The 112,162-nt window shown below is 42.6% G+C and overlaps 1 protein-coding gene across 1 annotated transcript; it reads right to left on the bottom strand.

The window, feature by feature from the left end:
- Nucleotides 1–18,202: 18,202 nt before the first annotated feature.
- ATP6V0A2 (ATPase H+ transporting V0 subunit a2) lies at nt 18,203–99,939 on the bottom strand. Its single transcript, XM_088449155.1, has 20 exons — nt 99,587–99,939; nt 95,690–95,768; nt 77,361–77,458; nt 74,630–74,764; nt 73,692–73,792; nt 66,237–66,363; nt 65,582–65,664; nt 62,409–62,502; nt 56,354–56,566; nt 52,070–52,220; nt 51,301–51,440; nt 50,789–50,946; nt 50,545–50,626; nt 46,154–46,272; nt 44,006–44,219; nt 41,957–42,076; nt 41,216–41,338; nt 40,785–40,902; nt 25,178–25,352; nt 18,203–19,897 (listed from the first exon to the last, which is right to left on the bottom strand). The coding sequence occupies exons 1-20, from the start codon at nt 99,701–99,703 to the stop codon at nt 19,795–19,797; spliced, it is 2,550 nt and encodes an 849-aa protein (XP_088305281.1). The 5' UTR covers nt 99,704–99,939; the 3' UTR covers nt 18,203–19,794.
- Between the last annotated feature and the right edge of the window lie 12,223 nt (nt 99,940–112,162).

Here is a 112,162-nt window from a genome sequence, read left to right as displayed (position 1 = left end):
TCACAATACGCACTTCAATGTTTGACCAGGTTTCCACCAGCCCCGCCATCTTAGAACTGATGTTGGGACAATATGATTGATATGATATGAGGTGCAGTCTAATGGTTGCGAGGGGAAGCAGTATACCTGCTCTGGCCTGGTGGTAAATTAGAATGAAATAGAGAACATTACACACGTGAGACATCTTGTCGTCTTACTTATTGAACCACAAACATCACATGGAAACAGTGGCACTCAACTGTGCAAACAAAACAAGTCTGTTGCCCTCCAAGTGACCATCATAAATGGCTGTCAAAGTATAAAAACAGGAATATTGACACTCATACAAAAATATACAAGTAGACAGGAGCCGTTTCACATGTGCATCCCACAAAGTAGTTACGGGACTGCTACACTGGACCTGCCACTGGGAACCGCCAGAGAGGGATAGCCTAGGAATGGCCAACCACCATTGTTGGTTGACAACCATGGATGGTTTGCCTATGGGAGAGACTCACAAATGTTTTTTTTTTTCTTTCCCCCACGGTGAAGGGGAGCGGAGCTCAGTGGCATCACACTGCACCGCACCTGGGTGTCACCCGCCGAGGGGTGACACCAAGGTGCAGACCCTCCCTCAGTGACAGGAGTCGAGTGCTGCACTGTTGTATTAAGTGCAGCACTCGGCTCCTAACACTGTGGACCCGGCACTGTACACATCCCCCCCCCCCAGTAGTAGCACGGACCAGTGTGACCACACTCCCTGCCCATGAGACCATGACCCTTTTTCGGCTGCACGCGGTGTAGCCACACAGACAGCATTCCTCCCCGCACTGGGTGACACCGCGGGGAGGGACGCCACTGGGGGAACTTAGCCCCACCAATTCCTACCCCCTTCAGTGATTGGCCATTTTCCCCTGGCCATGCCACTAAGCCACACACCCTTCAGGGAATGGCGTTCTGCCAGCTAAAGCCCTCTACGGTCATATCCATCAATGGATTCAAATAGTTGATTTCCAGTCGATGTTTAAGCCAATGATGGCCATCCTTAGAAGAGCAGTATAAGTAATGGGGCTGATGGGCCAGTCAAGCAGAGGGTACTGCCCATTGGTGCTGCATTTGCCGTGGCTGCAAGGGGACTGTGTCCTATGAAGCTGCTCCTGTGAGCTGTCCATGTAAGTCCAGTGCTGAATCTTCCAAGTAATAGTCACAAGACAGGTCTGTAGATTCTAGTGCAGTCAATCAGGTGACAGAGCTAAATAAAGCAGAAAATACGGCACTCCACAGGTAGTTGAAACACAAAAAAATATTTATTAAAACCATAATTGCAAAAGTTACAACATTTCAGGTATTATGTATCCCTTTGTTAAGTATAGTATAGTAACACAGCGAACAGGAAAAAAATGGCACATCAATTAGCAGTTTGTGCCAAAAAATAGCTGGTTGACATCATATGATATCATGCAAATAAAATCACCCAATGAAATAAAAAAAAGTGCATGAAAGTGCACAAAAATAGAATATAAATGATAGCTAAGAAATGTTGCCATAAAATGTTTAAACAGAAATCAGTAATATGTAGTAACATTGTAGTGCACAGCTAAAACTAGTATGGGGCTAAATTGAGACGAAGTGAGGCAGCGGTGCAGCTAGAGACAGACATTAGAGGCTGATGGAATAATATGGACACTCAGACATGAGTCTCACCTTGCAATATAATGAATGTGATCATGTAGAGCTCAAATAAGCCAGTCACTAAAACGGGTATAAGGCCGTTTCAAATATGTAAACGGACGCATTGCCGGATGCGGATTACTAAGCAACCAACTTCAGTAGCTAGCCAATCACAGGGCACTAGTGGGGCTGGAGCCCGGAGGGGAAAGGAGTTTGGCAGGAAGATTGATTGTAGCAGACTGGGCTGCAAGATTGGGAAAAGTGCAATGATATTTTGGAGTATGGAAGCTGCGTATAAGCAGCTATTAAGCAAGATATAGAAAAATAACAGCAGTGCTGAGTCACAAGTCAATGTAGTGGTAAGCTCAAGACTAAACGTAACCCAATGCTTGTAAATAAAACATATGGCAATATATTATTCAGGAAAAAACAATATAACAAACGTATTACAATTTTAAGAAAATGTATAAAAAAAGAAAATCAAATAATGGTAAAAGGAGAGTTAACTCTCTTTCTTTGAAGTCCTTAGGGTCCACAGGGAGACATTGGGATGTAGGTAAGACTTGGAGGACCGGATCCCAACAGCAAAGCTTTTTCAATCGCAGAATGCTCGGGTCCTTCCCCCTATACCCCGCCCACAGACAGTTTTGTTAACAAGTCCAACGGAGGAGCAGGGTAGGAGAGAAGGAAGACTGGAACACTGAAGAATCACACTCTCACAGAGAAGGAAACAAGTGACCAAGAGAATAAACCCATAGAAGCTAGGAGCGTCAGGGTGGGTGCCCTGTAGACCCTATGGACTTTGAAGAAAGAGTTAACAAGGGTAAGTTTTACCATAACAATCCTTTTCTTCTTCAGGGTCCATAGGGCTCCACAGGGAGACAATGGGGATGTTCCAAAGCAGTTGTCCAGAGCAAAGAGGAAAAACCTGAAATGTATCAAAGGCATAGGGCTAGGAAAAGTGTGGCCAGAAGACCATGTAGCCGCCTTGCATAGTTGTTCAGCAGAGGCGCCACAGCGGGCTGCCCACGAGGGACCCACAGACCAAATAGAATGGGTAGATAGTGTAGTCTGCACAGTAAGGCCTGTCTGTGTGTAAGCCTGTGAGATAGACTCTGGCCAAATGGATTCGCATGACTGTTTGTTAGCTGGCCATCCCTTCTTATGAAATACATATAAGATAAAGAGGTAGTCTGATTTCTGATTTTTTGATAGAACTAGTATGGTCCACGTAGACCACATCCAAAGAAGCCCCACCTGCCGAGAGGTCTGGTGATCGAAAGGCCAGAACCCAAATTTCCTCATTAAGGTGGAAACGAGAAACCATCTTGGGATAGAAGCCAGGGCGCGTTCCAAGAACAGCCCTGTCCTTATGAAAGAAAAAGGAGGAGCGACATGAAAGCGACCCCTAAATTCGATACCCTATGGGCAGATGCTATATCCAGAAGAGACAGAGTATTCGCAGTGAGCCATTTGACATCCACTGATTCCAGGGCTTCAAATGGAGGTTCCTGAAGTGCGTGGAGAACCACTGACAAATTCCACAGAGCCACAGGAAGGACAAAGGGAGGTTGCATACGTGGAACACCCTGTAGGAAGGTGTGAACATCCGGTAGAGGAGCAATTCTGCGCTGGAACCAGATGGAGAGAGCAGAGATGAGCACTTTCAGAGATGGCGGAGTTCAAGATCCAGTCTAGCCTGAAGAAAGCCAAGTATTCTAGAAACTTTAAAAACTTGAGGGTCATAGTTTCTAGGGGCACACCACTGGAAATGTATGCCATACCTGGTAATAAATCCTGGCAGAGGCTGGTTTACGTGTTCTGATCAAGGTCTGGACCACAGAGCCAGAAAATCCCTTAGACCTTCGGAAGGATGTCTCATGAGCCAACCCATTTAAGACAGGCGGGTCAGGTCCAGATGTAAACAGGGACCCTGAGACAACAGGTCTGGTCGAAGAGGAAGTTTAAGAGGAGCATCTATGGGGAGACTTTGAAGATCGGAGTACCAATGACGTCTGGGCCAAGCCTGAGCCACCAACAGGACTTCCTGTTTGAGCTTCCGAAGAACCTGAGGAAGAAGGGAGACTGGAAGGAAGAAGTACGCCAAATGAAAGGTCCACCTCACGGATAATGCGTCCATGAAGGCCGCATTGGGGTCCCTTGTCCTGGCTCCATACACTGGAAGTTTGTGGTTGTGTAGTGAGGCCATGGAGGTCCACATCTGTTAGACCCCATTTGTCCACCAGGAGCTGAAAGACTTCTGGATAGAGAGACCACTCCCCTGCATGCACGTAGTGATGACTGAGCAAATCTGCTTCCCAATTGAAAATTCTTGGGATGAACACTGCGGTTGGCTGGGAGATGGCATTTGGCCCTTGTGAGAATGTGGGACAACTTTGCCATTGCTGTCCGACTTAGAGTGCCTCCTTGGTGATTGAGGTAGGCCACTGCCATAGCGTTGTCAGACTGCCCTGGTACTGGCCGGCCGTAAAGAATATCCTGAGCCAGAGTGAGAGCTCTGTAGATGGCTTCGAGTTCCAGGACATTGATAGACAAGATTGCCTCGGTGGTAGTCCAGCGTCCTTGTTGGAGTGCTGGCCGGCCACTGCGCCCCTCCCGCAGAGCCTTGCGTCCGTGGTTAGGAGTACCCAGTCCGGGATCCAAAAGAGACGCCCCTTGTTCAAGTGGACGTCAGTAGCCACCAGGCTAGGGACAGGCAAACCTCCAGGGAGAGGCCCATCATCTTGGATCTGAGCAGATGGGGGAGCCCGTTCCACTTGGAGAGAATAAGCTGTTGTAGGGGCCTGGAGTGAAACTGAGCGAACTCCAGCATTGTGAAGGTGGACACCATGGATCAGAGAGTCTGCATTACACAGTGAATTCAGACTCGGCAACTGTGTAGTAGTCTGTGTACCCGGTGCTGTAATACAGATATTTTGTCTGCTGTTAGGAATATTCTCTGAATTTGAGCGTCTAGGAGGGCTCCCAAATGTACCATTCTTTGAGGTGGTGTCAAGGAAGACTTTCACCAGTTGATCAGTCAACTGTGCATTTGTAGAAAGGCAATGGTTACCTGTAGATGGCAGTGAAGAATTTCTGGGGAGCTGGCTAACAGCAAGAGATCATCTAAGTATGGGAGCAGTCTGATCCCTTGACGATGAAGGTAGGTCATCATAACTGCCATGATCTTGGTAAAGACTCGAGGAGCCGTAGAAAGGCCAAAAGGTAGAGCTTGAAATTGTTAATGTTTCTGTAGTATAGCAAACTGGAGATATTGTTGATGCAAAGTCGCTATAGGTACATGTAGGTAAGTGTCCTGAATGTCCAGAGACACAATAAAGTCCCCAGGACAGTACAGTGTAAGGTTTCCATACGAAACCTGGGCACCCTGATAAAATTGTTCAGGGTTTCTGAACTAAGAAAAGGGTAGAATAATAGCCCTTCCCTCGCTGTGAGGAGGAATTATTACTCCTGAGAGCAGTAAGGACTGAATGGCCTTTTGGAGCAGTAGGGCCTTGCTTGGATCCATTGTAGCTCCTGTGCAAAAGAACTGCCAGTTGGTCGCCTCAGGAATGAGAGGGCATATCCATGGGAGACCACTTCTTTTACCAAGGCCATTCCAGCGCTGCTATTCTATATGTGTTTATTGTTATATTGGGCTTGACAATCCCTATTTGAAGCGGCTGCTTAGTTAAACAGCTCACTCCAGCGCCTGTATATCTTTTCCGATTTCTTTTACCAAGGCGTCTGATGTGGTCAGACATCAGAACTGGGCAAATTGAAGAGGTCGGCCTCCCACCCAGGGAGAGGCCCGCCCATTCAGGCTGAAGGCTTGTCCTCAGGTTTGGTAGGTGGACGTCTAGTAACCCAGGTCTGTTTGGTTCTAGGTTTGGAGGCCTTAGTGGATGCCTGATGTCTTGGAACAGATTGACCTTTAGCTTTTCCTTGAGGATGAAAGGATGACATCCAAGGCTTTGCATTATATGCAGAGGGTAAGAATGCCATTTTGGAAGCTGCAAAGGTAGTCACAATTTTGTTCAATTCTGCGCCAAACAGGATCTCCCCAGAATAAGACAGAGACTCCAATTCCTTTTTAGAGTCCAAATCTGCCTTCCACGAGCGAAAACAAACTATACGCTGGGCTACTATGGAAGTTGCAGATGCCTTGGAAGCTAGGAGACCAGTATCCATAGCTTTGCCTAAATAGGAGGCTGCATCTCTAATGTGAGATATGTAGGACAGTTGTTCCCTTGAAGCCTCAGTGGGAAATGTATCTACCAGGGCCTCTGCCCAACTCTCAATGGCTTTTGCCACCCAGGCCGTAGCACTAGCAGGACGAATAATCGCTCCTGTAGGAGTATATAGATTTCGGACAAGCTTCAATTCTTCTATTCGTAGTCTCCTTTAAGGGAGGTTGCAGTATGGATAGGTAAGGTTGCATTCTTAACTAGATGTGTCACGTGGGAATCCACTGCAGGAGGAACTTCCCATTTAGTGCAATCAGTAGCTGGAAGAGGGTAAATGGATGTTAAAAGTTTAGGCAGCTGAAATCTTTTACTTGGCATATCCCATGTGTCACTCATATGATCAGATAGCTGATCAGAGTGAGGAAACTGGCAAAACTACCTTTTATCGCTTAAATAGTGGCACTTTTGCTTAGGAGCAGGTTCTCTCTCTTCTATTAGCAGGATAGATTTTACAACTCTGACAAATGCAGGTATATTCAACTTAGAGGGGGGCTCTTCCTCTCTGATATGAGAGATCTGTGTCTTCGGCCTTCCCAGATGACAAATCAGAACCCGATAATTGGGTGTACTAGGAAGATAACACAGCACGCTTAGTAGATTTACTAGGTAAGGGTCTCTGCTTTTGTAGCATTGGTTGAAAAGCTGTAGATGTAATGACAAGAAAACTTGTCTACCCATGAGGGAGGCAAAGGTTTTGCAGGGAGTACCTGTTGTGGCCATCCCATAGGGGGAGCTACCACAGGGACAGCGAGGTGGTACGCACTTTTTGCCAGCACCTGTGAAAAGGTAGCCCACGGTGGGTCCTGAGGAGTGGACACCGGGGCTGATGGGCTCGGGGCAGTATAACAAGATGCACAAAGACCATCCTGAAGGACCTCTCTGAAACTAAGCCTGCTCAGCAGGACTTACAAGACACCAGAGTAGGAGCAGAAGGCTGCTTGTTATTCCTGCCTCTGCCAAACAAAGCTGTAATAAAAAATTTAACGCACAATCTGGCACAGTGCAGTGAGCAACTCAGATGTATGTGCAATATGTGTATGCAAGTGTAGTGCACAACAGCAATGTATAGTATGTGATAGCCCCCACAAATACCTTAGTATCCCAGGGTTATAGTGGAATAAAGGGAAAGATATAAGCTGAGTTATGGAAAAAAGGAAACAGACAGCAGCGCTACCACAAGTCACATACAATGCAGAATATGCAATATAACTGCTGTGGGCACTAAAATCAACTACACAGACCACAGTGGCTGGTAGGATAAAGCGCTGTATAACCTGGCCCTTGGGAGAGGTATACAGGGAGACTGGAACCAGAGTTCTCGGAGACCTGAATGCAGAAAATGGCTGCCGAGAGTCTCAGAAGGGGCTGAGGGTGAGGGAGGAGCAGCAAGACTGCAGTTGAATGGCACCCTGAGCTGTGGGAGGGTCCACAGGGAGAGCACCAACTCCCCTGTGCTGCCATTAACCACCGAGTGCCCTGGCATTAAATTGTGCCCTGCGCCAGTGCTTGTATTGCTCTGGTGGTCTAGTGGAGTCCCGGACGAACCGGTGTGCACATCAGTGCCTCCGGTATGTTTCCCAAGACCGGAGGCAAGACTGCACAAACAGGGATCCGCCTTACCTTTTCCCTTGAGTCCCGGCTGCAGTCTAGGGTTCGGGGAGCCTTACTAGCTAGGTCCCCCTCAGAGCTCCGCCGGGAGTACCTAGCCGAGGGCTGGTGTCACGGCGCCGCAGAGGGGTGATGGAGCAGCATTGAAGATGTCCAAAGGACTGTCTAATGCTGCTGTTCTTGAAGTAAAATACATTAAAGTTAAATCATAAAAATAAGCTTGGGCTGCTTAGTAGTAGCCGCACTGTTAAAACAGTGATCCAGCACCTGCAGGACACCAATGTAATAGAGTTGCCCTCAGGCTGTGGGCGGGGTATATAGGGAAGGACCGGAGCATCCTGGGATTGAAAAAACTTTGTCCTAATTCTGAATAAGACCCATAGGCTCTAACACCAGCTTGACAGCTCCCTCATCATTGTTAAGGACACATTTCGGAGGACACATCAATGCTTATAACCCCTCATTGCCTCCCTATGGACCCTGAATAAGAAGTAAAAATATAGTTATTAAGGATAAGATGCCCGGTATTGTGCATCCACAAGAATACAATCATAGGGGCCGATTCAATTCAGCACGCTGTTGATAACGCCATGAGAGAGCTCCCGGAGATATTCAATTCAGTATGTTGTTAGGGCGACTTAACAATTTCTTCTCTGACCCACCTGTGGGTGCCCGGAGAAATCCAACTGAAGTGCCGGCCGCGTGGCTATTTTCCAGCTGAGCGCGGTGCTAACAGCTTCGCTGCCAGCACTTTAATTGGAGAATGCCGGTTCTCGAAAACTAAACACCCTGCTTTAGTCACGCAAACGGCATTCTTAAGTGATTATAGTCGGACTAGAATTGAACAGCTCTGAGACCAACATCCCGGCGTTAACATCTCGGTCAACTGAATTTCCCCCGTAGAGTATACAAAGTTTGTTTGGGCAACTGCCCACAGTGTTGCAAAAAAAAAAAAAAAGGATTCCTGATGTAGAATGTTCAGTAACAACGTAACATTGTCAGAGACAATAGTGTAATAAATGTAAAAAGGTAATTGAAAACCCTGGTTGTAGAAAAAAAAAAAGTGATACATGTTTTCATTTTCAAAGGCTTCCACTTCTGGTGTGTCTGGAATTAGGCTTGAGGTTTGGGCCCTTGTGGCTGCTACTAAAAAATGGACAGATGGTCGTGTGTTACGATCACTGAAGTCTGTTTCACTTAAAGAGGAGGCGCTGTTGAAAAGGTCTTGGTCAGATAGCAACGATTTTCCTGGTGAGGGAAACATGGTCTTTGTTGGCATCCATTCTGAAAAGGTTTGTTCTCGAGTACCAACAGAGGCGGCAAAATGATGCCTCAGCATACACATTTCTCTCAGCAGTAATTACTGGTAAAATAGTGCCTCAGCTCACATCTATTTCTCTCAGCAGTCTGTTCTGGTAAAATAGTGCCTCAGCGCACATCTATTTCTCTCAGCAGTCTATACTGGTAAAAACAAGAGAAATGGTAAGAACTTACCTTTGTTACCTCTATTTCTACGAAGTCCTTAGGGTCCACAGGGATACCTTAGGATATAGGCATGGGCTTGTCCATGGGCACCACACAGTTAAAGCGGTCACCCCGGGCCCCCTCCTATACCCCGCCCCCCGGCCAAGGCAGCTCAGTTTTAGTAGCAAGCCATAGGCCGGAGGAGGAGAAAAAGGAAGAAGAAAGTCTGGAACACACAAGATTCACATTCTCACAGAAAAGGAGACAGAAACTGGAGACCAGAACAACACCCTACAGAAGCTAAGGACTTCGTAGAAATAGAGATAACAAAAGGTATGGTAAGAACTTATCTCTTGTTTTCTACTCCAGGGTCCTCAGGGATACCTTGGGGATGTCCCAAAGCAGTATCCTTCAAGGGAGAGGACGCTCCTGTGGGGAAAGGAGAACCCGCCGCCCGAAGGAAGCATCCTGAGAAGCAAATGTGTCAAATGCGTAATGCCTGACAAAAGTATGGACAGAGGACCACATAGCTGCCTTGCAAAGCTGAACAGCCGAGGCACCACGGGAGCTGCCCACGAAGGACCCACAGACCTCGTAGAGTGAGCCTTCACAGAGGGTGGCACCGGAAGACCCTCATGAGCGTAAGCCTCAGAGATCGCCATGCGAATCCACCATGCCAAAGACTGCTTATTGACAGGCCATCTCCTCTTGTGAAATCCATACAGGACAAAGAGTCCGATTTTCGTAAAGAACTGGTAGGGTCCACACATATCCGCAGAGCCCGTACCACATTCAAAGAGGCCTCACCAGCCGAGAGACCCAATGAATGTGGAAACTAGATACCACCTTAGGAAGGAAACCAGGGCGGGTCCGAAGTACCGCCCTGTCCGAATGAAAAATCAGAAAGGGGGGCGACAGGAGAGAGCCCCCAAATCTGACAATAGCAATAGCCAGAAGGAACACTGTCTTTGTCGTAAGTCATTTCAAATCCACAGAACCCAAAAGGTTCAAACTGAGGACCTTGGAGAGCCCTCAGAACCACAGCCAAATCCCAAGGAGTCACCAGAGGGACAAAGGGAGGCTGGATGCGAAGGACACCCTGTATAAAAGGTGCGGATATCAGGAAGCGGAGCAATCCTACGTTGAAACAACACCGACATGCACACTTAGTGAGGCGAGGTGCAGACCTAGATCCAAGCCCGCCTGTAGGAAAGACAGCACTCTGGATATCCGAAACACCTGAGGATCGTACCCTCTAGGGCGACACCACTCAAAATAAGTATGCCACACCCTGTGGTAAATTCTAGCCGAAGCAGGTTTCCGAGCTCGCAGCATTGTATTTACCACAAATCTGGAGAAACCCTTAGACCTTAAGAGGGAAGTCTCAAGAGCCAAAGACAGACGACTCAGGTCCGGGTAAAGGCAAGGACCCTGAGACAACAGGTCCAGACATTGAGGCAACAGCAACAGTGTCGATGGAGAGACACTGAAGATCCGAGTACCAATGCCTTCTGGGCCACGCAGGAGTCACTAGCAGGATCTTGCCGCCTTCTTGCTTGAGCTTCCGAAGTACTTGAAGAAGGGTGAATGGAGGAAACAGGTACGCAAACTGGAAGGTCCACCGTACCGACAGAGCGTCTACCAGGAGAGCCTCTGCGTCTCTTGTTCGGGATCCGTACGCCCGCAGCTTGCAGTTGTGTCTGGAGGCCAAGAGGTCTATTTCAGGAAGGCCCCACTTGTCCACTAGGAGTTGAAATACCTCCTGGTGAAGAGACCATTCCCCTGGATGTACATCGTGATGGCTGAGGAAGTCCGCTTCCTAGTTGAGTACCCCCGGAATGAACACTGCTGAGATGGCTGGGAGATTGCCTTCCGCCCAAGTCAGAATGCGGGTTACCTCCTTTAGAGCCGCCTGACTCGAGTTCCTCCTTGACGATTTATGTAAGCCACCGTGGTGGCGTTGTCTGACTTAATTTGCACGGGTTTTCCATGCAGGAAGAGTCTTGCTTGTTGCAGCGCTCTGAACACTGCCCGAAGTTCCAATATATTGATTGGCAGGACAGATTCCTCTGACGTCCACCATTTCTGGAAGACGTGTGGGCCCGTTACAGCGCCCCAGCCCTGCAGGCAGGCATCCGTTGTTAGAAGGACCCAATCTGAAATCCAAAACGGAAGTCCCCTGTTGAGATGAGACTTCTGTAACCACCAAGTCAGAGATAGGCGTACCTCCGGAGAGAGCACAATCATCTGTGTCTTTATCCGACGGGGAATTCCATCCCATCTGGAGAGATGGAAGAGTTCAACATCTGCAGAGGCCTGGAATGGAACTGGGCATATTCCACCATGTCGAATGTCAACACCATGGAATCCAGTAACCTCATTGCCGAGTGAAGAGACACTCAGTGACTCTGTAGAAAATTGCATATCCTGGACTGCAACAGGGCTATCTTTTCTTCCGTCAAGAAGATCCTCTGCTGCTGAGAGTTCAACAATGCTCCTAGATGGACCATCCTCTGAGAATGAATTAGGGAGGATTTCTCTCAGTTCACTAGCCAGCCGTGAGCCTGCAACACCGATATTGTCAGTTGCAGATGGTTGCAAAGCACTTGCGGCGACCCCACCAACAACAGAAGGTCATCCAAGTAAGGTAACAGGCCTCCACCTTACGGTCTGTAGCATCCGTCAGAGAAGACATAGACAGCATAGGTAAAGTCACACTCTTTACTAAGCACGTCACATAAGAATCGAGGAGATTCCCATTTAGTGAAATAATCTTCCGCAAAGGGGTATGTACGGGCCAGACGTTTTTGAGGTTGAAATCTTTTTGCCGGAGATGTCCACTCCTCCTCCAAGAGATCCACTAGCTGACCAGATAGGTGAAAAACTGCTACAACACCCCTAACCTCCTTAAAATAAGCATATGTAGGTGTTGCAAGTAGGTTGTCATCAGTAATCACCATGGCCGCACAGACCGCCCATATTAGACCTGGAATATATATTTTAGATTTAACCTCTGACCCTAATTGAGGAGTGTCAGACAAATCCAGAATCTCGCCATCATCAGACGACCCATCATCCTCATCATATTGTGTGGATGGAAATGACAATAACGGTCTTTTAGCAGGTCTTGGCGGATCCTCCTCTGTAATATTCTGCACCGTGGCTGACACAGAATTTGCCCAAACATGGTCTGCCGGAGTAAGAACCTGTTGAGGGAGGCACTGCACCCTCACCATCTGTCCCGGAGCCCCTAGTACGGGGCACGGGACGAGCGCCTGCTGTGCGAACCCCAATTGGGGAAACGCAGAGGGGGCTGTCAACCTATTCACAAGGACATTCAAAGCTTGTACAAAACAAGCCCAAGAAGGATCCCTGTGAGGTGCTGGGTACAGCAGAGGTACCAGGAATGGCTAAGCATGTAGTACATACACCATCCTGAATTACCACCCCCTCCCCCACACCTGCAGCATGAAAATAGGAGAGGTGCACCAATAGACACAGAATCCTCACTCAATATATTGGTATGTGACCCTCCCCACAGTAAATCACTTTAAACTGTGCAGCAAATTCCCACCCTGACAGTACTGGCACCGAGAGGGCTGAACAGGAAGAAGAAATAGGGATAGTAAAATGGCTGACAGGAGAGATATCAGACAAACAGCGCTAGCATAAAGTGACATACAATGCAGAAATTGCCTGCACTAATTGCACTATCAACTACACAGACCAGCAGCCTGGTAGGGATAGCGCTACATACTCTGACCTGTTAAGATGGAGGAGAGGTATCCGCACCCTGACACCAGCGTCTGAGCTCATCAAAGATGGCCACCGGAGGAATCAAGGGAGGCGGGCCTGGGAGAGGATCGCTGCCTCAGCCCGCCAAATCTCAGTGGAAGGTGCCGAGAGCAGCGGGACAGGGGCCTCCTGTACTGAACAGGTAAGGCGTCTCCGCTGGCTGGCCATTAACCCCCAGGATGCAAGAGCCTCGCATAACGCTCCAGCCTCGCATCCCTGGTGGTCTAGTGTGAGCGCAGGCTCAGTGCCTGGCTCCACTATACTGCCATCCTCAGGGAGTGGGGACTTGCCCTTGGGCCCCTGGACTGTGTAACAGCGGGTGCCTACTGCAGACGCCCGCTGCTTACCTTTTGATGTCCCCCATAGGTCCGGCCGCAGTCAAAGGCCCCCGGAAACCCCATGAGCCCGCCGAGTTCTCCGGACCGCTATCAGTGTTCGGCGCCGGCAGTGGTGTCGGAGCGGTAGCACGGGCGTCCCCTGGACTGTCCGTGTTACTGATCTTGAAGTTCTTCAGGGGCTGTGTAACACAGCCCCCCCCCTGTGCGGTGACCTGACTCCGGCTGGGCACCTACTGAAACTGATGTGCCTTGGCCTGGTGGCGGGGTATAGGAGGGGGCCCGGTGCATCCTGGGATGACAGCTTTAACTGTGTGGTGCCCATGGACAAGCCCATGCCTATACCCCACAGTATCCCTGTGGATCCCTAAGGACCCTGGAGTAGAAATAGTGCCACAGCGCACATCTATTTCTCTCAGCAGTCTGTACTGGTAAAATAGTGCTTCAGCGCACATCTATTTCTCTCAGCAGTCTGTACTTGTAAAATAGTGCTTCAGCGCACATCTATTTCTCTCAGCAGTCTGTACTGGTAAAATAGTGCCGCAGCGCACATCTATTTCTCTCAGCAGTCTCTTGTAAAATAGTGCCACAGCGCACATCTATTTCTCTCAGCAGTCTCTTGTAAAATAGTGCCACAGCGCACATCTATTTCTCTCAGCAGTCTGTACAGGTAAAATAGTGCCACAGCGCACATCTATTTCTCTCAGCAGTCTCTTGAAAAATAGTGCCACAGCGCACATCTATTTCTCTCAGCAGTCTGTACAGGTAAAATAGTGCCACAGCGCACATCTATTTCTCTCAGCAGTCTGTACAGGTAAAACAGTGCTACAGCGCACATCTATTTCTCTCAGCAGTCTGTACAGGTAAAACAGTGCTACAGCGCACATCTATTTCCCTCAGCAGTCTGTACAGGTAAAATAGTGCCACAGTGCACATCTATTTCTCTGAGCAGCCTGTACAGGTAAAACAGTGCTACAGCGCACATCTATTTCTCTCAGCAGGCTGTACTGGTAAAACAGTGCTACAGCGCACATCTATTTCTCTCAGCAGGCTGTACTGGTAAAATAGTGCCACAGCGCACATCTATTTCTCTCAGCAGTCTGTACAGGTAAAACAGTGCTACAGCGCACATCTATTTCTCTCAGCAGCCTGTAAAGGTAAAACAGTGCTACAGCGCACATCTATTTCTCTCAGCAGGCTGTACTGGTAAAATAGTGCCACAGCGCACATCTATTTCTCTCAGCAGTCTGTACAGGTAAAACAGTGCACATCTACTTCTCTCAGCAGTCTGTACAGGTAAAATAGTGCCACAGCGCACATTTTAAATCTGCCCCTGCAGTGCTACATGGTATTACTTTTTTTTATTTGTTCTGTCTCCTAATTCTGAATAAGACCCATAGGTTCTAACACCACGTTTACAGCTCCCTCATTATTGTTCAAGACACATTTCGGAGGGCACGTCATTGCATATAACCCCTCATAATTTGCAAGGTATGAAATACAGTACTTTTATCATACAGATGGTAAAAAGGTCAATTAAAATATTTAGGTTATTTACTGACATTTAAAAAAAATTCCCATATCCTGTGTCATTGGGGTGATCAATATAAATGTTACCAATACGTTTTTTTTTTTTTTTTTTTTCTTTGACACCACCTGTGGACATTCCTTCATTTGTTCTAGAACCCCTCCAAAAAATAAAAAAAACCTGCTACATGACATGGGGAAGGTTTTCAAAAGTAAACTGGATGGCTTCTGGAAATAATTTTATACATACAGGCTTTGATATCCAGTTGTTGCAGACTTACAGGCAGTAGTAAAAACACATTCACAAACTGTATTTTCACTTGGATGTATTGAAAGATACATCCACATCATAACACCGTGTAGATACATAGGTCATGTACAGTAGATACAAATTATTTTGTATAGATGCACCTGCATTTTTCTTAGACAACATCAGTGCAGTACACTATATAGTAAGTCTTATAACTTGTGGATAAGGAATTTCCTAAGACCGACTCATTATGAATAATTTATTATATGCAAATCGGATTTTGAATAAAACTAGAATTCGTATTCAAACAGATCAATAATAACAAAAAGCAGCTCATCCAGATGTTTAGTTACTCTTACAAGACTATATCAAATTGCCATGGGACAAGCTTTCTGCCTTTGGGTTAGCACACCCCCCCACACACATGTCCAGCACATACAGTAGTGCAGTGTCTTTCAACCGTGCCGTGGCACACTAGCGTGCCTCAAGCAGTTGCCAAGTGTGCCACGGCGATCAGCTCAGTGCACTTGTACTGTAGTGTGTTTTATTCCTGTGGAGGCCAATGTAGTGTGTTTTATTCCTGTGGAGGCCAATGTAGTGTGTTTTATTCCTGTGGAGGCCAATGTAGTGTGTTTTATTCCTGTGGAGGCCAATGTAGTGTGTTTTATTCCTGTGGAGGCCAATGTAGTGTGTATATTTTTATGTGGGAGCCAATGGTTATATTTTTTCATTGGTCACACACACACACCGAATAGCCGGATGGTGTGCCTTGGTAATTTTAAATTCTTGTGTAGTGTGCCTCGCGTTGTAAAGGTTGAAAACCACTGCAGTAGGGTATAGAAAATGTATACTATACTGCCCTCTAGGGAAGTAACATTGCATAGTATTGTAATTGCTGGCATAGGGATACCTCGCGAGTAAATGTGTGTCATACACAGAACATAACATTTCTACAGTAGATGATATAAGGTTTGTTTGGTCCCTTCAGTTATATTTAATTTAGCTGTGAAATATAGCATGTACGGAAAGTTGTGCCATTTGCGTGACACTACAGCCATAGCCAAAGGTTTTCAGACTGACACAAGTATTGGTTTTCACAAAGTCGGCTGCTTTAGTTTTTAGGAAGGCAATTTGCATACTGTATCCTCAAAAATGTCATGAAGAGTGATCAGATGAATTGCAATTAATTGCAAAGTCCCTCTTTGCCATGACAATGAACTTATTCCCAGGAAAAACATTTCCACTGCATATCAGCCCTGCCACAAAAGGACCAGCTGACATGTCAGTGATTCTCTCGTAAACAGGGCTGGAGATCACTGTTATGCTGATTGAGATAGAACAACAGACTGGAAGCTTTAAAACGAGGGTGGTGCTTGAAATCATTGTTCTTCCTCTGTTAACCATGGTTACCTGCAAGGAAACACATGCAGTCATCATTGATTTGCACAAAAAGGGCTTCACAGGCAAGGATATTGCTGCTAGTAAAACTGCACCTAAATCAACCATTTATCGGATCATCAAGAACTTCAAGGAGAGAGGTTCAATAGTTGTGAAGAAGGCTTCAGGGCGCCCAAGAACATCCAGTAAGTGCCAGGACAGTCTCCATCCAGCATGATGGAGCACCTTGCCATAGGGCAAAAGTGATAACTAAGTGGCTCGGGGAACAAAACTTCAAAATTTTGGGTCCATGGCCAGGAAACGCCCCAGACCTGAATCCCATTGAGACTTGTGGTCAATCCTCAAGAGATGGGTGGACAAACTCCAAGCATTGATTAGGCAAGAATGGGCAGCCATCAGTCAGTAGGTTGCCCAGAAGTTGATTGACAGCATGCCAGGGCGAATAGCAGAGGTCTTGAAAAAGAAGGGTCAACACTGCAAATACTGATTCTTTGCATAAACTTAATTTAATTGTCAATAAAAGCCTTTGACACTTATGAAATGCTTGTAATTTTACTTCAGTATACCATAGTAACATCTGACAAAAAGGTCTAAAAGCACTGAAGCAGCAAACTTTGTGAAAACCAATACTTGTGTCATTCTCAATACTTTTGGCCATGGCTGTACACTTTGGTAGACTACATGCTGTAATATTGTACTAAATTGTGGCGTATATCTGTGCTAGGGCAAAGATGCTTTGTAAATGGAATAGAACTTTACTTATGTTATCTACATAAGTGTCCATTCAGTTCTGTGTAACTTACCAGCAGTGCGCCATAAGGAGAAGTTGATATAGATACTTATGTGCTTTACACTGTTGAGAAAGATTCCATATGGAATAAGTCACGAAGAAGATTACATTGTATTTAGCAGTTCAAAGAAAATGGTAAACAAGGTGTAATTATTGAAAATTGGTGTTTCTTTTGATGTTAGGTAGTTATTAGTGGAACTATATGTTCCAGTGGGCCCTGGCTGCAGGGTATGCTAGTGCTTGTAGTTCTACATGCTCCAGTATGCTTTAGCAATCACAGGTATGGTGGGACCTTAAGTTCTACAAGTACCAGCAGACTCAAGCTCTCAATGGCTGCCAGGGCTTGCTGAAACTTGTAATCTCACAATTCTACTAATGATTTTATCACTTTACACCATTGCCTGCTTCCTAAGCAGCCTACAGGAATGCTTTGTGAAAAATTTGCTCTTTGCAATAAAATGCTCTGTGCCAATAAGACATTTTGTATATGCACAGATATAAGATCGGTGTGCAGTTGCTGGATCTTCTAATATAAAGTCTGCACCATACTTTCTGTAATTCAATGCTTCTAACAAGAATGCTATCACTTTGGAAGAGATTCCGAGTTTGTGTAATGCCCTGATTCAGTGAAATCTCAGTGTGCACGGGAAGAACCATTAGCTTGTTTAAAGGATTCAGATTGTTAATTAGCCAAACTCTGTTTAAATTAGTGCACTAGAACAGATGGTCCAAGGTAGCTGCCAACTAGTCAGAATTCTGTTTTACACGCAATGTACATACAGTAGATCAATGCCTAATGCATCTAGTACAGTGAAGATGGGGGGTTTGGCATGTGGTTAGAACCCAACACCATGTGTACTAACAGTATAGTTGTTTAAGGGCATGGCCAATTAATATCCCAGGTGGTGTTTCAGGCTGGTTTCAGCAATGTTCCCTTGGAAGTCAAGAGACCATAGTAGGAAGATGACAACTAGATATTGAAAGCTTGGACTTCATAAAATTAAGTCTTATGCTCTAGTCTCCTCTGGAATGCAAACAATGCTGTGTTATTTTAATGAAGATGCAAGTACAACATACAAGAAAACAGTGCACATATTTGTCTTAAAAATATATAAATCTGTTTATGAAGGCCAATTGATCTTTGAAACGTGTTATTGTATTTTAATTTTCTTTTTACAAAAAACAGTAATCAACAAATACCCAAACTTTAGAGGCATAGCTAATTACATGAAAGCGAAACTTTTGCACAATAGAAACACTTGTAAGAAAATGTAATTTTAATGTGCGGAGTTATACTTGCAAAGGCAACAATTGTTACTCATCTCAAAACAAAATGTTCCCACTTAAAAATTAGATTTACAGGAGTCCATTTTGAAATACTGTACAGTACATATTATAATTGTTACATGTTTTCATACATACAATCTTGCAAATATATAAAATCTTCATTAAACATTTTTTTCACACCATCTAAATCTCACTTTCAGTTTAAGTTATCAAGGTTTAATATAATTAACATTCTAAAATGAGAATTCAGGAGAACTGTAATAGTTTGTCACATTTCTCAGTACTTACATAACCCAACTTCTTTTCAAGATCATAACAAATATACATATATTCATGACAGTCAAATTAGCATGTGTCTGTAGAGGAGTGATTCCCAACCTCGGTCCTCAAGGCACACTAACAGTCCTGGCTTTAGTGATATCCATGATTGTGCACAGATGGTTAAAGCAAAATAACTAAGGTACTAATTAAGTCACCTGTGCTAAAGTATGGCTACTGTATCTCTAAAACCTGGTCTGTTAGTGAGCCTTGAGGACCGTGGTTGGGAACCCCTAGGTAGAGGTAGGAATTCTGTAAAGGAAGCAGTCTTAAAACAGCTTGTCTACGTATGTGCTACTAATACTTGCAAGGTGTGTTAGCGTAGAAGTAATACAGTATTTAGCTCAAGCTTCAAATATTATTATTAAAAAGGGATATTTTGTACTTTTGGTGATCTTTTTTTCTTTTTAAACACTTTAAGGGGGCTGTCCACTTGCTTTATCAAATAACTGAAGCATGTTCTGTGCAGCCAAATCTTGTAACAGATGGCTGAACTGGTGGACTTCGGGAGAGATTTAATAAAGATTGGAGAGAGATATAGCACCATTTTTCAAACACAACATGTAAAGTGACAGTTAGGAGCCAATTGATTGGTACTTTATCTCTCTCTCTCCAAGCTTTATTAAATCTCTCCCTCAATCCCTTCAGTTGTGTTCAGTAGAGAATGGTAAGAAGAGTAGTTGTTGAATGTCACATTACAAATTGTTGTGTGTAAACTTTACATTACTTTTGAACAGGAAACTTAATTTACTGTACCATAATAGGTGCAAAGACTGGAAAAACAAAACGAAACGAAAACAAAAGCCAAGGGATGAAATGCTCCGATGCTCCCGTGTGAAAGGTTTAAACCAGGATTTCTCAACCTACAGGGGCACCCTTAGTCAGATCCAGTTGTTCACTCAATTTGATTTGTAAAAGTTTTATTCCTTTCTAGTGGATTAAACGTCAAATAAGTTACAGTATTTTTAATAATTAATAGACTTAAGGGATTGCTTTCTATACATTTACAACAGCTGCAGTTATTCGAAAAATGTGTGATACAATAAATTTTAAAAGCCTGGTGTAAATTATGTTTATCAAGTGGAGAGATCTTATCTTTGACTTCTGTAGGATAAATCAGGTCACCTACAGAAAGTGTTCTCTGTCCAGATGCAAAGACATGTGCTTAAAGGAGAAAGGGGTAAATTTGTATCCAGCACCAGAATAAAACTTGTTCTGAAACTCCACCCTGTTAAAGGAGACAAATAATATGAAGTTACATACACATTACATGAATAGTTCACCAAATATGGCTATAATGTTACATACATTTACAAACCATATTAATGAAATCTATATTTATAGTTTAGCTAATCTAATTAGAACAACGTTATTAGAGAAAGGTTTTAACCTACAATAAATCCACCTCTCCCTCAAGTATATGAGGTAACACCGTGTAAATAAAGAGCTAACCCCTAGAGACTCCATCTCCCCCTTCTTTCAGTAGGGTAGCACCATTTTACATATTGTAGCATCTAATATTGTTGAACAGAAATAATTGGCAGCACAGACGGTGTAATGGTTAGCGTTACTGCCTCACAGCACTGAGGTCATGGGTTCGATTCCCACCACCTGTGCGGAGTTTGTATATTCTCCCTGTGCTTGCGTGGGTTTCCTCCGTGTACTCCAAAAATATACTGGTAGGTTAATTGGCTCCCAACACAAATTAACCCTAGTGTGTATGTGTGTGCGCATGTGAGAGGGAATATAGATTGTAAGCTCCACTGGGGCAGGGACTGACGTGAATGGCCAAATATTCTCTGTGAAGCGCTGCAGAATATGTGTGCGCTATATAAGTAACTGGTAATAATAAATAAATAATAAAAGCCCATCAGGTATCTACTGGATAAAGATATCCCAAAGTCCTCTGGATAGAGAGTAAAACAATGCCATTGGTTGCACTCTTTTCCCTAACCTTGCCTCTACTGTTTGACTGGTAAAATTTGGTAATAAGCTGGAGGTAGTCTTGCCATGACAGACAGATGTCTCGTGGTTGCCAGACCGATTTTTTATTTATTTATTACCAGTTATTTATATAGTGCACACATAATCCGCAGCACTTTTACAGAGAATTTTTGGCCATTCACATCAGTCCCTGCCCCAGTGGAGCTTACATCTATATTTCCTATCACATGTACACACACACATACACACTAGGGTTAATTGTTTTTACTCTTGGGGAGCCAATAATCCCACCAGTATATTTTTGGAATGTGGGAGGAAACCAGAGTACCTGACAGAAACCCATGCCAGCAAATATACAAACTCCACAAAGGTAGGGCCGAGGTGGGAATTGAACCCGCAACCATTACACCATCTGTGCTGCCCTAGGCAGAAGAAGCCTTACCCTCTGACGTGGTTTCAACCAGAGAGAATGGGCCCTGTCCAGGAAGAAAGTTGAATTAAAGACCATGAACAGAAAGTGTTTTCCATTTCCGTGTGGTTCTACTGCAAGAACATACATCGAAAAGAATTAAGAAAACAAGAGGCAAAAGGTGTGCAGACCTGAACATTCAAAAGAACTGAAGGTGAAGCTCTTGAGAAATAACTGGAGCAAACATGAAAGGAAGCACCAGTAGTGTAGTGAGGATTAAGGGGTCTGTTTACTAAGCCTTGGATGGAGGTAAAGTGAACGGAGATAAGGTACCAGCCAATCGGCTCCTAACTGCCATGTCACAGGCTATTTGAAAAATGACAGCTAGAAGCGGATTGGCTGGCACCTTATCTCCGTCGACTATCTCCAACCAAGGCATAGTAAATAGACCCCTAAGACAACTAAATGCAAGTAATCCAGACTGCATGAGACATCTCGGAAGATTCCAGCAAGATTGAAGAACTTTCTAAAGGGGAAGAACCAAGATGCAGAAGCTTTCAAGTACCTGAGAGAAAAATGCCACTTCTCAGTGATGCTAAAGTTATGGAAGGAGTCTTTGTTGGACTGCAAATTCGTCAACTTCTTAAGGATGAATACTTTGATCAAGTCCTCCAGGTTAATGACAAAATGGCTTGGGAAGCCTTTAAAGGTGTTGTGCATGGCTTCTTGTGTAACAGAGGAGCTGGAAACTATGTTGAGATTGTGAACAACCTTCTAGAAAAGCATCATCAATTAGGCTGCAACATGTCACTCAAAATCCGCTTTCGCGACTCTCATCTGGACTTCTTCCCTGACAACTGTGGTGCAACGGAGTGATGAGCACAGTGAGCGATTCCACCAAGACATTTCAGCAATGGAAGGTAGATATCAGGGTAGGTGGAACACTTCTATGCTTGCTGACTACTGTTGGACAGTGACAAGAGATGCTCCAGAACAGGGGTACAAGTGACAAGCGAGGAGAAAAAGTGCTCATGAATAGGCCACTATTTGAAATCGTACTTTCGTACTTATTTGCTGAATGTTGTTTCGTTTTGTGATCTTATTTGCGATTTGATTGAATTTAAACAATTGTTATTTATGTTGTATCAAGAAAATATCAAATTTTAAAATTGCTTTTCACTATGACTACATTAGTGAAGTACATATAGTGGAAGTAGTGTAGCTAGAAAATTAGAACTAATAAAAACATTCTGAAGACCTCAAATTAGTGAAATATGACTATTTTTAGTAAGGAAACATTAAAAGTATTTCTTCGTTGTACAGTGTTTTCAGCTTCGGATGAAGGAATGGATTTTAGGATAACAGGTCTGGACAAAGACCAGGCAGATCCATTAACAATTCTATCAGATTCATAAACCATGAGCAATGCAGCCAACTCTTGAGCCTGATCTTCAGTGACACTCTGGGGAGCAGCATTGCAACACCATGGTAGATAATAAGCCAGCTTCTAGAACCAGGCTGTTATATTAGGGGACCTTGAATTCTTATGAAAGGCAATGAGATCAACATCAGCTTCATACTTGGAGAAGTTCAGATGGAGCATCCAGTGGTTCTCTAGAGTCTAACACGGTCTTTCTCATAAATCAATCAGTTTCTGCAATCACAAGGATGCCTGTTGCCCTGGTATTCGACTGAAGGTACTGTAGCCACAATGGTAGGTTGAATCTTGCCCTTTTGGTCAGAGTGAGACCAAACAAATGATCTGTTATACAATCCGACCTACCATAACAGCACCAATGAGATAATGGCTGTAAGAATTTTCAGTCACATTGTTCAGAGTATCTTCTTAGAGGACCAAAGGGGTTTTTAATTCCTCTGGTCTCACCCTTTCTTCTGCAAATTACCATGGTAAAGAGGAGGACAATGGAAACTGACAACTGTAGAATAATACTGAGGTAAGAGCATGTATCTAGTTTCTGGGTGTCTGATGGATAGGACCAAGAGCAGTGAAATTATTACCATTTGTTTATTTTCCTTTAAATACAAATCAGGTGGATCTAATTATTTCAATTGTGAATCTGTGAGGAGACCTGGGGCGGGATGCACCAAACGGAAAATGCGGTAAAACCCGTTTACCGCATTTTCCGTATGCAGCAATCTGCTGGCCGCCGGGCTGCGATGCGGAGGGCAACGCCAGCTATTGCTGGCGTTACCCTATAGAAGCCTATGGGCTTCTGTGCATGGCGCTGCCTATGAGGGATCGGATCGGATGCCTCCCAGCATGCCCCGCAGCCCTCCAGTCACTGCGCATGCGCATATGGACTCCCGGGTCATAAACCCGGAAGTCCACTGTGCAGGAGAGATCGCAAAGGACAGCTCTTATTGGAAGAGCTGCCCTTTGCTGTACAGATCGCATATGTTAGTGCATATGCGATATGTACACTTGCGATGTCCGGCGGTAAGTATTACTGCATCCCACCCCTGGGAAAAAATGCACTGTTTGGGGTCCTGAGGACAGAGTTTGAGAACCTGTGTTCTAGAAGGTGCTAGTTAAATGTTACATAAAATTTCATTGGTTGCTATGGGCGACATCTCTACTTCGAAAAACTCTCACCTCAGTAAATTTACCCCCTAGTATCAATTCCCTGGTACAGCCGTTTGTTTCTGCTTTCTACGCTTTTGCCCTCAGGTATAGGACAGTTGATGAGAGAACTAGTAGGCTGTTATTGAGAATTGATTGGGAAAACAAGAGAGAGAATAGTGACACTCGCTTAATGTGTCGTCGAAATAGACAAAGATAAATGCTATTCCATGTCAGCAGAAAATATCATCATTAATGAACATAATATATTACACTATAGCTGGATTGGTACGGTCAATAATTCTATAACTACTTCTGGATCCTGTTGTATTTCATGATACAATATTTAAGATTACATATAACCTAATGTATGAAATATTTGTTGCCATATTTCGCCGCCCCTAGAGGGTTGATCCCTCTTACCCTCACTGTGTGTCATTCACGCCTTACCCTCTCACTTTCATGTTTACCTTGTGAGTCTATTTTAATATTTTTCAAAATTGTTAATAAAAGTTATATTTTATGGTAAATTTATTTTGCTAGAAGAGAGCTATTTTTCGTCACCCAGACCTTCTTTCTTTAGCCATTGCAAATTTACTCTTTACAAATTGAAAATGAATGACAAATGGGCAATGTGTAGAGATAGTCTTTGGAATCCATTTCTATATTGATTATAGTAGTTTTGTGCCTGTGCGATGGTATCCTTCCCTATAACAGAGTTTATAAGTTTAGGCTTACTCAGATGGCACAGACACAACACTCGGGTCTGCGATGCCGGCAGGAGGAGTCTTTCTCTTCAGGCGCCTCCTGTGGCATTACCATATTTTCACATTGCTGCTCCAAAGACGCAAATATATTCAATGGATAATTATAAACACAACAGACCATGCTCCTGCTACAGGGCCCAGAGATATCGTGTTGCTATTGAGTATCCGACTTACGAGAAAACTAAAACATTTTTGGATGTAGTACTAAAGTATAGTAATTTAACAGCAATTAATCACGTTGCATATATTTGCCGTACCAGATATGATTTAGCGCAGTATACTTGTCCCAAGATATAGCTCAGTATACACATACTAACATTTGGAGCTGAACACTATATTTTGAACCAATTTGTTGAGATTTGGTCACACTGTGCAGGCTTACAGGGCCTGTCCTGCTAGCGGTTACAGAACTGGAGATATTACAAGAAACTACTGTCCTCTGCTTTAGTGCAGGGGCCTTATAACAAGGGCAGGCACTGAGAGGGAGGAATGGTCTGCAGCAGTAATTATGAAATAAAAAACAAAAACAATCCACAAACTGTAATTTGAGCAATCTGTGTGACTGTAGGACCATGGGGAAACAAATTTGACACTGTGCGCTCATACTGTAAATGTACATTGGCACTTAGTGATTGCATTCATTAACCAAGAAACATATCAGAATCTTTTAGACAATTTATTTGGCTCTTATAAGCCAAATATAGGTCTACTGTATTTCGTACATAATATTAAAATATGTGGTTTCTCTACATAATAAACAATGTCGAAAGGTTATGCAGAATTAACATATTGCCAAAAGCAACTCACCAATGTAAGCGGAGTGCATGCAGGAAGGCAGACAGGCCCTCCATGACCAGAAGAATAAAAACAGTCATTGCAGCAAAAGCAGCCAGGGCAGGTACCAGTAGAAACACACTAACACTGGAGGGCAGCACTTTGAGACCCTTTCTCAACACCATTGTCCACAAGACCTCTGATAGCTCTGAAATAGTGGCAAAACAAGAAAAGAAAATTAAAACAGTATAAAGAACCATAAAACTATAGGATTTAATTAAATCACATAAGCAGATAAGTATGCAAAACAAAAAAACAGAGTGCTACATACAATTTTTGACAAATTGTTCAATAAAACATAATATCAACTCTGGTCCATTCTATACGCCCTCCCTAGGCACTGGGTCACTGAACGCATGTTATTAATGGTCACTCGATTATTGTATAAGTATCTCAATGTTTTATTTTCCCATTGTATTGTTCGTTTAATAATATTTATTGTTCATAGGCATAATTGTAATTTCTCTTTCATCCGATCTGGGGGACACTGGACCATGGGGTTGCTTAAGGGTCCGAAAGAGCTGACACTTAGACTAGTATAACTTTAAGGGAGTAGCTCCACCCCTGAGCTCCTCCCCTCTGCAAGCCGTGGTCTTCATTGTTTGTTAAGTGCTCATGGAAGCTGGGCTGTTTACTTAGGGCTGCTCCGCAGCCCTGTGTTTTAGATTTGTATTTTTCTTTATTTAGAATTATTTTACTGTTACTGTAGTGTGTGATGTATGATGCACCTGCAGCACACATCGGGAGATCCGGCGGCTATGGAGACTGTGGTGAGGAACTCCACTCAGAGCTCTCCCTCACATTGGCTCCCAGCCAACAGCGCGGATACCGGACTGCTAGGGAAGTGAACTGTGTTCACTCCCTGCCTCCCTCTAATTGGGTCTCCGTTCCGGAGCCCACCTGGACCCGCAGCCGGCCGAAGCTCGTGCCCTTCTAAAGGGTAGCAGTGCATCGCACCAGTTCAGCATGGCGCCGCCATCTTGCAGGGTAAGCCGCAGCTCCCCTCTTCACAAAGATGAGGACTCCCAGGGACTGGGGCTACACTAAGTGTTTTCTCTGTTAAGGGAAGTACACTCGTGTCAGTGCCCGATGGAGAGGAAGAGCTGGCCACACGCTTTGACTCCCCGCGGTGGTAAAAACAACTTTCCCTGACGAGGAAATGGTCCCCCCTGTGGGACTTCCCAAAGCAAGCCTCAAGAGGGAGGGGGCATGCAGCGGCTGAGCCGTACACAAAACCTTACGCTCAAATTGCCAGCTGAGGCCACAAACTTGTGGAACATACAAAAGTGCATGAATATGTGCACTAGGGACAAAAATCCGCTCTGCACTGCTTCACACAGTCTGCGTAGTGCAGAAAACTGCCCAAACAGAGTGAAAATCGCGAGAGGAGAACAAGCCGACAAAGCTGTTAGCTCAGAGAACCGGCTAGTGGAAGCAACAGCCAACAGAAACACCACCTCTTCAGGGTACCACCATAGGTGCAACCAACTACAGAGTCTCAAAGTAGCCAACTAAAGTGCCTCCAAGACCAAGTTGAGGTCCCAATGCAGGACCGGTGGAACAGAAGGAGGCTGTACATGCAGCACACCCTGCATTAACGTCTAAACGTAAGGAAGCAAGGCCAGGGCGCTTCTGAAACATGACCGTTAAGGCAGACATGTAACCCAGCAAATAACAAACAGAACAGAAACCATAGGGAAAAACCACCAGACCTGCATCATTATAGTGTCTATCAAGGCACTCCTGGGGCAAAACGCTGCACTAAAGACAACAGAAGTATAGCTGAGATGGCCTGAGATGATCTGGACACACTATTGCAGAGAAATACCAGACAATACAAAAATAGCACCAACCTAAGCAGAGAAGAAAGAATAGCTCTTAATGAAATTCAAACCTGGGAGGATGTGGTTGTGAAACCCTCTGATAAGGGGGGTAATATTGTACTTTGGGCTAAAGAACTGTACATGGCAGAAGCTATGAGACAATTACAAGATGCCACATGCTACAAAAATATACTTTTTAATCCATTGGAGGACTACAAAGGACAGTATGACACTATAGTTAAAACTGCATTCCAAAAAGGAACCATCACTAAAACTGAATGTCAATATTTGGAGGTAGAGGATCCAGTGATCCCTACATTCTATTTACCACCGAAAATTCACAAAAATGAGCTGACACCACCTGGACGTCCAATAGTATCGGGAATCAAAAGTTTAACAGAACAAGCTAGTAGATTCCTAGATACCCATTTGAGAACATTTGTGACCAACTTGTCCTCATATATACAAGATACAATGGACGTACTACGCAAAGTAGATGAAATTCAGGTGGATAAAGGGGTTCTGCTGGCTACTTGTGATGTGGAATCCCTTTACACAAGTATTCAGCATAAAAAAGGCATTGAATCAGCTCAGTATTTTTTGGAAAAGGATGGAATGACTGACTTTGGGTCTTTCTTAGTGAAATTACTGTCCTTTGTATTGACCAAATATTTTTTTGTCTTCAATGAAAAATTTTACTTACAAATTAGAGGCACAGCAATGGAGGCGGCGTGTGCCCCCACATATGCTAACATCTACTTGGGTTGGTGGGAGGAGATCATGGTTTTTAATGAGATCAATGAAGAGTACACTAAATATGTACTGATCTGGATGAGATACATAGATGATCTCTTTATACTGTGGGATGGACCCCATGACAAATTTTCTGAATTCATTAATGTATTGAATATCAATGATTTGAACCTTCGATTAACCTATGAGGTCAGTGAGTTAGAAGTTACATTTCTCGATCTGAAGATAAGATGGAGGATGGAAGAATATGTACCGATTTATTTAGGAAACATACGGCTACTAACAGTGTCCTACACAAATCAAGCGCACATTTCCCTCCAGTTCTAAGGGGGATACCTAAAGGGGAATTTCTTTGTTTAAAAAGAAATTGTTCGGATCCCATTCAGTTTGCTAAAAGAGCAGACAAATTGACTGATCGATTGATGAAGAGAGGGTACAGTAGAAGAATGATTAAAAGAGCCAGATATGAAGCCAATTTGAAGAACAGAAATTCTCTCTTGTACCCTAATAAAATCAAGTCTATGGAAGCAGAAAACATCAGATTGGTAGGAGATTTCTGTGTGGAATGGCGAGAGATTCAACACATTATACATAATCATTGGTCTGTACTCACACTTGATCCAGTCCTTGCTAAGAGCATTGGACCAAAGGTTTCGATTAGTTGGAGACGGTCAACTAATCTGAAGGACAAATTGGTACATAGCCACCTTGATAACAACAAGGAAAGAAAACCTGTGGCAGTAGGATCACTCAAATGTGGTAGCTGTAAAGCATGTAGTTATATGTCACGTACTATAGAGTTTGTAGATAAATACAACAAGACACATGGAATACGTGACTTTATTAACTGTAAAACATCAGGAGTGGTATATTGTCTAGTGTGCCCATGTGATAAAAGGTACATTGGCATGACTACAAGACCTCTAAAACAGAGAGTGTTGGAACATGTGGAAAGTATAAGAAACTCCAAGACTGATCGGTCCAAGTTCAAACAGTTGACAACAGTGGCGAAACACTTTCATGACCAACATCAGTGTAACCCGATAGGTTTGAAGGTGTTTGGTATACAGAAGGTCAATTTAGAGATCAGAGGAGGTAATATAACCACAGAATTGTTGAAGAAGGAGAGCCACTGGACCTTCTTATTGGGAGGCCTTTATCCGAGAGGATTGAATGAACATATTAATTATGGGGTGTTCTTGCAATAGATTATTATTTGTGAATAATGAATAAGGGTAATAGGGTTATTGGTGTGAGATTTATAGAATAGCCAATATAGTCTTATTGTTGGTATTTGGTAATATTTGTAGAAAAGATGTTAAAGATTAATATATTTATTTTTTTAGTCGCTATATTTATTTCACTTCACACTTTTCTTTTGTAAGAATTTTGGGGTTTCACACTTTTTTGTATAGGCATGACGAAAATCACCTTAAATGGTTTATTTCAATACAGAATGAATTAGTGCATATTCATGGAGGTATAAAATTTCACAGTTTAGTGATTTAGTCACGGATTTTATTTTATTTTGGTTGTATTTAATGTTAGTTTTTTGTTGTGTTTTTCACTATATAAAATATTATTAGGGTTCATCTAAAATTTATATTAAATAATAGTGCATCATTTATTTCACATTTTAAAGATTAGTAGAGCACTGAGCATATATACAATAAATCATATGCATGATGGATAAGGATGTTCATCACTTATTGAATGTGTTAATTGGGGTTTACACTAATAAGATTAAATATTTTTACTCTATCCTTGTTATTTATAATTATTTTAATTAGAATATTGGATGAATTTATAATAACTATAAGGTGTTATTCTATATTAATTATGGGTTAGATATTGCAATTTAGAATGAACTATAATTCATAATTGGGAATTGTTTATGGTATTATAATAATTATGTGAGTGTTGAAGGTGTGCTTCCTAAAAATAAAATACACGATGACACAGATGATTTATTTATATTTATTTATATGGCTTCCTAATAATGGATATGTGTTTATATAGAGATAATCTATTTAGCTCCACTTCAGTTCTCCTTTTAATATTGATGATTCTTGATGAAAGGTATTTTTGTAACTTACCTCGAGGTCGGGATTGCATTAGGAGATGTAATGTGATTACTATATATTCCCGACTTCAACAGAGAATATTTGTATTCCCTGTATACAATCCTAACTAATAGGAATACTGACAGATTCAGCTGATAGGTTGGTAAACCCGTCGATCACCAAGGAGATTGCTGATTGGTGGTTGATGTGGATATATGCCGCTACAACCCGGTGGACCGGTTGCTCCTATGATTAAGCACACTAGGAAAACGCGCGTCAGGAGACACGCGGTGCACGCTGTGTGGCGTGCTCTGTGTTTAATGTTTTATGTATAATTTGTCAATGTTAATGTGAGAGGTGTCTGTCAGACATGTGGACTATATGATCGGGTATGAGTGCTCCAGTGAATCTAATGTGGATCGTGGATTGCTGCTACATAGTGGCATCCATGTGTTCGTTTAAATAGCAACATTGTAATCTCATATCACTGGCTCACTGGTGCCTGCAAGATAGGTCACTGCCCTATTTTTGTGCTGTATATCATCAATAAGCACAATAACAACATATTAAATTTAGTTGAACGGAGGAGTTATGGATGATAAAAGCACATGTTAATTTGCAAGTTAAGAGCACTTTATCAATTAATGACCGATTTATTTACTAATAATCGATCAAATTTCATTTATATCCAGAAAGATCTATAGTACATATGAGACGCATAGTGACTCCTAATAAAGGATTATCAATCCTATAAATGGCTAAATAGACTATATTATACAGGGGATTGGTTGTATAACAGTTGACTAATCGGACAAGGGGTATTTAGATTTAATTTTTTAGGTCAAATGAATAAATCCTTGAAGGGATGATATGTGATTAAATTAACCTGATTGTCCATTTGTTAATAACAACATACATATGGGGCCCCAATGTATAATTATTAATGCTCTTGAGGTACTTGCATATAAGCAGTGACCTATTAGAACCTACGAGATAGGGTGTATACTTACCTTTATTTGATACATACCATTTGTCCTAGTTTGGCAGACACCTACCGGTTTCAAGTATATTGTTAACTCAGATGTTATGAAATAATAATTATATTGATATAACCGGTCCCGGTTTTCAAGTATATGAAAGACATAACGTTTTGAGACTGGTAGTGCATTGATATAACCGGACATTACATTGGCACTAATATAAACAATGATTTTATTAAATAATTAAACATAAAATAAATAATATTTCGCTGCATAATTTTATTTTTATTGATAGGAGATAATAAAAGTTATGTTTTAATGATATTTTCTGTGAATAATGGAACAAGTTCTTTTGATATTTAGTGAACCATCTACTTAAGTCCGTGAGTGCCCCAACATAGGAATACTTTTTCTTTCTTTCTTTGACATGTAATAATATATTCCTGGGTGCACCTCCCTATAGGTATTGGAGTAGTAGTCCTTATAGAAATTATTAGGGAAGTGACTATTTAAGAATTACTAATTTTGATCTGTGCGGATTAATTCCTTTTTATTGTACTATCATTATAGTGTCTATCAAGACACTCCTGGGGCAAAACGCTGCACTAAAGATAACAGAAGTATAGCTGAGATGGCCTCACAGAACGAGATGCTGAAACTGAAAAGTGACAGAGGTGACACAAACCACCAAGCGAAGTAATGACCTCAAGCCCAACAGAGAAGCTTAGGAAACAAAGCTACCAAGTCTAGGTGCGAACAAAAAGTCCCCAAAGAAAACCAGCCTATGAACACAGTGTGGCTAAAACAGAATGCCTCAAACAACGTGAGTCCGCAAACCAGAAGCAAATCCCTGGAGGAACTGCAGGAAGGATGGCACCAACATGGCCCATTTCCAGAAGGAAACTGACCCTGATATCCTGACCACCATACTGTCAATTGGTATGCACTGACTGCTATGTTGTTGAGTCACAGCAGCGGCTCATTATTATCAGAGCCCCACATGAACATGGAGGAGGGGTTCGGTTATTAGTAACCTCCTCCTGTGCCTGGAAAGTCTGGTCAAGATGGGGCTGCCATAAAAACAGTGCCGAAAATGAGAGAGAACCGGGAGCTGGTAGAAGGCTGTGCATTGCGGTAATGCCCCAGTGAGAACCGGAGCATGACTACTTCCACAAAGGGAAAACCAATGTACTGGAGTGGCCAAAAAAAAAAAAGTCCCAACATAAATACCATTGAGCACTTGTGGGAAAAACAAGACAGGCATTTAAGGACCCAAGACCACTCAAACCAGGACACTATTTCCATACTTTAGAAGGGAATTGAGAAATATTCCTCAGGAACATTTACTCAGTCTTGTTGAATCTATGCCCTAACAATGGCAGGCCGTAATATCAGCAAACGGTTTTGCAACAAAGTACTAGTGCTGTTGTCTTCAAATAGGATTTTTGGGTACTTACCGTTGAATCCTTTTCTCTGAGTCAGGCTGGGGGACACTGGACCATGGGTTGTAGGTGGGAAGGCATGGATTTGGCACTAACACTGAAACCTATAACTCCTCCCCTCTGCAACCCCTGACTTCAGTACAACTTCAAAAGTGCCTGGTAAGGAAAAGCAATACTCAAGTGACACGGTCACTCCGATAAATGAAAATGAAATTGACGTTTACCAAGACCCAAAATCATAACTCATACTCAATACTGCTGAGCGTGAGGAAGGGAACGCAGTGTCCCCCAGCCTGAAAAGGATTTGATGGTAATTACCCCAAAATCCTATTTTCTCTTTCATCTGGGCTGGGGTACACTGGACCATGGGATGTTCAAAAGCCGCCCCCATGGGAGGGAACGCTCAGAGTGCCGACCGGAGAACTGTATGCCCAAAATGGGCGTCCCCGGAGGCAAAAACATGAAACCTATAGAACCGCACAAATGTGAGGACAGAGGATCAGGTAGCTGCGCGACAAACCTAGTTCAGCCGAGGCCCCGGGATGTGCCGCCCAGGAGGCCGACACGGCCGTAGTGGAATGAGCAAACACCCTAGCTGGTGCCGGGCGCTCCGCGCCTCTGAGTAAGCCCTTGAAATCACTGAGCGGAGCCATTTTGCAATGGTCTGCTTTGTGGCTGGCCAGCCCCGTTTGTGGGCGTTGTAGAGAACCAATAGAGAGTCAGTCTTACGTAAGATCGAAGTTCTGTCTAAATAAATGCGTGGAGCCCGGACAACATCCAACAGTGATAGATCGTCCTGGTCCCCTGAGGACTCTGAAGATGAGAAAACAGGAAAAACAATCTCCTGGTTTAAGTGGAAAGATGAAACCACTTTCGGTTGAAAAGAAGGAACCGTCCTGAGCACAGTCCTGTCGTCCTGGAAAACAAGAAAAGGTGGTTTTGCAGGACAAGGCCCCCCAACTCAAGAGACCCGTCGAGCTGAGGCAATGGCCATAAGAAAAACCACTCTCCACGTTACGAACCGAAGGTCCACGGATTACAAAGGTTCAAACGGAGCCTGCTTAAGAGCCGACAGAACCAGGGGCAAATCCCATGGCGCTACTGGTGGTTGAACCGAAGGCTGTATTCACAAGACCCCCTGTGAAAAAGTCCGCACCTCTAGGAGGAGAGCCAGACACTGCAGAAAGTAAATGGAAAGAGCCGAAATCTGTACCTTCAAAGATTGAAGCCGTGAGCCGGCCTCCAGACCGCCCTGCAGAAATTCCAAAACCCTTGGCAGTATGTACTCCATGCTGCTCACACCACACAATATAGGTTTTCCAAACCCTGTGGTAGTTCTGCGCGGAAACCTGCTTCCGCGCCGGAGCATAGTCCTGATGACTGCAGGGGAAAAACCCCTGGCCTTCAAGAGCCCGGTCTCAACAACCAGGCCAGTAAAGTCAACTGAGATAGGCCCTCATGACAGAATGGCCCCTGTAGCAGAAGACCTGGATGCAGAGGCAGACTCCAACCCAGCCCTGCGGCTAGCCTGAGAACCGACCGGCGCGGCCAGTTCGGAGCCACTAAGATGACTGAAACCTGCTGCTGCCTGATATGATGGAGTACTCTTGGTAACATGGGAATTGGAGGAAAAATGTAGGCCAGACGGAAGTTCCAGGGAACTGTCATGGTATCCACTGCAAATGCCAAAGGATCTCTGGATCTTGCACAAAATCAAGGGACCTTGCAATTGTGGCGAGACGCCACCAGGTCCCCCTCCGGCAGCCCCCATTTCTGGACCAGAGTCTGGAAAACCTCCGGGTGGAGAGACCACTCCCCTGGCAAGAACGTAGTCCTACTGAGGTAGTCTGCCTCCCAATTCTCCACCCCGGGTATGAAGACTGCTGAAATTGCCGGGAGGAACGTCTCTGCCCAAGAGAGAATGAGACTTGCCTCTGCCATGGCAAGTGCGCTTTTGGTTCCGCCCTGTTGGTTTACATATGCCACTGCCGTGACGTTGTCTGATTGGATCCTCACTGGTTGGCCTACCAGGAGGGCCTGAGCCCCGCACAGTGCCTGACACTGGGCACATGTAAAAAATATAGCCATAGTGGGGTTCTGGCCCCTTGTGGACTTTTTGTCCATCATTAGAGCACCCCCCTTCCTGTGCTGCCCTGCCGCAGCAGTCAGCCCGGAAAAGAAAACAAAATACAAAAAAATATAACAAGTGGCAATGAATATGTGTATCGGGATAGCAAAATGGCTACTGACAGCAATTTCTATTCATGGTTCTTATGTGTGTATCAGACATGAAGTGGTATCAGGCATGAAATGGTACAGGAATGTGGAAGCAGACAGGCCATAAATCCTTTAGGCGTTGTCTACTGCGATGTACGCTTGCGTTAAGTTTTAGAAGTCCTTATCAGTAGTTAACCAATAAAGTAGTTTGAAGTAGGTTTATGCCCATATTAGTAAGAGTTAGATGGGTATGCAAGTAGGATACTATATAAACGAAGAACAAAGGAGATTCCAGTGGCCTGCCCTATGCCTGGACCAGAGACTGCAGCTGGTGGCCAGGATATTGTTCGTTCCAGCTCTATTCTGAGAGGAGGCTCCTGGATCGTGTAACCATCTTATATTCCGAAGCTAACTAACTATTATTCTTCCATATCTTGTTATCTGTTGTAATAAATTATATCTTTTTTCAAGATACTGGTTTGTGTGGCTTAATTAACCTTCTGTATCCAAGAACCTTATCTCGTTCCACCGGGAACATTAAAGTGGTGTCAGAAGTGGGATACAGAGAGTTAATAGTCATAAATCTGCTTAGAATGTGTAGTCGATGGTTTTAGTGTTGTGCAAACGCTGGGTTGTGCAAACCCATGTAAAAAATCCTCTGTCTCATGAGTGAATGAGGGAGGTGTGACCTGATCAGTTACAGAGTGTATACTGTATGTCACAGTATATCTGTATGTTGTCTGTTTACTGTCTTTGTGTTTTTGAAACAAGAATAATGCATTTTAAGATTTTTAAGAAACTTGCAAATATGTTGAAAGATGAATTAGGATTTCAGCTGGCTGATTTCCAGAAAAAGCATAATGTTGGTTTTTCACTGCCTGGTATTGATAAGAGTAAAAATAGTGAAATTTTGTGTAGACCAATATATGTTGAAAGAAGTGTAAAATCTGTTGAGAAGAATGCAGTGATAAGAAAGCCTGTCTCACAGACAGAGATAGTAAGCCTGAATTCACATTGTCACAGAAATTCCATAGGGAGGGGGAGTGAATCCTCACAAGCAAGAGTTAAGATGTCAACTGATTATTTACAGACATCTTGCGTAGAAATTAGTGAGCTTCAAATACAAAGAGAAGTGTGTGAAGTCACGCAGAAAGAACTTGAAACAGAAAATGTGATTGATCAGAGGAGTCATTTTTATGTTATGAAAATATTTAATGATTTGACATGTGAACAAATTGATGAAATCCATGAATGCAAAGAATATGTCCAAAAATCAGAATCAAAATTGAATGCAAATTAGGTTTCTGATAACATGCCATTGATTTCTGGTACTCATGAGTTGAATGATGATATGTCTGAATTCTCCAAGACTGTCCAGCTTGCCATCCATTATGATATGAATGCAGAACAGGATGTATGTTCTTGGCCATTCAAAGGGGTGTCGATAAGTGAAGGGGTGGTGATGATGCCTTTTGCCTTGCCCAATGAGACAAAAGTGAAGGGGTGGGAATTAGGCAGGATTCCAGTTAAAGACCATGCCCCTGAGACTGAATACTCCCCTTGTGATAACATTACTTTTACATGGCATGATCAACATGTCATTGTCGAGTTTAACAATGCAAAAAGTGAACAAGATGTGTTTTCTGATGAAACATCCATTGCAAATGATGTTCATGGTTTACTTGCTCATTGTGAAGGAGGGGTTGGTGGGTACACACTGACCAACCACAAGGGGCATACATGCAGTACAGACACACTGACTGTGGGAATATTTTGTGACAAAGTTGTAGATTTTGTGTTTGGTAATGAAATTTGCATCCCAGTGTATTTCCTTACAAAGCCTTACCAGCCAAAGGTTTTGAAGCAGCTGAAAGACACACAGTTGCTAATGACAACGGTGAAATTCTCATGCTAATTGAGGAGATCAAAGCACTACTTGCTGGCCGAGTAAAATTTAAACCAATGTTTGAACTGTCCATATTAGATTTCTTTATGATCGCAGCTCCACGGTGGTGGGAAGATTTCCAAGACAGAGAGCATTATTGGTTCATGGACTATGGTGCTATCTGCACCCACACAGGATTGTTGTGGATCTTTGCTGAAGCAAAGCAGATATCTTTACAAGCTGACAGCAGAAAGCCAGAAGAAGGGGGCTAGCGAACTTGTTGCATTTATGACTGTTTTCCAAGTCACTGACGAGACTGGATGCCCTGTAAGTCTTCACACTGAGAAATGGACATTTGACACAAAGTCTATATGTGCTGCTGTCCAAAGCTGGAAGATCGACGTGGGACATGCTGATACACACACCTACAGCTTCAATGGTGTGTGCACAAGAAAACTGAGCACAGAACATGGTGTGCAATTCACCATAAAGACAGCACTGATGGTGCTAGAACTGTTAAGCCATGACGGAGCTGAAGCTGCATTCGAGCAAGCTCAAATCAAAGGGATTCCTTACATCCAAACCATGGTCAGAGACTTTGTAAAAACCTGTTACATTTGCCAACAGCTGTAAATGTGGCCTACCTTGCTTGTTACTGATAAAGGCCTCCTATACTGTGAAATAACTGCACAAGTCTGGCAGTTTGAATTCATCGTTTGCCACCAAGAAGATGGAGAACGAGTGTTGTACTGAACAGCTACAAAATACTGTAATTCAGGAGTGAAGTTGTCTCAAGCAGAGTGATACAAGATAATAGACTTTCCTGAAGAGATGTGACACAGACTGATTTGTTGATATGGGATGTCTGAGAAGATTCAAGCAGGCAAAGACACCCATTTTACAGAAATAACAGAGCATATTGGGTTTTCTATGCTTCATACCATTCACAAAACTGACAACAGTATGATTGAATGAGTGGATGTGTTGTTTTGGAAACAGGAATGTCATATATACAATGTTGGGTTTTTAGAGCAGGCTGTATACAGTACATATGTTTTGTTAACCGGAAGGTGGTAAAGGTGGAACTTTTAAAAGTACGATACCTGGTGCACAGACACAAACATTTATGATAAGGTTGTGATGAAATGTTTAGTAGGAAGAGAAATAGAGACATGTGTAAGAGATAATTGCAGCAGGATAAGTAAATGCTTATTTTGTTTTGTTGTTATGGTTTATCTCACACTGTTTCTTTGCTTAAGCCAACAGGTTGCTGGTTGGCGCAGGAGATGAGAGAACGTCGCTGGAGGTGTGCCTGAGATGACGATGGCCTGAGAGTGATTTCTTATACAGGAGAGAGACCAGGAGGAGAACAGAGTTAAAAGATCTGACAGCACAGCCATTACATACATCTATGTGCATTGTGCAAGACTGAACTTGTGCCTTATATTGGTTGGATCCACACTCACTAATAGTCTCAAGACTTTTTCAAGATTTCACTGAACTGAGTTTAACTTTGCTGATATTATCTTATAAGTAACTGATATATTTAATAAAACAGTGAATAATACATATAATTATATCAGAGTATTCACATATAAAAGGGGATTGTTTAAGTTTGAGTGCATGGTGGGTAGGAAGATATTTTAAAAACGGGATGTAGGAGCTCAATTGGTTGATGTTGCCAGGGAATGGCGGGCTCTGTTAAACATTACACGTAATTGTAGTGATACCCCAGACATGATGCAATTAACACTTGATCCTGATAAAAGCAGAGATCTTTTGGCCAATGTATACACTGTGGTGGCTAATATTCCATATATTCATCCAGATGATGTGTATTACCTTTGTGGAAGGTCAAATGTTTGCCCTATGGGGGATTTGGTCATTGTACATTGGGCCGTTTGATACCCACCACATTTTTTACAGGTGGGAATCAAGTTAATACCATGCAGATTCTGCATCATTTGCTAACCAAGAGAGCAGTGCGGCCTTTAAAACAGTATTATGAGGAAAGTTGGTTACGGTGGTTAAACCCTGTTCAGAAATAGGGGGTTGGTTCATTGGTTTACTGCATATGCTTATTTATGGAATTATGATCATAATATGTATGTATCTTGGGATCAAGGTATTATTTCTTTGTGTAGGAAAATGTTGTAACACGCTGGATTCTGTTAAATTGATGCCGATTAGGAGGAAAGATTCCTATGTGAACATGATATACATGTCTTCCACACCATAAGCCCAAGGGTGGATTGTATTGGGATAGCAAAATGGCTACTGACAGCCATTTCTATTCATGGTTCTTATGTGTGTATCAGACATGAAGTGGTATCAGGCATGAAATGGTACAGGAATATGGAAGCAGACAGGCCATAAATCCTTTAGGTGTTGTCTACTGCGATGTACGCTTGCGTTAAGTTTTAGAAGTTCTTATCAGTAGTTAACCAATAAAGTAGTTTGAATTAGGTTTATGCCCATATTAGTAAGAGTTAGATGGGTATGCAAGTAGGATACTATATAAACGAAGAACAAAGGAGATTCCAGTGGCCTGCCCTATGCCTGGACCAGAGACTGCAGCTGGTGGCCAGGATATTGTTCGTTCCAGCTCTATTCTGAGAGGAGGCTCCTGGATCGTGTAACCATCTTATATTCCGAAGTTAAGTAACTATTATTCTTCCATGTCTTATTATCTGTTGTAATAAATTATATCTTTTTTCAAGATACTGGTTTGTGTGGCTTAATTAACCTTCTGTATCCAAGAACCTTATCTCGTTCCACCGGGAACAATATGCAAATACACCAAGCAGGCACAATAACAGATTACAGTAATACTGAACACTGCTTAGCTGTACGCTGCAGAGGGAAAGGAGCTTGCTCTGTCCTCCCTCCATGCTGTTCAGGCTTGTGCTGTGATCAGACTTCCCGGGAGCCTGCATTTTGCCATTGGAGAGCGGGGGGAACTAGCAGCCATGGCTCCTCCCCCCGTCATACTGAAGCGAGCCTCACTGCTCCTTCCTTCAAGTGTTACTCCCCTTAGTGGGGAAAGCATTTGGACTGACCCGCATTTACCTACAGCACCTGCTATTCCCAGATGGTCTACCATCCAAGTACTAACCAGGCCCAACACTGAATAGCTTCCAAGAACAGCATGTCCAGTGTGGTGCTGCTGTAGGTCTCACCTGCGGTCAGTCTGTAGTCGGCGCTCTCCCCACAGGAGCCGCTGACAAGAAACCCGGCAAGATGGCGCCCGCCATCCAGGACCACGCTGACTGCCTGCACCTCCACCAGGTAACAGCAGCCCGCTATCCCCAGGGCCAGATAATCTGACGTTCTTCAGAGACTGGAGTGTGTGTAATGGGGGAAGCGCTCAGCGCCATCCCCCCCCTTAGATGCGGCTCTCCCTGCCGCTTTACACTCCAGCTGTGTGCTGCTATAAGCAGCGCACAGCACCTATAGTAAAAAAATAAACATAACATTACAAATAAAGGAAAAAATACGTAAGCTAAACCAGGGCTGTAGAGAAGCCCTGAAAAAATGTGCCTCTCTCCACAGGCACTAAATTTACACTGAAGTCAGGGGTTGCAGAGGGGAGGAGTCATAGATTTCAGTGTTCGTGCCAAATCCACGCCTTCCCACCTACAACCCATGGTCCGGTGTCCCCCAGCCCAGACGAAAGAGAAATCACGTTTTGTGTTGTTCATTTGTTACCGACTATGAATTTAATAAAAGGTTTTGCACTGTCAAAACACTGATGAGCATCAGGATATTGTATTATTATACACACAGAGTGTTTGAAAAATGTTGTTACCGGTTTTTGTTATATTGTACTAAGTTTATAAAATGATAAGCACCATTTGTTAACATTGGGGAACAACAAAGTAATGTATAGAAAACTATCAAAGACTTTTTAGCAGTAATGCAAGGCAGCAAAGTATGAAACAACCAAGTATCGGCTATTTTATATACTTTTTGGAGAATGAATATTCCGGGGGGGGAGAGGGGGGGGTTTCAATTTGCCGCTCTAATTTACCGAGGGCTAATTGATCCCCCAGGGCTATTCAATTAGCCCCCTAAGACAGCCCGCAGGCTGCAATTAACAGGGATTGTTTTTACGGGTCAGACCCGAAAATAAATCCCTGATGACTAGAGTGATAACGGGTATCGTGGCCATGTTAACAAATAGGTATGTGAATCTATCATTGATTGTGTGTGTTAACGGCCATTAGCACTGTAATTTAACAGGAGTGAAAAAGGGATTCTAATTGTACAGCCCCAGGAGTTAAAGCTCGAAGCTGCCAACCTTTTTCACACACATTACATTAACGGGACTAATTGAATTCGGCCCTAAGTCTTCACAAATTATGTGCAGGAAACTTTTTTTTATATTTTTCCAAGGGAAAATAGGAGAAATACTTACGGGCATGAGCCAAGCTTAAAGCCCAGAGACGCAGGTAAGAAGCAGTGTTAGAAATGCATCCAAGGCAGTATTCAATGGTGTGTATGGCCTGATGCATAAACACATCTGCTGCATCAAACTGCAAAACAAATCAGGAACCTACTGATCAGTAGATGATCACAGTGGAGAGAACAACACACAGATTTATTACATGCACACAGTAAATATATATTTCCATACACAGATGTTCAATTTTTCAGCAATTACATGTAAACCAGACACACAGTGAAACTATTCTAGTAGCTTCCTACTAGTAGATGAGTTAGAAAGTGTTATTAACAGGTTTTCTATTGCCGGGGAATTGGTAAGGTTTTTCTATTGCCCGATAAGTAGAACCATGTAATGAAAATTGCACCCCATGAATTTCGGGGGCACGTAAGCCATGTACTCACCTTCTCACTGTCTCTTTCTCTCTGGGCCTCATGGCCTGTATGGTTCTCACCTTCTTCCAAATCATGTGACCTGATCAATGACAGCTCTTCCTCACTCCCGTGACGCACTAAGGAATATCCTTTCTGCAGGTACAATTACTAACATGAACAATATCACAGGCAGATCTGTAGGTGATAAAAGGCTAATTTCCCAATTAAAGATCCACTGCTAACTACAAACTGAATAATATAAACCTTATGCATACAGAAATGCCCAGCTATATTGTTGCCAATTGTGCTGCGAATCGCTTGCACCACGCATAGAGTGAGAGGCGCGTACGCGAGCGGATACACGCACTGTGTACGTGGCTGCGCCTCCATAGGAATGCATGGTGCGATCTGTCCTTTAACGTTAAGATAAAAAAAAAAATTGATCCCCTTAAAGAAAAAAGAGCAGTCACTCAACCAATGACACATTTATCTTAATGAGATTGATTTTTTTGTACCCAAATTATACAGAATTGTAATCTAAATTTCTATCTACAATAGTGCACAACATTCCTCTTGCATTGCCTTAACTTCTTTTCCATCAGAATTTCAACTCTCGCTTAAGAGTATATATAAACAGTATTGTAAAACAAATTTTTATAACGCTTACAAAATGCATACACTTCAATGTAAAAGTATCATAACATAAATTACATTATATAGTTTACAAAAGGAATAATCAAAAAATTTGTTATAAACTGTAACAATATCTACCCTGTAATTCCCGAACGTCTGACCGCCATGGTGCTGCCAGTATAGATACAGAGGTTTCCCAAACAGCAGCACAGGAACACAGAGGAACACCACAACCACCAGGAATATTTGGAAACCAATCTAGATAGAAAAAAAAAACAGAATGGATGTCCACAAACAGACTCCAAACAATTATGTATTCCTAAAGCGACTAAAACCATCCTTGTAGTTTAAGGCCCACTGGATATTCCGGTTCTTTACATTACTATCGTTTTATTTACATATATGTGCTATGCAATAGTACATTTTCATATTTTTATACTCTGTTTATATGTATGCTTTACATCATAGGAAAGATTTTGGGCGCTAATGGTAACAATTATTTAAATATGTTTAAAATATATCTCCTCTAATAAAAGTAAATTACTTGCTGCTCCTAAATAATACCTCAATAAACAGAACAATAGAGAATAAATCTCCTCAAAGAACACAATATTATATATACAGAATGACAATATATATATATATTTTTTTTAAAAGAACAAAATAAAAATGATTAATGTATATATATCAGGCTAGTGATATTTAAAGCATGCTAAGGGCTGTATTCAATTAGTGGCAAAAACAGCATTTTTTTCGGCATTTGCAAAAACAGCCGTTTAAAGAAAAAAAAACACAGCTAAATTTTCGCCAAAAAACAGACAAAAAAGGCAACAGGCAAAAAAAAACTGGAGAAAAGTTTTCACCATCCCAGACCAGGAGAAAGAAAATTAGCAAAATTCCTATTTTTGGCAAAAAATTTGGGGATTTCTTTCAGAACCCTTTAGACACCCCCCCCCCTAATGATACATTACTGATCTTGTTTTGTAAATTGCGTAGTTTGGTGAAAACCAACTGCGCAAATTTGGGGCGAAAATAAAATCGTTGTAAAAAGACACAAAGCCAAGAAATTACTGTTCCACGTAAATTGGAGGTACTTTAAAATGGGTGCAAGTATATTTTCGTGTCAATTTAAGTATTCTTCCTGTACATGAACACACTGTCTTAGGCGCATTTACTGCCTGATGAAAACAAGTACGACAAGCACTACATATATAGGCATCATTGACGCAGGACAATTGTACATGTTGTGGTCTAGTATTAACCCCAAAATTCTAATGAGAGCTGTCTGATAACCTGTATTTGAAGTGACTTTTTTTTTTTACTGCATTCGCCGAGAGGTGAACACAGTTCAGGCAAGATATTATCACTGGAACATGAAAAGTTTTAAATGCTAAAGGTACACACATAAATCAATTTATTTGTAGGGAGTGAAAATACTCTGCAGCGTCTGACACTGGGGAATATAAAGCATATATGAACGATAAACAGGTTGTCGAAAAGGTGCGGATATGTGAATAAAGGGTAAGGAGGGCCATGCTCATGAGAACTTGCATGCATGTCATGAATGGGTTGGGTACGGGATACCGGCACTCGGGATCCCGGTGGTCAAAATCCTGATGCCAGCATCCCAACTAGGTTACAATCCTGACTACCTTAACCCCTAACCCTAGCCCTCCATCCCCCCAACCAAGTGCTTAAACCTAACCCTCCCTTCCTTAGTGCCTAACCCTCTCCCCTCTAGTGTCTAACCATTCCCCTAGTGCCCAACTCCAACCCCTAATGATAACCGTCGCCCTAACCCCAATACTTACCGGCGGGATGTGGGCGCCGGTATTCAAAGCGCCGGCATCCTGTCTGTCGGTATAATGGCTACATCCCTTATGAATATATAAAATCAACAAACCCGAACTATGACAGCACAACCCTGCACCACTCCAAAATGTTTATATAAACATTTATAATAAGAAGAATAAAAAAGTGGAAAACTTACAAATGCAAAAACAACATGGTTTAAAACAAACTACTAAATCCTACACGAATAGTCGTTTAAAAGCAGTATCTAATACAGAACAAAGTATACATGTTCCGTGCCCAAAAGGTACCATGTTTAAAATGTAAAATGATTCCAGCCTGGTTGACAGCCTTCTAGTTTACAACATGATAACCCTAAGTATGACCATCACTCACCTGCCCTGAGTAGAGAGTATGGTTCTGTAGATCACTAGTAAACATAAACATGTTTATGAAGTGAAGAAGAATACTAGGTGCATCCCTGGATTTCGCTGAAGACCACATCAGCCACTTAAATACAATCATGAACACAAGGTAACCGAAGATGCACATCATAAAGAGGATCTCAGGGATGAAGACCAGGAACACGCAGAACTTTTTTTTAAAGTGCCTGTGTACAAGAAGCACACAATTAAACAAAATAAAAACAATATGAAACGTACAGACAACACTTAATTTGTATTGACCTATTAAAGTACAAATTAAATGACAATGCTTTAGTATCTGGTAGAGATAATGAAATATTTGTTACTTAGCATTACATTAATTTAATATTATACAGAAGGACATACGGATGTGTCCTTACACATCTTTGCTGCAGTCGCACCAAAAAGCCCCTCTCTGCAAGCCAGGTCTCGTGATACTTTGCTTGCGCCAAGTGTCTGTTTTTCCACTTTTCTTTGGTGAAAATGCGTCTCTTAGGGGTGGGCAATAAGAGGCCCTCCAGCTGTTGTTGAACTGCAAATCCCAGCATGCCAAATAGCAAAACTGTGTCAAGGAATGCTGGTATGTGTAGTTCTATAACAGCTGGGGGGCCGATAATAGCCCACCCCTAGATTCACTCTAAAGGGGCATACACACGAGACGATATCAACGATGCGCGCTCCCGTTGGACAAAAACGATATCTTTGGTCGTCCGTACATGCAGGCCAATCTGGACGATATCGTCAAGAATTGCCTGTTCAATGATGTGGCAGGATGACTTCACTGAAAGATATCCTAGATAGATTTCAGTGTGTACACACAATACCGTTTGGCCTGCACTACAGAAAGTGCAAGGGAAATAGTTCAGCGATATCGTTGATGCAGCACATCGTTCCGTGTGTACCCGGTTTAAGTCGTAATGCTATGCAACTGTGATGATTAATTTGATATGCGACACTTGTAGATCTGTGTGCAACTGAGTCCCTGAATCTGTATACATAGTACTACAATGCAGCGGCCGCAGCTTTTATTATTCCAAATTCTATTGTGCTTCATATACAGACTTATATAAGTGTCGCATATCAAATACAGTCTGCTGATGCCTCCTTGTCACACCATGCAAGTCGTGCTGTATAAGGCTAGATGTATAAGGACACATTTGTAGGTTTCATTGGCAGAGCTCATCCTGTTATGATTTGGACCATGGAGAACTAAAAAGAATTGGCTCAACGTTACGCTGTCAGAAGTTCCTGTTATTCTGACAGGCAGCACTTGTCACAACTGTGAAACTACTAAGTGCAGCGATATAAAATGTGACATAAGCCATATGCAGGTGTAAAATGTATAAAGTAGTCGCACGTTAACATTTTTACATTTGCACAAACCCAGCGACGCACTCATCACATTTTAAATCCATCTAAATCAGGGGTGGTTCAATAAATTGTCCTGAAAAATCTTTCTAGTAATATTATAAGAAAGATCGTGCATGAGGAGAAAAGAGCAAATACTGAGACACAGTGCCAGAGTCTTTGCTAGTCGTTGTGCACTGCACACCCTGATAGATATGCCACTACATCTAGTTATGCAGACACAACCTGTTGGACAGATACAATAGGCTTTGGGTGACATCACATGTCTACAAGACTCTTGGAAATTATGGAAGTTCAGAAGCTTGGAGTTCTCATCATTCTGCTACAGAGGGCCAAACCAATCTACTGTCCATCAACAGGAGAACCTGCTGAAGATAAAATGACAGCCAAACATCTCCTTAAACTTAAATAGCTGTACATGAGTGGTCCCCAAACTATTTTGAATAATGACACCCTAGAGTATCAGCATTTTTTTTTCATGGCATCCCTAGGACAAAAGTTTGAGAAATTCGTGGTGATGGGGGACAGGGTTGCGATTCTGGTTGTTCACATACTTTATGACGGGCAGCCACTGGCTCTGCTTTTGCCTATCAAATGGACCATAAATAATTTGACTTGGTCCCAAACCACCAACCCATTGCTCCTGTGGAAGTGCACCGTGAAACACCCAGTTTGGGAACCACTGCTTTATAGGAATAATGCGGTCACTGCAATTCAAAATTGGCTGGATGGAGAGATACTGTCCACTTACATGTAGTTTACAGCACTTAGAATTACTCCAAACGTCATATGTACCACTCCTAGAATAATGGACATCTTCATCTTGAAAGAATTCAGGAAAGTGAGGCGGTTGGTGGCCAAATTCCATATCTAACAAAAAGAGCATTAAGTCAGAAAATCTCATAAAAATCATCAAAAAAACCAAAAAAAATAACTACAAAAAAATATGAATGGCTATGAAATTTACATATTATTCAAAATCTAATTTGGATGGGGGGGTAGAGACTTAAATTTAGGAGTGCATGTAACATGACAATGGATTATACTTGCTGGTAATTCCTTTTCTCCTTCAATAATCCATGGCAGTCCTGACAATGAGTTAGCCCCATTCTAGATAGGTAGAGACAGGTAGTTTAAATATACACCCCCTGAAGGTATATAATGAAGCTCTTCCCCTTTATATTCAAGTAACTCCCTGAGCAGTGTCTAAAAATGTGAGACATGAGTGGGAAACCTGGGCTTTTCATTGGAACATTTACAACAAAATGAATTATTCAGTACTCCATGGCAGCCCTTACAATCGGATCTTCCAAAGCAAAACCATAGGATGGGCAAGAAAATACCAAGCACATCTGCTGTAAAATCTAATGTTTTTATAAGTGTGCAGAACATGTTTTCCACAGTCAGCAGAGGACAAAATATCTGATAACTGATGATGATATGCAAAGGATAAATGTCCAGCTTACTGCCTTGCAAGGCGCTTTCCCACAGGTCTGAGCCTTCTTCATCCAAGAGGTTACCACCGCTTGAGTAAAGTGGTCTGGTTCCTATGTCCATTCTTCTTGTAAGTCTATGTGATTACTTCTCTTATCCATTGGAAATAGCTTGTTTGGAAGGGGCATGACGTTTCTGTAATAACACCTGAAGCATAAAAAATTGTTCTGTTCCTAAAATTCTCAGTCCTTGATAAATATATAGTAATTGCTCTCTCAAAGTGTAAACAATGCAGTTTATTTTCCTTTTCATTGACTGGCTGTGGATAAATATATGGTAACACCATTTCCTGGTTGATATGAAAAGCTGATACAACTTTTGTTAGGATGGTGGAATGCCTCTCAGGACTTCCTATTCTATAAGATATTAAAAAAAGTCTTCCTTGCATGATGGTGCATGTATTCTCCAGCCCTTCAGGCAGAGGTAAGTGCTATTAGGATATCTATTTATTTTCAATGTCAACCCTCTCAGAGAAGCTTCATTCATTGGTTCAAATGGTGAATCCATAAGAGCATTAGGAGTCTATTTACTAAGCCTTGGATGGAGATAAAGGGGAAAGAGATAACGTACCAGCCAATCTGCTCCTAACTGCCATGTCACAGGCTGTGTTAGAAAAATAACAGAAGCTGGTTGGCTGGTACTTTATCTCCGTTCACTTTATCTCCAGCCAAGGCTTAGTAAATAGACCCCTTAAGTACTAAGTTGAGGTTCCATGTAGCCAAAAACAACCTGATGAAGGGACAAATTAATTTGGTTCCCAGAGAAACACTGATATCACTGAGAAAGTCCATCCTGTAGAAAAACAAGGATGTGAGTAATAGTAACTTCAGTTGGATATATTTTTGATTCACACCATGAGAAATTAAATTGTCTCCAAACTCTGAAATCCCCTAAATTCTTCTCTCTTGTATACAAATCTCCTGCAGATTCTCCTTTGTGTCTTGACCATGTCCTCTGTGCTATGCCTAAGAGATGAGCTCCAATTCTGTAACACTGGAATTTGTTGTTAGGATTAACCACTCTGGATCTAACAGACGTTGTTTTTTTTAAACCAGATCCAAGAGTTCTTTGTGTTTCATGATCATATGATGTTGATCCAGATAGGTCTGCCTGTTATCCCACAGCATTAAGAGATGTAGCTGAAGATGATGCATGTGCCGTCTTGTACAGGGAACTGTTCCTATTGTGGAAGAGAACATTCCCAACAGTTTGAGGCCTTTTCATTGCAGAGTCTGTACTTGATGTACCCATGCACTGAATCTTGATACATATTTTCAATGACAAAGTCACTTTTTTCTACACAGTATTCATTATTACTCCTAAAACATTATGTTTACTCAATGATTGAATCACAATCCATCAATGTTTCTGCAGAAAAGTTATCACCTGTGAGGCTCTGGGTATTAAAATCTGCTCCGACTGTTTCAACACAAAGATGTCATCCCGATATGGCAACAACTGTGCTTGGCCGCTCCCTCTACTAATCAGGAGGGCCACTGGCTTGGTCTTGTATTCATCAGACTATGCTCAGTTTCTGAATTCACTAAAAATCGTTTCCCTCTCTCTTATCATAACTTTATCACCTGCATGCTGTCATCAATTACTTCAATGTCACTGAAGTCTACCAAGCCTCCTCGAACCAGAAGAAATATTAACATTATTAATTTTCAACAACTGTCAACCTCTGCAACAACTACTCTTACCAATTTCTACATTCACTACTCCTTAGATTGCTGAATCACACCTTAACCAAACTCTAAAAATAGCCCTCAATAAAGTTGCTCCAGCTACCCAGCAGACTCCACGTAGACAGATGTCAACCATGGCATTCTTAATGAACAAGACACCTACAAAATAATCACGTAAAGTAGATCAGCAGAGTAAATCTCATACTCGAAGTGACTTCCTCACATAGAAGACTATCTACTATTCATATTGTAAGCTTCTGGACACTGACAAACAAATATATTCAATCTCTCATCTCTGTTCAAGCTTCAAACCCCAATAGACTTTTTAATACATTTAAACCACCTCTTATCCCTCCCACAACTAACCCAATAGCAAATATCAGTGCACAAGATCTTGCTTCCTGTTTAAAGAACAAAATTGATAAGATCCAAAATTATATTATGAGTTTTTCCTCAGAGTGACCTGCTCAATACCTTCCCTGTACCCTCTTGCACCTTCTCTTCATTTCATCCCACAAAAGAAGAGTAAGTATCTACACTCTTCTCATCTTCCTACTCTACTACCTCTCCTCTTGATCCTATGCCCTCACAAAATAGTAAAGCTGTCTCCTGTGCTCATTCCAATCTTAACTAAAATCTGTAATCTCTTGTGCTCTACTTGCATCTTTCCATCAGTATTTAAGCATGCAGTGATTACTCATATTCTGAAAAAAATAAAAACAGAATTCTGACCCCAAATCTCTCTCAAATTAACATCCCATCTCTAAGCTCCCATGCCGCTCCAAGCTACATGAGAGACTTGCCTACACCAGCCTCACACTTTCTTCACTCACACCACTTATTGGACCCCCAGTCAGGCTTTCGTTCCCAACACCACAGATACAGCACTGTTTAAAGGTAGTGAATAATCTGATCACTGCTATGTCTAAAGGCCATTATTCACTTCTTATCCTTCTAGATCTCTCTGTTGCATTTGACACTGTTGACAACTCTCTTCTCATATAAAACACTACCATCCCTAGGTCTTCAGGACACAGCCCTATCCTTGTTCTCATCCTACTTAACAAATCGCTCATTCAGTGTTCATTTCCCTGAATCCAGCTCTTCTTCGCTACCTCTATCAGTTGGAGTACCCTAACCTAACTTTAGGGCTTACCTCTCCAAGTGTTGTTTGAATGTTTGGGCACTGGCCCAGGTGGCAATTATGGTGCTGCCACTGTGTCTGTCAGAATTGTGTAGCTGTGAATAGTAATTCTGGTTCCTCTTAAGTGTAGCCTCCCTGACCACTGTGTAATAATAAAGGTGCAGGAGTGTCCGCTTGCGTAGAAGCCTAGAGAGCACACACCTTTTATTTCTTAGCTGCCAGGGCTGCTCTATAACGTAGTAGACTGGAGAGCACGAGTAACCAACTTCTCAGTTCAGCAGCATGGAATGGTGCTTCCCTGGGAGCATATAAAAATGGCAAGTAGCTGCATCTTCGCACAAAACAATAAAAAAAACAAAAACCTGTCTGCCTAAGCTAGACACAGGAAAAGACAAAGTGGAAGTGGAAAAATGTCATTATATACCATCAGAGGGCTTTGTTTTTAAACCACCAATATTTACCTATGTAGAATAGAACTAACTGAATGCAAGGACTGCCATTAAGTATTGATGGATAAATAGATGTATATAATTTCTTTCCAAAGAGGAGAGGCAACAAAAACTGTACAGATGCAGCAAAACAGAAGAGAGCATGCATCCACAGAGCAAACAAACCCCCAAAACAAACATAAAACCCAGAAAAAGCAATACACACGATCCAGGTAAAGTGAGAGAGTAAAGAGATGCTGGAACCAGAAAAGTGATAGCGCCAGAAAGTCAGATAGGAGGTGTTTTAGCTAAAAAGAAAGAAAATGTGGGGAAATAATGGAAATAAAGTTGGGATAGTAGTTTACACTAGTATGAAAATGGTACTCACTGGGTCTATGCCAAAGGGATAAACTCCAGTTACAACTCCTGCTACATTGGGATCCAGTGTCAAGTACTGATGTGAATCATTTCTAATGGTGAAAAAAGTATAAAACAAAACAGTAACACTCTCTGTGGTATGTATTCAACTTTTTTCTTATTCAAATATAAAACCCCCACTTTATTTACATTTTTGTCTGAAAGATCAAAGTTATTATAGGCCGAAAAGTCAGAGCCTTATTCTATATACTCACTTCCAAGCTTGTGATTTATTCATTGCTGACACACTCCAACTAGACCCAAATATGTTCATAGACTTAGAGAAGCAGTCATTGTATATAAGCCCAGTATAGACAGAAAAGAGCCCCATTAGTAGAATAATATAGCGCCCCTCGAAAAATGTCTTCAAAATCTGTGAAATAATAAAAGAGAAGGACCACAATCACTATAACCTGTGCATATGCTGACAACCTTTACACCAGAGGGGAAGTAACATATGACACTCAGGCACTAAAGTGGACAAACATGTTGTATGTTTTCTATATGGAGGTCTAGCATCTAGGGTAGGCATCTTCTGTACCGGCAAATAAGTGACATGTGCAAGATGCAGAGGTTGGCTATCTGTTCTCAAGTACTATTTAAACATCTTCAGTTTAAGGGCTTGTGCCTTTGAGATCTGTTTTGTCTGTGTCTCACTTCTCATATATGTTTACCAGTTACAAAATAGAGAACTACATATCTGCAAAAGGAATAAACATTTTCTTACTTCATCCTGAGCGCGTTGTAGTTTTGGACTGTTTTCATAGAGAACCAGGAAGAGAGCAAATAGAGACATCAGAAGTCCGTGTCCAAAATCTCCAAACATGACAGCAAACAGAAAAGGAAACGTGATGATGGTGTAGGGAGCTGTTATTTAAAAAATAATAATAATATTTTTGCTTTTGATTTGTATTAGCGTAAAGTATAGACCAAATTGTTACGTAAAGAGATTTAAGACTCAAAAAGGCTTAGGGCCTGGTTCAGAGATGGACGCTAATGTGATGGCAGCTACGATATCACATGCAACGCAGCTGTGAAACTATGTTAGCAAAGATCACCCGAGGATAAGGACACCCACTACTGCCTTTTTTTACCTGCGTGCGTCGATGCATACCAGCGTAAATATTGGTAACATCGTCGCACATCGGCGGCCATCTTGGCCTTGCGGCAGGTCTGACCTGCCGCAGCCTTGGGGGCTTTTTGTACACGCAGAGCTGCGTATGCACTCGCAGTGGCTAATTTATGAACGCCCATGTAACGCCGTATAAACGGACAGACACGTGACCTTCTCTGACCACCCCCATACGATGACAACCTTGTCACTCAATCTGCGGTGGTTCCCTATGTGCGTCCGTGATTGCAGTGCGATCTTGCACACGAGCGGTGCGGCTTATATGCATGCGCGATGCCAAAAAAAAAAAAACAGCGTTCAATTGCGTATGTAGTCGCCTTTGCGTCGGACTCTGAATCAGGCCAATAGACCCCAAATAACGCACCTGGATTTATTTCTCTATAGTTCCCCACTCCATATGCATCCACAATGTTCTGAAAGCCAGCAGTGAATTTGTTGGTACGGATTAATGTTGGAGGGGTCTCATTGCTGGGTATGCGGTTTATGAAGGAAGCGACAGTAGCACCACTCTTTCTCTGATGAATGGAGACAGGATTTGTGTGTCATTGGCATATAAGGCTACACATTCAACCATTGCTCAGGTACATTTTACATTAATTTTGTGCTTAACCTCTGGGTTGCAGAAATCAGATATTCAGCCTCTTATGTGTCTTTTATTTATTAACAGTTTCTTATATAGCGCAGCATATTCCGTTGCGCTTTACAATTGGAACATTAACAGAACAAAACTGGGTAATAACAAACAGATATATAGGTAGGAAGGCCCTGCTCGCAAGCTTACAATCTATAGACTTTTCCTAAAGGACGATAAACTCAGTGCGGTGTCCCTTATGTCCAGTGATGGCATCTTTGCACGCAAAAGTATTAAATCTGCCAAATTTGTTAACAGTGTGGTGGCAAAACTACTCAATAAAGGCCCAGTGCGATGCCACCCAAGAGAGTCCCACCTATCTGGTATACAACTTCACAGGTTCAGGAATTGGAAGTAATTTGCCAAGTTAAGCCTGGCAAGTTATTGCTGAAGTAATCCACCTTGTAATGGTTTGTTTGGTAGTAGGCCAGCTTTTCTTGTACAAATCATTAAGAACAGGTCATCTATTACCTTTTCCGGAGGGAATGGGTGGGAGTAATGTTGGAGGGAGACAAGGTGTGTAGGAAAGCTACATTACAAATGTATCCAGTGCTGTTAGATCTCAACTACACGGCTCATTGTCAAATACGATTTGGTATATTTCCCGAATGGTATAGGGTGATCCTCCCATTATCCTCTAGCTTTCTCTTTCTCAGTTGGCTGTGGGAGATTTGGATAAGGGGAGGGGAGGGGAGGTGTGGGTGGCGAGCAAAACCCCTTTTGTTTTTTTTAAGTTTTTATTATTTTTAGCATCTAGTATTGCTGTACATTAAGATGATGGTATCATGCGTTTTTTTTTTCTGTGAATCTTTATCACACATTCTTAACCTTTAGACTGTTTTGTTCCCAAATCTTATACTGTAACAACAGTCGGTTGAATTACTGATTTTACGCAATTGTTTGCGTGCTTTACCTTTTTTGACAATGTGATACTCCTATCATCTGTCTGTTATATACAAATGTAGTATTTTATTTGTTCTATACTGCTGTAACATTCATTGCTTCAATAAAAATACATAAAAAAAAACCCATATAATAAACAGGTCATCTGTTCAGCAAAGACATGAGTCCTATGGTCATAGCTCTGCTATTCTCTGACAGCAACCAGGGCCTGAAATAGTCCTCTTTGTCTGGAGACCTATGCCGGTACAACATCAGGATCACATGTTTTGATTCAAAAAGGAACCTAGAGACCACGTTAAGGTGAAAGGAAGGTTTGGTTCTAAACACAACCTCACAGATTAGGAAAGAAGATAGAGATAGAGACAGCAGCTCAGAAACTCTCCTGAAGAGCAAAAGGCTAACAGAAAGGCAACATTCCAAGTAGGAATGTGATGGTCCACTATCTAGGGTGGTGAAAACTGCTGAGCTCCAGCACTTTTATTAAGAGCTTTGACTGCTCTGAAGTAAAATGATCCTTCAATAGGGACTTTAAAGCAATAGCAACAAAGCCTTGTACATTGGTTTGCACTGACACAATCGCCCAGTATCAGATGGAAATAAAAATGTTACCATTAAATCTGTATCCCCTTCTGTGTGACACTCTGTTCTCCCTCTCTCTTGTTTGGTTGTTGTTCTTGTTACATGTGTTATCTTAAACCCTTATGGGCTTATTAATGTAAAAACTAAGAAGCTTTGTACTATGGCATATAGAGGGGGAGGAGGCAGCCCACAAACAAGTTTAAAATTTGCACCTGTGTCTGCTCCTTGAATAGCACCCTTTATACCCCATGGTATCCAGTGTCCCTCAGATGGATTAAAATAAATGAATTTAACAGTGAGTACCAATAATCCTATTTTCTCTGTCATCCTATCTGGGGGATGCTGGATAGCATGGGGACGTTCCAAAAATTCCCCCTATGAGAGGGTACACTCAGCTATGGCTGCACACAAAACGTTAGGTCCAAAAGTGGCGTCTAGCATTAAAAGCTCAGTCCTCTCCCCCTCTATGGAAAAGATACTGCTTTGTCCCGAACTGAACACAATGATTTTCGAGGCCATTGTGGAAAAAGTTATTTTCTCCCAGCCAGTGTCCACAGACCCATGTGAATTTGATTACATTCCTTTAATCCCTTTGGTAAGGCAAAAAGTCAAACTTGCGGGGGTCTCCTTTGCTCCCCATGTTGGGCTGCAAAGAGATTAATGGGCTTTATCAGCTAGAAGTCCAGCTCCCAAACCTTCTGACAAACAGTTGGCGTGACTGGCAGGAGGCCTACCATGATACTACTGTGGTGAGGCCTGCATTGCTTCTCTGCTGGAATCAGTGGATCAATGTCACCACAGAGGCCAGGGTGAGCGGCATCCATTGTCAGGAATACTTTATAGATCTCCTGAACACCTTACCCAGGCACTTTATCAATAAAAGGTTTTCCCGTGACATAACAATGATTTGAAGTTAGTTAAGTCATCCAGTCCCGCAACAGTAGAAAGTTTGGGGTTTTAGTCAAATCTTTTTCTGGTCCAGCAACCACATGGTTTCTTTTTACCAATTCTGTATGATAGCTGTTCAGAGACATCCTTGAAGCATACTTACATGTTCCAATCTGGGAGGTCTTGGAGGGACAACGCTGACTGCTCAGGCTTGCCGTTCAGTTCTTTCAAATTCAATTTTTTCCCTGGATAAAGTGCTGAGGGGATTTACAAAAACCATGGCAGTTACGGCTTCCCTACTCCGATCGGAAGGGGGGGGCCTTATTGGTTTAGTTTTCTGGGTTCTCTGTTTTCGACACCCATCACCAGAGCGTAAAAACATATCCTTAGAGTGACTAGGAAAGTTCATGTTTCCTCGAAGACAGGTCTCTGTTCACCTTTACAGAAACATAAAAAATTAGGATACCAGCGCTTCCCCTAATTAGGAAGATCATATATCACAATCCAAAACAGTTTAAAATGTACTTGTAAATCAAAAGGTAAAACAATGCATAGGTAACGCTCCCAGACTTTCTGTTCAAAAGTCCAGCGGATGATTTCTTTTTCTTATAATTTCATGTTTTTAACACTTCATCCGTAGAGGGTCAGAAACCTCAAAGATATAAGAATGAAGTTCCACATAGTATAAGATCAATAACATTTATTGAAACATAATTCACAATAAAATTCACAGTGAAAAATTTGTAATAACAAATGGAACCACCAACAAAATTTAAGGGGTTCCTGCGTACCATATGGGGTCTTTTGAAAAAGGCACACTTGAAGGTATGAAGGGCAAGATGGTAAACCCAGGTAAGACTCCTTCACCGCCCAAATGTGTGTACTTCCCCTAGATGTTTGAACAGAAAGTCTGGGATCGTTACCTATGTATTGTTTTACCTTTTTATTTACAAGTACATTTAAATTGTTTTGGATTGTGATATACGATCTTCCCAATTAGGGGAAGCACTGGTATCCTTATTTTTTATGTTTCTGTAACTTGTCTTAGTGGTTGGTGTTCTCCACTTTCTTGGATATTCAGCTGCACCCCATTGGAATTGCGCAACCAGTACAAATTCTATTTGGTCTGTTCACCTTTGCATGAAGTTCCTGGTGTATACTTTCGAGGTGGTGCAAATTGCAAAGTTTCATTCGTGGCCATTCCAGATCAGATTTCAAAATAGAACAAGTCCAAGTAGCACTTGCCTAGTTTGTTCTTCAGACTGTCTCCATGGGCGGGTCTATCCATCAGTTGGGTGACCATTTCAACAGGGTTCACCTGTTTCCTTCTGATACTGGACGATTACCACTACATGTTTCAGAGTGGGCCCCAATTCCAGATCACCTGCCAACGAGCACTGCGTCATGGTGCCTGTATGGAGCAATTATACAAGGGGACCATCTAGTTCTCAATCCTTACTTTTACAAATTTTGCCTGTTATGGTTATGAATAAAATAAATCCTATAATCCCATTTTTTGAGAAGACGAGCATTAAAAACATAATCCTAAAAACCAAGCTTTGCATATATTCGGGAAAGAGGCTGTCTGAGTAGCATGAACGTTGGATTGCAACAGGTCAATGTTAATGAACAGGAAGATTATCTCACCGAGCCTTCCTCAAGCGCTCTCCTCAGCTTCTGGAGATCGGCCACAGGACACCAAACCTCTGCAATCAGGCACTTGTTTGTCACATCAAAACTGCACAAATTCAGAACATGGTAAATAGCTTTCATCTTCTTGACCTGAATAACCCATTTGTAGATAGACTCTGATGCCTTCAAAAGAACTTGTTTGAGATAGTCATCAGTCTGAGATCTCACCTACATGAAGAAAAAACAATTGTTAAAGAAACACAAACCTTTAAATAGGTTGTGTTCAATTGTGCATAGCATACAGACATTTATATTCTTAAGTTAACCCCACATGCAGGCTGAGTTGTATCTGTTATTTCAACTACTGTGTTATCTTTTTGGACCTATCCAGGCCCCCATTAAACCCATACTAGCACCAGCGATGAAACTCAATCCATGCCATTAGGCAATACTAGTTTTCATTCTAGCACCCTGCACATGTCAAAATATGTGCAGTTCCTCCTTCCAACCTGGGGTGTCGCTCTCTGCTCTGGTGCTTCTTGCACACTCCGCTGATACAATAAACTTTGATATACAGACCAGAGTGTGCTGTGAGAGGAGATAAAGGAGCAATGGAAAAAAGGAATGTAAACAATGTGGAAATTTGTGGCACAGCTGTTAATATTTTTTGCCTCACAGTGCTGGTTTTATATATCTGGTTGGGTCTGTATGCAATACGTGTGTCTACATGTGAAAGATTAAATAAACGTTCTCTGTAAAGCTATGCATAATATGTTTGAACTATAAAAATGTCATAACAACTGCACTAGATGGTAAACTCTGCAAACAGACTTACTAGCATTACCTAGCACTAACAATACCATCACAGATAATCTGCAAAGTCCATTTAGAAGATATTTGTTTATCTGGTCCTACCTTAATACACTTAAAATAACATATAGTTCCATTAACTACACACATGAAATGTATGAAAAGGATGAACAGATATAATACTACAATCAGATTAAAAACCCATTACAGCTAAATATTTGCAGATTGAGTGATCTGCCGATATATCTGTCGTTCATTGGTCGTTCATTGTATATGAACGACCATCATCTTCCAGGCAGCTGCGGGTTCCGCCGGCTGGGGGGCGGACCCTCGGCTACAGCTGCATGTGTATGGGCGATCGGCTGATCACCCGTACAAACTTGCCGATGGACAGATATGGCTGCAGATATAACCCACTCAAATTGTCAGAACACAGACACAGAAAAATGCAGTGCTCAGTGACAGAATAGCACAAGCAATACACATCTCTAAATATATAATTACAACCCTGTATCCCCAAGTAGAAGAAAGAAAAAATAGTGCCCAGCAACTAAAAAGAATACTGAAATCACAGGTCACAGCAACAGTAAGCAGCGCAGTGTCCCCTTGCACAGTGATACATAGGAATGGAAACTAGAGAAAAGAAGGAATAATTCCTGCCAAATAGGGGAATAGACTCCACTACAAAGCTTTTCCCCCACTGAGAGTAAAACATGCAATTGCTACTTTTTGCTAATCAGTTCTCCCACTACTGAGACCTACCACGGTCAACAGAGCCAGAACCATGTAAGGTTCCCAAAGACCCTCCCACCTAGTACTGAACACATAGTCCTGCTGGCATGCAATGGGTAGGGAGATCCCTGTAAGCCCTTTCAATCACAGTGAGAGGGACAGGACTGCCTTGTGAAGGCAAGTCTCAGGTATGGATAGCTGAAGACATCTGAAGGTGCACTGTCCCCAGGTACACAGAGATCATTGGAGCAGGAGCAGTGGACGTGTGTGGAACGCTTCTACCTGTGCCCCCCTTCATCAAAGTTCTCTTTCAGGAAAAATGAGCACCTAAAGGTAATGGAAATAAATAAAAAAAAGATTTTGCTTCTTACCTGATAAATCCTTTTCATTGATTCCATGGTGGGCACTGGAACTGTGGATATAGGTGGAGCTGGAGGAGTCTGGGCACCAGAGGTTAATGTTTGAACCTGCACAGGCTCCTCCTCCCCTCTACCCCACTGCCTGCCTGCAGTAGCCAGTTAATACTAACAAAGCCCAAAGGACAGGGAGTTGGAGGAATAAAATAGGAACACAAAACTCATATTCACATAAAAAGAGAGACTGGTGGGAGCCTAGGATTCACCAAAACCCCATTTTCTTTCATCCATGAGGACACAGGAACTGTGGGATGTCCCGCAGCTGTCCCCTAAAGGAGGGAATGCTCCTTTGCTGTCCGTAGAACCCTTCACCCACAACTAGCGTTCGTGGAGGCGAAGGTGTCAAACCAGCATAATTTAATGAAGGTGCTCTGCAAAGTTTCTCTGCCAAGCCACTCAGGAAATGCCAACCGACCAGGTGGAGTGAGCCCTCACCAAGTCCGGAACCGGCTTGTTGGCCAAAGAGTAAGTCTGCTGCATGACCAACACGCCAGCGTCTGCTTGGTAGCAGGCCAGCCCCTTTTATGGATATCACAGAGCACAAAAAGCATACATGAACTCCGCCCTCCAGCTTGTGACGAACCTGAGGCAGCATCGACCAATAGACCAGATGAAAAATATAGATGAGGGGAAATGTCTGTCGAACCGACAGGGTGTCCACCAGCAGGGCTTCCGGATCCTGAGCATTACCTGGTCAGCTTGCGATTGTGACAGGAGGCCATCATGTCTATGGGCCCGATTCAGAGTTGTATGCGATTGCCATCGCTGCTGCATATTTGTATGCAGCTGCTCTGTGAAAATAAGCAAATGTAGCAGCCGCTGAGAGATGTATTGAGAAGCCCATCAGCGGCTTTGCAAATCAAAACATCTGCGTCAAATTTTACAGCATCTGAGTACAAGGATGCGGCATCTGTCACAGATCATTCAATTATTGCAATCCTGAGTGAGTCTATGATCCCGCAGAACAGCCCTGGGAATTGAGACGCTGGAGCCATATTTCTTGCGTACGGGATAGTAGTGGCAAGGTGCGACACGCTACTGAAATGGTCCTAACACACCTGCGTTCTGTCTCGCTACTTCCCGTTTCCTCCCCTAAATGCTCCCTGGCTGTCAATAAGACTGAGTATATAGTCGCTACGAGTGACTATGGTAATGTACATTAACACATGCGCATTGTGACTTCGATGCATCCGTGGTTTTATGGATAATTGCTCAACATTAGAATAGATTAAAACTCTAATTCAGGCACTATGTTGCGACGACCGCAACGATCCACTAACATCCGGAACATGGCGTGATGGAGAGACCATTCCCCCGTGTGAACGTCCTGACAACTGAAATAGTCTGCTACCCAGTTTTTCGACCCCCACAGAGAAGGAAGAAACTGTTCTGCCCAGCGGAGAATCCTGCTGACAACTTTCATGGCTCCTAGGCTTCATGTGCCGCCCTGATGATTGATGTACGCAACAGAGGTCGCATTGTCTAACTGTACATTACAGAAATGACCTTCACTGACAAATGGCTTGGTAGATTGCTTTGAGCTCCAGTATGTTGATTGGAACATAGGATTCCTGTGTTGTCCATCAACCTTGGAACTTGTAGTGGAGTCACACCGCCCAATCCCCTCAGGTTTGCGTCGTAGTTGAGCGTAGGAAGAAAGAGGTTCCCTTCTGAGTCCTTAACAAGTAGTGTGGACTTAACTACAGCAATTAAAGCCTTAAAATTGACGGGACTAGGTTGGTTGTTACCAAGGACTGTTCAACTGGTGATAGTAGGGGAGCGACAGGCAAGGAAGAGGGACCAGCAGTAGGGCCACCCACAGGGCAAATCCTGTAACATGACGATTGTTCCGCTAGTTCCAGCATGACCTGAGATAGGGGGTAATTTCATGCTGGCTCCTGCAGGGGTCCCGCTACTGGAAAACCCTGCCGTTGCACTGACGTAAAGCACTCTTCACAAAGCCCCCCCGTGATCCTGAGCTGCACTAGAGAATTTGTCCCGACAGTTTCTGCAGTAAATGGACTAAAGCACAGTAGTGCTCCTCTCCTGGGCAGCGCTTGAGGAATTTCCATTTGCAGACATACAGTAGTTGCACACACAAAAAAAAAATTGGAACACATATACAGGGCACGTAAAGTGGAACTTGTGGCGGGGAGTGCACAGAACAAAGGAAAATCACCAACTGTATAGAAGTAGTTATCCCAGAAAAATACTGCAAAATAACAGGTAATACCCTGAAAACTACACTGAAAAAAAAGGATATTTACATTATCCAGCAACACAGTGCAATAAAGGCAACAAGCAGTAGTCAAACAATTACATAGCTGCAAAAAAAAAAAACAATAAAAAACAATTGTAGGATAATGAGGAACCGAGGCAAAATAATGAAACTATGTTACTAATAAGTTTATGCAGATAAAAATCAGGTAACAAATTTACTAATTTGATTAGTAGGTGTAAACCCTGATAAGCCATAGTTGAAATTTTGACATATACTGAGAACAGGTTAAATAAACAGAAAAACAATTACAGATAAATAGATCTGACACCGGACACCCTTTTGTGAGGTACAGAGGAGGTAGGAGCTCTCCCTGGGACCAGTCATTTTGTTTGGACCAGGAGAAAATGGCTGCCCGGCATCCCTAGGTGGAGAAGAGTAGCAGCCTTTTGTGGACTCTCAATGAAACGGTACAGAAGGAGAGAAGCAACGATGGTTCCTCTCCTACAGCCGACCCCCATTGCTTTGCCACAGTTTTAACGGCATCCCCATTGCATGTGTCCCTGGTAGACCAGTGGGAGAATAGATGACCCGGCCGCCACTCTTTCACCACAACCCCCAGTCCCAAGACAGACTTCCGGCCTCCTCTGCTGCGGGGGGAATTGTCACTGTGTTTCGCTTACCTGCAGCCCCTGCTCAGTCCGTGGCGGATGTCCCCTCTGCATGCTCTGTAGATCGGTCGGAGCAGCCGACGCCAGCATTCTGGCCACCATAGTTACCAAAGTAGCGGCCAGAGTGAGCATTGCCAGCTGCCCAAGTTATAAAGTACACATAAATAAATCAAATATATCTAATACATAGTACAGTTGTAGCTGCAAAAATGGTGCCCAGCTCCATTGGGCAACATAAAATGGTTTCTGCAGGCAGTTATACTAGGAGGAAGAACCTGTGCTGGTTCAAATTTTCAAGCTTTTAGTGCCCAGACTCCACGAGCTCCACCTATACCAAAAGTTCCAGTATCCCACATAGATTAAAGAAAAACAAAAAACTGGAAAATTGGAAGATGGTGCCTACGCCTTAGGCATACAAGAGAAAATGTTGGCATAGTGGTTGGCATGACTAAATATTAAAATTTTATGTGTAAAACACTGCAGAATGTGCACTATATAAAGAGGTGTCATTATTATAATTAACTGGTTCAAACAAATGTATTTTGACATGTCAACTCCTCACAGTGCTTTATGTACCCCATGTTTGGCAGTGTCCCCTAGATAAGATGATCAGGCAAAAAGAAAACTAACATGAGATGTAGAGGAGGGAGGAGGGGCAGCCCATAAACAAGATTTAGTTTGCACTCTTGAATAACCTGGAACAGTGAGCTCTACCCCATTGTATACCCAGTGTCCACCAGACGGATGTCAGAGAAATGTCCTTTGTTTTATACTAATGCATTCTGATGATTGGGGTGGTCCGAGAATTATGGAATATACAAGAAAGTTTCAGTATTGCACTGGTACAGCTTTGCATAAGCTGGCAGCTGGGAAAAGGAGAGTTTGGTATATACAGCACCTAATTGCAGGTACAGTCATCTATTTCTTACATAGTCTTAATAGAATTCGAACAACCAAAATGATAGTGATAACATCTAAAATTAAAAGTATTTATAGTTGCAGTGAAAAAGGTTTTTACTATGCCTATAAACCAGGGTGTTGAACAGCCATGGATAACCTATGGATCTCAAGGTTGGTGTGAAACTATGAGACCCAGTATAGCTGCCATCTATCAGCCATAGCCACGGGTGGTCCAGCCTGCTATGAACCAATTCCAGAGGACTAGATTCTCCCCAAAGCAGGAAGAGCATTTGTCATAAAAAAATGTTTACAATCATGCTTACCGAGTGCAAGTCTTGAATTCGTATGTTCAGCGCTGATATAATGTCTTTGCGCTCCTCAGAAGAATTTGGGTAAGGATATACATGGCAATGGTAACTGATAAAGATAATTAAAAAATACCATAATTTGGAGCATTGAAATACACACTTAAAGCTAAAGTACTAAAGTAATATGATAACATAAAGGCAACAACACTCATTCGATTAGAACAACTCATTTTGTGTAAACGTTCTATTTTTGTACTTAGCACAGTCGATTAACATCAATGTGATGTTTCTGGGGCTAAATCACACATTTACTAACAGAATTTTTATTTTTTTGTATTGGTATATGTGTGATTTAGCCCCAGAAACACAACATCGATGTTAATTGATTTTAAATCGATCAAAATTGATTAAAATCAACCTTTAGTAAATATACCCCTAATAGGACACAATAACATTTTGATGATGAAAACAGAAATATACATTGCTGGAATATGTGATGTAGGATTGATGAGAAATCCTGTAGACAGCTGTAACAAATATATTACAGTTAGAAGGTGTTTGCTATTAGTTGCAAGCAGTAATATGTAGATGTATTTCTTCAAGACGGTTACACATGAAGCAGATCAGTGTAACACAATTAAAAGCATAGGCATAGGGATTAAGGGGCTGATTCTGCGGTGGAAGCAAAGCAAAAAAACAAGTAACTTTGCACCTTGGCAAAACCATGTTGCACTGCAGGTGAGGAAGATTTAAAATGTCCAGACAGATTAAGGCTGGGTGCAGACTAAGTGACCCGCCAATGCGACGCCAGATGCTGCTGATGAACGTTATATTGGGCGGTCGGTACACACTGTAGGGTCCGGGGACCGACTGCACGATATATCATTCACTGGCACCATTGACCTTGCCAGAGTCGGCAGCTTGGTCGCTCCATCAGCTGCACATGCAAGCCGATGGAACGACCCCAACAAACTACCCGCAAAAGACCACTTAGTGGGGCCACACTAAACGATATGTCAGCCCAATCCGTGGGATATGACGACAAATAGTCTAGTGTGTACCCTGCTTTATATGCGAGAGGGGCGTGTCCAAACTAATCTAAACTGCAGTGGAATAATAAAGCTGTCCAGCATTTGTGGGCTACATGCAAAAGCAGCCAGTATTTACTCTGCATACAAAAATAATAAGTATATTTGCACCACTTGCATTCCAACATGGGTTTTTCTAGATACAAAGTTACTTACATTTTTTTTTGCTTCTCCCAACTCAGAACCAACCCCCAAGTATATGAGGCAATAATGGTTATTGGGATATTTACATCACATATTAAGATCAAATTAATAACAAACAGATCGAAAACACAAAAGATATTAAACTACCAATGTTCGCATGACAATAAAAAATATATATAATCTTTAAACTGCAATCCAGGGCCTTAAGTTATATTGGTATTTCAAACATGGCAAGCAAATTTAAAAAATACCATCCAGACTGCACATCAGTGTCCATTATTGGCTGTGTAAAAAATGGATTTTTGATCATCCCTATTAAATTAATTACTCTGAATCCAGATGGGGGACACCGCTATCTTGTAAAGGTGTCAGCTTCGGAGTGCACATCTTTAAACTAGAATGGTTTGGAATGGAAACTTTCGCTCTACATCCAGCATGTATTAATTCAGTTTAATTAACAAAGCTTAGTAGAAATAGAAACTCCACACTCAATAAAACAGTAAAACCATAGGGAAACAAAGAAAAAAATATTAGAGGGTGAGAACGCAGTATCCCCCAGCTGGATTCAGAGAAACATATATAATAATGGGATGTAGTTATGGGACCGCCGCCGGTCTCAATCACGACACTATAATCCCGGCAGGGGATTTAACATAGGCGTCGAAATACCGACCGGGCACCGGACCGATCGTCCAGCGCCGGAGGTAAGTAGCAATGTAGCTAGGAATGGGATGAAGGGAGTAAGATTAGAGACCCCCCTGCCAGAATAAGACAATGGGGTTTATTTACGAAGCGTCGGGTTGTAAACCTGACACTTCTGTTTGTGTTTCTGCCTGAATTTAAAAGGCGGACACAAATATAGATTTGACATCTCCTATCCGCTCTGTCCTTACAGGATGCAGCACTGGGAAAGCTTAGAGCCTGATTCACCCTCAAAGAACTAGAGCATTGCGAGTTGGGGAGGATGAGGTTTCACATAAGCAGTCTAGGAACCTTTTTGCATTCAAGCAACCCATAAGTTATCAGGAACCTGACCCTGGGGGACCGGAGGCTGGGAAGAAGTGGAGGACTGAGACAGATTCGCCTACTGCCTACCTGAAAAGGAGTAGTTATAGAGGACCTAGGTGTATAGTAGAAGTAGAAGGTTTGCTAACCTGATTATGTCTGCGAGAAGGCACAGGTACATTATGTCAAGTGGGTGGAGATGAAAGCCTTGCACAAAACAGCTGCGTCTTTGGATGCAGCTGCTGTGTGCAAATATGCCAATGATGTAGGTGGTGTGCGAGGACAAAACGCAGTTCCTGTTGGCATCCAAGTGCTGCATCCGAATTGGCGATGGAACTTCTCTGCCAGGGCCAGGAAATCTGCTTTGGAAGACGCAGACCCTGACCTTGGCACTCCCACAAAACGGTGGTGACACACCTCAGTTTTGTGAAATGGAGCTCATTGCCACCCCCAAACAGCTGTAGACTGCTGACATCGGCAGCCACACTGTTTGCGAGGACGCAAGACCCAATCTGTGCATGAGCAGTTTTCTGGACATTGAAGAACTGCGTGAAAATCCCTACAGTGTACAATTGTGAATCACTCCCGGTGTTGTGTAGTACACCCTAAGATACCGGATGCAGTATATTTGGCTGTATGGATACCAGACGCTGGCAGGATTTATCCGTCAACGGTACATGTACAAATTTACATTGCATACATATTTTTTTTCCTTTATCTTTATTGGGAAGGCAATCATTAGATCACATCGGACTTTAAAACATAGACAATAGAGGTGTCAGCAAAAAAAAGACAGGATATGCGTCCATACTGATTTAAAGAATATCAAGAATGTCAATAAAGAACCTTCACTTAAACATGGTATAAGGGAGGGGATGCATACATACTTTAAAATTACTGTAAATACTTATATTTAATGTTTGCCACAGTTCTAAATAAAGCCTTACTCACCATTCACAGATGTTTTTGACTTTTTGTCCAATTTGGTCTCCCCAATAGGAAACTAAAAACACAAACCACTTAGTGGGTTCTTCCTAATAAAAAAATAAAATAATAGATAATTGACATGTCATCAGTAATGAAGATCATATAATTCCACTTCTGAGTGATTATGTAGGATTATCCATAGATAACTGAGCTAAATAATAAACTTGGAATTACTAAATGTTCTAGCATGTAGTCTGATATATTCATTAGAAAAACACATCCCTTGCTTAAAATAATGGTGGTTCTAGAACTTATGTTACATAAGTGACTAGTTAGCAAATGTCCATAAGTGCTCTTTACAAGCAGGAGATTTTCATCCTTCTCATTAAGGAGTTTCATCAATAAAACAGAGAAATGTAGAATTGGACGGCAGATGAGAAAATTTGGTCCATTTATGCAAATCCCATCATCAAGCCCCCGGACCCCCTACTTCACTGGGGAAGTGGGCAGCATGTGGGAGGCTGGCCTACATTCTCCGGAGTCCGGCACAGCTCACAACACCCCACCCACCACCCCCAACCCTAAAAAATAATAATTCAGGAGGTGACATTCAGGGAGAGAAGGCAAGTATGCTTTAGACACCACTACCTAGCAAATAAACAGGGAGAGCGTAACTCACAGTGGCAGGATCTATCAGAAACTCATCCAGCTCCCGGTATGTAAGGATGGTGTAGCCTTTGCATGCCCTCCACAGCATTTTCTCAAAGGATTGTAGTTTTGCACAGTGAACTAAGCCAGAGATAAAGCTGCAGACAAGAGGAAAGCTATGTTATATAATGCAAAATGCATTGCCTTCTAGGATCATAATGAGCTGCAACTGATGGGGCTCTATATGCAAAATGATCAAAATTAAGTTTTAGAATGTTATAACTAGGGGTGAGCGGGTTCGGATTTCTGAAATCCGAACCCCCCCGAGCCCCCCCGATCCGAGTCAGGCTCGACTTTTCCCGCCTGACTCGGATCTGAAATCGAGGCAAAACGTCATCATCCCGCCTTCCGGGTCTCGCGGGTTTTGGACCCTATATAAAGGTACCCGCGTCAGCGCCATTTTCTCACTCGGCTGTGGACAGTGAAGAGGGAGGGTGTGCTGTGCTGCTGTTGTCCACTACTTCAAAGTCCATAGGGGCTGGCTGTGTTGTGCTGTGCTGCTGTTGTTAATAGGGGCTGTGTCCACTACTTCAAAGTCCATAGGGGCTGGCTGGACTGTGTTGTGCAGTCAGTTCTCCATAGGGGCTGTGTCCACTCCAAAGTCCTGTGCAGTGTCCCAGTCCTAAAGGGGTGCTGTAGTGTTGTCCAGGGGGTGCTCTGTCCATCAGGGGTGCTCCCCCCAAGTGCTAAAAAAATTATATTTTTTCTGTGTTTGTGAATTGTGTGCGCAATAGCCGCACGTGCATCAACAAAGTAGTGCAAAGCGTGCGCCTGTGTCATAAGTAAAGGGCCGGCTGGCTTGACCGTTAAAGGCTGCTGTAACCCCCAAAGTACACTCCAGTCCAAACCAAAAAAATATATATTTTCTGTGTTTGTGAATTGTGTGCACTGTGGCTGCACGTGCATCAACAAAGGAGCAGCGCCAAGCGTGCGCCTGTGTCCCATAAGTAAAGAGCCGGCTGGCTCATTTCTTAAAGGGTGGTGTAACCCACAAAGTACACTACTCTCCAGCAAAAATATTTTCTGTGTTTGTGTGCGCTTTAGCCGCACGTATATATCAATATAACATAAATGGAGGACCAAACTTTCTCTGATAAAAATAAAATAGGAAAGATCAAGAACCACTTCCTCCTAGTGCTGTTGCTGCTGCTGGGAGTTGTTCATCATCCCAGAGAGGAAGTAGGAACACCACCACTTTTACTAAACAATTGACCCTCCAACAGTCCCTAGCGATGAGGATGAAGTACGACAGCAGTCATCCTGAAGCAAAACGTATAACTGAGGCCTTGACTGCTATGTTGGTGTTAGACGTGGGTCCGGTATCCGCCATTAGTGCAGTGGGATTTAGACAATTGATGGAGGTAGTGTCTCCCCGGTTCCAAATCCCGTCTAGATTCCACCTGCATCCTCAAAGCAGCAGCGACAAGCGTGCGTCTGTCTGTTAAAGGGTGGTGTAACCCTCAAAGTGTGCTCCACAAACAATAAAAATATTCTTCTTTTTTTTTCTGTCTTTGTGAAATGTGTGGGCTGTAGCCGCACCCGCATCCTTAAAGCAGCAGCGACAAGCGTGTGTCTGTCTGTTAAAGGATTACATTGGTGACAGCATCCAAGTAGGCATGTCAGACAGTCCGTACCTGTACTGGCAGGAAAAAGAAGCAATTTGGAGGTCCCTGTACAAACTGGCTCTATTTTACCTGAGTTGCCCCCCCCTCCAGTGTGTACTCCGAAAGAGTGTTTAGTGCAGCCGGGAACCTTGTCAGCAAAAGGCATAGGAGGTTGCTTCCACAAAATGTGGAGAAGATGATGTTCATAAAATGAATTAGTAACTCTTCCAGGGAGACCAGCCTCCAGAACGTACAGAGGGACCTGTGGTTGTGGATTCCAGCGGGGACGAATTAATACTCTGTGAGGATGAGGATGTACACAACACTGAAGAGGGTGAGGAATCGGAGGATGAGGACGACATCTTGCCTCCGTAGAGCCAGTTTGTGCAGGGACAGATTAATTGCCAGCTTGTTTGTGGGGGCCCAAACGAACCAATCATTTCAGCCACAGTCGTATGGCAGACCCTGGCGCTGAAATGTTTGGTTTGTTAAAGTGTGCATGTCCTGTTTATACAACATAAGGGTGGGTGGGAGGACAATTCCATCTTGCACCTCTTTTTTTTCTTTGAATTATGTACTGTTTGGGGCCTAGTTTTTCAAACTGCCATCCTGTCTGCCACTGCAGTGTCACTCCTAGATGGACCACGTGTTTGTGCCGCCCACTCGTATCTCTTAGCATAGTCATCCAGCTACCTCGGTGCAACCTTTTGGATATAAAAACACTATTGTGAGGTGTTCAGAATAGACTGGAAATGAGTGGAAATTAAGGTTATTGAGGTTAATAATAGCATAGGAGCAGAAAAACCCACAAATTCTGTGATTTTAGCTGTTTTTATGCTTTTTTAAAAAAAAATACAGATCCAAAACACAAAACCCAGAACCCAAAACACGGAAGGGTGGTTTTGGCAAAACAAATCCAGATCCAAAACACGAAGAAAGATCCAGATCCAAAACACAAAACACGAAAAGTGGCCGGTGCACACCCCTAGTTATAACCATGTTACATTGAAGCATTTAGAATTGATGTTTGGTAAGTGAGCAGGTTGGTAAACATTGGAACAGATTCCAAAAGGTTTACTGTATATTTGAAAACTAATATTTTCTGATATGGCTCCAATTATATGTGAAGCAGTACATCACACAGGGACTTTATGGTGCACTAGGACAGCCTGAGTTCTCTCTGCTACCAGCAGCTGCTATCTCACACATTAGATGAATAAAAAGACAATAAGGGGAAAACTAGAAAATGTTACATGTATTTACATAAAAATACATTTAAAATTAAAATCAAAAGGAGGTATACTGTGGGGCCATTATCTATGTTCATATAGCTCATAGACAATACCACTGTGTACCAGTTGTTGAAAATAAAGCTTACAGATGCTGAAAAGTATGAGACTGAGTGAGTAATGGCACTGCACACTGTTTACAGTCCTTTTCTTTGTGCAATTTCTAGCTGTCTAAGCTGTATGCACAGAGAAATACTGCATCTGCCTAATGACCAGTGATGGGGGCAATGCCATAATGAATCCTGTGTTACTTAATGTGGTTACAATTTGTTGTCACAAAACCCATGAATGACATAAAAACAGAACACGCAACCCGCATTGCTGATACTAAAATGATCCATGTAATTGTGTAGATTTCCCTGTATCCTGTTTCTCCTGAGTCACAAAATAACAATGAATTGGGGAGTACAGCGTTTCTCAGCAGTCCATGGGGCAGATTGCAGTTCTGGCTGAATTGGTAGATATCATCCTGCTACTGCTATTTCTCCTTCGATTCTAGAACTAGTACATCACAGTTTCTAGAAGTGAAACTAGCTCATTTGGCTATGAAGCTCTGGTCTGCTTTGCCAGGCTGTAGCCTAATCATACAGAGATGCTGTGGATTGGAGTGGGCAGATCCTCTGCTTCTGCTCAGCCCTTCTCTTGCCTCTCACTGAAGTTCCCTTGGCTGCTGCTGACTTAGAGCACCAATGCAGTAGTCTATCACCCACCAGCTGGGATAACGTACTTCTACATGGGGATGGCCTCCACAGGCCTCTGCTTACACCCTGCTCCCGATGGTGAGTGCTTCTAGCTTCAACATTTATAAATGCATAACTAATTTTACTGAAGAGCTCCTTTGGGCTTTTTATGCATAGTCTGCTCCAATGTTATATTGAACTTATTGCGGAACTAACCTAGGTCTTTATCCTATACTACTAAGCCACCTGAGATAATTTACACATGGTGGGGCTGCAATAACTTTATATCTAAGCACTACGTGCATCGCTTCACTGTAGTGAGACCCCATGTGAGCATTATACTTACCTCCTCTACCCAGCACACAAAAAATAAGGATCGGAAGACTAACTCTGAATAGAGTGCTGGTTGTTCAGTATTAGACACTCAAAGCTTGGATCTCTGTCAATTCCTTATGTACCCTCCCTCATCACCTCTCCTAAGAAATCCACTACATCTGAAACTCCATCTCTTGTAGCTCTGCTGTATTAGATAATCCTAACATTGTCATAATGTTGCAGCTTATTCGCACGTAGGCTACCAAACAGGATCTACCAACTAAAAACAAAAGATTTTGAACTTTTAGGAATCAAATTTCAAGAGACTGTACACAATGAGGTGAATAGCCTTCAATCGGCCCATACACATCTCGCCACCAGCCTTTCAGGCCTGGAGGAAAACAATGAAGCTACTGATCAAAACAAGCTGAGAGATGTGGTGGCCCATCAAGTGCATGGTCTCAGTATATCATTAGGGGCCAGAGAAACAGCTTGCGGATCAGAAGTCTCCAGGAGAATATGCCCATCCAGGGCCTCAGACGTTCAAATATATGTAATAAAATTCTTCAGCTTGATTTTATTCAGCCCATCATTTTTGACAGATCTCACAGAGTTTTATAGCCTAAGAGGAGTTTCGACTGAACACCATGTGACTGTGATGTCATCTACAGGTTACATTATTTTACTCAAATTGAAGAGATTATCCACCATGTGAAGCATTTGGATGGTGTAGATCAGGCATGTCAAACATGTGGCCCGATAACCATTTTATGCGGCCCGACAGTGTGGGCCCAAATATATATAATATGCGGCCCCTGCCATGTTCGGAGCTCAGCTGCAATCGGGCAGCGTTTACTTTATTTAAAACTGGCAATGCTGGTCTCTGAAGCGATCAGAGACTAAAGAAGCCACTGATCGCTTCAGAGGCCAGCGTTCCCAGTGATGTAGCGCGCGAGTGACGGCATCACGTCACCCGCGATGAGAGAAATCTGCGCTTGCCGCTCTGGATCTAATTAGATCCAGTCAGTGGCAGCGTATATGAGGGATGACGGCGTGAACTGGAGCGGTGCCCAACGGCCATCGTGAAGAAAGGCAAGTACTGGACAGGTGAGTGGGGCCTGTTCTATACTAGGAGAGGGCACTACTAGGGGCATTACTGGGGGCACAACATAAAGCGCACTACTAGGGTCATTACTGGGGCACAACATAAGGGGGGCTCTGCATAAAGTGCTCTACTGGTGCCGAGAAGACGATCAAACTTGACTATCTAGAGGAAATAAAAGTCGTAACAAGGTTTCCATAGGTGAACCTGCGGAAGGATCATTTTAGGGGCATAAGGGGCACTACTAAGGACATTACTGGGGGCACAACATGGCGGCATTACTGGGGTACTACATAATGGGCACAGCATAAGGGGCATTGCATAATGGGCACAACTTCAGAGGGCATTGCATAAGGGGCTGTAATACAGGGGGGAATTGCATAAGGGGCACTGCATCAGTTTTTATTATTAATAAAGCTTTCAAAATTGCATATAAGACTTTTGCGGCCCACACATTCGTAGACCTTGAATATTCGGCCAGGTTGGTATTTTGAGTATGACATGCCTGGTGTAGATTTTGATACCCAAGGGATCTGCATCCCTCAAGACCTCTCGTGACATATCCTACAGCTGCAGAGAATGCTGAAACCCCTAACAGATGCAGTCCCTGAGAGGAATGTCAGCATAGGTGGTGTTATCCCTTTAGCCTGCAGGAGCTGAAGAATAGAAAAATGGCAAATACTGCAAGATCCATCTGATTTCAACTCTTTCCATGAGGCAATTGACATTCCGCTGATTACTCTCCCTCTGAAGCCAGCTTCTTCCAGCTCTTCAGGCAGGCAAAAGGGGGTAATGGTGGATGAGAGGCCCAAAGGAAATATGAATATTTGGGTTTTTGTTTTTTTTTCTTACGATTTAGGTCACTGACTTTGTCCAACAGCCATCTGTAAGATAATTCTATGTTGTTTTATATATTGTTGTTTAACCATGGGGCACTAGGGACTTTTGTATCATTTAGATATTATTATAAGCTAATTGTATTAATAGTTTGACCCATTAGAAAGCAGAATCGTGTGGCCTTTGAGACTTCTACATTAGCCCTATATTCATTCTGCTTAATCTCCTACTTCTGAGCCTGGCCTTGGGTCTGCATAATGATACTAGATAATTGTAAAGTTTTTAAATGAGTATTTAATAAACATACAATAAAAAAAATGTGTGAAAAAAAACTCTTAGCATTTATTAATCCAAGAAATATACATAACCCATTCTCAAACAATCTCTCGAAAAAGGACAACCATAATAAAAATCGAATTAAAAAAACAACAACAATACAAAGTAGCGTGTGCAGATGTAGTCCTAATTTCCACTAGTGGCAATTAGAAAATGAAAGGTTTCCTACGGTTATATAGTTAATAGATCCTATCCAGGTTAGTATTCAATATGCCAATGAGTGGAGGGGATGACTCAAATTTTGATTTTACTCAGTTCCTGTACAATGGAGTGTTATATATCCTTAACTGTTGAATATCGGCACCAGAAGCTCTAATCCTTATTCTCAGGACATCCGAAAAGCTATGTAAAAACACTTTTCATGGTTATATAAAGTGCAGTAACAGTAGTAAACGCAATAGTCATAAAATAGAAAAGATTTACAAAGTTTCCCACTGTTATATAAATGAAAGACTGTGAGCAGAGGAAATAAGTGAAGTTGCGCTGAAGATATACAATGTAACATTAAAAACACTCAGCTATTAAATACAGGCAAAAGGAATTAAAATCCTCAGCGCATATGGCGAAATCCCTATACAGGGTGATATATAGTGCTATAGCAAACTAAGTATAGAGTACATAAATCTTTACACTCAACAGGTAACAAGTATGCCGGTGCTAATGATCTGGCCTTTACATGCTGTGTTGCGTCTTCTCTGCTCCCGATAATAATAATCGCTCCGACCACTGCATCTGGAATTAAGCACGTATTGAGAAAATCGGAGGATGAATCGGTTAGCAGCTGCAATGGGTAAATTCGAAGGGCAGTGTGAGTGGGGATACAGTCAGTATCCTGGCGGCCGCGATGCCGGCTCTGATATTACTGACGCCGGAATCCCGACACCTATCACAATCCTGGTGCAGACATCCTGAGCGCTGGGGTACCGAAGGTAAATAGCGGGGTGGGGGGGGGAGGGCCCCGTCGGGATGCTGGTGTCGAGATTCTGACAGCTGGGATCCCATACAGATTCCTGTGAGTGTGCTATTGTAAAGAGTTTCCCACAATCAGCTTAATTTCAGATGCTGTTTGCAATACAAACAGCACTGTGTATAGTTTCAGATGTTTGCAATTACTCTAGCACTACAAAAAGTTTACAGCTGTTAAACCTAAAGTTGATAGCAGAACATCTTTGCCTGGTTTTTATTGTATTTCATATGAATACTGTTTCTCAGTGATCTAAAAGAGTTAGGTTGTGTGACCATATGACAGCAACATTTACTTACCCTAGTTTTGCCCCAAGTCTCTGCATAGAGGAACAGTCCATTAAGTAGTCCTTTTCTAAAGTGGGGAATTCCTCATAACTGGTTAGTGGAGACGCTTCATGCTAGGAGGAAGACAGACTTTGTATGTAACAAAACACAAATACAAAATTACAAGGATCTAACAGGCTAATGGCTCATTTACCAGTATACTATTCATTTGAAATAACATGTCAAAACGGTTAGTTGGGTGCTACTTTTGCGTGGTTGAAATTATTATTTTTTTTTTATTATTATTATTGGTTTATATGGACAAAATTTTGGGGAAAAAATGTATGGTTTTTTTTTGTTTGTTTGTTTTTTTAATAAAAATAATTGCATTTTTAAAAGCTTTGACATGGCAAAACGGTTTAAGGTGGACATTTTTGGGACATTAACCTATTAACCAAAGATACAACCTTACCACAGAAATGATTTACTTTGTGGTCCCATAACAACAGAATATGCTATATACATTTACAGCATCTGCTCCATGACATGAAAATCTTGGACAGCACAGCTTGTAGTCTGTCAATGGACCATGGTTGTGGCCCCCAAATCTTGAGGCTTGGTGCAATTTTGCCCAACTCATTGTCTTTTCCTCTTAAATTTAAATTATCCTTTCCATAGATGTTATATTACCGTGACCCTTGTATCCAGCCCATCTGTGTCACCCTGTCTGTCTGCCCCCTTCCCTTACAATGTAAGCTCTCACGAGCAGGGCCCTCTTCCCTCATGTGCTTCTCCTTCACTTAATTATACTTTAATATACAACAGCACCTAACCCCTAAGTGGTATGCAGCAATGTTTTAATCATGTATCTGTCCTGTATTGTTTATAACTGTTTTCTTGTGTTCTCATTTGTTTATGTACATTGTAAGGCGCTTGTGGCACCATATAAATAAATAATAATAATAATAAACCTCAGAACTCTGAACAAAGGACTTTGTCACCCGCAACATATGTTTATATTCTGTCAGCTCCAGAAAGTTTCTCTGCAATTTCTCCTTGTTCTTATTCACTTCCCTCAGCTCTGAATCCAGCTTCTGTAGCTTTTCCTGAGGAGAAAGCAGACAAACTATGGAAAGTAATTCCCATGCCAAGATTTGGCAAGCTGCACAACGGATACATTATTCCTGAGATGACAGTAATACAGTATACAATTTTTTTATTGAGAATTAATTTCAATATTTTAAAAACCAGCATTAATAAAAACAAAACAAGCAACTAAAAAAAAACCCCACTGTATATAAAAGTCATGGTAAATTGTGAAAAACAACAAAAGACAGCAATAGCAGACACAGGAACAAACTAGTAATTCCTGTAAATAAACAGGAATTGAAGCTGGGGAGAGATTGTAATGTTTTTTGTATTTATTACAGAGCAGCACATAAATCCAGCTGTTAATTTGGGGAGGTTGGGACAGTTAAAATGAATAAACATTTGTAGTTTACTTGGGCACAAAGTTCTATTAATCACCTGTCACTGAATAAATCCTTTACAATTTAACCACATATCATAAGTGTCGAAGCTGAATAATTGGCTGAGACAAGATCAGTTTAAAATTGAAGCGTGTGCGACGCCATCTTGCAAATGGCAGCTAGACTCCATTTTAGAAACAAGAATCTGCAAGACGCCATTTTGTGACCAGCGTCATTTCAAGTTACAACTCAGGAGCTAAGAACAGATGGCAATGTTTTTGTTAATCTACCAAGGGCAACTGGAAGAACAAGCTTTCTGAGTAAGAGTAAATAGAATAGACAATGGGTATTTTTACATACAAATTGGGAATCCCTGGATGCAGATAAAGTATAGTTGTGGCAATTGTAATATAATCCAAGCATTGATCTACACAATTGGATTTGTCTGAATCCTAGATAGGATGGCCCCAACTTCACAGCATGATTCACAGTTCACACAAGAGTCTGGGAGAACAAAAGAGGTTTTTTTCCTTTGAACACAGGACAGGTGCTGACAGAGGGCATGGAACTACAATGCTCAGCAATCCACACTGCTGAATGTTCACTTCGTGTATGAGAAATTATGCACTCAAATCTCACCCATTAATAACTAGCGTCCTTATATCAAACCCCGAATACCCACACATTACATATTCACACATAAGGTTCAATAAGCTCTAAAGTGTATGATTTAAGTTGGTTCAGTTAAGTTTAAATGCTGAAAAATAAAGATATTTGATAACTAAGGTATTATACATGCTAAACAAGTCATGTTTGGAGTTGTACTGATGCGTATCCTTTTTACAGTATTCCGGTGTTATCGGTGGGGAGATCGCATCATACATTCCCGAGTTATGGATCGCAGAGCCTACAAGCAACAAAATGTATATTTTAGAAGCAACTGTTAGGATGCTGCAGGAGGCGTGAAGAGGAAGACCCCCATCTGTTTGAACCAGCCTGTTAAATGTGCTGTAACAGATGCTTCACCCCTGGGAACCAATGATATCAGCAACAGACTTCCCTATTGTCCTGTTTATTCTGGGGGGGTATAAATATGAGTGCACGAACGCTGGTTCTGGGTCTTCGTGCTGAATGCTGAATGATGAGGGGTCTCTTGCTGATGCCTATCTCTGGGTCCGGAAGCACCTGCGTATGTATACTGTACTTGGCGTCTGTATAATTTCCTTTTGCGCCTCTCTTTCTCCGTCTCTCTCTCTTTCTCCGTCTCTCTCATTGTATAATAATGCATATGTATATCAACTGTACCTTGTGACTTTATGATTTATTTGCGCTTATTGTACACAGATCATAGCATGTAACTGACTGTACTTTTACTTGAATAATACTTTGTGCTTCGGAACCACATGTTCTGAGTCTGGAGTATCTATTTATGGTATGACTGCGTACGCAAATTAGCGTCATCCTTAGAGGTTTATAGGTAGGATTTTAGAAGGTACAGGCAGGGGTATATAGAGGTCTATTTCAATATCGTCAGAAGCTACATATCATAGAAACCTTTTATTCTAGATATAGTTACCGTACCCTCTTAGGACTGCTTAAAGCTACTCCCTATTGTCAGTGAGACAATAGTTTGCAAAGTGAGAAGACATATGTCTACCATTCTAGGAAATTAAAATTAATTATGGCATAGTCATCTGTATTGAATTATTGATGTACTGAAACACTACTGATATACCTCAGCAACCCCCTCCCCCCTCCATTAGCAATTTAAAAAAGCTTTTATTACCCACATCAAACCACATCATGTTGGGTTTGCGAAGTGCCACAGGGGTGCTGGTTATAGACAAATGATTGCACACTTCCCCTATCCCGAAAATGGAGAATGTGATCCGGTACTCAATGCATAAACTCTACACTGCTATACAGCAACCATCGATTAGTTAAAGCACGTGGGTAATAGTGCAAAATAAGCACCTCTGCGTCTATACGGCACATGCAGTATTATTAGAAAAGTAGCATTTTGAACATAAAAAATACCCAATACCTACCAATATCCATGCTTAATAACAAGTAGAAAAAAAAGGACAAAAATGCTTATTTAATGCCAGATCACACCCTCTCCATATTCTTACCTTTACACTCATTTGTGTAAGTCAGGTGATCAGTCTGTAATCATACATTCCAGACATGCATCATAAAAGTAACTAGGAAAAGTCTTCCAAAGGCAGATTACCTGCATTTCCATCACATGTTTCGGGAGTGGGGCTGCTGGCAACACATTTCCCTCTGGGACAGGAATGTCAGCTTTGTGGATTTCATGGACTAGATATCCTAGTATTAGAAGAAAATAGCATTTTTAAAAATCTCTTTCTGAATACAGACTATAAAACTCTTTTTATTAGATCTTACAACTTTATTGCTTCTCAAGTCAAGAAAGGACTCTACCTGCACATTTTTAAATCACAGATGCTTGTCGACGGGATGTAGTTAGCATTTAGTTATGCCGCCTGTCTAAATTCCGACGGTGGAAGCCAGACACAGAACTTAAAAATAGGCGTCGAAATACCGACATCAATCTTAATCCAGACACTGGAATACAGACAGATGCCATCCCGAACTAGGTAGCCCGGCGTCTTAGAGCTGTTAGCCAGGGGGGGGGGGGATGGAGTGTTAGGTTTAGGCAGGATAGCGGGGTTAGGTTTTTGCATGGGGGCGGAGGGGTTAGGGTTAGGCTACAAGAAGGGAGGATTAGGGTTAGGGGGAGAAAGGGGGAGGGTTAGTATACTTGCCCGACCCATCAGGATACCGACCATAGGCATGCCGCTGTCTGTATTTTGACAGGAGGCAGCTCGACTGCCGGTATTACATACCTATTCCCTTGTCCACACCTATCCACTTCATGGGGCTTTTTGTACAGTAATAAATAACAGTCAGGGCTCATTCACAAAGACATGTTCGCAAACTACATAAAAAGTTTTAAAAACTATTTAGAATCTTTTTTTTTTTTTTAAGGAATGGCTTAAACATGCTTCCACCAATACAGTCTATAGAGTTTCCCAAACTCCGCTGTTACAGTCCAGGTTTTAAGAGTATCCATGATTGAGCACAGGTGTCAATTAGTACCTCAGTCAATTTGATTTAACCATCTGGATTCAAGCATGGATATCCTTAAAACCTGGAACGTCATGGCAGAGTTAGGGAATCCTGGTCTATTGTACTGGTAATTAATTCTTGAGATAAATGGCAGGCTGCATTCTTATACATTAAATGTGGTGCTCAAATTTTACATAGCCATGTTGAGAATGAGTCCACAAGAACATTTTATTTTTTAATGCGCTTATGAGGCTTTAAAAGAGTCAATTAGTGCATTTTAGAGTATAGATGTCAATAAGCTCCAATATGTTCTTCCCAATACTGCATTAAAAAAATGAATTCAACATTTAAATTCAACTGAATGTATTGGCAAAAGTTCAACACATGAAAAGTGCATTAGAAAAAGCTAATTAGAAGAAATAGTTTCCATGCAATTTTACGGGTTCTCCCAGGCCATATGAACGAACTTTGAAATACTGCTTTTACTCTGAGACACCTCAGAAACTTTCCATTTGATACAGAAAAACATGAAAAAAAACACCAATAAATATCAATATCACTGATCTTTAGCATTACTGTCTCACAGCACCTAGGTTGTGGGTTCGATACCATTATGGCCCTAACTGTGTGGAGTTTGTATATTCCCCCTGTGCTTGCGTGGGTTTCCTCTGGGTACTCCGGTTTTCTCCAACACTCCAAATATATACAGGTAGGTTAATTGGCTCCCAACAAAATATTAACCAGAGTGTGTATGTGTGTGAGCATGTGTGGTAGGGAATATAGATTGTAAGCGTCACTGGGGCAGGGACTGTTGTGAATGGCCAAATATTCTATGTAAAGCGCTGCAGAATATGTGTGCGCTACATAAATAACTGGTAATAAATAAACCAGTACAATTTGCCATACAAGTGAAAATAAATCGTTCATGGCTCCACACTGGCAACCATACATCCTTGATTAACATAGTTACTTTAGGACAGTGGTTCTCAAACTCGGCCCTCAGGAGTTCACATTTTCCAGGTCACCCAGTAGCTGCCCAGGTGTATTCATTACTCACTGACACATTTTAAAAGATCCACAGGTGGTTATAATTATTTAACTTTTTAAATTATTTAACTTGTGATTCTGTGAGGAGACTTGGAAGACATGCACTGTTTGGGGTCCTGAGGACCAAGTTTGAGAACCTGTGCTCTAGGATATAGTCATGCCCAATGCAATTAGAAAAACTATGCTTTATTATGATTTAGCGCCCTTCTTGTCCCTATTCCAAATCTTCATCACAGAGCAATTTTCCCACTTATAGTACATGCCTGGCATATCATTTTTAATTGTAATTTTAATTTGTCTACTAAAGTGAATATCTGGAATAACAAAAGGAACAGCATTTACCCTTATTTCAGTGTAATTTCACTTACATCAATGGAGGACACTGAATTATGCCAGGGTATAGAGTGCATTTATAGAGCCTTGGTCACTTTCAAAATTGCCTTCCTAAGTTTAAGCTCTATACAACAGAGGCTGCATTTACTTCAAGAGTCTAGGCTTCTATTTTTTACAAATGCATTTAATTTAGTTTTATTTGTGGCTCTCCTCCTGTCGCCTATTGGAGGTACCCACTCCTGCGGCCTGCCCACTCCCACTGTGGGATTCCCTTGGAGAACTTTGCGTGCCCTTACTGATCAAGACATCCATACCATGAGCATAACCAGAGTGCCACCTGGCAGCATGGCTTTCAGTTAACAGTAGGCTCACAGAGGTAAGCCTACCAAAAATCAGAAGCAGCAGACACAGGTCTGAGGGCCAACCTGCAACCAGTGCATTATCCTGTCAGAGTCTCCTCTCAGCTGAAAGGTTACAGTGTTCCGTCTTAGCGACCAAACTTCAAAAGTGGACTTGGGAGGTCTGACACTTAGGTGTTCTCCCAGATGCTGTAAATTAGGACTTTGTGGTTTTCTTAGTCTCTGGCAAGGATTCCTGTAAGCAGCAGGGAGTAGAGTATTTAATGCTAGCCATCTGCCAGACTTTAAATCTTCTGGCAAGCAAGGTGTTGGTTGTGTCCAACAATACTTGGTCTAAAAAAGAGGAAATAATTCACAGTCCTGTCCCATGGGAGTGCAAAAGCAGCAGCCCTTTGGATCAGCACATATTGGAAAATTGAGTCCACCCTTACCCTTTATTTTCTTTTGACAGGATTCTCCTCAGGACCCACCTTAACTTTACATTTGGATCACTAATGTAGGGCTGATGTGGTCTTAGCAATGGCGGAGGGTTTGCAGTCAGGTAGGCCCAGTTCAGAGGTGCAATCCTGGATTCTGGACCAAGAGGGTCTTAAAATCAGCCTTAGCAGTCACAGTAAATTGTACGTTCTGGCTTAGGGCCTGGAAGCTGGACAAAGAGACTAGAGGTTTCTGGTTTTCTCTGGTGTTTTTGGGCTAGAACTGGTTAATTATTTTACTGGCATAAGGGTTATATCTACCTGACTAGGTTCCCAGAACTATTTGCCTTAGGTTTACCTTCCTTTCCTGCAGTAAGGTGAAGACATTCCTCTTCTCCTCATGGAAGTCAGCAGGGAAAGATGGGCATCTAGCATCCAAGCCTTCAAACAGGACTCTCCTTTTTTTGTGGGCAGGCCACCCACCCAGGCGGAGAGTCTGTCTGTTTCTCTTCAAAGTCCAGCTTTTTTTTTTTCCTTTTTTACACAACAGGCACCTGAGTGGGAGGAAATGTATGTAAGGAATACTTCACAGGTCTGCAGTTTTCAAGTAGACATCTTCTCCGGCCTTTCTGGGAACATACATTGCATTTTGGCCTTAAGAGAAACCATTCAGTGGGGTAGTTATTTCAGTGTCGGATGAATAGGAGAATTAACTTTTTAGCTTTATACTTTTTGGACTCTGCCTCTTGGCCGGGCTACCGGGAGGGGAGTTCACAATAAATAGTGCAGTGGCAGATCTTCCCTTCAAAGATCCAGCGGGATAACAATTATACATTACTTGATCGGCAGATCTAAGCATGATTCCTGACTTTGTTTTATGCTCTTGTTCTAAATACAGTTCAGACATTCAGGCTTCAGTCGGTTCATTTAAGAACTCCAGCTTAACACCTTCCCAATGGATGTTCTTCCTGGGATTTTATATTCTACACCTGTCCAGAGGGTGTTCTTACCAGATGTCTATACTTCTGTAGCCAAGGACTTTACAGAAGTTACCCATTTTTCAGCTGGGACTGGCGACTATGAACACAGATGTCAGCCTTAGAGGCTGGTGGAGCCGGTGACTTTTCAGTGCTAGTTAAAAGGTATGGACTCCGGCTTCATCGAGGCTCCAGAAAGCTGTACTGTAATCAGACTGGTTTCAATGTCTTGTCAGAGAAAGCATTACTTATGAGGAAGGGTCATGAGGTTCAACATCAGACACTGCAACCCTGTGGTGCTGGTGTCCCTAAATCAGCAAGGGGATCACCAAGGGTACCCTGTTCATGAGAAAGATCAGCAGGACTTGTCAATGGACAAACCTTAGTGATCCAGCAATTTCTGGGGGAAGAAAGCAGATTCCTAAGTAACTAGATTATTCATCCCAGGGAATGTTGACTTCATCCAGATATTTTACGGCAGCTTGCGAACAGGTGTGGTCAGCCACAGATCAACATATAGGCATCTCACTGTTAATTTCAAGATGGAAGGGATCCAAAGGCATTTTTGGTAGATGCCAGGTTGGTCCCTCTAAGCTTCCATTGAATCTACCTGTTCTCTACGATACCAATAAATCGGGTCCCTTGGGCTTCCTGGACAGATATCAATGCTGTGGCAGTTGCAGCCATGTATGGTTCAGACCTTGATCAAAACTTAATGTTGGCCTGCATCTCCATTGCCTGGTGGACAACACACCATAAGCACACTTGATGCCTCTTGGGGTGAGCCTCAGCTAAACACCTGTGCAGAGTAGTCACCTGATCTTCGGTTCACACTTTTGCAAGCTTCTAAATGCTCAAACATTTGGGTCCCATGATGAAATGTTTTGACCATATGGTGCTGTGCACCGCTACATTTTAGCATGCCCTCCCTTAGGGACAGCGTTGGTATGCCCCCAGCATATTCTAGTACACCCCTGGATGAAAGCAAAGAAATACTTTTTTTATGCAAGCTAAATTCTGTTCCTGAGTCAAATGGGAGAGACTGGACACCCTCCCTTTAACATAGTTCTGGTTTTGGTTATCTGGTTTAATCTGCTGGTTCTGTCCTGGGTGCTTTCTTAGAAAAATACTGAAGCTGAGGACCCTGAAATATCAGAGGCAAATTTGAAAAAGTGCCCTAAATTCTACAACTACACCGTATACCCCAGTATAGAGTCCCCCATTGACTCAGAGAAAAATCCCAATTTTTCACATTGATAAAAGCTTCTACATAAATACATCTCTACATATAGTCTGCAATTTCTAACATTTAGAGTGATGCTAAATATGGGCCTGATTCAGACCCGCTCGCAAGCGGGTCGATGTTGGCCCAGTGCGCATGACGGAGGCGGCTCTGTCGTGCACATGCGCGAGACCCGGATAGCGACGGGTAAGCCGTCGCTCCGGGTCTCGCTTCAAAGGGGGCGTGCTGTCGATGTTGAGTGACAGCACGCCCCCTTTGGTGGACGTGCCAGGGGCATGGCTGCCCAGACGGAGGCGTTCCCATGGGAACGCCTACCGTCTAGGGCCGGCCCCACTGACATCACAAGTGATGTCAGTGGGTGGACTTCTTGCTCTGTAAGAGCAAGAAGTCCACTGGGACTTGCGGCAACGAGACCCTACTACAAAGGTCTCGTCGCAAGTCTGATGGTCGCAATGGTCTTGACCATCGCGTCCATCATCCTGGCCGCTCGCACTAGCTGTGGGTGGTCACCCACAGCTGTGCGAGCAGCCAGGAGGCCGCTCTAAAAATACAATAGGCGGGCACTGATTCAAAGCGAGCGCTCTGAAAGAGCGTCCGGCTCTGAATCAGGCCCTATGTTCTTAATTGCAGCATTGGCGTAAAAAATAATTAAATGGAGTGGTAGACAAAAAAAAAGTGTAGTTTTTTTTTACAAATTAGTTGAGCCACAATTTTGGGAGGAATCTATACACATTGCACAACTACAGGTCTGATTTAGAGGTGGACAGAAGCTGAACGCAAAGTCAATGTTGGCGGAGTTGAGCGATTAATTTGCTAATATGCAAAAATTACTGAAAACCCCTACAATGCATACATTGTAGTGTACAGGTTCGCTGGCATTAGGAACAGAGCGGCAAAATTCATGGGTGGTCCTGTGTGCATGGGAAAAAAAGGCCATCTCAGGGGCGTGCCAGTGAATGTGGCTGCGTTCTCAGTCAAAGAGTCATAGTCGCCATGTTTATAAAGAGTTGAGATGGAGACACTGCACCCGCCATAGGCTGGTGTAAGGGTCGATGGTGATCGCGATCGTTCGCTGTTTGAGGAATGTTTAGAAATACTGGAGGAGTTGCACCTTCCAAGGTCATTAAAAGTGGGCGTCTCAGGGCTTGCAGTCGCTAGCACACAAGCGGAAGGTTGAAACTAGCATTTGCATATTACCGCCGCTGTGACTCCGCAAATAGAGGCTGCAATAGCGTGCTTCTCTGAATCAGGCCATATGTGCTAACAATATTTAAACTAAGATTAGAAGTGGAATGTAAATATCATGTTATATCTCTATGGGCTTCATAGGAGAATGGTTCCATGCCTTACTAGACTAAGAGGCTCGCCATTCTATGTATGAACTCTGGTAATGACACCAGTTAGGTTCTCACATGATGCAGATGTACAGCAACACCCACATGGCACATAGCACTCTGTACTACTTCTCTATGGGACTGGAAATAGCTTTTAATCGTTATCTAGGTCACTGCAAAGGAACCATGTTTCTATATAAATGCATGGATTTTGCATAGGACAAGAAAAATTCAGATGGTTAAATATTTCCAGTTTGAAAGAGTAGTGGAGAATAATATGCAGTATATATTATTCTGAAACGTGTATCATTTAAAAGCAATAACAGTTTGTAGATCTTTATGTAAAGGAACAGTCCTTATGTAATATGTATCTTTCAAAAGTTAGTACTTTAAAGATGCACGCACACAATAAAACACTATTGCTACTAATTAAACCAGTTAACACCTCCCCTAAGACATGTGGATAAACTACTGCCTAAATAAGAATTTGTTTTGGATTTGTTCCCATTTCCACAATGATGAAATATCCAATATCATATAACTGCTTCCAAGTGGCTGTGCGTGAAATGGAAGTGATTAGATAACACAGTTCATGAGTTTGTTTCAGAGAATAAGCTAGAACTTGTGACTGCTGTAATTACATCAAGTGAACCACTGACAAAGAAACTTTCTATGCTAAAAACACAAGCAAAGCTTAATTGGAAAAACACTCAAAGCACAGCACTTTGCTGAATCTATAGGATTTGGAGAAACTATGCAGAGTTCCTGATTATTATGGTAGTTGCACCATTGGGGAAAGAAGAGCAAACATAACACAGGCACATACAAGGGAGACAAATTAAATGCAGCCATGACCATAAGAGTAGGGAGGGCCCTGCTGCTACAATCTAATGGGAAAAGGGCACAGCTAAGAAAAAACATGGAAGGGAGGTTGACACAATGTCATACATTGTGAATATAATTATAGAATGTTGACAATGTGAGTGTCGACACCCAATTCTTACCGATGTTGGGGTTAGTTAACAATCCTATGAGAAACTGCATGGTCGACATGCCGGATTTCGACATACTGAAAGTTGACATTCTGAATGTCTGCGTTTTCTACCACACCTGCTCAGAGTGCATATTGGGACAGTGAGGGTGCCTTAGTGTGGTTTGTATAAGGTAAGCTATAATAAAAGGAGAGTTATGGTAAAACTTACCTTGGTTAACTGTCTTTCTTCGAAGTCCACAGGGCCCACAGGGAGACAGTGGGGTATAGGTGGGACCTGGAAAACCAGACACCAACAGCAAAACTTTTCAATCCCAGCATGCTCTGGTCCTTCCCCCTATACCCCACCCACAGCCTGAGGGCACCAGTTTTATTAACAAGCCCAAGGCAGGAGCAGGATAGGCGAGAAGGAAGACTAGTACACTGGAGAATCACACTCTCACATAGAGAAGGAAACAAGTGACCAACAGAATAAGCCATTAGAAGCTAGGAGCGTCAGGGAGGGAGCCCGGTGGACCCTAGGGACTTCGAAGAACGAGAGTTAACCTAGGTAATTTTTACCACAACTCTCCTTTTCTTCTTCAGGGTTCATAGGTCTCCACAGGGAGATATTGGGGATGTCCCGAAGCAGTTGTTCAAGGGCGGCAACGCTCCTGAGCTGATAGAACTCTACGCTCAGAGGAAGCATCCTGAGAGGCAAATGTATCAAAGGCATACAACCTAAGAAAGGTGTGGACAGAAGACCAGATGGTCGCCTTGCATAGCTGTTCAGCTGAGGCACCACGCCAGGCTGCCCACAAGGGACCCACAGAGCGAGTAGAATGAGCAGATACTGAAGCCGGCACCGGAAAGCCAGTCTACGTGTAAAAGCCTGTGAGATAGCCATGCGAATCCATCTAATTTCCTGATGGAAGTAGTACGGACCATATAGATTTTCAGAGCACGGACCACATCCAACGAGGCCTCACCTGCCAAGAGGTCTGGTGAGTTAAATGCTGGAACCACAATTTCCTCATTCAGGTGGAAGCGAAAAACCACCTTGGGAAGGAAACCTGGGCGTGTACGAAGAACAACCCTGTCCTGATTAAATATTAAAAAAGGGGAGCGACATGAAAGTGCCCCTAATTCCAGTATCCTATGGGCAGATGCTATAGCCAGAACAGAGAATTCGCAGCGAGCCATTTGACATCCACTGATTCCAGGGGTTCGAATGGAGGTTCCTGAAGTGCTTGGAGCAGCACTAACAAATCCCATGGAGCCACAGGAGGGACAAAGGGAGGTTGTATATGTAGAACACCTTGCATGAAGGCGTGAACATCCGGTATAGAGCCGTATTGAATTTGAGCGGACCCGCAATACTTTTTCGCCTCCCAGGACTTTTCGCCTACTTCGCCTATTTTGCAGGCGGAAAAGTATCCCGTGCGTGCCCGCGTATCGCCATATTAAATTTGAAAGTAGGCGAAAACGGGATCCGGCGAAACTTAAACAAGCGGAAAGTACTGTCAGATTTGGAGAAATCAGCCTGACACCCCCCAAAAGATGCTCTGACATGGGGGTTCCCTATGGTACTCCCCGATTTGGCTTGCTGTAGGTATTTGGTGTTTTTAAACGGGCTCCATAACTGCTAAATAGCGTTTTTGTATAAGTAGTGCAGAATAGTATTCAGGAGGTTTTTTTGCAGAAAAAAACTTATCCCAGCAAACTTTGGGTACTTGAAAATGGGGGCCAGCATATTTAAAAGTTTCTAAAGTTGAGTTTAAAAAACTTGAAAAATCCACCTGCCGCAAGCCCATGCAATGAAAAAAAACACCTGGGGCATACTTGGGACCCCCCCCCTCCCAGAGTCAAGTTCGCTAGTTTTCTAACTTTGTCCCCCAACATTTTATTTTTGTTCGCCCCCAAATTCAAAGTGATTTTTTGGGGTGTTCTTAAGTTGTTTTTTTTTTGTTTTTTTTTAAATTTGACACAGTTTACCTTTGGGGGGACTGTCTGAAGGTTGCACGGGGGTTCCCGCAACGTTCCACCTAGGTGGAAAGTCTTCCAAATTGAATATGGAGTAAAGTCAAAACAGGCGAAAATGACGTCTTCGGCAAAAAGTTTCCACCAAAAACATGCGAAAACGGCTTTTCGCCTCAAATTGAATACAGGCCATAGTAGCAATTCTGTGCTGAAATCAGATAGGCAAAGCAGAGACCTGTACTTTCAGAGATGCTAGGTGTTGGACCTAGATCCAGTCCAGCCTGAAGACAGGCTAGAATTCGAGAAACCCTAAAGACTTGCGGGTCATAGTTTCTTGGAGCACACCATTGGAAATATGTATGCCATATTCTATGGTAAATATCCTGGCTGAGGCCGGTTTACATGCTCTGAGCATGGTCTGGACCACAGAGCTGGAGAAACCCTTAGCCGTTTGTCTCAAGAGCCAAGCCGTTAAAAACAGACGAGCTAGCTCCGGATGTAGACATGGACTCAGACAACAGGTCTACTCGTAGAGGAAGTTGAAGAGGAACGTCTATGGAGAGCCTTTGAAGATCAGAGTACCAATGACGTCTGGGCCAAGCCGGAGCTATGAATAGGACTGTACCCCACTCCTGTTTGAACTTTCAAAGCATTCGAGGAAGGAGGGATATTGGAGGAAAGAGATAAGCCAAATGGAAGTTCAATTTCACAGACAATGCGTCATAGAAGGTGTGTCGGGGTCCTGTGTTCTGGCTCCATAAATTGGAAGTTTGTTGTTGTGTCTTTAGGCCATGAGATCCATTTCCGATAGACCCCATCTGTCCACCAGAAGCTGAAAGACTTCTGGATGTAGAGGCCATTCTCCTGTAGGCACGTCGTGACAGCTGAGGAAATCCGCTTCCCAATTGAAAATCCCTGGGATGAACACTGCAGAGATGGCTGTGAGATTGTGTTCGGCCCATATGAGAATGCCGGACACTTCTGTCATTGCTGACTGACTTCGAGTGCCCCCTTGGTGATTGAGGTAGGTCACAGCCGTGGCGTTGTCGGACTGTACTTGTACTGGCCTGTTTTTCAGTATATTCTGAGCTCTGTAGATGGCCCGAAGTTCCAGGATGTTGATTGGTAACACTGCCTCGACTAGGGACCATCGGCCCTGGAAGGAGTGCTGGCCTGTTACTGCACCCCACCCTCGGAGGCTTACGTCAGTTGTGAAAAGTGCCCAGTCCGGGATCCAAAAGGGATTACCCTTGTTCAAATGGAATGTCTGTAGCCACCAGGCTAGGGAAAGGCGAACCTCTGGGTGGAGGCTCATCTGGGATTTCAGCAGATGGGGTAGCCCGTTCCACCTGGAGAGGATCAGGTATTGTAGGGGCCTGGTGTGAAACTCGGCAAACTGAACCGAGTTATTGCATCATTTGATGTCAATTTAATCCAATAGGCAACAACTCAAGAAACTGTTTCTTGAGTTGTTGCCTATTGGATTAAATTGACATCAAATGATGCAATAACTCAGATACCTACCCTACCATATACTAACATATTATATTAGATTTAGGCTTTTCCTTTCCTTTTTCAATTTGAGAATATTTACGACCAATAACAGGTTTTGATTAATGAATGTACACACACACACACACACACACTTGGTTACAGCAATTTATTTAATTATATATTTCACTTTTCTATACTTTATTCACTTTTAATATCTTTTTTTAATATTTTGCCTGTTTATTTATTTCAAGCAATTCTTTTTAGAACATTATCATTAAAGGTTATATTTTATTGTATAGGACATTTGAGAATTATCATTTCATCATTACGGTGAATCATTTCCTAGAGTGCACCAGAACAACTCATCCTTTCTTCTTTTTTGTTCTTTGTCCTCAGACTTGGCAGGTGGACGTCTAGTAGCCCAGGCCTGTTTGGCCCTAGGCTTGGAGGCCTTGGCTGATGTCTGCTGTCGTGGAAAGGACTGACCCTTGGCTTTTCCTTGAGGGCGAAAGGATGACGTCCGAGGCTTTATATTATATGCAGAGGGCAGGAACCCAGTCTTGGAAGCTGGTAAGTAGTCACAATTTTATCTAATTCTGGACCAAATAGGATGTCTCCAGAATAAGACAGACTCCGGAACCCGTTTTGAGTCTGAATCTGCTTTCCAAAAACATAGCCAAACAATACGGCGGGCCACTACCGAAGTGGCACTTAACCTGGAGGCCAGGATAGCCGTAGCCATAGCTGCTTCAGGAGGCTGCATCTCTAATTTGAGATATGTAGGACAGCTGTTCCCTCAAAGCATCAGGGGAAATATCTCTTATAGGGCCTCTGCCTAACTCTCAATGGCTTTCGCCACCCAGGCCATAGCCCTAGCAGGACGAGTAATAGCTCCTGTAAGAGTATATGGATTCATGACAAGCTTCTATACGTCTATCTGTAGTCTCCTTCAAGGAGGTTGCAGTATGAATGGGTAAGGTGGCATTTTTAACCAGATATGTTACAGGAGAATCCACTGCTGGGGGAACTTCCCATTTAGTACAATCAGTAGCTGGAAGAGGGTAAAAGGAACTGAACCGGATTGGAAACCTTTTATCGGGCATATTCCAAGCTTCACTCATGTGATCAGATAGCTGGTCAGAGAGGAAACTCTGGTAAAACTACCTTTTGTTGTTTAAAAGTGCATGTTTTTTCTTAGGAGCGGGTTCATCCTCTTCTATTTGTAAAATAGTTTTAACAGCTCTCACAAGAGCAGGTATATTTAGTTTAGAGGGTGGCTCCTCTTCTCCTGAGACAGAGTCAGAGTGAAAGAGGTCTGCATCTTCTGCCTCCCCAGATGATATATTAGAATCATAACTGTGTGGACTGGGAAGAGAACACAGCACGTTTAGTAGGCTTAGTAGGTAAAGGCTTTTCTTTTTGAAGCATTTGCTGAAAAACCAATCAACTACACAGACTGCAGTGGCTGGTAGGATATAGCGCTGTATGACCTGGCCCGTGGGATAAATATACAGGGAGACTTGACCCAGAGTTCCCAGAGACTTGCTTGCAGAAAATGGCTGCCACGCATCTCTGAGGGGGCGGAGGGTGGGGGAGGAGCAGCCCAGGGAACACCAGGAACGTAGTGGAATGGCACCCTGGACTGGGGGAGGGGCTGTAGGGAGAGCGCATTCTCCCCTTGCTGACATCAACCTGGGTCCCCTGGCCTCTACATATGCCCTGCACCAGTGTATTATATGCCCTGGTGGTCTAGGGGAGTCCTGTGCGCACCAGTTGCCACATCAGCTCCTCAGGTCTGTCTCCCGAGAACGGAGGTAAGACCACGCAAAAACGCGGGTCCCAGTGAACAGGGTTCCACCTTACCTGTCCCTTGAATTCCAGGCTGCAGTCTGGGGTCCAGGGAGCCTGCTAGCTAGTCCCCCTTGGGGCCCCGCCGGGACTACTTAGCACAGGCTTGGTGTCACGGAGTGGTGATGGGGCGGCAGCTGCTCGCCCGTTATAGTAAAAATAGAAAATAAATGAAACCATAAAATAAAAGCTTGGGCTGCTTAATGCAGCCCCGTTATAATGGTGATCCAGCTCCTGCTGGACACCAATGATACTGAAGTGCCTTCAGACTGTGGGCGGGGTATAGGGGGAAGAACCGGAGCATCCTGGGATTGAAAACCTTTGCTGTTGGTGTCCGGTCCTCCAGGTCCCACCTACAGCCCAATGTCTCCCTGTGGAGCCCTATGGACCCTGAAGAAAAAAAAGATACGTTTTCAGAGAGTATATAATGGCTGTGGGAGACTCTAATCAGGTGTGTTAAGGTATTCCTGTGTAGCAGCACGGGAGTAATCTTGTAGGAGAGAACAAGGTCTGGTGACCAGAGACGGGGTGAGACACAAGTGAGAAGTACAGTAGACCTAAGGTAGAATATGAGAGTAGAGATTTGAGACGTATGAAGGGTTAGTATTATGGAGGATTTTGTAGATAAGAGCAATATAAACTAGACTCCAGAGGACACCAATGGTAGCCCAAGGTGAAAGTGGAAAACGTCTATGTAAGCAACAATACATGTGCCGATTGTATATTTAATTTAGATACAATATACAATCTACTAGAAAAATTATATAGAAAATCCTCTAGGTAGTATAATGATTATATATGCTAAAATGCCATGAGAGTGAAATTGTTCTTAAGGAGGGAGAGAGGGAGAGAGGGAGAGAGGGAGGGGGAGAGGGGGAGGGATGTAATTGATACTGAGGGCACCAAGTTTAATGATACTGAGGGCAGTAGGTTCTCCCTGTGTTGGGTTTCCTCCATGTACTCCAGTTTCTTCCCACAATCCCCCCACCCCCCAAAAAAACAAAACATACTGGTATTTTAATTGGCTGCTGACAAAAATTAACCCTGGTGTGTATTTGGTACAGAATGCGCTAAACAATCAACTATGCTGTCAGTCCCCTGGTGGATACCTGAGCACTACCAAATGGATCAGTAGCCTAGATGATGCTTAGCGTACGAGCTACAGAGTTGCAACAAAAAGTCATGAGAAAACTGAACAATGTATTTTGCCTCATATATAAAACTTCACTGAAATTCCTCTGTGACATTAGTTGATTAGCCTGTTTATGGTTATGAAAATGGGATAAAGAATTACAAGCATGGTGGTACTTGACACAAACCACATTAACAAAAGAAACCTAGCGATGTGATAAACACTGCAGATAAAACAATTCAGGCAAAGCAAATAGACGTCACCAGTATATAAGTTATATTGACACACACCATTTACATCAGTGTTCACATTTACGCACTATAGTATTTTACACATAATTAGTGTCACATGATCTGTCAGTATAAACACACCTTTTCTGAAAGGCCCCAGAGGCTGCAACACCACTTAAGCTGGCCATACACGCTACAATTATCGGGGCGATCCGCCCAGATAATTGCAGCGTGTGTGCGGGCGACCGAGTATTAAATATTGCTCGGTCGGGCATGCCGGATTGTCCAGCATGCCTGTCCGATGCGATATTTATGGGGTAATCTGTCGGCCGCATCGGGCAGTGTATGCCCTGCCGCGGCCGACAGACAGACATTTCCTGTATTCCTTCCCATGGAAGGAACAGGGAAATGTCTCCTCCCCTGGGGCGGAACGCAGATGTCGGGGCAAATACACTGTGAGTAATCTCAGTGTATGCCGCAGACATCTGCAGCTGGCAGGCTGCGAGATAAAATGTCTGTCGGTCTGATAGGCATTTTATCTGGCCGTGTATGCCCAGCTTAAGCAAGAGGCACCACACCATGAAGACCAAGGAGCTCTCCAAACAAGTCGGGGACAAAGTAGTTGAGAAGTACAATTCTGGGTTGGGTTATAAAAAAAAATATCCAAATCTTTGATGATCCCCCAGAGCACCATCAAATCCATCATCATCAAATGGAAAGAACATGGTACCACAACAAACCTGCCAAGAGAGGTCCGCCCACCAAAACGCACAGACCGGGCAAAGAGGGCATTAATGAGAGAGGCAGCACAGCAAAGGTAACCCTGAAGGAGATGCAGAGTTCCACAGCAGAGACTTTGTGTATCTGTGCATGAGACCACAATAAGCCGTACACTCCATAGAGCTGGGCTTTATGGAAGAGTGGCCAGAAAAAAGCCATTACTTAGTGATAAAAATAAGACATGATTTGAGTTTGCCAAAAGGCATGTGGGCGACTCCCCAAATGTATGGAGGAAGGTGCTCTGGTCAAAGGAGACTAAAATTTAACTTTTCGGCCAAGGAAAACGCTATGTCTGGCGCAAACCCAACACATCCAATCACCCCAAGAACACCATCCCCACAGTGAAACATGGTGGTGGCAGCATCATGCTGTGGGGATGTGTTTCAGCAGCAGGGACTGGGAAACTGATTTGAATCGAGGGAAAGATGGATGGTGCTAAATACAGGGATATTCTTGAGCAAAACCTGTTTCAGTCTGCCTGTGATTTGAGACTGGGACGGAGGTTCACCTTCCAGCAGGACAATGACCCGAAGCAACACTAGAGTGGTTTAAGGGGAAACATTTAAATGTGTTGGAATGGCCTAGTCAAAGCACAGATCTCAAACCATTTGAGAATCTGTGGTCAGACTTGAAGATTGCTGTTCACAAGCGGAAACCATCCAACATGAAGAAGCTGGAGTAGTTTCGCGTTGAGGAATGGGCAAAAATCCCAGGGGCAAGATGTGGTAAGTAAGCTCATAGAGAAGCGACTTGCAGCTGTAATTGCTGCAAAAGGTGGCTCGACAAAGTACTGACTTTAGGGGGGTGTGAATAGTTAAGCACGCTGAAGTTTTCTGTTAGGTTGTCCTAAATGTTGTTTGATTAACAATTTTAAAAAAGAAACCACAACTTCACAGTTGTAGGTATGTTCTGTGAATGAAATGATGCACACCTTCAAACAATCCATTTTAATTCCAGGTTGTGAGGCACCAAAACATGAAAAATGAGAAGGGGAGTGAATCCTTTTGCAAGGCACTGTAGCCGAGAGAATTAAAAAAAAAAAAAAAGTCCGGGGCCCACAGGACGCGCTCCAGCCAATTATATTGCACTACTCGTACCCAATCGCTACTTCAGGACAGCTAGTTAGATGCTCCCTCCTAACACGGCTTGGCCAAGCAGATGAGGAAAAAATTAAAAGCGAGCATTCTCTCCCACTCTCTCTCTTTTGCTAAACGGTATCCAGCACCACAGGCTCCAGCAACTTTGAGTACCTTAAGTAAATAGTTATACAGAAAAGTGGAACTGCTACAGTCCACGTGTATTCAACATGCGGTCCTCCAGCTGCTGTGGAACTCTTATGGCATAGTAAAACTGTGGCCAGGGCATGCTAGAAAGTGTAGTTCCACAGCAGCTGGAAGGCCACAAGTTGAATACCCCTTTACTAGACCATTGCCCAGAAGGACTGCCCATCGCAATATCGACATTGTAATCAACTAACATGCTTAACAATAAAAATCTCTCTTGCTGTGCTCTATAAGCAGGATTAACATGCTTTATATGCAATACATCGCTGGCTACTTTCTGTTTGAGCAAAAACCCGTAAACACCTTCTGTTCCTGATTTAAAGAGAAGTTTTTGATGAGCGATCCCACAAGTACCCTAAAAAGTCATCACCATCTTGTATGTTAAATGTAATTATGCTTACTAACAGCAGGAAATAGTTGATTTGACAACAGTTACCATGTAGACAGCATAAAGCAGATGCACTTCAAATGCTAATTGAAGCATATTAACCGTGTTGGCATTATAGCTTTAAACATAATGCTTTACCATCAGGTTTAAAGCTATACTGCAGATGCTATTAAAAAGCTTTAAATAGCATTACTAGTCGGAATTATGCCATCCACATTGTAACTGTTGTCGCAACATACCAAACCTCAAACATAGGGGTGAGCAACAAGCAGCTCCCCAGCTGTTTTGGAACTACACATCCCAGCATGCCCTGTCACAGTTTTGCTATTTGACCATGCTAAAACTGTTGAACTACACATCCCAGCATGCCGTGCAACAGTTTTAGCATGGTCAAATGGCAAAACTGTGGCAGGGCATGCTGGAATGTGTAGTTCAACAACAGCTGGAGGGCCGTTAACACCTACTAACAAGCCAATGACTCCTACTGATACAAAGAAATGGTGCACCATTAATACGGACTGTGATCGAGCTAGATCACCACTACTGCTGTTGTACTGAAGTATTCTTTTTTCAGGCACCATTTTATACCCTTTTTCACCTTTAATTTGTCTACATATATGTCTTTATACTTTTAAATGGTTGTATGTATAATAAAATGAATTTCAAATGACAAATTGGTTCATACATTAGATTAAATTCTAGAAATGACTATTAAGCACACTTGCACTGTAGAATGAAAGTGCTGTTTAGTTAGTTTGTTCCTGTGCAGGCAATAGTTCAATTGTTCTAAAGTGTCAACTCCTGATCTGGGACGTCATATGGTCCATGGGTTTTGAAATATACAAATGCTGTGTCTGTGTGGTACTATCCTCATCGTGAGTACCAATCTAGTAACTAAGTACATGGGGGCATGTGGAGAATGTCTGATACCATATAAGGGGCATGTGGGAAGTCCGATAGGTGTAATAAGGGCTACTTGGGGAAGTCAGGGGGAATATGCTATATGCTGGAAATATAAAAAGGTATATGGGATGGGTCTGATGGGCATTTAGTGGCAGGTGGGGACGTTTGATGGGCATTTGGAATAGGACCCCAAATCTTAAATTATAGCTCCCCTGGACCAACATAATGACAAACTTGGTACAATCAACAAACATTGGGCTTGAATCAAAGACGCACTCTAAAGCAATCGCTGCTACAATTTCGTATGCATCGCAGCTGCGAAAATATGCCAATGGTTGCAAAGCTTGCCCGAGCATAAGGACGCCCTCTGCTGCCTTTCTTATATGCATACGACACCGCTTACCTGCATAAATATCGGTAACATCGAGCAACCATCTTGCCCAGGTCAGACCTGCTGCAGCTTTGGGAGCTCTTCTGATACGCAGAGCTGTGTATGCAATCGCAGTGGCTAATTTATACAGGTCCATGAAACGGCGTTCGAATGGAAGGACACGCCTGTGTTTTTCAGATCACCCCCCTGTCACTATCTCCAAATGCTGAAAACCTGTCACTCACTCTGCGATAGATTCATTTGTGCATCCGTAGTCGCAATGCAAATGATACGCACACGCAGTTCGGGATATATGTGATGGCAAACAATCGCTTGATCTGCGTACGTAATCACCTTTGCGTCAAGCTCTGAATTTACATACCTAGTATTTGTTCCAGATCCTCACATTTCTTTACTTCATTAACAAATTTCCTCTGGAAGGCACTTACATGAGGGTTGAGCTGTAATTAAAAGTGGTGAAAAAAAACTATTTTTGACAGTTTTTTCCTGATCATCAGAGGAAAAATATAATTCGTCAGATATTATGACCCAACAAATACACTGTTAACATAACATCCCTACACTAGATAGCATCACACCACAAGATTGTAAGCTTTTACAAACAGGGCACTTTGTAATCACATCTGAACTTTTGTATGCCTTGGGGCATATTTCACTAAAGGTGGGTACAAACCTGACAGATATATCTGCAGATCGAGTGATCTGCAGATGATGGTCGTTCATACACACTGAACGACCATCATCTGCATGCTGCAGCGGGTCCCGGTGGCGGGTAGGGGGGAGTGGCCTAATAGCCGAAGGCGTGGCCACACCCCCTTAAAAATAAACATTTGCGGCGCTGCGGAGAGGGGCGCTGTGTGCCCCTCAGCACAGCCCACAGCCAATGGGGGGCACGATCAGCGTGATGGCTCCCCCCATTGGCATAGGAGACTTCTAAGGCTGCTGCCCTAGCAGCCTCGGACAGTCTCTCAGTGCAGCCCAGCACACAGCAGCTGGGCTGCTGTGCAGGACCCGGGTAAGTAGTACCCGCTCGCGGGGCCCCCCTGCACCCCTGTGTACTGGCAATCAGCTGATCTCCCGTACACACTTGCCGATGGACAGATATGTTCTGCAGACATATATGTTCATTGGCTGTGCAGCACGGCCAATGCGATATGTCTGTGAACGACATTGTTCAGACATATCGTCTGTACACACTGGCCGACGGGGGCACGATATATTGGCCGATCAGATGATTGGCCAATATATCGGCCAGTGTGTACCCAGCATAAAGGTGGGTACACACTGCAAAGATATAGCTGCAGATCGAGTGATCTACAGATGTATCTGTAGATGATGGTCGTTCATATACACAGAACGACCATCATCTTCCAGGCATGTGAATGTGTTTTCGTCTAATTTAGGGATTCTGAATTAATTGGAAAAATCTGAAATTCTCTATCACACCACATTTATTAGATACACACAAATAACAGAAGCAGTAGTAACTATATCTGAAGAAAAGCAAGATAAGTAAATAAACATTTTTGATCTGTATAGAATTTAAATTTTCTCATCCTATTCATTTATAAAATACTAATAATACTACAGAAACACTTAAAAACTGCAGAAACCAAATTTCAGAAACTCTTAACAATCCAAATTAGCAGTTATGTAATTGTTAATAAAAGATAAAATATAAAAGTCACTTTGCTTTAGGGAAATAGGATGTTGACGCTTTCCGTTTGTACAGGGTCTCATTGCTCTCTCTAAAAAGGAACCAGCAGTAGTTCCCCATCAATGCAGGGTCCCAGCATCCTTTGAATCGATTCTCCTTTGTCAGAAGGTCTTGGTGAAAAATTTTTCCTGTTCATCACTTATACTGGCCATACACGCTACAATTATCAGGGCGATCCGCCTGATATCGGCGGATCGCCCCGATAATTGTAGCGTGTGGGGGGGTGACCGAGGGTTAAATATTGCTCGGTCGGGCATGCAGGATTGTCCAGCATGCCCGTCCGATGCGATATTTACCCGGTAAACTGTCGGCTGCATCGGGCAGTGTATGCCCAGTGCGGCCGACAGACAGACATTTCCTGTGTTCCTTCCTACGGAAGGAACAGGGAAATGTCTCCTCCCCCGGGGGCGGAGCGCAGATGTCTGCCGAATACACTGTGAGAGAAATCTCACAGTGTATGCCGGTGACATCTGTGGCTGGCAGCCGGCCAGATAAAATGTCTGTCGGTCTGACAGACATTTTATCTGGCCGTGTATGCCCAGCATTACACTACCCAAGACCAGCACATGGAGGATAATTAGGAAGATGAGCAGGGAGATTCTCATGACATAGAGGACAAAGAATCTGGGCAGGATGTGTACCCCATAGCACAGACAGAAGGGAATTTTGCCAAGCACTTACTGTGATTAAATATTTTAAATTTCTACTTAAAATTTTTCAAAACATCTCAAAAACCTTACGTGATATCAAATTTCTGATGATATACAGTATATGTGGACTCTATTCACAAAATGACATGACAATTGATATATGTCATGTCAGATGCAAAATGGCTGTTGAGTAGTTGTAACTATAGTTTCTTATCGCTGCTATTCGCAGCAATCAGAAATTAAATACCGCCGGCATGTATCACTGAACACATGCAGGGTCCCTGCGATGTGGAAAAGTAAAGTGATCGCATCAGTGATCACTTTACTTTCATTTGCTGGCGGCCACGCATACTGCGCATGTGCACTCTGCTGACCGCACAGACTCACGTGGTGAGTGTCGCAGAGGCCTCTACCAGGACATTTTGCGAAGTGTAATCTATAGGCTACAATGGCTAGAGCAATCTTTAGATGGCATTAGCTATTGGGGCCAAGCTCCGAAATACAGTACTTCACATTTAACAGCTTTGTAAATTCGGCAAAAGAAAGCAGCCACCATGGGTTTCTACGGGGGCTGCTTTTGCTTTCGATACCGTGGCATCGCATTATATACTTTTGTGGGATACTTATTATTTGCAGATATCCCATGTTATCTCACAAATAATAATTGATTAATAATGTCCCTTTTACGTTGCTGCTTTAAGTGCTTTGTTTTGCCCACTGTCTGGCACAGGGGAGTACTAGGCGCAGGGGAGTACTAGGCGCCTGGCGCAGGGGAGTACTAGGCGCCTGGCGCAGGGGAGTACTAGGCGCCTGGCGCAGGGGAGTACTAGGCGCCTGGCGCAGGGGAGTACTAGGCGCCTGGCGCAGGGGAGTACTAGGCGCCTGGCGCAGGGGAGTACTAGGCGCCTGGCGCAGGGGAGTACTAGGCGGCAGATTTATCAAAGTTTGGAGAGAGATAAAGCGGGGAAGAGTACAAACCAATTAGCTTCTGTTATTTTTCAAACACGGCCTGTAAAATGACACGTAGAAGCTGATAGGTTAGTACTTTGGGTCCCAGTTATCAACAAGACATAATCCTTTTAGCACTCGCTAAAGGGGGTTACATCTTCCTTTCAATATTTAACAAACAGCTGTAAACTAAGATTACCACTATTTGTCACTGTATTGCTTACGCCATCTATGGCAACAACCTTTCCGGCTTCAGCTAAGTCTTTCAGTCACTGCTGGGTTTTTGCTGGGTGAAAGTGTCATGCGCAAGTGCACTGTGCAGATGGTATGTCAGGATCGCAGTGGTGACCATGATCATCATTACGGTCAAAAGCCTGACAGTCAGAATCCCGACAGTGAGTATTAGCATAAGGCACTAGGGGGGAGGGTTAGTTAGGCTGTGGTAGGGGACAATTAGGGTTGGGTTGCAGGAGGGGTGGGTTAGCTTACCAACATGTGTCGGTATTTTGACCGTCGGGATGGTCACCACTGGGATATCAAACCCAACCTGTGCAGACTGGTCATCGCGCATGACACAGCAGCCCATCACTGGCAGGTAGGGCCCTCTCTCTTTGACACATCTGGCCCCTTTTTTATTTTAGCAGATATCCATATACCAAACTGTTACATGAAGTAGGCAACAAGAGCTGGATAATATAAAAAAAAGGAAGTTAAAAAAAAACCAGTTCCCCTTAATAAGACAGATCAGGTATCGGTGTGAGGCAGGCTCCACAGGTGTCACTGCAAAGCTTTGTGGGTACATGAGCACCCCCAATAATTTTGCTGCCACCTCAACTGTATGCACAGCATTTTAGTAATGTGAGCGCAGCCAATCATTTAAAACGTTAGCTCCCATGTTAAGGAAAGACAGAAAGTACAGAAGACCATAATAAGGAATACTCACATCTCTAAACTCAGCCAGACCCATCTCCCCCAGCTCGCTGACACAGTCATAAGCAGAGCCAGCCTGGAGGAAGAGCTGTGCCAAGCACATCGTCTCACTGCGGAACAGGGAGCCCATTCTGTAGGTATATCCGGCCTGGAGGCTCTGCCAGAGGCACCAACAGAGCTGTCACAGCGCTGCCGGCCGGGTCACCTGCTGCTGATATCAGTAGCTACACGTCGCTTCCCCAGGCTCCGGCTCTCTCTCCATACATACACACTGACAGTGCAGGGTTTCCGGGACTTGCGAAGTTCCGGCTCTGCCGCTCATGTCACGTGTTGTGGAAGCAGCGAATCAGGAGTGTGGACCATGGGGGGCCGCGGCTGTGATGTGTGTACATGTACATGCTGCTGCTATACTTATAGTCACTACTCATTATTATTCTGTGTCTTCTTTGCGTACTGATTTTCACATTGTAGTAAACTGCGTTAAATTTGTTAATGTTACAAATAAGAAAAAAACTATTTGATAATCAATCTTCCAGTTCTCTGGCACACCGAGGGACCTATAGATACTGTTACCTTGGGTACATACTACACGTAGAGTCGAAATTGCTGTGGTCCCTCCATTCCCGCAGGCAGCCGCATCCCCCATAGGTTTCTATGGGGGATGTGATGATTCCCGTTGGCCCCTGCAGCTAACTCCATGTGAAGATGGCGTTAGCCGCTGTAGCCTTATGGGCTACATTGCACATAATTAGCCGGAACCCTCCCCGGCAATGGCGGCCGTGCATGTGCAGTCCGTGGGACAGAGCATATGCAGCAGTACTGGCCAGCAACTCTCAGCACATGACGGGGACGGACTCCTTTCGGGCTCGTGTCACTGTACGTGCTGGAAAATGGGGGCCACACTAACACATATGCCCCACGGTAATGCCCTACCCTCCAACATGACCCACTCCATTAGGTACAAAATGCTCTGCTCCTGGACTTCCTTCTTAATTTATGTTGCAGTCACCTGTGCTGAAACACCTGTCTCGTGAAATAACTAGCTCAACACAGGTGACTGCAATTATACATTAAGTGGGAAGTCCAGGAGCAGAGCATTTTGTGCCTAATGGAACGGGTCATGTTGGAGGGTAGGCAATGCCTCCTACAACACATTATGCCACAGTAATGCCCCCCCTTCAGAACTGACAGATGTAACACTATCAAAAACGGACTTTCACATTAAAATTAGAGATGAGCGGGTCCGGTTCTAAAGCTGAGGAAGTTATACCAGGCCAGGAGGCCAGGTCTAGTCCTGCGTGTGGAAGGAAGGACCACAATCTCAGAGACTGTGTTGGCAGACTAGCTGCTCCCTTATAGAGAAGGTTGAAGAAGTTAGTTAGTCGCCCCAAATAGGGTCTAGGTTGTTTGTTAGTTTCTGATTCCTGATTTCATATGCTGGCAGTAAAGCATCATCTTGTTTATTTCACCTGAAAGCTGGGTGTGGACCCTCATTAAGCACCTAAATACTGTACCCATTCACCCTCTGCCGAGCTAATTAACCCCAAGACATCACAGTATGTATAATAATGTGCCAATAAGTGATGCCAGTAAGGGAATCTTTCAGTGGGCAGGATGCATGACGCATCGCATTCGCATGACGCAATGCATCTCGATGCTCTTCACTTGCATGCCGGCGTTGGTAACACCAGTATGCATGTAGGAAAGCGCAAAGGACCACTCTCTCTGTAAAAGTGGCCCTTTGCGAAGGAGGAACTTCTGTGTCTTTGACCCAGAAGCCCTTCTGGCATCCTTCTGCGCATGCACAGAAGGACGCACACATCGCGGGAGTGCTGGAGGGAATCTGATTGGATCCATCTCACAGCACTCTCCCAATAGAAGCCCATAGGTTTCTAATGCCAAACAGGAGATGGTGTTAACGACCGCAACCAAGCCCCAGAGTGCATTGTATTCCGAGGCTTGGTGCATATTTCTCACCTTGCTGCATCCCGCCCTGTATGTGGTATCTGTGTCAATAAATGTGTGTCTTTTCAGTAAGCGGTTTCTGTCTGTAAGAGGTGTCCATGTCAGTAACGGGTGTCTTTGTAGGTAAGTGTGTCTGTGTCACTAGTGGTGTCCATGTCAGTAAGCAGTATCTGTGTCAGTAAGAGTGTGACAGTAGGAGTTGTCTGTGTTAGTAAGCGGTATCTGGGTCATTCATCGGTGTCTGTCAGTAAGAGTTTGTGCCAGTAAGTGTGTGTGTATCAGTGTCAGTAAGGGGTCTGTGTCAAAGTGGTATCTGTGAGTAAGGGGTGTCCGTGTTAGTAAGACAATGTATGTGCATGCGTGCACATTATTGGGGGGCCCAGGGGGTCTGGTGCGCTGAAACTGCCCCCCCTAAAAGTAAAAGTGTAGATCCGTCACTTCTGTGTTGCCCATCCAGGGGTGTGCTGTGCTCCATCCAGGGGGGCTGCGCTGTCCATCAAGGGGTGTGCTGTCCAGGGTTGTGCTGTCCATCCTGTGTACTGTCCATCCAGGGGTGTACTGTGCTGTCCATCCAGGGGTGTGCTGTCCATTCTGTGTACTGTCCATCCAGGGGTGTGCGTTACGTCCACGGGCTGTAAAAAAATAACTAAAAGTTTTAATACAATTAAAAAATATATATATTTTTTGTGTTGTACCCAGTGTATCCATATAAGCACTGTGATGCTGTATGCCGTACCCCTGCCCCCAGTGTATCCAAAGCACTGTGACGCTGCTGGCCATACCGCAGTGTAATATTCATAAAAGTATTGTGACGCCTTACTCGCCGTTCATTCCCATATGGGGTAACCAGTTGTTTTCCCCGAGTATGGATAACTCAATATTTTTACAATGGCGGGAGAAGGGTATTAGTAAAGTGAGAGACATCTTTGATCCAGTAGGACATGTCCTTTCTTTTCAGAATCTGCGTAAGCAATTTCATCTACCTAATCGACAGTTCTTTGTCCCTGACACACCCACCCCTACTCTTATGCTGCCCATCCACTTAACGATGCGGGGGACGACAGCACGATTACGATGCCGTTGTCTCCCGCGGGGTGAACTGCATACACTGAACGATCAGACGTTCAGTGTATGCAGATCAATCATCCCCGAACCTGGCAACCTGACGGCGGTCGTCAGGTTGACCATCATGTTCGGGCGATGATTGATGTTAAAAACAGCGGGTGCGCGCATCGCTGGTCATTTTTAACATTTTGCTTCCCGATTTGCGGGCGATTAACAAGAGGTGGAGCGATAACAACCATCGATATCGCTCCATCGCAAGGTTTAATCGCCTAGTGGATGGGCAGCTTTAGGGGTAAATTTACTAAAGTGAGTTTTAAAAGTGATGTTGCCCATAGCAACCAATCAGATTCTAGCTATTATTTTCTAGAAGGTGCTAGTTAAATGTTAAGTAGAATCTGATTGGTTGCTATGGGCAACATCTCTTCTAAAACTCACTTCTAAAAACTCTCACTTTAGTAAATTTACTCCTTACAGTACAAGACACAGTTCATAGGCTCCTAAACCAATTTTTTTCCCAACCGTACAAAATTAAATACCTTTATACTGATTTGGTTGATATTGCAGCTACCAAGGTCTGAACATCGGTTGTCACTAGATGGCAAAGAGATATACCTGAAATTCAAGATGTGAATGTTCTTGTCTGTCATCATGATAAAGTTTTAAAATTTCTTAGATCTTCTTTATTGAAGGAGGTACATGTAAAAGTATTACATAGAACCTTGATCTCACAAGATGAAAGACGTCATATGGTGGAAGACTAAACAGGTCATTGCCCCAAATGTAAAAGGCCTAATGCTAATTTCTTTCACAATCTATGGGAATTACCGAAAATCAGTAGATTTTCGGATAAGGTGGTGCATTTTATTAGGGATAAAAAACAACATTTTATTGTAATAAGGCTAAATGCCAATTCAAAGAATTAATATATACACACAATAAAATACATACAAGAGAGTTGATCAGACTCTCAGTATTAGAAGAACAATAAATGTAAACACACAAATGACACAAGTGGGTATAATTAACCAATCTATATTGGAGTGTAACAATATAGAAACACTGATAGTAATGATACTTGTGACCCTGGAGATCCTTAATATTGAGAAAAGTCTCGTAAAATATAAATGACCAGATAAGGTATATCCAACCTTCTACCAACCCTGACCAACCTCCGGTCCATCGGGAGTCTCACTGCTTAAACAGCGGAGATTGTATCTACTTATTGAGCCGCTGGGACGCTCACCTCCTGCTCACCTCCGTATTCACTGTAATACCGCTACTTCACTGACACGACTATCACCTGGCTGTTATCCAGAGCCGAGGGACCTCACCGTCTGGCATTGTCTGCATCAGCGCCGCATTGAGACGGCTGTCATCTGGCGCAACATACACAGGTGAAAAACATCGTTAACGTCTTTCACCTTACAGTGTCCCGGCTGCTGATAATTCGCTATGAGGTATTTGGTATACTCTGGAGTAGGCTGGTAGTTGGCATCACCTCACGCTGACGGTATATACCTGGCTTTATACATTAACCATTCCTGTTACCTACGGCTCCAGTTCTACATTCCCACGGCTGTTGCTGTGTTTACAGAGACACAGCCGCATATGTTGGAGGAGGCTGAATGTTAATATTTTTATTATAAGTGTGTTCCAATCAGCTGTGATTTTATACAGCGTTGAGTTATTGATAAGGTACCTTCAGGAGAAAGAATTCCTATTACAATTTTGATATACCTCCTATATTGAATTCTACACGAGACTTTCTTTAGAAGGTTGGATATACCTTATCTGGTCATTTATATTTTACGAGACTTTTCTCAATATTAAGGATCTCCAGGGTCACAAGTATCATTACTATCAGTGTTTCTATATTGTTACACTCCAATAATAGATTGGTTAATTATACCCACTTGTGTCATTTGTGTGTTTACATTTATTGTTCTTCTAATACTGAGAGTCTGATCAACTATCTTGTATGTATTTTATTGTGTGTATATATTAATTCTTTGAATTGGCATTTAGCCTTATTACAATAAAATGTTGTTTTTTATTCCATTGTATGTTTTGAACTGATGTCCCGGCATAGACTCTAGAGCGCAGTTTTTTCCTTTGCTCTATCCCATTTAATAAGGTTGACATAACCTTATCTGACTGCTGAACTATTGTCTGATTCCTCTATTCTATTGGCGCTGGTTTTTATCTTAATTTGTTCTCATTAATTTGTCATCCTAACTGCCTATTTGATAGAAGGATCAATATGACTGAATTATCATGGGTAAAAGAGAGGAGGAATAGGAGAGAGGATTTTCTATCTAAATTTGATGTTGAAATTGATGTTATTGTGGATGATACTAAACCAGATATGAATCGTTGTTTTTTAGAATTGGAATCCCTGCTATTGATTGAAAGTAGGCATTGGTTATATAGTGTTTTTCTATCTAAATATATAGAACTGGATAGAATACCTAAAGGTCTACAGATAAACAAATATCTTTCTATTAATGATGATCCTGAACTAACCAAGGAATGGGAATCTGCTCTCAAACGATGCTCTGTCTCCTTAATTAAATCACTAATAAACTATAGAGAAAGGAAAATAGAAAAAGTTACAAAAGAGATTGAACAGAGTCAGAAAGATTTACTAACTTTTAAGGATGACCCAGATTTCAATAGGAAAGAATCAGAACTGAGTCAAACACTAATATCATTTGAGAAAGAGCTTATAATAAAGAAAAAGAAAAAATTGTCGAGAGATGAAAATTATTTACAGCCATACCCCAGGAGATTTCCTAACAGATCACATCCTAGACAGAGGTTACCCTCAAATCATAGACCCAAATCACCACAAATACCTTCCTTTAGATCTAGATTTAATCAGGGCCATCTCTTCCATTGGGCTTGTTGGGCAGTTGCCCAAGGGCCCGAAGTTTGTAGGGACCCGCCAACCTGCCCCCCTGCAGCCGTGGCCAGATGTTAAATTTGTGAGATTTTTATAAGCCGGCCACCGGTGCACTGTATTCTGATCCAACCTCCCCCACCCATCCCCCTCCCCGGTGATGAGTACTCGCCTCAGTCCCAGTTTAACTTCATCTGCCAGCTTCAGACCAGTTAGACAGAGTCTCTCTGCATGTGTGGGTGGTCTGATGGGCATTCAGGAGGGTTTAATTTTATTGACCATTTAAATTTTTTTCCCGTAAATGGGTGGGTAGGGGCCCCAGTGCATTGCTTTGCCCAGGGAACACAGCTGCTGTTAAGACAACCCTGGATTTAATAGAAACAATATCAATTCTAATTCTATTAATGATCCCATAGATTTAGATAGGAATGTTGCTGCTCCTTATAGATCACCAAAATCTAATCTAGGAGCAAGACCCAAAAATTAAACAGACCAGATACATCAACAGGATTTTCCCAATCGAGACAAAGATTGGAGGACATTTCCTTACCGCAACCGTTATCTACCCCTTCAAGAAAAAACCCCAAAAAGAACAAGAGAGTTAGGGGAAAGAGGGGAATGGGAAGGAGGAGATCTAAGATGCCCAAGGTTCCAGTAACACAAGCAGGTGTGTTTAATCTGTCTAACAGGACATTAAATGATAATGAAATATCTCTACTCTCCAAAGGTTTGAGTTTTGCCCAGAGTACGAATCCTAATCTATTCAATTTATTTTCCGAACTTAATCATTACGTCAGGTCTTTATGTAGACAGCGCTATTTTTTCTCCAAGACTAAGAAAGTTAGATTGGAGGAAAGTGACAATCCAATTCTTCTGGATACTAATGACCTAGAATGTCTATCTATTTTGGAAATGTTACAAGTTGAGGGAGGATCAAGAGAGGAAGAAATTGCAATATTTAACATAAAAGACCCTCTCCCCTCTACAGATAGAAATAAATTTAAAAATAAATCTAATTTTTTCCCACTTAGCCATAAAAGCTCTAATATACAATTATTTTACAAAAATACTCTTAAAGATTTTCAAACTTTATGTAATTCTAATTCGACTAGGGACCTTGGTAAGAGGAACCTGTCATATGGTGAGAGACTAGCTTTGAGGACTCTTCAGGATGACGACTCCATTATTATCAAGCCAGCAGATAAGGGCGGTGGGGTCGTCATCCTGAATACTGAAGACTATATTAAAGAAGCTCTAACCCAACTTCAAGATACTTGTTTCTATCAGATTCTAGGAAAGGATCCCACTTTAGTGTTCCAGAAAGAACTAAAAAAAAAAAAAAAAATGTATTGGATGATGCTAAAGAGAGAGGTGTTATAACTAAAGATGAATTTCATTTTTTGTTTAATAATCACCCTATTACACCGGTGTTTTATTATTTACCCAAAATCCACAAGTCTTTAATTTCTCCACCAGGGCGTCCTATTATTTCAGGGATTAATTCACTCACTTCTAATTTATCATTTTTTGTTGACCATTTTTTACAAAAGTATGTGGTTACTCAGATGTCACATATCCGAGATACTTCTGACTTATTAAATAAAATAAGCACTATCACCTGGCGCCCAGGGTATGCCTTTTTTACCCTTGACGTCCAGGCTCTCTATACCAATATCCCACATGAGGCTGGGATTCTGGCAGTTGGAGAAATGTTCAACAAAGATAATACCATTTCCTATGCTCAACGAGATTTTTTGGTGAATTGCATTCGTTTTATTTTAACGCACAATAATTTTATGTTTGACTCCACCCACTATTTACAGATTCATGGAACGGCCAGATTCGCTCCGAGCTTTGCCAATATATATATGGGTACATTTGAGGATAAATATATTTGGGATGGATCAGCCGGAGCGGGTCTGGTGTTCTATGGTCGTTACATAGATGACTTATTTTTGATTTGGGATGGGGATATTCTTTCTGCCACTGATTTCACCTCTGCATTGAACACTAACACTTTTAATTTACGGTTCACCTCGCACTTTAGCCATACTTCCATTGATTTTCTAGATGTTACGTTGTCGGTTGCAGATGATAAAATTATCTCTACTCTCTATACTAAACCAGTAGACTCGAGCTCTTATCTTCATTACCAGAGTGGACATTATCGTCCATGGATTGATAATATTAATAAGAGTCAAATGGGGAGAGTTAGGCGTAATTGTACGAGAGATGAGGATTTTCATCTTCATGCCGACAAACTAATAGAAAATTTTGTGATGAGAGGTTATCCCCTTGAACTAGTGGAGAATGCTAAAACTCATGCTGAAATTACCCATAAGTCTAAGTTGAATGAGACTGTGCCTTATGCTAACAATACTATTGAACCAACTAATACCCTGGACAATATAGTCGATATCTCTCTATCCTTAGAAACTACCACTAAATCTATGAAGAAAGATGTTCCTTTGGCCTTTATATCTCAATTTAATAATAAATCAAATAAAATTAAGTCAATCATTAATAAGAATTACAAAATATTATTGTGTGACTCAGTTCTCTCATCCAATATTGCTTTAAAACCCACTGTCATTTTCAAAAAGAATAGGAATTTAAAAAGTTTCTTAGCTCCAAGCACATTTTCTAGAAATATCAAAGAGAATATACATACTAATACTTGGCTTCCGTTGAGACCAAACGGATGTTTTCCCTGTAATCGTATGAGATGTCTTACGTGTAAACATATTAATAAAAATAAGCAAATCGTATCAGCTATAGCAGATATTAAATTTGATATTACCAGTCATATCAATTGTGAATCTAGTTATATTGTATATGCACTTAGTTGTGCTTGCTCTTTACAATATGTAGGCCGAACAACTAGGGCTCTCAAAGAACGGTTTCGTGAACATAGACTTAATGTCATCAAAGGTTTGGCGACACATAGTGTTTCCAGACATTTTTCTGAGGCTCATCAGAATAATCCAGCCTGTCTCAAGATTATGGGGATAGAACACATAGGAATTACCAACAGGGGTGGCGATAGATTTAAAAGACTATGTGAAGCTGAATCCAAGTGGATTTTCAGACTTCAAACACTTTCTCCAGATGGCCTCAACGAAGCACTTGAATTTTATGATTAGATTTATGTTTATGTATGTTTATGTGATTATGTATGTACATGCATTTATATATATATGTCTTATATGTGGGTGCGGGTTAGACCGTAGCTGCTTTCTATGTACTGTCTGGTCAACCAAGTGGCCATGGTCTACCCCCCACCCCCCTCCCCACTTGCTTTCGGTCCATTTGCTTTTGGTCTATTTACTATATCTTTGCTTGTGTATGAGTGGGCTATCATTTGCCCAATTTGCCTTATTGGTATCCATCCATGTATTCATATACGCACATATATGTCCTTACATGTATGTATGTATTAATCTATGTACGTCTTCTTAGGTTAGGCTGATTTTAGGATTGAGTTATTCCTTTCTAACCATTCATCTTTGACATCCTTTAAAGGACCTTTCCTCTCTTGCTATTCATTTTATTTTGTTTTATTTTATTTATTTTCTTTAATATGATTTAATATTGTGCTAATTCTAATTATTATAACTATTATTTTTATTATTATTATGATTATTATTATTATTATTATTACTATCATTATTATTATTATTATTATTATTATTATTATTATTATTTATCTATATAAGTTTATTACCAATACCTAGGTTTTTCAAGTCATATTTATGCCGGGACATCAGATCAACTATAATACTATATATTATTAAAAAAAAAAAAATTTTTACATATATTATTTTTTATATAATAATATTTTTCAATACTCTATTAAATAATTATAATTTTATCCTTATATATATATTTTTTACATCAATTTATTATTGTATTAACTATCGGTATAATAGAACTATATATTAGTCGGTTTGTGGTTTAATGGTTAATCTTCTCTTGAGTTCTTTAGAAGCAGCTAATGATAGTATGAGATCCATTGGAAGTAGCTACAAACCTGCTGAACTGAACTCCTAATGAGCTATTATGGATAAAACAGACCAGACTGAACTAATTAACCAACCAATCAGTTGTGTCCTAGGGTTATTTATACCATGTAATGGACAATGGGGAACACTTGACTTGAAAAAGGCTACAGCAGTAGCCGAAACGCGTTGTCGTTCCCTGTCGGTGCCTGGAGACCTTACCTGCTCATCTACATTCAAAGGTCCGTCTGCACGCCTTTTAAAGACAAGCTGGCGACTGTTGCCCTGACCAACCTCCGGTCCATCGGGAGTCTCACTGCTTAAACAGCGGAGATTGTATCTACTAATTGAGCCGCTGGGACGCTCACCTCCGTATTCACTGTAATACCGCTACTTCACTGACACGACTATCACCTGGCTGTTATCCAGAGCCGAGGGACCTCACCGTCTGGCATTGTCTGCATCAGCGCCGCATTGAGACGGCTGTCATCTGGCGCAACATACACAGGTGAAAAACATCGTTTACGTCTTTCACCTTACAGTGTCCCGGCTGCTGATAATTCGTTATGAGGTATTTGGTATACTCTGGAGTAGGCTGGTAGCTGGCATCACCTCACGCTGACGGTATATACCTGGCTTTATACATTAACCATTCCTGTTACCTACGGCTCCAGTTCTACATTCCCACGGCTGTTGCTGTGTTTACAGAGACACAGCCGCATATGTTGGAGGAGGCTGAATGTTAATATTTTTATTATAAGTGTGTTCCAATCAGCTGTGATTATATACAGCGTTGAGTTATTGATAAGGTACCTTCAGGAGAAAGAATTCCTATTACAATTTTGATATACCTCCTATATTGAATTCTACACGAGACTTTCTTTAGAAGGTTGGATATACCTTATCTGGTCATTTATATTTTACGAGACTTTTCTCAATATTAAGGATCTCCAGGGTCACAAGTATCATTACTATAAGTGTTTCTATATTGTTACACTCCAATATAGATTGGTTAATTATACCCACTTGTGTCATTTGTGTGTTTACATTTATTGTTCTTCTAATACTGAGAGTCTGATCAACTCTCTTGTATGTATTTTATTGTGTGTATATATTAATTCTTTGAATTGGCATTTAGCCTTATTACAATAAAATGTTGTTTTTTTATTCCATTGTATGTTTTGAACTGATGTCCCGGCATAGACTCTAGAGCGCAGTTTTTTCCTTTGCTCTATCCCATTTAATAAGGTTGACATAACCTTATCTGACTGCTGAACTATTGTCTGATTCCTCTATTCTATTGGCGCTGGTTTTTATCTTAATTGGTGCATTTTATTAACCAACTTTTAAGCTTAGGCTTTTTAAAAATCCTTTGGCTATTTTATGCGTTAACTTTACAGTTTGGGATTTGGGACGAGATAAAAACAGTTTTTGTACTTACCGCATACATGCCTACTCTCCCGATTTGGTCGGGAGCCTCCTGAAAATCGGGTGCGGCTCCCGGCCCTCAAAAAAAAGTAGGCATGACTCCCGGCACCCCCCAGTTCCCCCCCACAATACCTACCCAAACACCCGCAGTGGGGGGGCTGATGACGCGATTCTAGCTGAATCGCGTCATCATGACCCTGCCCCCTGCTCGACAATGCCATAAATATCGGCATTGTGTAGCAGGTGCGGGGCCAAAATGAGGGGAGTGCATGGCTCTGCCCCTAGCCCCGCCCCCTAAATGGCATGTATTGTCCGGCCATGCCCCTTTTGCCGCCCCCGCCCCCCTGCTAAGCCGACCTGGCTGCTCCCTCCCGGAAGGGGCAGCCAGTATATCGGCAAGTATGACTTACCGATAAATCCATTTCTCTGATTCCACAAGGGACACTGGAGCTTATACAATGCGGTATAGACGGGTGTGTGAGTCGAGCCTGGCACTTTACATTTTCAAGAAGTGTAGCTGGCTCCTCCCCCTCTATACCCCTCCCAAGCCCAGTTTAGAAAACAGAGCCGAGAGGATACAGAGAACAGAGGTACAGAAGAAGAACCCCCGAGGAGGAACCAACTGAAAAGACGGGCAGAGGTCCGAAAAAGAGAATTAGGAAAAACAACCCCGACACACTGCAGAGAAGAACCTGCAGCCAGAACCAAAACCAAAGCACGTAGAGCAGCGCTGGGTGGGCGTCCAGTGTCCCCTGTGGAATCGGATAAATGGTTTTATCGGTAAGTACCAAAATCCTGTTTTCTCCTTCATCCAGCAGTGGATCCACAGCTGTCTGAGTGTAAAAGAAGAGGGACCAGGTTGAGGACCAATCTTGATTCCGACCGAGCTGGATAAAAAAACAACTCTGTCCATCACAGAATAGTATCCTGGATATGGGATAACTGGTAATAGAATTAATCCAATAATTTGGATAGGGCAGCTATCTGAAGCCTTAGCAAACCCAGTAAGAGCCGCAAAAAATTCCCAGGGGTGAACGGAGAAAGAATATCCGGAGAAAGTTAACAAAAGGAAGGCGCTCACCCAAGCAAATAAAGACGTGGCAAGGCGCAAGTGTGCACAGCCCAACACGAAAGCTGAAGCCTAAAAGGGAAAATGAAAACTAGCTTCAGAGATGTAATAGCGTTCTAACCTCCCACAAGGAAATAGGGGAAACCAAAGGAACCGCATCAATTC

Source organism: Taudactylus pleione, unplaced genomic scaffold (genome assembly GCF_031769625.1).
Source record: "Taudactylus pleione unplaced genomic scaffold, aTauple2 ptg000479l, whole genome shotgun sequence".
In the NCBI taxonomy this organism is placed as follows: domain Eukaryota; kingdom Metazoa; phylum Chordata; class Amphibia; order Anura; family Myobatrachidae; genus Taudactylus; species Taudactylus pleione.
The sequence above is the reverse complement of the archived record's forward strand: the minus strand, read 5'-3'. Positions and strand labels throughout refer to the sequence as shown.

What these genes read in the sequence shown, in the direction of transcription:
- ATP6V0A2 (XM_088449155.1), bottom strand. Translation starts at nt 99,703, where the DNA reads ATGGGCTCCCTGTTCCGCAGTGAGACGATGTGCTTGGCACAGCTCTTC. An exon ending in GTCAAAAACATCTGTGAATG is followed by an intron (nt 62,503 to 65,581) that starts GTGAGTAAGGCT and finishes TATCTTTATCAG; the next exon opens with TTACCATTGCCATGTATATC. An exon ending in TACAACGCGCTCAGGATGAA is followed by an intron (nt 50,947 to 51,300) that starts GTAAGAAAATGT and finishes ATTATTTCACAG; the next exon opens with ATTTTGAAGACATTTTTCGA.